This window comes from Nuphar pumila, chromosome 5, assembly GCF_984573655.1.
Source record: "Nuphar pumila chromosome 5, dmNupPumi1.hap1.1, whole genome shotgun sequence".
Lineage (NCBI taxonomy): Eukaryota > Viridiplantae > Streptophyta > Magnoliopsida > Nymphaeales > Nymphaeaceae > Nuphar > Nuphar pumila.
This window is the reverse complement of record NC_143253.1, coordinates 3,744,400-3,854,838: the sequence shown is the minus strand read 5'-3', so window position 1 is coordinate 3,854,838 and position 110,439 is coordinate 3,744,400. Positions and strand designations below refer to the sequence as shown.

The following is a 110,439-nucleotide window of genomic DNA, read 5'->3' as shown; positions in this document are numbered from 1 at the left end:
ATCATTTACACATTGGATCTAATTCAACTACACTACATTGGATCTAAGTTTGGATCAAGATTTAGATTTAGGATTATTGTCCACTTCATATTTGGATTTGAATCAAACACAATCTGGCTAAGATCCAATCTGTTTGTGTAACGACTCCAAATTGACCCTCGAAAATTTTGCAATTTTTTTTTAACGAATAAATAATTTTAAAAATATTGTAGAAAGATATCTCAAGTACCCGAGACACATTATAAATATAATATATACAATCCAACAATCATTTTATACATAGAATCAATCAAACTATAAATTTAATTTAATTAAATAGTCATCATTTAGTGTTCAAAGAGTTTCTCCAAAACAATAACTCCCAACTTTATTAGAATATGGGCCACCATATCATAACTCACACTCCCTCCAGCAAGTAGGTTCCTTCATTAATGAGTCTCAGTACTTGAAAATGATTTTTAAAAAATGGATAAGAACTCAAGTTTGTGTACGAGATTCTCTCAAAATCTAACAATAAGAAAATTAACATAAATCAAATCAAACATAAGTTTAAAAGAGTTCAACAAACACCACAGATTCAGAACAAGCTTTCAATATAAGTAGTTTAATTCAAATAACCAACAATTTCATGTTAAATTAAACATTTAGGGAATCATGAATCAACGCAACATGCACGAATGACTTTGTAACTTTAATTATCAGTATTATTTTTTTATGCATGTCCCTACTTAATGTACGCAATTAAATTCTCACTTATATAAAATTCGCGGATACTCAAAACGAGTCAAATTCCTAAAGTTCAAGGTAGTTCTTAGTGGTATCTTAACGCACAATCTATATTTTTATTAACTGAGTCATACACATGTTTCTCGATTGCTGTAAGGAATCAACATCATCAATCGAAACATTAGGAATCAACACTTAATGTCAGGACGATAATTAAATCAACATTCATTGACGTCACTTTCTCGGTATACCAATAACTGCAGTTGAATTTAGCAACACCACCCCCAGACAAAGTGACGAAAATTCCCTACCACCGTGACTGATAACACAAACTACTAATCAGGTTCTCAAAAAAAACAATGTTGACGGCATTTAGTATCCTCACAGTCCCACATGACTACCATATGAGATTCACACCTTTTCAGAGGGCCATCAAGGAAGAACAAAAGTTTTCTTTTATCATTCTTAATTAAGTAAGGGCTTTTTACACAATAACAGTTATGCAAATCAACGTGCATTAATTAATTTGGGCATTTACCCGGTTAATTTCAGTAATGTAATTAATTCAAAAACAATATAAAATAGTTTTGCAATTCATTTAAAACTTGTTATTTCATGAGCAACATATCCACCTAGCCTCCAACAGCCCATCAATGGTTCATACATAACCACCATCAATTTAATGAAATTTAAGTAACATTGAAAATATTGGTGAATAACAATCACACATAAATATCAAAATTTATGTTCATAGTTCCACATCAATGCACATTCATAACACATGAACAATTGCATATTTTAACAAACAATTCAAGTTTATCATATTATCAAAAAATCCATTTTTTTTGAACTGACCAAATTCAACATCTATAGAGTTTAGATTTAGCTAAATATTTAAAACAAATCAGCATTTAACACTTTTTAATGGAAATTAGATTTTGGACAACATAAGAAAATCTCATATTTCCAAATTAAAATTTTAATACATTTAATGTATCATATTTAACGATTTTAACAGTGTCTATTGAGCTTGAATGCTCAACGCCAATCTTTACTTAACCAATCAAATTAAAATCAAATGACACCAAAATCAAATTTATCTTTTCAGCCAAAACTGAGACAAAACTATCAATGTTCAACATCAAGTTATATATAAAAATAAACATATATATTTATATACATAAATCAAATTTGTTCGTTTGTTAGACAAGATCCGACGTCAGCCCCACTCACACCAGTTTTAATAAAAAGAACCAAATCTCAAATCAACACTAAAAACAACCCGAAAACAAAAAGGGTTTCTGATAGTTTTTTTTTTCAATCAACACATACATTAAAAAATACAAATTTTTAAATCAAAACACATACATGCGAGTTATAAAAATCTGACTCAACATACATACATGTGATTTATAAAATCTGATTCACTATGGTTAATTTAACAAAAATCAGATCCATGTTCAAGTAAAAAAAAACAAAACCAAAGCAACCAACTTATTATATATGCTCCACAACAACATCCCCTTTATATGAATATCATTTTTAAGGAATCAAGACCTCAACAAGATAATTGTGCCTTTCCTCGTATGACTCAGCAATAGAGGACATGGGTTAAATTAACGTATTCCAATTTTTGGCATGCAGCGTTGTGTTGGTAATGGCCTTTCAAAAGATCAAGATATTTTTTTCCCGGCCAGCGAGTAGGCACCATATTTAGGACCAATTCAACTTTAGGTATGTTTGATTGGGTATTGTTTAGCAACAGTTTTATATATCAGGCTTTTAGACCCAGTTTGGTATACCAAACCGTTAGACCCATAGGTCCCATGATGCTCCTTGTTTGTGGGTTTGAAAGCAACCTTTCTCTAATGATTCAACAACTACATGGATTTTGTTAATGTAAGGATGGATGTCGATCATAATAATCCCACATAACTTTAAAGTGTATCCTGTTCAGATCAACACACATCCTTAGACAAAAAAATTTTGTCATTATGGTCATGCCACCATCCCCTCCCTTCCTAACTAAAGAAGAACGTGAAAAGCATATACATAGAAAATCTATGTACATATATGACCATTAATAAGCTCTCATTTTAACGCAAATACAGAACATGGTGAATAATAAAAAAAAATTACAGTGAAACTAAAACCAACTAAAACATAGATTCCAAAACTGGTTTTTGCATTAAAAAACAAAAATGCAGATTCTTAATTCAACCCACAATCTACGTAAAAACACATATATATATATATATAAAAAATATATATTTTATTGTAAGTCTAAACCCATGCTTGAATCGATCTACACTAGATCCCTCACATATCAAACCAAGAGAGGAACCCATACCTTGCTTGCAGATTCACGAAAAGAGGGAAAAAGGAGGCGTTGAAGGAGAAGTGATGAGCACGAGCACGCTGCCTCCAGCATGCCTCCCACTCATTGCTCTCTCTCTTACACAGTTCAACCCTCTCTCTCTCTCTCTCTAAGTCAACATTAGGAGAGAAAGGGGAAGACCCCTCTTATAAACAAAATAGGACTCCTTAGGGACATTCCTTTTGTTTTAGAAATAGAAAGTCTTCTATTTGCTTATGAAAATAGAAGTCTCACTAAACTCAAACTCTTATATATATATCTATTATATATATTCATTATTTTGTTACTATTTTATCACTAATATAATTTAGTTTTTAAAAAAATTTAATTTAACTTATCATATATGGATCATGGATATTGGTAATGGGTCCAAGATCCATATCGAGATTCACTTTAACTTCAACCACCATATATCATAATATACACATATTATATATATTATATTAATTCCAAACATTAAAAATATAATTATTTAAATAAAATTTATATTTATTAAATTAAAAAATAGACAAAAAAATTATTAGATATTATAGTTTTCATGGTCTAGATCTAGGGGTGACAATTCCTTTAATGGATTATGCCGACTCTAGGTTGTGAGTTTTTATGATTAACTTTGCATCCTACAACTAAAGATGTGGATGGGTGAAAATGGCAACATTGTTATTATAAATGGTGTGATTTCGAAATGCCTTATAATTTACCGAAATCCTCTCCATGTCCAGAATATTTGATTCTTGGTTTTTTAGGATATTTTAACCCTTTGCACGAGCGAACCTATTGATGTTCACGCGATAGATACGTACAATGTTCGAAGGTCACAACACTCAATAAAAAAAAGGATATTCACATGAACATTTCATAAACTTGATGAAATTTGCATAAAGTATTTGTGAACATGGCTAACTTGAATCCCAACACAAGGCATTCACATCTTAAATGTGTAAATCTTCTAAGATTTGCAAGCCCGATGCGAATCGTCTATAATTTGCAGGTTTCATCTCAGCATGTTTATTTCGTACATTTGCGGCATTCTTGACATGCACAAGCATCATGCAAACTGCCTTTAACTAAAAACTCACTTAATTTCAAGACGTAAGTCTACAAATGTATCTCACCTTCGCAAATATGTGTTGTGAATGTCCTTAACTTTGCATATTTTTTTTATTTGAGCTTAACAGATTTGTGTCACACATTTGCGAAAATTAAGACCACGTACATACCATATGAAGTTCGGGACATCCACAAATGTATGACATGAACCTATCGAGCTCAAATTAGAAAACATATGAAGGTAAGGACGTTTGTAACACATAATTGTGAATATCAAACACATATTTATGAACATACGTCCAGACTTTATACGTGTTTTTAGTTAAAGGAGGTTCACATGATATTTGCATGAAGGTCATGACATTTGCAAATATGTGACGCTAACCAATCGAGCTCGAATAAAAAAATATGTGAAGTTAGTGACATTTACAACACACATTTGCGAAGGTGAGACATGCATTTGCAAATGTACGTCCTGACTTTAGCTGAGTTTTTAGTTAAAGAAGGTTTGCATGACATTATAATATTTATTTGTGTTGATTGTTTAATCATTAAATGCATATTTTACAATTTGATAAGCCATCTTTTTTTATTTATGTATTTCCATACTATTATTTTAGTTATTTCCTAAAAAATAAAAATGCCGATTCAATTCAATTCTGAAATTCATCGACATTTTTAGAAATGATTGGGTTCTCTGAAAACCAGTAAAAGTCAAAGCTTTTTTAACTGATTACACAATATTGTTTACACAGATATAGCCACCAAATGGTAAATCTAACAATAAAGATGTTTTTAACATGATTTATTTAGTACAGAAAAAGTTTTATTATGTTTACTAAACCATAAGATTCAATTCATGAAAATAAGGCTGGTTGAAAAAAGACATACAACATCATATGGGAGTCAACTTTAACACGTGAAAATAATAAATAAAATATGCTAAACATGATCCAAACATTAGATTTTGCGGTTGGAGATTAGATCTATGTAAATGAAGACCACCATAGAGGTACCCCTCTCTAAATAACTTAAAACCAAATTATGATATCGATTGAAGTATAAAAAAAGAAAAGTTAGTTGCTTGTTTTGAAAAGTAGATCTTTCTAAAGTTCCTAATGCTTCAAAATTCCTAAAAACAAGAAGTTTATATATATATATACAACAACAACAATAACTACGCCTTCATCCCAAAACAATTATGAATCAAAAAAGAAAATCATTTTGGGTCTTCCACATGAATCCTTCTCCTCCAATCATTTCTATCCAATGCCATGTCCTCAGTGAGGTTCAAAGCATTTATATTATATATATATATATATAGGAAGCCACCCGATCTCATCCATGCCCGACCCATACCAGATGGGTTTTTTTCAAAAGTTTTGGTATTTTTTTGAAATTCTAACCTTACATATGTGTTCTACGTGCTTGTTTTCATAGGAATTGGGTCTTGGATCATTTGATTATGCGTGAATAGGTTTTTATAAGGTTTCAAAATCAATGGTCTACAATTTTTTAAAACTTTCGAAGCTCCAAAAACTGTTTTATTCATTCAAAATGCATGATACAAGAATTGATTTCTAGTGAATCATGCAGAATACGTTCCGTAAGGTCAGCTTTTCGAGAAAAAAAAACCCATCGGGTACTGGGTTGGGTAGCTTCCCACTGCTCTCTCTCTCTCACATTGCTAATGTTTCAAAATTCCTAAAAAATATTAAATAAGAAATGAAAATAGAAAGAACAAAAATGACAACTTGCTATATCATAAAATTCCTATCGTTGGATGATATCATATTTGTGGTTGAATCCATGACATGATTATGGATGCCTTCATTTCATGCTACTAAGCGTAATATTGAAAGAGGACAATTCAAAAAATCAAAGACGTAGCGTGTAGGGAAAGTATTCTTCTATATCCACAAGAGCTCCCAAACACCTGGTTAGGTTGGTCGACTTAAGATCTTCAAGTTGAAGGATATCACGAGCATAGTGACAAAAGTTTAAAACGCCAAAATATTGGCAAGGGATTTTGAAAATTTTCATAAATCTTGCTCTCTTTTTTTTTGACAAATTCTCGGCAATAAAAATTAAATTTAAAATATTAAAACTATTTTTTATAAAAAATATAAATAAAACACATTTAAAATTAAAATTCTCAGGGTTTTCACGATAAATATCTGCTAAAAACATAAATATCGTGATATTTGTCACGGTTTAAAAATCTCACAAGAAATTGCCGTTTTAAATTTTCGGACAATTTCTCACGATATTTGTCACAGAGGTCAAGAGTTTGATATCTAAGGTGTACATCCTTTCTTGCAAGGCCGAAGCAGCCAGGGTTTGAACCTGCAACGTGTATATGACGATAACTTGGAAGGTCTTTCCAGTGTAGCAGGTCTCCTGACCCGACGCTGGTTTCCAAGTTACTCTATTGTTACAATCAATTTTCCTTCCTTCCAACGTGATTGGAATACGCTGGGGTTGCAAAGCAGGTTATATGTTCCCTTCCCCCGAACAGGGCAGTTAGCTACATCTCATGATCGGGGGTCCCAAAGAGCACCACGTATGTAAGCATGTGCGTCTCGTATCCCCATGTTTGTCACCATTAATTAGCGTTGGAGTTTGATGCGATTGCAAAGACTTAAGTACCCTCTCCTCCATTGGTGCAAACAAAGTGACGGTTCTTGAAAAGGAGTGGTTGTAAAGACTCAAGTGCCCCAAAGATGATTATTTAAGACCCAGTCTCTGCACTGCAGGATTATCCGAGAAAGAAATCTCCCCTGGAAGAGGCCATGAACATCAACCCTCTTACCCCCTCTCTCTCCCTTCTATTTCTGCTTCTGTGCACATCCATTAGAAGATCATACATTGCTCCATCAAGCACCGACTGACCTGCACATTGACTGTTGTGGAGTCTGATTCAAAGCTTTTACCCTTACAAAAGAGGGGTCTGAGGGCTCCTCCCAGCGTGTTCATGGCCTTTTGCCCTTACAGAAGGGGGGATTTACATTTCGTAGAACACCCGTCACCGGAACGAGATGAACACCCGTCACCGGAACGACGGCTCCGCTGAGACCTCCTAGCTAGGGAGAGGAAGACGACGTGGTGGAGCTTCTGCTGGCCATCCTCAGCGCGACTGCACCGACTGGGTTGCTGTCGAGGAGGAGGGCGAGAACGGTGACTCTTAGCTTGGACAATCTTTCTTTTGATGATTGTGGTTTTAATGTATCGTTGAAGTTAAAATGGGGAATGAAATGACAATAGAAATTGCTGAAAATTTACAAAAATAAACTAGACTCAATAACGAAGACACCACTTTTTACGGATTTGGAATATGACCTCCGGTTAGGGAGATATAACTCTGACAAGTTGGTTCTAATTTGCGGAAGACACTACAAATCGCTATAGCGATTTGCGGAAGACACTACAAATCGCTATAGCGATTTGCGAATCGCTATAGCGATTTGCGAAAGACACTACAAATCGCTATAGCGATTTACGGAAGACACTACAAATCGCTATAGCGTTTTGCGATTTACGGAAGACACTACAAATACTACAAATTGCTGTAGGAAAGCCCGATAATACTATAAATCATTGTTGGAAGGCCCAAAAAAATTTTGGTCCGGAGGGCGCTGCCCCCCGAGCCCCCCGCCAGGGGCGGCCCCCCCTGGACCCCCTCCTGTAAGGGCAAAAACTCTAAATCAGGCACATAAGTAGAGAAAAGGGAGAGAGAGAGAGGGTTGGTGTTCATGGCCTTCTCCAGGAGGAACCCTTTACCTCCCTTGATTTCTTCTCTACAAAGAGAGAGGGTTTTACAATGTTTTACGAAGAAGAAAGAAGAAGAAGATGACGATGGAGCAATGTAAGATCGTCTATTGGATGTGCACAGAAGTAGAGAGAGAAGGGAGAGAGAGTGAGAGGGTTGATGTTCATGGTCTTCTCCAGGAAGAACTCTTTGTTTCCCTTGATTTCTTCTCTAGAGAGAGAAAGGGTTTTACAGTGTTTTACGGAGAAAGAAGAAGAAGACATGTTTGTCCTTTTTTTGAACAAAAAAAGAAGAAGACTTTGAAGAGTCAACATCATCCTCGACTTTCTGGATGGAGGACATGTTTGTCCTTTTTTTGAACTATTTGTTTTTTCTTTTTTGAATGAAGGACATTTTTGTCATTTTTTCAAACCATCACTTTATGAGAAGAATAGCAATAAAGAGTACTCAAGTCTTTGCAACAACACCAGAGTCCGATGATAAGTTATGTCAACATACACGGGAATACGAGCCCCATGTGCATGAATACGTGGCGCTCATTCGATCCCCCGAACACGGACGTGGGATTCAGTGAATCATCGGGGGCGAACATACACAACCCTCCCCTGGGGTTGTGCAGTGTTTGTCTACTTTTTCTCAAAAAAGTTATGCAATGAATCTGAACTATAATTAAAATATGTAAAAATTAAAGAAAATACTCAAACGCATTCATTCATTTCTAAAAATAAACTCTCTACAATGAATATTCATATAAAACTAGAAAAACCTAATCTAATATGGATCCAAATCCTAACTATGGTCCAATTATTATTAGAAGGAAAATTCAAAAAAAGCAAAATGAATCCACAAATAGATCCTGGACTCGGGTGCATCCTGCTTCAGTCCTACGTCATCCTCCCTGGGTTAGAGAAGACTCGCCTCGAGTTTGGCTTGCTTCCTCTTCTTCCAGTTTCTTTTAACCTGTGCAAACCATTCATCTGATACAACTCTTTGTGTATGGGTATCTGACACTGATCAGATCCGATCCATAGAAGTTCCAAGCATGATGATCATAAAGACCTAATCCATTGGTTGTTGATTCAGGAGGGTGGAAAATGGATCTACAGAGAGGTTAGGGTCAAACTAGAAAGATCCGTTTTAAAATATTTTTGAATCCAATTAAACAAGATAGGCCTAGATATTCTTTAGTTGGGTTTGGGTATAGGGTTGGTTCTAGGACATGTTCGGATAGGAGCTCAACTGGTTTGGGTTTTAGAATGGAGGATTCACAAGGCGTAAGTGGGTTTTGGGTCAAAGAAGGATCCATTTTATGGTTCAATAGTGGGTTGAGATCCAGATCCGTTTCATCTGGATATGGGCACCTAATTAATAGGATTTGGTAAAGCTTCCAATAAGGTTTATTTGGGTTAGGTTTTTGTAAGGCCTTATCTAATTGGATCAAGATAAACTTCCAAATTGAAGCATACAATGCATCATCAACAAATCTGATATTCATTTATGATGTCTGTTTTTTTTTATGACGAGCAACCCTCGCTGAAGTGAGGGAAAACCCTGGGTGGGGCCCCACGAACATCCTGCCTTATGTGGCCCACCTCTGAAAATTAGGGACACACCCATGCACCTGTAGGGTTTGATCTCTTCAACTCAACACCTTCACAACCACCCCGCTGGCCTTGCGGGCGACCCCTGCAGTGGTAAGTTTTATGATGTTGATATAAATTAAACTTTATACACAAAAAAAATAGATAAAACAAATACAAGATTGCTATTTTCTCAAGTGGCGATAGTGGTGGTGATGGTGAAAAAAGAGTGGTCATCGCAATGAGTCAATGACTGCTAAGAAGAGGTAGTGGTGGTGGTGGTTAGGGATGGCAGTGGGGCGGGGGATAAGGTCTCCACCCCCGCCCCGCCTCAAGATTTTATCCTCCACCCCCGCCCCGCCTCCCTGGCCGGGATGGATTTTATCCTCCACCCCCGCCTTCATCCCCGTTTCATGTCCTCCATCCCCGGTTCAAACGGGGATGAGGCGGGGCGGGGTGGGGATATTGCGGGGAAAAGTGGTCTGGGTGGGGCGGGGAAAAGTGCACGTCCATCCCCGCCTCCACCCCCGGACGGGGAGGATTTTAACTTTCGTCCCTGCCTCCATCCCCATTTCATACCCTTCATCCCCGGTCCAAACGGGGCAAGGCGGGGCCTCGCTTTCCCCCGGTCCACTGCCATCCCTAGTGGTGGTAATACCAGTAAACAAAGTAATAGTAGTGGTGATTGTGATAAAAAAAGAAGCAATGTGGCTGTGATAGTAGTGAAGAAGAGAGTGACATTAACTATGGTTCTGCAGAATTGGCAGTAGTAGCAATGGTGACAATGAACCAGATGAAGTGGTAGTGATGGTGGAGAAGAAGCAGTGGTGGTGGTGGTGGCACTTATTGCTGGTTCTCCTCCCGATGTGGAATCAGTTAGTTAGACATGAGATCCAAAGTAATAAAATACAATTTAATAGTACAATCAGCTTGTTGTATGTAAGAGCATGCAACTTCATCCTATTTCGGGCAACTGAGAAAGGGATGAATTTCCTTGCAACAACTAAATACGGTCATGGATATTGCTATGCTCCAACTACGCAAATTCTAGGCCAGTGCTAAGTATTGCCATTTTCTGTGAGATTTTTTTTTCAATCTCAAGAAAACAATATGCACACATAAATTTTTGATGCACTAAATTTATGTTATTTTGAAAAATGAGGTATATATAAAAACAATTGTTTTTTTTTTATATTTTGAAAAATGAAGAAAACCCTCTGTGCTTAACCAACCGCTGAAGATCTGCCACCAGCGACATTACTATCCTATAACAGCTCTTGGCTGGTTAAGAACATCGCTGAATTTGTGGATTTCATACTTCCCTCCTCAGTTACCATCGATTGCTAGCTCCCAAACAGAGCTTTAGAGTTTTGACTTAATTCCAGGTAGTGTGTGTGCATCATATCTTTGCATTCAAGGCACACGCTCTCTCAAAACAATCAAACTAATATGAAGTGAAAAATATACCAGATGAAATAATCTAACTGGACTATGGATTGATTCTAGTCGAGATGTGCCTATTCACAAACCGATCCAAACCCGTGTTCTTGGATGGATGTGAATGTGGATCAACTCCAACCCACCAATATCCAATCCGTTTTCGGCGATGTTCAAATTCAAATCTGTTCTTCAGATCTCGGAACAAATAATTTTTTTTTTTTTAAAAAGTATGGGGCGATGGGTTGGCTGAGGGGGGTTAATAAAGGAGTTCTCTCTCTCTCTCTCTCTTCTGTGGGTTTTATCTTCTCTTCCTTACCTCTTCTTTTTCTGCCATTTATATTCAGTAACAAGGTACAAGAAGCCAAAGGTACTCTCTCTCTCTCCTATAGATTTTCTTTCTTACCTCTTCTCTCCCTGCCTTTCTATACCAAGGAACAAGAAGCAAAGTGAAGAAGAAGAAATACTCTCTCTCTCTCTTCTGTGGGTTTTATCTTCTCTTCCTTACCTCTTCTTTCTCTGCCATTTCTATTCAGTAACAAGGTACAAGAAGCCAAAGGTACTCTCTCCTGTGGATTTTCTTTCTTACCTCTTCTCTCCCTGTCTTTCTATACCAAGGAACAAGAAGCAAAGGGAAGAAGAAGAAGTACTCTCTCTCTCTCATATTTTTTCCCGTTAGCCTTTCTGTCTTCTTTATATGGGCATTTTCGCAGAAAACACGTTCTTTTTTCTAAGTAAATCTCCAGTTTTGTTGGTTTTGCCTTTGTGGGTAATTGCTAGAAGCCCTCCTTCCGGCCCCATTCTCGTTTGATTTCTTGTGTTTCTTTTTATTTTTCTGTCGGTCCTTTCTTTCTTCGGTTATGGGAGTTCGCAGAACGGTTTTAGTAAGTTTCGTTTGGGTTATTCCCGCAATGCCTCATTTTGATATCGAGGCATAATGCCGTTCGTTTCTTGGTAACCGGATGAGTTTATTTATCAGCATGCGTTCGATGTCCATTTTTTTTCCCTAAAGATTTCATTTTTGTTTATCATCTGTTCTTTTCTTCTTCTTTTTCAGTTTTTTAAAAAGAAATAACGTGGGTTTTCTTCGGGGTATCTCTCTGTGCGTTGTTTGATTAACGTAGTTTGGTTTATTTTCAAATTAGTATATTATTGTTGAACATGTTTTGAAGAACAGATGCCTTATCATTTTTGCTTTTATTAAATGGTATTTTGGCATTTCTTAAAAAATAGATGTAAATTACTGTCTTCGTGTATGCGTACATGGGAGATATTCAAAACATACACTTTGATAATCCTTATCGACATACGGTTTTAGCATCATTCAGTTGCATTCCTCGCAGATTCTTGTGATATTTTACTTGAAATATTGTATCATGGAGATTACACGCCAAATGTGGATGCTCTTGGGCGTGTGGTCTTTTCAATTATTAGTTTTTTGCTAATCATTTTATGAGGGTTATCATTGCTTTCCTTTTGAACATATAGCTGATAACTGAACATATTTATCTTCATGTGTGTCAGACGTGTTTGTTGGTCAAAAACATTGGTGGATGTTCTTAGAATCAATGAATCAATGAGCTCTGGAAAATATGATGGAAGAAATCCTGAATTCTGTTATATCCATTAGGGATGATTGGTACGTTGAGGATTGATTTCCTAAGAGGAGATGTGTTATTGTAGCACATAGACATGCGGGCGCTAATACTGATTGAAATCCTTGGTTAATGCATTGGCTGGAATATGGTGAATTAACTTTGAGATGAAAAGTGACATTATATTTATCCACTGTTTCTGTGAGGAGACTTATAGTGAAGCATGAATAGAAGTTCTCTCGGATTAGTTGTGCATTTTTGATAGTTCGATCGGGCTTAGCTTATTATGTGCTATCTGTTGATGCCTTTCAAATGTTTGGGTTGGGATGAATAGTTGTGATGCAGGCGGGAAGTTGGAAACCATTAAACCATTGCGGCAGTTGCAAGTAAAAAACTTGGGAATAAAAACATTTTGATTTCCAAGAAGAAAAAAAATTTCCATCATTAGGTTGTGGCCATGAGTCTCTCCTTCAACCCCAATCCCCCACCTGACAAATAAGAATGTTGCTAGAAGAATGTCCGAGAGGATTAACCAGTTCTGAAGATTAGGTCCATCAGGAAAGAGATACAAGTTTCGTGCAGAAAATGGTGCAGGTTGTGTTTGATGTGGTTTGTACCTTAGCTCTAGGAGTCAGCATGACCCGGAGGTTGTATTTCTTTAGGTGGGCTGTTGTAGTAGAACAATTCTTGTATTATCCATTTGACCATAAGTTGTGTGTTTAACCTCATATTTCCATAATCAGATCAGAAGAACTCTCTAGCTGGGCAAAAGGAAACTTGATGAGATATAGCATGCAGGTTTCTACTATAATTTGGAATTAAGATGACTGTAGAGGATTTTGGAAAGAGACAATTTAAGGTATGATGGAAGAGGTTCTATGATTTTTGATGAGCTGTTGTTTGTCTTAGGGTTACCGGAAACGCTGTAGGACTCGGGAAGGCATGCTTCCCCGAGCAACCCTTTTTAAATGGGAAGCGCACTTATCGCTTGCTTCCCACTCACTTCCCAATATCAAGAAGTAAGTTTTCTTTTTCTTTTTAAGAGGCTTGGACCCTTTAACAAATTTTTTTTTGCCTAATCATAAAAACTCGATTCCTATTCGCTTCCCACTTGAATCCTAAGCTGCTTTCCTCTTCGCCTCCGGTTTGGTTCCCAGTTCACTTCTGGTTCATTTTTGAGGTCTCTTCTATTCTTGCTTCTGAGGCGATTCCCGGTTTGCTTCTAAGTTGTCTCGCGTTTTTCACTTCTTAAAATTTTGGAAGTGCCTTGCTTTTCGCTCCTGCTTTTTGGACTAACAACTCTGGTTTGTCTTTTTTTTTTTCTCTTTTCATATGAAAATATTTTGAGACATCTTAAAAGGTGGTACGAGGGTTTTCCTTTTCTCTTCTCTAGATCCTTTGGTATTTATTCTTAGGGGAGCAGATTTTGCCAACATTTTGCTCTCTCTCTCTCATGGCATGCTTGGTTAACTTTAGCCGTTTTTCCCTTTGAGAGTGATCAGTTTCATTTTTTATTAGTAATGCTAAAGCTTTGTTCAAAATAAAAAGTAATGCTAAAGCTGATGTCTCTAAAACTTTGCTGCAATTTTTATTCAACTTCTCATCTATATATTCTTTTGGTTGACGGATAACTTCAGCAATGGATGCGGTGGCTGAGAGTCTTCCAAATCGTGCATTTACTATCAAGCTATGGCCCCCAACCCAGAAAACACGACTGATGCTCGTTGAGCGCATGACTAAAAATCTTTCATCAGTATCTATTTTTTCCAAGAAATACGACCTTCTGAGCCCTCAAGAAGCTGAAGAGAATGCCAAGCGAATTGAAGTTGTGGCTTTTGCTGCTGCCAATGAACACCATGAGAAAGAGCCTGATGGTGATGGTAGTTCTGCTGTGCAGCTGTATGCGAAGGAATCCAGTAGGCTTATGCTTGAAGTTTTGAAAAGAGGGCCACAGACTTCCAAGGAGGATGCTCAAGGACCAGCAGTTCCAAAACCTGATGAAGATACAGCACCTAAAAGATCTGTTTTTGACATATCTGGAGGTGCTCGTGCCTTTATTGATGAAGCAGAAGCCCTGGAATTACTAAGGCCATTAGCTGAAACAGGGAACTCATACACCAAGATATGCTTTAGCAATAGAAGCTTTGGTATCGATGCAGCACGTGTTGCAGAACCGATCCTATCGTCTCTTGGGGGTCAGCTAACCGAGGTTGATCTTTCTGATTTTATTGCTGGAAGACCGGAGGCTGAAGCACTTGAGGTTATGTCAATATTCTCGTCTGTGCTGGATGGTTGTGTGTTGAGATATCTTGATCTTTCAAACAATGATTTGGGAGAGAAGGGTGTGAGGGCATTCGGATCCCTTCTGCAATCACAGAAAAACTTGGAGGAGCTTTACTTCATGAACAATGATATCTCTGAGGAAGCTGCTAAAGCTATATGCGAACTTCTTCGGTCCACCGAGAAGCTTACAGTATTACACTTCCACAATAATATGACTGGAGATGAGGGTGCAGTAGCTCTTTCTCAGATTGTCCGAGGTTCTGCTGCCTTGGAGGATTTCAGGTGTTCCTCCACAAGGGTAGGTTCTGATGGTGGTGTTGCATTGGCTGAAGCATTGGCTGCCTGCACTAATTTAAAGAAGTTGGATCTGCGGGACAACATGTTTGGAGTAGAAGCTGGGATAGCTCTGAGTAAAGCTGTTTCTGGACATGGAAGTCTCAAGGAACTCTACTTGAGCTACTTGAATTTGGAAGATAAAGGCACTGCTGCTCTTTCCGATGCACTCAAAGGTTCTGCTTCAGCACTTCAGGTGTTAGAATTAGCAGGGAACGACATCACAATAGATGCTGCTGCTTCGTTGGCTGCATGTATTACCGAAAAACAGTCTTTGACGAAGTTGAATTTGTCTGAGAATGAACTGAAGGACGAAGGCTGCTTTGTGATCTGCAAAGCACTGAAAGAGGGTCATAACAACTTAAAGGAGCTTGATCTGAGTTTCAACTCCATCAGAAGAGTTGGAGCCAAGGTGTCAGCAGAGGCTGTTGCCAATAAACCCGGGTTCTCATTGCTGAATCTCAATGGTAATTTCATCTCAGATGAAGGAATATATGAAGTTAAGGATATATTGAAGGCTGGTTCAAACTCTGTTTCTGTACTGGGGCCATTAGATGAGAATGACCCGGAGGGTGGCGATGAGGATGAGGGAGTGGAGTCATCAAAAGCTATTGAAGATGGTGAAGCTTAGGGGGATGAACTTCAGTCCAAGCTTCAGGGTCTGAAAGTAGACCAGTAATCATTTTTCTTATCAGTGATCCTTGAGGCTTTCATCACTGAATGAATGTTAGTTTTGATAAATGATTTGAGTATTGATCACCATCCATTGATCATTGTTATTGTGATCATCAATTTGTTTTCGTTTTAGCTAGTTTTACTGAAATGTCAACTTGCAGTGGATGCTTCATTTAAAGAAGCCTTGTTTTACGCAATTTTCGTGTACTTTTTGAAAAAGGTGCAGGATCCGACCCGATCCATGTCACCGTCCATGTATGTTAAGATGTATTTTAGTTATCGGGTCTGGATATATATACCAGACCCGACCCATAGTGTAATATAAGCTTAAATACATGTTTAGGTCACGATTTCTTTAATTGAAATCGTGACAGCCGTAGCCTCTCTTTTCTTCTTCTCTTCTCTTTCTCACAAGACAGGTACAAGAGAAAAACTTACATGGTATCAGAGCCAAGATCCACGTAGGGTTTGAAGTGGCTTCCAAAAAGGTGCGACCTGACTATTTCAATCAAGAAAGGTTCTTATTCCTTTCACCTCTTCTCTTAGTTTTTTGGAAGGATTCACGTGAATCCCTAAAATCAACTCATCTGCTTCTTCGTCTGGAACATTCAGATCTGGTTGTGTTTTTGCACCAGATCTGAATCACTTCACCTTCTGTATTCACGTGAATCCCTAGTTTCACCCGAATCCCCAAAACCGACCCATCTTCTTCTTCGTCTGAAATACTCCACCTCTGCATATTCTTATTTTCTCACTTGAACCGAAATATTCAGATATGTGCGTGAGATTGCATCAAATCTGATATATTAAGTCTCTGATTGGTTTTCCTTTTATATACTGTCCAATTTTTTTTATATTAGATTTCTGATCTACATCTAATCCATCTAGTGGCTGCAGGACATTCCTCCTTGTTATCAATCTGATATTCGTATATCCCATCCTCTGTTGATATCATACTCATTTGTGTTCTGTCTTAAAACACAGTCAAGTTTAAATTCAGTTCAACGTGAGTTGTTCAGAACTTGTTATCGTGTTAATCATAAACCCCATAAATATAACAAAATTTTTTGGATCTGGTTCTCCTTTTGAATCCGAAAATTTCTAATCACTAGTTTCTCGAAAGTTGCACAGCTGCAAAAAAAAAAAGGGCGATCAACAAATCTCTCTGGCTGTAGACTGGGCACTTCGTGAATACTTTCCTGTTAAAATTCTTTTTTCATGGATCTTCATTCCTCTTCATCCAATCTTTCCTCAAGTTTTCTCACTCAAATCGTTTCTGAAAAGTTAACTACCTCAAACTTCTTGATTTGGAAGAGGCAAATTATTCTTTTTATAAGGAGTCAAGGTCCCTTAGGTCACCTTGATGGAACCACTCCCGTCCCACTCGAATTTGTTACGAGAGAAGAAAAAGACGACAAAGGAGTAAGTTCAATTATGTATGTCAAGAATGTTGACTACCTCAACTGGGAAAGGAAAGATCAATCAGTGGTTGCATACATCACTTCCACCTTGTCCCAAGATGTCCTTGTTGCCATCCCCGACAACTGTACTGCTCTACAACTTTGAGAAAAATTGGTTCAAACATATTCACAAGTTTCGCAGGCGAGAATGGTTTTTCTCAAGAGGAAATTCCAGATGTTGAGAAAAGATTCTATGACCATCATGGAATATCTGAACAAGATGAAGACTATCACAGATCAACTTGCGGTTATAGGATGCGCGGTGAATGACAGCGATATGGTACAACAGACTCTGAGTGGATTGGGATCCGACTACAACATGATCGTCACTTCCCTATTATGTCTCCCTGCTCTTCCTACCTTTGATGAGTTGCGAGCAAAATTAATTCAATATGAGATGACTCTGAAAGGGTTCTTTGAGGAATCTCATGTTCACACAAATTCTCAAGAAGTTTTTGCCACAGGGGTGTCTTATGGTAGAGGACGCGGACGAGGAGGACAAGGACTAAGTGGACACGGAGGGCGTGGTTTGCTTCCCACTCCAAATATGTTAGCTCATGCGCAGGGGTCAAGATCCATTCCTACCTGCTTCCTTTGTAATAAAAAGGGGCATATCAAGGCGAATTGTTGGCATAATCCAGAGAATAAAGGAAAGGGTCCACAGACAGAAAACAAAAGGAAGTTCTCAAGCAGTGGAGAGATTAAAGATTTGTTGATATCTGCCTTGTCAGAGTTGAAATTGAAGCAGAGCGATGAAGGCACCTGGTTTGTCGACTCAGGGGCAGCGACTCATGTAACAGGTGATGCAGGTAAGATTTCTAACCCCATTCCTTATTTTGGAAAAAGTAAGATTGTCACTGGAGATGGATCCCACCATCCTGTTTCTCATGTTGGAAAAACTGTCATTCCCATGTCACATTCCACTCTTACTCTTTCTGACGTTCTTCATGCTCTTGACATTAAGAAAAATATTGTCTTTGTCTCCAAACTTATTGATGATAATAATACTTCAGTTGAATTTACTCCCTTCTCTGTGCAGGTCAAGGACCTTCGCACGAGGGAAACATTCGCTGAAGGAAAGAGACGAGGCAATATGTATGTCTTTGAAGAAGCTCCTTGTCATGCTGTCCGCCCTGTCCATCTGAATTCAGAGCCTTCATTAGAGTCGTGTTCATCCTCTTCTGCTAATTTTTTTAGTATTTTTGAATGTAATAAGCCATTCTAATGGCATAGTCGATTAGGACATTGTGGGGGTCATTTCATTGAGAAACTTGTATCTAATAATCTCATTCTAAAAGAAAGTCTAAATAGGGATGAGAACAATCACAAATGTTCCAGTTGTCTTTCCTGCAAGAGTCATGTATTGCCTTTTCATTCCATTAATAAGAGCGCTTCAAAACCTTTTGAGATAATCTGTTCTGATGTATGGAGACCAGTCCCAGTTGCCTCTGGATCTGGGAGCAAATACTATCTAATCTTTGTTGATAGCTATACTCGATACACTTGGATATATTTCATAAAAAATAAGTCGGAAGTCTTTTCTTTGTTTCAATTTTTTTTTTCCCTTGTCAAAAATCAATTTTCTGAGTCCATTCAATTTTTCCAATGTGATGGAGGTGGGGAATTCTCATCCCGTGATTTTATCTCTTTTCTCCAAAGTAATGGAATAGGAAGAAGGGTATCCTGTCCTCACACCCCTCAACAAAATGAAATTGCTGAACGAAAACACAGGCATATCGTTGAAAGTGTCATGAGTATGCTTCATGACAGTAATCTTCCCATCAACTTATGGACAGAAGCCTTCCATTCTGCCGTGCATGTGATAAACAGATTGCCTATGGTTATTCTGCAAAATAAGTCTCCTTATCACTGTCTTTTTGGAACTCATCCTAGTTATTATGATCTGCGTGTTTTTGGATGTGTTTGCTATGTGCATATCGATCAGTCACTGAGAAACAAGTTTCAAGACAAAGCCCAAAAGTGCAGATTTGTGGGATATGCAGATGACTACAAAGGGTATAGGTGTTATGATCCCACCAACAAACGTATCAGAACCTCAAAGAAATGTTGTCTTTGATGAACAAAATTTTGATCACGGAGCTAACACAACGAGTATGCCAACTGAAATTTACCATCCTTGGCTAAGCTCAGAACTTTTTGCTGGCTCCAATGAAACATGTTCCTCAGATTGCGTGCAACAAGAAGAAGAGGTTTTTGAGAACACTGGGAAGTCGGGGTCACAGAATGCAGAGAAAGTACCGGGCAGATACAAAGGCATTGTCTATTCCAGACAGAGACCGACAACATCAAGTCATTTAGATCAGGTCTCAACCGCCAATCCTACTCTTTCTCATACCCTCGCAGTCAGAAAATCAAACCGCATACGGCATCCTATTGACAGGTGGGTTAGTTATAACAACTTCTCCTTGGATTTTCAATTGTTTTTAACTGCCATCAATAAGGATGAAGAGCCCATCATGTATTATCAGGCAGCAACTTCTATGAAATGGGTAGAAGCCATGAATGATGAAATGCAATCCTTGCATGAATGTGGAACATGGGAAGTTGTTCCCAGACCACCTGACAAAAATATTGTCGGATGCAAATGGGTCTACAAAATCAAGTACAAGCCAGATGGAACCATTGAACGATATAAAACAAGGCTTGTAGCAAAAGGATTCACTCAAGAAGCAGGGCAAGACTATGATGAGACTTTTAGTTCAGTTGTAAGAATGGGAATGATTCGAATTATCATTTCCCTGGCTGTTGAACATGGATGGAAGTTGAGTCAGCTTGATGTTAAAAATGCATTCTTACATGGGGATTTGAAGGAGGAGGTATACATGGAACAACCCCCTGGATATCAAGAACAAAATTGTAAAACCCATGTATGCAGGTTAAAAAGAGTCATCTACGGCCTGAAGCAAGCATCTCGCTCTTGGTTTGATAGCTTCTCATCTGAGATTCAGAAACATGGATTTTCACGTTCCATGCTGGACCACTCATTATTTATCTTTAAAAGCCAGTCTGTGACCACTCTATTATTAATTTATGTCGATGATATTATCATCACAGGAAACTCTGCGGACCACATTCAAGAAATAAAAGACTTATTAGGTTAAAGGTTCAAAATGAAAGACCTTGGAGTTCTACGCTATTTCCTTGGTGTAGAAGTTGACAACCAGGCTCATGGATTGACACTCACTCAACACAAGTACACCGTAGATGTTCTCAGCAAGACAGGCATGAAAGACTGCAAACCTCTAGGAACTCTGAGTGTACTTCATCAAAAACTTAGTGCTCATGATGAAGATTTGTGTGATGACTCCACCAGGTATCGCAGCATAATAGGAATGTTACAATACCTCACATTCACTAGACCTGATATTGTTTATTCAGTCAATCAAGTGTCTCAATTTATGCATGCGCCACGTACTGGACATATGGAAGCGGTCAAGAGGATCCTTAGATATCTGAAAGGGACTATTGGGGATGGATTGATATATTTACCACAGTCCCATGGCCAAAGCGAGCACGAAATTATTGTATATTGTGATGCAGACTGGGCAGGAGATCCCGACGAAAGAAGATCTACATCAGGATATTGTGCCTTCATTGGAAGAAATTTAGTCTCTTGGAGCAGTAGAAAACAAAAAGCTATCGCTAGATCAAGCACTGAGGCTGAATATAGATCCATGGCTGCTGCCACTGCCGAAGTCACATGGATCAAGCATCTTCTAACTGAAGTAGGAGAAAAGATCTGTCACACTACCTTGCTCTCTGACAATCAAAGTGCTATCAATATGTCATTCAATCCAGTACATCATAGTCGTGCCAAACACATTGAGATCGACCAACACTTTGTGAGACAAAAAGTTGAAGAAAAAGAGATTGAACCTGAGTTTGTCAGTACTGAAAGACAGGTTGCAGACATATTTACAAAAGGGTTAACCAAGGATCGCTTTTGGATGCTTAAAAGCAAGTTGTTCATGGTCCAAAACCATGATCAACTTGAGGGGGGGTGAAAAAGGTGTAGGATCCGACCCGATCCATGTCACCGTCCATGTATGTTAAGATGTATTTTAGTTATCGGGTCTAGATATATATACCAGACCCGACCCATAGTGTAATATAAGCTTAAATACATGTTTAGGTCACGATTTCTTTAATTGAAATCGTGACAGCCGCAGCCTCTCTTTTCTTCTTCTCTTCTCTTTCTCACAAGACAGGTACAAGAGAAAAACTTACACTTTTCCCACAAATTTTAATTAATAGTTAGTTAATGCCCTTCTTTAAAGTGAGATCTGGTCTTTTATTTAAGTAAAAGGTGTCATTTCTAATAAAGACTGCAAGAAAGAACATAATATGGGGTTTGCAGTTTTCATCAGAAATTGCTGAGTTGGCCTGCCTTCCATTGTTTTCCCATGGTGAAGCAAACATATGGTGGGAAAGTGCCATGCTGCCACAAGTGGGCCACAAATTTTCTCACTGATTTCATCTTTTCATGGTAAATCCCTTCATACCTCCTGTCATATCAAAGAACCTTCATCGGAAGATTGACCCTTTAGAAACTAAAAATGAGCATACTGTCTTTGCAAAATGGCACGCTTCCTAAAATGCCTAGCAATTTAACAAAATTTCTCACATATCAAAAATCGATGATTCCTGACTTTTTAGGATATTTTTGCCTTTCGCACATGTGAACCAGTTGAAGTTCACACAATTAATTGGTACATTTTAGGATGTTTGCAACCCTTCAATAAATAAAAGATTTTGCAAACATTCATAAATAAAGTATGACATTCACAAATACAATACGAACTTCAGGAATAGAACCTACAAACCTTCTTTTAGTAAATACTCATTGAAGAGATACCACAAATATTTGTTGACATTCGTAGATAGCAGTTGTTAATGCTCTCAACTTTTGCACTTTGATAAGACCTTTGCAAACATAGCACATCATAAATATAGTACAAACTTTGCAAATATAACTTGTGAAGCTCATTTAAGTAAATACTCTTCGAGGATATCTACAAGTTGCAAATACCTGTTGTGAATGACCTCGACTTTTGCACTCTAATGAAACCTCCAAAAATATAGTACGACATTCGTAAATACAGTACAAACTTCGGGAATATTACCTATCAATCTCCTTATTCCTTGAGGAAGTCCACAAATACAATACAACCTTTGTAATTACAGTATGAACTTTACAAATATAACCTGTGAACCTCTATTAAGTAAATACTTCTTGAGGAGATCTGCAAATGTATGCTTACATTTGCAAATATCTGGATTTACAAATCTTGTGCCTCATTTGTGAACTTTCGGACATTTTCACATTGGACATGACATTCATAAAATTTTTAAAGACTTAAAATATGAATTCCTCAAATTTTTGCAAATGTCTGTACTAGCATTAAATGCGACACTTCAATATTTAAAAAATGATGGTTGACATTTTATAGTTTTTTCTCATTTTAGGGTTGTGTTTGTGGTCACTAACCCATTTTGCCCCATCATATTTCCCTCGACAAATTTTTTGGCATTTTTTTTATGATTATTTTCAGTGGCACTTCATCAATAACGTTTTTAGAGTTCGGGACATCATCAATGGTGAGATATTATGGTAAGCACATATTTAATGACTGAAACAATTATTTTTTAAATTTTTTGGCATGAGTCAATTATTTTAAGTGTACATTGTCACAAATTAGTTATTTTGACATTCACTTTTCCTGATAAATGAATAGATAAATGTACAACTCTATTTTTTTTACTTGTTTATGTTATTTTAGTATTCTATTTTTCGGTAAGCACATATTTTTGGTATTTTCTTTTTTACATATTCCTTGACTTTTAGGCATGTTTGTTTATCCTATGCATTACATTTTATTTCTTGATGATACTTGATTCCACACTTGACCATAAATCTAAAACATTTTGTAGATCTTGATTTGGGTTTTATGATGAAAAAATTATGGTTTAATTTAATCTAACATTGCGTTATTTTAGTCTATGTTGAAAATGCATGGAAAAACAAAAGTTTTTATTAGAAATACTGATAATTGCATAGCTGTGGCTACTTTTGAAAACTAATCTAGGTATATCTAGTGGGAATCCAAAAAAAAAAAGAAAAAAGAAATGGTGATTTTATTGCAAAATAACAAGTTTCAAAAAAAAGAAAGGAATTAGACAAATTATTTTGAATCTTGACAATTCTAGAACATGGATTTTAGGGATGAGTAGAAATGCTATAAGAATGTTAATTTTTTTTGTTTGCTAAATTTTAGCTCTGGGATGCAATCCAACTCAATGAGACATTTTTTATATCAAAAGTTACTAAAAAAGAACATAAATATATCACCTTTCAACCATGGCCTAAGAAACCCGACGATGATCTTTTAAGCTTAGGATTTGAAGGTTAACTAGCTTTGCTTCTTTTTTTAATAATATTTGGTTATTATTTTTTTGTCATTAATGAAATACTAGGCCCATAAAAAATATGGATTATGGATAAATCTTTCAATGAAGAAAAAGTTCTCCCTCTTCTCATATGCCTCGTGATTTGTATTATAATTTGATTATATTATACAAAGTTCTTCTCATTTATATCTATTTGTATGATATGATATTGGACTGATACAAGTGTGGATCTTTATTTTTTTTAGTTATGTTCATGATCATCATGTCTTTTCCTATATACATGGAATGACTTCTCTTTGAAACTATGACCTTCAATGTAATCCCTGGACAATAAGTTCCAAAGGCAATAATTGTCAATCACTAGTGTCTCCATTTTGTTTTTGTAAGAAATTATTCAATTATTGATTATAAAATAACGATTGAAGAAATTGTTTTGAAGGCAACAATACCTATACCAATACATACTAATGGAACAAAGCAATTGATACCTTACCCACTTAATGATCCATCATATTATGAAGTACGGTTTATGTGGTTGTTCAAGCAATGGACCTTGCACGAAAGGACATTTGGTTGCACAACATGATGAAGTTGAATATCAAATAGTTAGCCAAGTTGTTCGACAATTTGGATATGTTCAGCAACAACTCTGTCACCCTCTCATCGTTAGCAGAAGTACATCATCTTGTTTGAAGGATAGATCAAATGATTACCCCAAGATGTTCTTCGAATTGACATGATGATGATGATGGCATCAACTTGTATTTCATGGCACTCCATCACCACGAGAACATATCTGCTGACACTCAGTAATAGACAAGTCATTCCATAATGACGAGGAGCATTAAGATGGTAATGCACATATACTTATACAGTTTTTCTGTTTACAAATTTACTTTCATTATAAATTTATTACCGTTATATATTTATAAATAGTGTAATGCACATATATTTACATATATATACTTTGATTACAAATGAAAGGAGAAAGAGCAAATAGGGGCGAAGAGATATAAGCAACAAAGGGATGCAAGTGAAGAGAGTGCAAATGTAGCTCTTGCAAGAGCTGAAATTCGTAAGCTACAAAATCTGCTGGAAGCAAAGAATAGGGAGCTCTAGAAAGTATCACATTATACATAGTCTACAAGAGCTTTCACAAACTCCTGCAACACTGCTCTCTTGCAAAGACCTCATTATCTCTAGCAAGGATAGGGAGCTTGAGGAGCTAAGAGCATGAGGGTTGTTGTTACAACCTTCATAATGTGGTACCCCTATTTGTTTCTATTGTATAGATATATTCCTTTGTTTCATTGTGAATATATGAATGAGTAGGTTCATTTGAATGAATGATTTTATGAGCATGTTCTTTTTTGAATGAATGAAGTGAATGATTGTATGGGCATGTTCATTTTTTAATGAATAAAATGAATGATTGTTCAAGCAAGTTCATTTTTGAATGAATGAAATGAATGATTATATGAGTAAGTTTATTTTTTAATAAATAAAATTAATTAATGTATGAGCAAATTCATTTTTGAATTAATAAAATAAATGATTATATGAGTAAGTTTATTTTTTGAATAAATAAAATTAATGAATATATGAGCAATTTCATTTTTGAATGAATGATTATATGGTAAGGTACATTTTTTAGTGAATATAAAGAATGATTCTACGAGCATATTCATTTTCTAATAAATAAAATGAATGATTGTATCAGCAAGTTCATTTTTTAATGAATGGAATGAATGGTTATATGTGTAGGTTCATTTTTTAATGAATTGAATGAATGATTGTATAAGGTGGTTTATTTTTTAATGAATATAATGAATATATGTATGAGCAGGTTCAATTAAATGGCATTCACACATTATAATGTGTGAACCTCAAGACATTTACAACTGAGGAGTTAACCTTATCAATTGAACAATATTCACATATAATCATGTGCGAACCTCAGGACTTTCACACATAAGAGTGTGCAAAAGCTATTTTAAAATAGACAGAAGGTTCATGAATATGTGACAACATTTACAAATATGGTCTCAGTTCCGCACATTCTGATGTGTGAATGCCATCTAATTGATCAAGTTAACTCCTCAATTATGAATGTCGTGAGGTTCACACATTACGATGTGTGAATGCCATCTCATATTTGCAATTAGTCACATATTTGTGGATGTGAAGACCTTTGCGCGTTATTTTCATACAGATCTTGCAACTCTCGAAGATGGATATCCACAAATATGACCACAATTGCAAATTTGGTCTCATATTCACACATTTTAATGTGTGAATGTCATCTAACTCATAATGTTAACTCCTCAATTATGAATGTCGTGAGGTTCACGCTTTATGATGTGTGAATATCATCCCATATTTGTGAATATAATCTAATATTTGCAAATATAGTCACGTATTTACATTCATATATTTATTTCACTCCTTCAAAATGAATATGCTCATAAATATATTCATTACATTTAATAAAAAATGAAAGTGATGATACATATATTCATTTTATTTATTAAAAAATGAACATGCTCATACATATATTCATAAAAAAGTCAACATGTTCATACAATCATTCATTTATTCATTAATTAAAAAATAAACTTGCTCATACATATATTTATTTCATTCATAAAAGATGAACATGCATAACTTTATAATCAAAGTAAATTTGATATAAAAGTAACAATAAACATAATTAGTGCATAACTTTGTAATAAAAGTAATTTACAAAGTGTGTATTGAAAACATTTGATTACAATGTTGTCAATAATGACTAAGAAAATCTCACATTTGCTTCATGGCAACTTCCTCATCAAGGTCCTATGGCGCCTTAATTGGATCCTTTTGTTTGGCTTCTGCACCTTTTGAGGTAGTAGGTTTCACTTCTGTTATGGGAGATGTTTTGTGTTGCTGCCTATTTTGCTATGTTGTCTCCTTCCCTGCATTCTTTTGGGATGCTTCTTTTTCATTATTCTTCCTCAATTTTTTGTAGTAATTAATCATTCCCTTCCTGTACTTTGTTGCATCAACTTGAAAATATGATTATTACTAAACAACTAATTAGCTCACATATCAAAAATAGTTCAAAACAAGACATATAAACATACACTTGCATGAAAATAGAGGTTTATGTTTCTATCCAAATATAACATATAGACTAGGACAAATATATCACAATCTTTATTGTGACAATTATATAAAAGGTCAATATGTACAAATACATATTGAATTTAGATATATCGCAAAGTAATTACTCATTCGCATATTGCAGAATATCATCTATGGGACATGCCATCCAATCCGAGTAAGTGTCGTATTCAAAGCACTCTGCAAAAATTTTTGCCTACAACTTAACATTAATCCTACTAAATATGATAGAAAAATAAAGATATTATTGAATAAGTAATGAGTTCATACTAGATTTTTAATGTTCTTATCTGTATTATATACAAATCCCATAAAATTGTAGAGCCTGAACTTCTTTTCTTTCATGGTCATTTCCCACAAAACTCAGTGTTCATTACCTCAGTTGAGAGGAATTAAAAACTGCAACATATATAGAGTTCAAGACATAAGTAATATATATATATATATATATATATATATATATATATATATATATATATATATATATATATATATATATATATATATATATATATATATATATATATATGCAATGTTGTTCAACGGATACCTTGTGACATTTCTCAAAATGATATAATGCACTTTGGTTCTTTAAGAAATTATGAGCCCCTTCTTTTATATGTCCGCATTCGACCATTTGTTGTAAATAATGTTAAGCAGTTAGTTTCTCATAGTCAGTAGAAAAATAATAAAACTATTGCTTTGAAGACTCACCTAGAAATACAAGATAAGGTAAATGGTACTTGTTTGTTCCTTGCCTGTTGTCATGTCTTTATTGTGATTCTGAAAAAAGTTTATATATATATATATATAACAATCATCACATGTGATACATTCATGTTAAACTTAAATGAGTCTACATACGAACATAACAAATATGAAAATCTAACACTCATATCACTGGATAATATAATCTCTATGTAGAAATCATGCTCGGGCAACTCTATAATAGGACCCTTTCCACATGACTGGTTGTCATCAACCTATTTTTCTTTCATGCTACCACATTTTCCTTAGATATCATATCGTGAAAGGCCTGAGATACACATAGAAAACATAAGATATTGGTGCAGTTCATTTAAAAAACTCTCGATAAATAAATAAAAATAAACAATTCTTAATAAATAGACATACATAGAAAAGCACACACAAACACACATTCAATTCATAACAAGAGGTACTTAAACATATTGTTATGCATGCTTTCGCCTGTTGTGACCAACCTCACTATATATAATGCACTTGTATGACATAATATACTTTAGTGTTATTATCTATCTCTTCAGCTTAGGTCGCTCAAGTGAACACATCACCTTCGGTGGGTAGACTAAAATAAGAGTCAATGAAGTGTTGTGTGAAACATTATCCACCATATGAAGGAATTAAAATGTATGATATACAATTCGAAATGATTCAACTTTGAAGTAGTAACAATAATCCTCCAGTAACTTGCTCCATAAAAAATGCATGCAATCACATGTTCAGATAGAATTCCACTCATTTGCACTATTTAGAAGAGCATGACATCTTATCAAGATTAACATTGTAACCGTGAGATCGGTCACAAGCCTTGTACAAACGTTAGTAGCATTGTATGATAATTACACATAATTGTTGTATCTTCTTCTTTTGTGCCTCTACCTTTTCTTTGACCTCAGAGACAATAATGCTTGATATTTTCTGTCTGGTATTTTTTCTTTTCTCAAATAATATCATCAGCATGCGACAATGTATTTTTATAAGCACTAGGGGCTTATCATGTATGGGGAGAATCCAATAATTGAGCCACTCTTCTATATTAAATGTCAAACATTCATATATTTTTCTGAAAAGTGTCATGTAACTTAATATTGTGGTTTCACATAAGTGAAAATATAATCATATGTGGTTGCACCATGCTCGTATTTTTTTTTAAAAAATATTTGCATTACGGTTTCGTGGTTGCTTGAATTGCGTTCCACTAAAGTGCATTAAGTGGTGAACCAAATTTCTTATAAAAGTTTAATGTCAAATGCTTTATGGAATATCCAACATGACATCTAAGAATGATGTAGGGGACGACATATTTTATCTCTTGGTGTCTATATAAGATAATAGTCAATTTTGTTCACTTTCTAAACTCGTAGAAGTATTTGAATTCATGCTTCAAAGGCTTCAAAAACCACACCCATGACTTCTTGGACTACTTATCTACAACTGCAAATACTACCAAAAAATCTCATCACAAGGATCAATATTATGAGCCAACAATAATATACTCAAGCAATTTTATTTTAAGAATGTGACATATACTATAAGAACTGAAGGACACCCTTTTAAAAAGTCATTAATGCATCGATGAAAGGATAAAAATATTTACTTAAATTGATCTATCCTATCAGTCTTAATGAACCCTAATGTTCCTGGATTGCCTTCACCAAATAATCTAAATAGAAAGAAAGCTTCTTGAAGGAATCTTCATATGAACCATATAACTCTTCTTTCATGCGTTCATGTCTACGCTATACTTCTTTGTAACTAATCTCCATACCTTCATCACAACTGATATCATTGATGATTTTTTTTGGAATCATCTTCAGGTTTTCTGCAAGCGTTTGCAAATAACATTTGCAATCTATACATGAAACATTATTTAACACTTTTGCCCTTTTATTGCTTGAAATTTGAGACTTTTGAGTTTTCAAGAAACAACTTTAGATGATTGGTGCCTGAATTTTGCAAACTTACATTACACCTAATTTTTTAGGGCAACGCTTTCATGGTTCTTAATCTTTTTTAAGCGACAACTTAAACAAATGGTTTGAGAAGGTGTTTAATTTTTTAAGTGACAAAAGGTTAAAAAAGTGGAAAAAAAACCAAATGGTTATGTTTGGTATATTTTAAGTAATGAATTAACCATGTTTGACAAATTTCTTTAGTGGCCGAAACAAAAAATGGTGCCAAAAGTGAGTGCCATCTATGTCTTTGTCAGTAAATATAATTTATGTATCTTCCAAGAATATTCGGCTTGTATGAAAAGGAGATAAGATCATGTGAGAGGCACCTCTCAAGGATTACAATTAGGGGTGGCAATCGGGTCGGGTTGGCGGGTTGGCGGGTTGGCGTGTCAGCATACCTCAACCCGAACCCGACCCGTTTATTAAACGGGTCGCCTGTGGCAAACACGAACCCGACCCGTTTAATAAACGGGTAACCCGACACGACCCGCCAACCCATTTAATAAATGGGTTGGGTCGGGTAAACGGGTTTTCAGGTTGGCGGGTTGACGGATCGGTTTGGCAGGTAGTTAGGTTGGGGGTCGGGTTGGCGGGTTGGCAGACGGGTTGGCGGGTTGACCCACCCGCGTAACCCGTTTATTAAACGAGTCAGCCGGGTTGGCGGGTTGGCATAGCCCCAACCCGAACCCGACCTGTTTGATAAACGGGTTACACAGGTCGACCCGTTTATTAAACGGGTTGGCTTAAGCCCAACCCGAACCCGCCTAAGAGGCGGGTTGGCGGGTCGGGTTGGCGGGTCGTGTCAGAAATTGCCACCCCTAATTACAATCAGAAGTGCATTGGATAAATGGATCCATACCATGAATGCATGGCAATCCAAACACCATGGTTGGATTAATTACCTCTCAGATGGGTCCCACAAAAATTTTCAGTCATTCATCTGGTAGATGAGAAATGTTTAAAGCACTAAAAATGAAAAAATGCTGAAAAAGAAAAAAAGAAAAACGGTATTGTTTAGGTTGCCGGCCATCTCACAAATGAACAACATCCAAGGCACCGTATCGTTAGATGTGCTTGTGACAATCACCTAATACGGCCTCAGGTTCATTGTAATAGTCAACTTCATGGAGATTTGTATCTTTTTATAGGGACAGCTGCCAAAATTAAAGGGAAGCATCGCATGCCTTTCTCCCTTAAGCCAAGAGCCCCATAAAACTCGCTCACTTACCATTTGGTCTTTGAAGTCATCGGTGCCCCTTTTTTTCTTCTTAAAAAAAAAGAAAAAAAGAAAAAAAGGAAAAAAAAGGGGTTTATGGTGCCCCACAAAGAGTATTTTGGTAGATGAGATACTAAGGAGGAAGTAGTAGAGAAGAAATTCATGATTTTTATATTAAAGTTTTTTCTTTTTTTAAAAATCTAAGTTCATCTTCGGACAGCCAAGCTCTTAAAGCGCCCACCAGCTAAAGGCACCTGCACACCCGGTGACAGTCAAACATGAGACAAAGAGGTCATGACCTTCCCCCAAACCTGCTACTGCACTCGGGCAAATCTTCATATTAAAACTATTTGACATATTTAAAAATATAAAGACATCAGTTGGATCCATTTCTAAAGGAAGGGCTTGTTTAATAAAAGTTTTAATTAAGAGTGTAGGCTTAAAGACTAAGAAGGCGCTTTAGGGATATGTATTTACCATAAAAGATTGTAGGTAAAAAAAACTTTTAATATGAAGATTGACATCTTTGGGGAGAAAATGGGTTGGATCGATCGGCATCGGATCGCCGTGGGAATGGCTAGGGCTCTTGCTTACCTACACCATTCAAGAGCCAAACCCATTGTGCATGGCCGGCTCCACCTTCCAACATCCTCCTAGTTAATGACTTTGAGCCATGGATCTTCTATTTTGGATTCAAAGAGATTGACTGTAGCGGATATTGGATAGGAGTAGCATAGAAAAGTCAAGATTTTCAGGATTTTGAAAAAATGTTAAGATTTTTATTTTTTAATCTTAAATATTTAAATATCTAAACTTTTGTAAAGGATTTTGTATATAATGCGAATTAAATTATACCCTGATTTATTTATAATCTGGTTCTTAAAATGTAATTCATTGGAGGTTTTAAACTGAAGTTATTATTATTATTTTTAAATAATAATTTTATGTATTTTTTCAAAAGTTAAAAATTTCGTAACGTTACCAACCTATCTGCTAGAGGCTGGCAACTGGATAAGTTGGGTCAGAGGAGATGGCGGCATGAGTCCGGGAGAAGCATGGGGTCAAGGCGATCTACCCGAGGCTGAAAGGGGGTGGGTCCATAAGCGGCATGGTCGAAAGCTTGTGGGTCGGGTACCTATGTTCGTCCGAGTCCGGTAAGAAACGAATACATATCGGCTGTTAAGACATTGTAATAAAATATTGGCAAAAACAAATGTAAATAATTGTAAAAAGATAGCAGGCATTCTAACAATACTATGTCAACATAAATGTTAATAGCATGCCATTTTCGTTCCAAACCATATTATATCATTATATTGAACATATTGATAATTTGAGCATTTAAACGGTAACTAAAACATAGTATTTGTGAGTCCTCTGAAAAAAAAAATATATATATATATATATATAGTAGTTGTGAGCGATATTTTCAAAATATCGCCCATATTTCACACTGGACTCGTCAACTTGATTTAATTAAGGTCTCGATTCCACCAACGACTTATTTAATGACTAAAATACCCTTAATTAATCTTGGATTCTACTATGTACCCTAGTCCATACCTTAGCTACTAAGTCTAAGAAAAATCAATCGTGGCAGGCATCCAGGATCTTTTGACACGTGTCGATTTTGCATGTGCCACGAAAATATGACTAAAAGAGACAAAAAACAGAGATAGAGAGAATAAAGAGGGGGTGGCAGATAGAGGAGAGATGAAGACGTCGTTGGTTTCCGTTCTGGTGTTGGTAGTATTGTTCGTTGTGGAATCGGTGGCGGCGATGGCAATGACGGGAGCGCCAAAGGACGTCGAGCTCGGCGGTGGGAATCAGAATAGCCTGGAGATCAACGATCTCGGGCGGTTTGCGGTGGAGGAGCACAACAAGAAGGCGGTATTTCCCCCAACCTTTGGCTGAATCCTGGATTTAGGGTTAGGGTTAGGGTTTTCATTGTTTTTTATGGGTTTTCCGATTGTTGATTGTAAATGGGTTTTCTTTACCCAACTTTTTTTTGGGGGGTTTTGGATTTTGGTGTTGGGTTCTGATTTCATGATTTTGCTTTGAATTAGATCCCTTCTTTCCGTGATTTTTTTATGGTTTTTTGTTTCTAGGGTCGGGGTTTCGTTCACTCTTCTGTTTCTCCTCCTCATTTTGGTCGGATGATTATCGTTTTGCGGTTCTCTGTGGGTTATTTTCTTTTGGTTAACCGGAGATTTCACCGTCTTTATTTTTTTTATTTGCTTCTGCTGGGGTTTCGGTTTTCAATTTGATGTTGGTGTTCCATTTCTTTCTTGTTAATTTGAGTTATTTATGATCTGGGTATTCCTTTAGCCTCGTTTGCGCTTCGATGTGATGATCTCGATTTAGGCTTTTCTTGTTGATTGAGGTTTCAATTTTTTTTTATTTTTCCTTCAGTTTCTCGTGCATATTTGCTAGATGGGTTTGCATTTATAAATTGGTTAGCAGTTTTCACGGGGTGTGAATTTGGTTTTGTTTGAGATCATCAGGGATTGTCCCTAAAACTGTAGTTTTTATTGTTGAAATCTTCTCATGGGGTGTGATGATTGTGCTATTTTGAATATCTTATGCTTCTATTTTATTGACAGCACTAATATTCCTTATCAGTTTGCATCATCTAGGGCCGTATCATTGGGTCCATTGAATTGATCGGAAGAATTCTGAATCAAGTAATGTCCTTTTTACATGATACTCCATAAGATCCATATGCTATCTGACTTCATTGGGTCAATCTACTAGACGTGACGCTAGTCGCTATGCTTGAGTCTTAGACGTAGTTGGGCGTATACCTCACAATGAAGTGACGTATGGAGTTATGGGTTACTGACTTGGTTTATGGTTGTCAATGGTTAGAGGTTAGCATCTTGTGAGTCTTTTCTTTCTTTCTTTTTTTTGGCCAAAATCGTTCGTCAATTCCTTTTTGAGTAAAATTTTGTTAATTATTTCACATTCTTTGTAATTAATTCGTTAAATTGTTTTTTTAATAATTATGCGCGACTATGCTGAGGCACCGACAATGATAGGATAATAAAAAGTTTTCTTCGTCATTACATTAATAATGTGTCATCCTGGTTTTAAGTTATCATGTTTCTTGTTTTTGTTTATTCATGCTTTTTTGTTGTTCTTCTTTTTTAAATCGATTTGTCTATCCATGTTCTCTTTTTTTTTGAGCTCCTCTTCACCTCTGTGTTGAATTTGTTAGCTGCTTTATTTCTACCAGCTATTCTCTTTTCCTGTCTTTATTTAATTATTGTTATACTTTATTCTAGGTGGTCAAGTGTTTGTTTTCTTATTTAAGTTTTTACTCTACGGTGTAGAATGCTCTTCTTCAATTCGATAAAGTCGTGAAGGCAAAGGAGCAGGTGGTTGCGGGTACTCTCTACCATCTGACGATTGAGGCAAATGAAGGTGGAAATAAGCATCTGTACGAAGCAAAGGTTTGGGTGAAGCCATGGATGAACTTCAAGGAGTTACAGGAGTTCAAGCCTGTCAGTGATGCCACTTTTACCACTTCTGATCTTGGTTGTAAACAAGGTTAGTTTAGAAGCTGATTTACTTTGGTGTTTGCGTGCACAAAGTAGGTGGTCTTTTTCTACTTTTCCAGCCAGTGATGGTTTGGTTTGCTCTTCCAGTTAGCAGCTAATATAAATCTATACTCTGCCAACATGGGTTACTCTATTACCCTTTTCTCCCATGGTTTCTAACGTAGTTAATGCTTATGGACTATAAATTACGATGGTGTCCCTATATGAATTGATCGACTCAGTCAAGAAGACTGCCTCAGCTGCAGTTTTCAGATTGAATATTGTTCCATACGCTTTGAGCTTGATTCTTCCAACAATGGAAGTTAGATCTGATGAAGCACGTGATTGTTTTGGGACTTTGGTCCACATCGGAAGCAGAAAATGTGTGCATAAAATACATGGAAAGCCATCCACCATTCCTTGTAATTGGTACCTACACCTCATGCTTCAAGGGCCAACATTAAGTTGGTACTAGTTTGTCATCATAAATGGTGAAGATCCTTCTTCTTCCTTTTTTTTTTGTGTGGTATGTGGAGGGGATATAGTCAAGCTAGAGGTTGCCTCCAACAAGCTTAAAAAACCAAGATCTAGGGCAACCTCTAACTTGATTGCTATTTCAAGTTGAATAAATGACAGATGATAGCAGACAACTGGATAAATTTTCCTTTCCTCGTTCACCCCCATTCTCTTTGTCAAGCATGTCTTATTGTTGGCTGGTTCATCTACTTGAGTGTTGTTGATGCTAGAAAAAGGTTTAACTATCCTTATTGTTTCCTCATAAACTGTGGCATCATTTTGTTGATGGTGTAGTTCATGCCTTTGTTTTCTGCATATATAGAATTCCTGTCCGTGTTTTGCTTCTGATGTTGGAACTATTTCATATGTCCCAAAAAAAAATTTATGGTTAATGTCTGTTGAAGTTATTGGGATAGGTTTTGTGCTACTTGTGCACATGCATATGGGAGCTTCTGTGTGCATGTGTCCTTGTTCAGGAAACATGATATCATGTTTTCTTATGTTTGATATGTTGCCGATGCAAAGGGATTATATGGTAATAGTCTGGTTTCTGTAAACCAGACAAACATGGGTCAGGATGGCGAGCCGTGCCGGCACATGACCCTGTTGTCAAAGAAGCAGCAGATCATGCTGTCAAGACCATTCAGCAGAGGTCTAATTCGTTGGCTCCATACGAGCTGCTGGAGATCCTTCATGCAAAGGCTGAGGTCGGCAATTCTTGTTTTGTTTTGTATCATGGTCCTGCTTTATCTCCACTTGTTCGATTTCACCTCTGTGCACAAGTGAATATCTTCATGTACTTCTCTGTTTGCGATTGCAGATCATTGAAGAATCAGCCAAGCTTGATTTGCTTCTCAAGTTGAAAAGGGGTAACAAGGAGGAAAAATTCAAGGTTGAAGTACATAAGAATCTTGAAGGCATTTATCTTTTAAATCGTATGCAACAAGAGCACTCCTAGACTCTTGTAATAATCTTTAATACTATCAGATGGGTGTATATGATACATGATATTGTTATGGTGACATATAAACTCCTTACTATTGCATAAAACAAAGAATAAACCTCTTAATACTAGCTTGAGTTTGTACATCTTTAATCTTGTGCCCTTTTGAATAGTGCTCCGCTTTCCTCTTGTTTTGATCTTGATTATTTTTTCCCCCGTTTGGTGTGTGTATGGTACTATATATGGAGTGTCCATTGGTATTTCGGTGTCTAATGAGATGGAGAAGGTGGGCTACTGGGTCGGCTGTTACAATCTATGTTCAGATATGATGAAATGGGATTCATGGGGCCTCTAGTGCTGCATGTGGGTACCATCTCGTTCTACCACTCGGATTAATTTCATCCAATGCTTCACAGGCAGGTTAGAACAAACGTCCTCGCTGTTGAGACAGAGTGAGGACTAATTAATGAGCCATCTGCTCATGTTGCACTGTGACACATACAAAGTCACAAACTTTGAAAACAGGATGCAGTTTGCCAACCTAAGCCCAACGGTGAGGGCTGAGGTGTTGGGCTCCGCAAGCCTGTCGTTGCACCCTCCCTGCAATTGGATCGGATTAGGTTGGATTCGGAGACTTTGAATACAGCACATTATTCTGGATTTTGGATCTTAAGTAAAATCTGAACGTAAGTCAAGGACTCGGAGAATTTGAATGGATTTTTAGACTTGGATCAACTTCAATCCATTTGCACTTTTTACATCTAAAACCTTTGTTGGATCCAGAACGAGCATATGAATTTCAAATCCTGATTCAAAGATGTCACAAGGGATTTAGTTCAAATTCAGATGTAGACTCGGGTTTGATGCATTATTGCATAGCGCTTGAATTCAGATTCGGATCTATTATGATCATGCTTGTAGTTGCAGGAGTGGTTCAGAGTACGTGTGGAATTCAGATTCGGATCTATTATGATCATGCTTGTAGTTGCACGAGTGGTTCAGAGTACGTGTGGATCAGAACAGGGTCGTTCATTATCGTCATAACCGTGAACGGCATCCATAAAACAAGTACGAATAGCTTCTTTGTGAACCGTCCATCTAGAGCATGACGACAAATGAAAGGCGAGACCCATCCAAGCGATGGTATTTTACCCATGGTGGTTCGCATGACACTCGTATCGAGATAAATGGCATCCAGGGCACCCCTGACCTGACCCAGTCTTGTTGTCCATTTTGGGTCCGTTTGATTTGCGGACGCACTGTGGAGAGGATAAGATATCCTTTCGGGGTCCACCACCAGTGAGTTGTCGATTCAAGGAAACATGAAAAGTACTTCACGTAAAGAATGTGTTAAGCTAATTAAATTATTTACAATACATAAGTGTAAATTAAGCAAACACCTAGGCGTTTGTGTTTTAAACTGTTTAGGAAACAACACTAGCTCTCTCTCTCTCTATCTATCTATATCTATATCTATATATATATATATATATATATATATATATATATATATATATATATATATGTGTGTGTGTGTGTGAATATTTGGTGCTAACCTGGAAATCATGGGCTCAATCTTTATTGACTCGATCTGACTACATAAATATGTTCAGCAAGATTACTTTGCTACAAATCAAACCTGGGATCATGTGATTTCAACAACAACAACAACTACGCTTTCATCCCAAAACAATTGGGGTCAGCGATATGAACCAAAAAAGAAATTCATTTTGGGTCTTCCACATGAATCCTTTTCCTCCAATCATTTCTATCCAACGCCATGTCCTCGGTGAGGTTCAAAGCATTCATATCCTTTCCTATCATCTCCATCCAAGTCTTCCTAGGCCTACCCCGACCTCTTTTAACTAATATATTTTCCCATTTCTCCAACCTTCTAACTGGAGCATCATTAGGCCTTCGCCGAATATGTCCAAACCACCGTAAACGATTCTCTCGCATCTTATTTTCAATGGGTGCAACACCTACCTTCTTACGTATCTCTTCGTTCCGAATCTTATCTTTTATTGTATTTCCACACATCCATCTAAGCATCCGCATCTCAGCTACACTCATTTTTTGAATATGATGTCTCTTGGCAGCCCAACATTCCGTACCATATAGTAAAGCGGGTCTAATAGTCGTCCTATAAAACTTTCCCTTCAACCGCAATGGCATTCTACGATCGCACAACACTCCAGTAGCACTTTTCCATTTCATCCACCCAACCTTTATCCTATGATTTACATCTCCATCAATTTCTCCATACTTTTGAATGATGGATCCCAAATATTTGAAATAATCATTCACCGGTATATCTTGCTCACCAAGCTTCACTACACTCCCATCACTACTTCGTTGCTTACTAAACCGACATTCCATATATTCAGTCTTACTCTTACTCAACTTAAAACCTCTAACTTCCAATGTCTGTCTCCATAATTCTAACTTAGCATTAACCCCAGCTCTAGACTCATCAATCAAAACAATATCATCAGCAAACAACATACATCACGGTACATTTTCTTGAATTGATCTCGTAAGCTCATCCATCACTATTGCAAATAGGAAAGGGCTTAAAGCAGATCCTTGATGTAACCCAACCGTTATCGGGAAATTGGTTGTCACCCCTCCACAAGTGCGGACATTGGTTACTACTCCTTCATACATATCTTTAATTATACTAATGTACTTGAGAGAAACACCTTTCTTCATCATTGTCCACCAGAGAACGTCCCTAGGTACTCTATCAGACCTTATGGATGTGATCATGTGATTTCAATAATAAAAATATGAGTTTTCGAGTCATGAAATTTTAACATACTGTGCAGTTGATTTTTGAAGCCCTCGAAAAACCTGCTTACTTCCCAATCACATGATTTAAAACTCATTTTCTGCTAAAAATCCTTGTAGATCACATCCATAAGGTCTGATTTATAAAAAAATCTAAAAAGTGGTGATTTAAAGTCAGTATTTCTATGCCTTCAATGACGTCAAATTCTTGTTAAATTGATTCAATCCAAAGCAAAGATTTTAGTGAATAAGTAATGATGAAGACATCTATAGGTTCAGATTAAGCAAAAAACACATGCAAGTGAGTAATTTAAAAGGGTCTGAGACAGTATGGAACAATGGGTAGGTTACCGCCAGTAAGATCTGTATTATTGCACACTCAGGTCAACAACCTCTTTCTCACTCAATCTGACAACATACGTGTTTAACATGGTTTCTTGGGTAGCTATCACATGTCGGACAAAATTTTGTGTGTGGTGAAATTTTTGGTATACTGTAAGCTATTGATTTATGTATTCCCTTAAAAAGAATTATTCTAATTACACATTGTAATCAAATTATTCAAATTTTGTTTTTTACTACAAAAATCCTGTGGATCATATCCATCGGGTTATTTTGACCATCCAATCACTTGATTGGAGGGCCCAAGATGTGTACAGACAGGGGCACAGTAAAACCTGGTGCAGTTCTACCATCTTATAATTACATTTCTTATAAATGGTGGGACTCCTAGCTTTGACAAATATAGGCATGGTCATGGCTGCAAAACTGAACTAGTTAGATGTTCACCAAATTCTCTCTAGACTACAAATTCGGCTAGGCATATTACACAAAAAAAAAAGGAATCACGGATCTATAAACCTTGTGAAATTAAATATTCAATAACCAGAAGAAGCAAGCCTAACCGTTGTGCATAACTGATCATATTGAGCCATTCCATGGAGAGTTATCATGTTATAAAACATTATATTACAATTTTCAATTCAGTCATTCTTTTCTATGAGGTGAGGAAAATGCATGTGTTGCCTATTTGATTACTAACTACCCAGTTTAAAGAAGAGAAAAATAGGTCAGAATAAAGTTACAAACCTGAGATTCGCAAGCTTGTCGTATCATCCTTCTTCATTGTCATAATCCTCCTCATCTTCGACTATGTGCCTGTTAAGCTGCGCAAGCAGCAGAGGATCGATTCCAACTTTGTTAATCTCGGATAATGACCACCCTGGGTATTCCTCATGCTTCATTTCTGGTTCTGTTGCACAAACAGAAGCAGAAGCAGGAGCAGAAACGGAGGACAATGCAGCAGGATTGTTGCCATGTTCATCCAAGTCAATATTGAGGTCAAAGTTCCGCACAACTGGATTACTCTTACTACAAGATGCATTTTCCTTCAAGTCTTTGGCTTCAAATCCGTCGTCTAACCTTCTAGAAAAAGGGTTGTGTTTGTCGCCATTTTCAGGAGGGAGATCTACGTCATCTTCACATTTTCCAAAGTGAGCACTGTCTCTTTCACTTATTCGACTGCCACGACCTCGGCCTCTTCCTCTGCCCCTTCCACGTCCTCTTCCACCACTGTGGGGCGTCTCCTGCTGTAACAACAACGTGCATATAGATTAAGGTTCATAAAATGGGTAAAGAATCTGAGATGACAGGAACCCTTAATAGGTTTGTTTTCAGGTCATAATCGGACAAATGCCAGCAGGAGAAATACTGAATCAGGGGTTCTACTCATTGCTAAAAGGTTTTCAATAATCAGTCAACACAATGACGAACAATATCACCCACTGAAAACAAAGCATGGAATAGGTAGAACAAGAATATCTTCGTATGAATAAAGAAACTATGATTTTCAGATTTTCTTGGAGCCTATCAAATAATGGACCTCACACATCTAAAACATTTGTATATTTTGCATATTCAAGTCAATCAATGAATACTTAAATTTCTTGGTAAAGTCCGTTGCACTCTATGGTTACGTAGAGATTTCATGACACAGCATATATTTGAGATGGAGTAAAAACAAGTCATGCAGGCTAGGGGTTAACAAACGATGTGACATACAAAGCCCCTGTATTGAGCACCATCTTCAAGAAAATGGTGCTGAATACAGTGTTGAAGATTTAAGCATTTTTAAAGATTTAAATAAATTTCCATTATCCTTGTGTTCTTTACTTCTCAGTTCCTTTTTTCTGTCCTTTTTCAAGTCAAGCTGGGGCAGCCCCTGATGGGATTCAAACTCAAGATCCCTTAGATGACATAGTGGAACTGGTCCAGCCATCTTATTCAACCCTTTGTTTTTATTTACTATTAGAAAAATGACTGCAAATGTCTGCCATTTTCAGCTCTGTATCCTAATTTTACTTTTAAGATATATCATGATATAGCTAGGTAAGGTTCCAGCACTTGGTTCAAATGAACAGGGCAGCTGAAGGCACTCAGAATCTTGAATCATGGTACTTACAGTCTTGGTCCTCTTTGACTCCTCGTCACTGTCGTCTTCATCTTCCACAACTTTCCTATTAAAGAAAATGAGAATGGTAATTAATCATGTCTTCCAATATCTATTAGTTCAGACATAACAGCATCATACCTTCTCCTCGGAAGACTTCTTTCATCACATCCAGCATCAGTACTACCTAGGTCTGGAACTTTGCTTACGATCTCTCTCAAAAAGTCAAAGACACTAAAGCTTTGAACACATTGTTTCCTGAAATAAAAGAGAGCTATTGACCCAACTGATTCTGTATACTTGAAATTACAAAATCACATTTTTGTGTGCATGTGTGCGCATGCATGCATCCATCCATTTGAAACCAATCAGTCATGCACGTGTATATATATGTGTAGTGCGGAAAAAATGCAGACACATGTTAGAGAGAGAGAGAGAGAGAGAAGTTATTGTGTTTTAAAAGACCATACACATGCCAAAACTTAAAAAGTAAAAAAAAAAAGAAAAAGAGTACTAAAAATCGGCAAGAAGACTTACAGATGTAAAGCACTCATTGTCTTTGCTCCTCTTTGCAGAGTTATTTCATAGGTCCGGTCACAAAGATCTTGAAGAAACAATTCCAGCGCTTTTGCTACAAAAAATCAGTCAAACTGAAATAATGTCACACTTTATATTTCAAACTAATTATACCAGTATTGCCAGTAAATAAAAATTAAAACATCACCATTATACTTGTACACCAAAAAAAGGAAATAACAGAAAAAACAGGACACTGATGATGCTGTGAGCAGCATCAACCAACGTTTGAATACTGGGTCTCGGTTGGCCTTCAGATGGGGGAACCAAGCCTCATAGAGTTCACAATATAAGGGTCAGAATCAGGTCAGTTCCAACTATTTTCAGCCGACTATAAAGTTAAGTTAAAAATAGTTGCAGCAATTTTCTGTTGCCACCTATAAAGTTGCAGCATACTTTTTTTAAAAGTCACTTTAATTCCGTCCACCCCTCCAACTGTAGGAAAATGGATGAACACTTTCTAGAGTTAACATACCACCACTCTAAGGGGGAAAAAAAGAAAGGCCTTATATATACCTGACCAGGACCTTGGTCAGATTTTTCATAGGTCAAGCCTGGTCAGAGTACATGAGACCTCTAATCTATTGACACCAGTAAATGGCTGACAAACAAAAAGTAAACACTGTTACTCACACACTAGAAGCGGCACCGCCATAGCAATCTTTCCAACATCTTCATCAGCTTGCATAATCTTTTTGATTCGGGACTGCAAAACCGATATCATGTCAGATGTGTTGAACAATTCAAGCACCCATGTGTTAACGTTATTAAAAAACAAAAAAATCAGGACAGAATTGGACAATTTTTTTTTCTGAAATAGAAAATTGGTCACCATCTAAATTTTGTACAAGATCAGTGAGGCGCTTGTGGATCATGACTGAACCTAATTCACATGCACCACGCTGCCCCAGCCATGGCCAGCACTTGTACCCATGCTACACCATGTTAACATGGACAGTATTGCCCTGTCCTTTCATAACCACCGTCGCACAGCAACATTTCATTTTCCAAAAGCTACTTTACAACTGTATGTTTATTGAAGCTTTATTCTTTTAACTAAAATATTGCAACAGTTAACCTACTACTTTAAGTACGGACTAAATATAGAAATTAGTTATCATGTTCTCCACCAAAAACCATTAACATCCCTTTGAAACCAATAAAAAAGATATTAAAGAAAAAATAGGAAAAAAAGGTAGGCAGGCAGATGACAATAAATCACCCCAGCCAAGATATTCACAACTCAAGGACATAAAAGTATACACATAATCAGACGCAAGTTATGATCTTCTTGTGGCCAAGGTAGTTCCAGGGAATCCTTAATTTAGCGTGGAATATCCCTCGCTTAAACAATTTTGTCCATTTTCTTATATGTAAATAGAAATAGCCTATGTCACATGGGTGCGGGTGCGGATGCGGCACTTTCAAAAACCTTGGGTGCGGGGGTGCGGCAAAATATATATATATATATATATATATATATATATATATATATATATATATATATATATATATATATATATATATATATATATATATATATATATATATATATATCCACGATGTTTTCTTTTAAATTCCACAGCCCATTTCATAGGGCAAATTTAAAAAAAATCCAAAAAATGGACCAAAATGACCCTAGGTGCGTTGACCGCACCGGGTGCCGCACCCGCACCCACACCCGCGTCACATCGACGTGGGTGCGGCACCTGTCTGGCCGAATCCCTGTGAGATAGGAAATAGCTCTTCACAAGGGCATTGTCATCTCTGGCTGTACACCCAGAAATACCAATAAATATTATAGCTATTAGAACAGCATGGCTGCCAATCCACAGAAGCCCCAGTTCAATATCTAAAGCAGTGGTCTCTTCATGCCAAGATTCCACAGCAACATAAGGACAAAGCACCAAGAACGACATCTTGGTTTGAACCATGAACTATTTGCTATGTCACCTGGGAGCAGGTAGAGGTGCCGGTACAAGTACCGGTATAGAGGAGGGTACGACACGGCAATTCCAGAAAATATGCGTATGGGGACACTGATATATATACATATTCTTTGGACTTTGTCACAGGTCTAGTTCCGATCTGAGTCAGCTTTGACACAGGTCTGATTCATACCTAGGATGAAACAGGTCTGGATCTGGCTTGGCCCAGGTCTGAATAAGACTTGGGTTTGGATTTTGACACAGGTCTAGTTTCAATCTGGATTAGCTTTGACACAGGTTTGATTCAGACCTAAGTTGAAACAGATCCGGATCTAGTCTGGCTCAGGTTTGAATAAGACTTAGGTCATTCAGACCTGAGTCTGACCCAGGTTTTTTATGAAAGACGTTAGAAAAAAAAGGTAGAAAAAAAACATGAGAGAGACAGAGATTTGTCTTGGCCTGCCTGAGCACACAAGGTTGCTGCTGCCGGTGAAGGACGAGAAGCAAGAGAGGCAGGGTGGTGGTGGGTGTGGTGGAGGGGAGGGATTCCTTTCTCTCCCTCCAGCATCGACAGAAGAAGAAGAGGAAGAGTTCTTTCTCTCCCTCCAACACCAACAAAAGAAGAAGAGGAATAGAGAAAGCCAGTGTAACGAAACAAGGAGTCTTCACACACCTCACTCAAGAGGCACAAATCACACCCACAAATCGTCCAAAGCACAAAAACCATTAATGGCTTACGAAGAACGCAATCACAAAGGGGACATGCACAAGTCCACTATGGGACAATCCAAAAAGCACTAAAGCTAACACAAGCACAAGAGTGCATACAATATCAAAAGAGAGACAACACTTAAAAATAATGAATATATTCATCAAGGAGCTTCAAAGAAGCTTGCAAATACAGGAAGCCTTAAGTCCTTATTTATAGACAAGAAGAGGCCAAGAGGGAGCCTCCAAATAGACGTTGGGAGGCTCCCAACGACTATAAGAAGGCATTTTATAAGAATGCCCTCACATAATGAGATAAAATACAAAAAATTAAAAGAAGAATAAAAAAAACTTATTTTCTAACATGTACAAAATGACCAAAATGCCCCTGCTGGGCAACCTAAATTACATTATTAATTATATATATAACTTCTTTCCACCACTTTCTTCCTCCATCGTTTCTTCTTCTCTCTCTCGCCATCCTCCTTCGTTTCTTCTTCTCTCATTTCTTCTTCCCTCTCTTTGATCTCGTTTTCCCCCCTCTCTCCTCTCTCTCGATTCCCCCTCTCCTCTCTCCCCCCCCCTCTCTCTCTCTCTCTCTTTCTCATTTCCCTTATCTATATTTTCCTCTCTCTGGTTTCCTCTCCTCAAACCAGAGAAAGGGGAAAGAGGGGAATTGATAGAGGAGGAAGACGACAGAGAGGGGGAAGACAAGAGAGCAAGGGAGAGAGAAGGGGGAAGACAAGGTTTTCAAGAGCGAGCGAGAGAAAAGGGGGAAGGCGAGGGTTTCAGAAGAGAGAGGCATTTTGGTTTTGTTTTGTTTTTTTTTTCTGTTTCGGGTCTGAATTAGACCCGACCCAAACCGGCATAGTGCGGGACCCAACCTGCAGCGTACCCGCACTGCGTTCAGTACCTGTACCAGTGTCTACAAGCCTACAAGGGTACGGCCGCCCAGATGGCGTGTCATGGTTACATAAATTGTCTGTATTATGTCAAGTCAATCCAGTTTGAATTTCTTTCACAATATAGTCACATATATTTTGAAAATATCACGATATTATTGGTATTTCAAGGTTAGTCAATATTGTCTTGAGATTTTTCAAAATATCGCAAGAATATTGTGATATTTTCTCAAGATATTCCTGATAATTTCAAAAACATCTTTTTTATATATTTTAACTTTTTAAGTATTTTTTAATTTTTTTAATATTTAAAAAGTTTTAAAAATGTTTCTTTATATTTTTTGCAAGAAAAATAATAGAAAACCTATCATTTTCCTACCTTTCTTATTACTATTTATACTTTTCAAATTTTAAAGCTTCCAAGATTTTCCTGAGAAAAATTAGTTTTTGAAAATATCTATGAGAAAAACCCTCACCGAAAATGATCTTGAACGATATAGGTGACTCTAGTTTTACTGCATAATCTAGCCAAAATAAACCTGCTTTGCAAAGAACTGAAGCACAACAAACTTAATGGTTCAATAGGCAAGAACAAAACATAAAAGGTTGGTTCAAATGGTAATTTCATGAAGGAACCTATTCTCCTGCATTTCAGGGTAATGGTTAAATAAACCACAATTGCATACATGAGAATTAAACTAATTTCTAAAGCAGCCAACACTAAATCATTTGTGGTTGTATACCATAAAACACGTGAGAATTAAACTGATTTGTTAAGCACCAAACAACAAAACATTCATCATTTTACACCATAACATTTGCATGGTACGATACGTATCGTTACTTTGGGGAAGATCAATACGATACACACCCATATCTCATACCTGTATCGCATGTATCATATGATACACCCCGATACAATGTGTATCTTACGATACACAATTAGTGCATGTTATGTTGCACTTTTGTTTTTAAACTTATAGGACTCCTTAAGGTGAGTTTGTGTTCACTCCTAAAGAACTTGAGATTGATTTTGGGGTTGATTTCTTGCAAAAAGAAGTCTTCATTTTGTCTGAACTTAAAAAAATTTGGTTATGTAAATTTTTTAGGTATTGAGAAACACTTTGGGATTTTGTTTTTGTTTATGTAAACATACATTGTTATGAATCTTATGACTTGTTAGCTTAGTTTTGTTATTTATTATTTCACAATTTACATTTTTCTTATGAGATATGCATGCCATTAATAGCATATTACCTTGATTATTGAATGTTCGATGTCTTATGCAGCTAACAATTGTTTGATATGTGATATTATGGTTTTATTTATCATTGTTTATAGTGTAATGATTTTTTGTAGATTTTCCTGATTTTTGGACTTTTTGAGGTTTTTTTATTAAAAATACAATTTTTAATGATACGATATGTATTTTATTTTGGGCCCAGCCTACACAGGTTACGATATGCTTTTTAGAACCTTGTTTGCATCATATAGGTACAGGTGCGGGTGCGTGTATATAGGATATGATGCAGGAATTTTTAAAAAAGCATGGATATGGGAATACAGCTAGGACTGGTAAAAGAGCTAAATAAGCCAAGCTCAGGCTGTTCGGGTTTGGCTTGTTAAGGGTGAATCCCTGTTTGTGCTTGGCTAGTGAGCTCGTCATGAGCTGAGCTGAGCGAGCCCGAGCTTGTTACGAGCCAATTTGTCTTGTTTTCTATTTTTTTTTGTTTTTTAGTGGTTTTCAAATTATTTTATATTTATAGGGTTTATATTTGGTACAATCGATTGTACCTACAATCTAGTTTGAATCTAACGACGTGAGTTGTTATGACACAATCTAACCTCATGGATGCGTTCAGCATGCTCATTTTAGTAGGAATCGACTCTTCGATCATGCTTTTCATCTGTTTTTATGAGTCGGGAAAACTTGATGCCTTCATAGCCGTTGATCTTTTTATCGCTGGAAAAACCTGTATACAGGATGGATTCCGGTGATCTAAAAGCTAGTTCCCACTAAATAAAACCTATAGATCACATCTATGGTGTTAGATGTGAGAATAAAAAAATAAACAAGGGGGTTCCATCCCATTTGCTAGGTCGTTTGCACATACAAATGACTATAACAAATAGAGAGAGAGAGGGCTAGGCTCTCCCCCTTCTGTTTCCTGCCGTTGGCCGCCGGCGTGTGGGAACTCTCGGCGGATGGCCGGCCTGGTGGTAGATTATACCAGAAAAGTTCAGTGTTTGAGAGGTTGGGAGATGGGTGGGGAGGTGGGGCAGGCATCGCCAGGGTGGGGAGCAGGTGGACGGGGAGTCAAGGGTCGAGATCATGAGGCTGATTGTTGACTGTCCAAGTGAGCACAATCGGATGGTCCAAAATCAGCTGTAAATTTTGGACCGACCTTGAGCTGCACGGTCTCCCTTCACATATATATATATATATATATATATATATATATATATATATATAGAGAGAGAGAGAGAGAGAGAGAGAGTAGGGTGTATATTTTTGGACAGTTGTACGCTGCTGATCACACGCACGATCAGCGGTGCAAAAAAATTTGCGCACAAAAATGTCTTTAGCGGCAGTCAAAACCGTCGTTAAAGACCTGGGCGGAAAAATGAGTTTTAGAGGATGCACATCCAACTTTTGCCTGACGAAAAGGGGATCCGATGATACACCCTTTCATGTGTGTATATATATAATCGAGCTGAACACCCATTATTCATGCTCGGCTTATATATGCTTTACAATCATGGCTCGGTTCGTTGTTGGTGTTTGAGTTGCCAAGCCTATTTCACAATTTGGGACGAGCTCTTTATGAGCCACACATGAGCAGCTCATCTTGTTTCCAGCCCTAAGGCAATTAATCAACGTCAATATGCTAATGCTCATGAAAATACCATGAAATGGTAGGCACATTTGGAATGAGGGCAAGAAATTTACATTTGCACAACATAAATTATGAGGAAAGATGAACAAGGGACCTCTTGCATGATTCCTCTAACAGCACTTAAGAACTCACTTAGCTTGCAATTAACCACAACCCACAAGGGAGGAAACAAAGTGAAGAGATCAGGACCACAACTAACATCCCCAAAATTGACTCAAACTTAGCTTCTATGGTAGGAATGAACAGAATCAACCACATAGGAGAACAACTGTTTTTTCCATATCAGCCCTAACCATGAAGATCATATTTTCAGCACATTGCCTATGGCTTCATGACCTATCACCTATGACTTCAGATCTACCACACTCTATTAGTTGCTATCCTCAATGAAACCACCTTTAGACAAAGAAATAAGCCTCCAGGTGATGATAATCCTACCAACAAGAACTCTAGAGCTGACCCTAAGACCCACACCCCACATCAGATCAAGAGCTCTTAATGATCCCATATGATTCAGAAATAAGAACCAACAAATATTTGTTTAATTCAACAGAGTGCACTAGACAGGGTTAATGGAAAACCCAGCCAAACTTTCTATGGCTTTGGCTGTCTCAACTCTCCTCCCAATTCACGGAGATGCTCAGCATACAAAAGAGCTCTTTTATGTTTTCCCTCTTCCTTAAACTCCCACTTGTCAGCAGCAGCATCTTTTCATAGAACTTTGTTCTATTCAATTGATATAATTGTACTGAGACCCTCCATATATGGTCATGCTATGCCCTTGCACTATACTTAATCTTCTCCTTAAGAGTTTATTCCACAATACCCATAAAGAGCTCATTAGATCCATCCAATGTCAATCTGACTAGAATATCTATGCTTTCAGACATATAGAAGTATCAAGATACGTGGAACCACGTGAAAGTGTGATGATGAGACATCAACTCTTTTAGGTGAGATCAAAATGGGAAAGGCTGATATTAACCTTTTCCCATAATCTTCAAAGTACACCAAATGGTCAAAATCTACATTAAAGAAAGTAAAGCAACCATAAAAATGGAGAAAAGGGTCCTTTGAATTTTGACACAAAATAATTAACCCCAGCAGACAGTATCAAAAGACCTAGACTAAAAATCCAGGGTTCCACTATTTAAACAAAAAAGCATGGATGTGAAAATTGTGATGAAAACAAGAATGTAGAATGTGGTTGAACCAGTATGATATGTTAGTTACACAGAATTTCAAGCTGCCACAACACAAAACAGACATCTTGACCAGACATAACCATCAAAGATCATGAAATATCTCTAAGGCTCTGTTTGGGAGATGGAGATGGAGATGGGAGGGGAGATGGGGAGTTAATAAATGTTACCTACCCCATTTACCCTCACTGATGTTTGGTGATGGGAGTGGAGAAGAGAGTGGAGATGAGCCTTTTTTCAACGACATCCTCACAAGAATGTAGTTGACAACTCCACTCTCATCACCCATTTTCTTCTCCACTCCCATCACCCCACTCATCTCCTCTACAAAACTGGATCTCAAACAGAGCCTAAGAGAAGAATTCCATGCACCCAAGCGTAAATTATCCTGGGGAAGAAGTATAGTGATCAAGAATGGGACTAGCTAAACCCACTTTCCTAATCATCTTATGACCATGGTCCTAACAAACACCATGTACTTTTTGGCAACGCCAAACAGAAAAGATACAAGTACGTTCCAATGATAGAGTTGCCGTCAGCAAAAAAATGTATGAGCAAGCAAGAGTAGACACAAGTTTCTCCATTACATCATTCTCTATATGCAATTATGTAGGCAACAAGGCTCTTGATAGGATAATAACCCCCAGTAGAGACTGGTACAATTCAAAACAATATTTTGTTCATTTGGAATTTGATCGTTCCATGGAACAATAATTTGGATTATATTTATTTATTTGCAGACTGCAATCCAAACTGACGACAGGTTTTTGGAGTTAGCTCGTCCCTGCAGGATCACAACTCTTTGTCTCAGCCATTATATCATGTTTGTTGTCTGGGGCATAAGCAGGCATGGACTGACACAGGAGCTCCTCTAAGTGCTACAGTCGGTGAAGTCACTCTAGGACGTATTTTCAATGCGATCATCAGACGTCTTTTCTTCATATATTTCAACATGAAAAAAAAAAACACTAACATGACGACCACCAAATGACTACACAATTAAGCATTCGAATCCCGAAAAGCATTTGTTGCTGATTCCAGAAGATAAAGAGCTACCCACTATTTTTCCTATTGATCAATCCAAGCTGGGCATCAACAAAATAAAGTTTGTGTGGATGCAAAATTCCTCAAAGGCACCACTTACGCTGATTTCAAGAACTTACAAACTACCCAATTAGCGGGTTACGTACCCAGGAACCTAAATCACGAACTTTTCAATGCCAATCATTCAACTCAGTGTCTAAATCATAATGAGCATCCCAAATTACCTAATTTTGACCAAACTCGACCACCAGCGAATCAATTCCTTGTGAAATAGACACCAAATCCATCATGCAAAACGCAATTCTTTAAAAAAAAATAGAGTTAGAAGAAAAGACACCAACATCACCATCACCATCATCAGCAACGTTCCAATCAACCAAAACCCTAATCCAACGAGCTCCCAACAAAACCCTACGGGAAAAAAACTAGAAAAATGAAAAAAAAAACAGAGGCAATTAAAAACCAAGAAAAATCCGCACCGTTGAACAAAACAACACAAAGAAAAAGTCTCACAAAAATCACAAACTAGGACGAAACAAACACCAAAAAAACCCAAAAAATGAAGGGAAAAAGTAAACGTACCGCCGGGAAACGTGTGTCGAGCTTCTTCCTCATCTCGTCAGATTCCGACCATCGATTCAGACTCCCGAACGCTAAGGATAATTTATGGAAAATTACGTAAAAAGCCTAGAAAATATTTCTCATCTCGTCGAGAAATCGACGGGAAAAAAAGAAACCCTAATTCTTTTTCCCCTTCTTTTTTCTGGGGATTTTTTCTTCATTTTTTCTTCGACCGTGGAGATTGGGTGAGAGGAAGAAAGGGACCGAACCCGAACAGAGATCGCAACCCGAAAACCTTACGCCTTGGACCTCTCGCTCACCCCCTCCCATCGTTTTCTATTTAACAAGGGTTAGCCAGCCATTTCGGTTAAATTTGTTTTCCTGGATCCATAATCCTGACCGGATCCGATTGGTTGTACGTTCGTTAGCGGCTCGAGTGGGACTAGGATCGGATTTAGGAAATACCAAGTCCGAACTAATCGGAAAAGTTTAGCTCGATTCTGGTTCAGACTTGGAGTCGATTTGGATCAGTTGATCCTACCTACTTAAAATAGGACATGTACATGTATTCAGATTCGGATTCTAGTTGGATTTGAATCGTTGTAGGACTTGGACTCTAATTCGGATTCAGATGCAAAACCCAATTCTGAGTTTGGATCCGATTATTAATTAGTTTCTACGTCCAACCAGTCGGATGTGGATTCGGGTCAGATATCGGATAATATCCGGCTGTTGACATCCCTGGGCACTAGAGCTAGTAAACTAGCCAAACAAAGGTGTTGAAGTTCAATTCGTTCTTGTGGCGACCAGCGCCAAGCTCGAGCCACTTGTTTATAATAAAAAAATTACACATTTTTTAATAGAATTTGAACTTTAAACCTACTAAGCCAAGATCAAATTTAAGGGTGTCAACGGGTCAGGTATGACCCGTCCCTGACCCATAGCAGATCTTATAGGGTTTGGTTACAAATAAAGGAGTCTGATTAACTATTCAGGTCGGATCCATGAGGTTTAGTTATTAAATTGGTCGGTATGAAAATTTATACCAAACCAGGGTCCGACCCAAGTTCTGATTAAGATCCGTAAATTTTTAATGTAAATAACTTTAAAATATTATTTTATCGGGTCTGGTTTATGTAATTCTTATTGGATCCATAAATGTCTTAGCTCCATTGTATTGTCAGAAGTATTGCCTCAAATGGATTATGGTTAAGATCAGCAAACACATCTATAGAAGACGTGTTGTCATCAGAATCATAATATGCCAAAGGATCATGAAAATGTTCAACTTCAGTTTGTCTTCCACCATGAATAACCACATTTACTGCATTCCGGATCAGCTCGACCAAGTGGATTGATGGATTCATACCATGCTTTTGGAGTCAATATTTTCACCAGACGTGTCTAGCATATGATTAGAGACTGATAAATTGTCCAAGTCCCTTTGACAAAGCTCAAGCGGGATTTCTGTTTTCCATTAAGGTGATAGCAACATTATTTATGTATTTAATAGCTTGCATTAGTTTAAAGCCGAAACTAAATCAGAACATTAAGACAAAAAAGACTGCTTACCTGCAGAGGTATCAGATATGATAAAGGACTTATTTAATAATATTAAGCAAGAAATGTACCAATGGGGGTTCCACTGATCTATCTGGCAGGAGCAGTTCATCTTATGTTGGGACGTTGCAAGGTAGAACCCCAAATGGTATGGTAGAACTGGTAGGGGTCTGCCTAAACCCCAGCTTTCTCTGTCGAAAAAAAAAATTAAGCGAGAAATGTGGATTTTAGATAATATTTTTTAAGCTATTTTATGTTTTTTTGTGTAGTATGATGAATATATATATATCCAATTAGTAAAATATAGAAGATATTAAGAATTTAAGAAAAAAATGCAACCCCTTTAATAAATAATAAAAAAATTTAGAGCCTCGTTTGGAGGCTTCACCTACGGCCTCAACTTCTCTTGAGCCGCCTGGTTCTATCTATCATGTCTAATACACCATCACATTCATTTTTGAGATGGTGAAGAATCAACAGCCCTCAATTCATGAAAATATGGGTGATTTAGAAATGGTATATAACATCCCATTTGAATCAATTTTAACACATGAAAATAGTAAATAACACATGCTAAACATCATCCAATTTAACATTTGAAGTTTAGATCTATGTAAAGTGTGTTAGGGTGGTACAGACTACAGTACTACCATAGGTGATATATCATCTATTACCAGTTAACGAGTCAAGCTGAACTACACATTTGTTGTTAGGGTTTGGCAATCTCTTTACAAGCCAAGCATGAGGTCTCTTCTCATTTCTCAGCTCTGTGTTTGCCTCCACCTTGGGACATGCGTGCACCTAAGGGTGGCCAGGAATGAAGTTGGGCCAGGCCCATGTGCAAAATGCACGGGCCCAACAAGCTGCCTGTTAACTGGGTCGGTCTTAAAGGGTCAAGCCCACCCCAAGCCCGATTGTAACTGAGTCGGGCCGGCCTCAGACCTAACTATCAATCAGGCCCTTATCGAGCCTAATTGAGTCAGTCGGGCCTGGCTCGATGGCCACCCCTACATGCACCTAACTGGGTTCCACGTGCTCAAGTTGACTTGGGTCGTGATGGGTTGTGTGTGCAGTTTGTAGTCTGCAAGGCTGTCCAGTCCATCAGGGTGCACCAAACCTGGCCAAATAACAAGCATCCGGTTTCGGGTTATCTTTGGACGAGAAAATGGAATCTCAATCCAGATTCACATAATTTTTATTTTAAAATATGTATGGAAGAAAACAGTATGGTGGCTGCAAACAGATCGGATATGGATCTGACATGATTCTTAATAGATACATGTCAGATATCCAACCATATCCGATCTGGGTCTGACATGTTTTTTACGGATATGAATCCTCTAAGATCTGAATGTATATTCAGATGGGATTAAGATATGTTCAATCGGATTACTTTCAGATTCGAATCAGTATTTTAAGTCAGATCTAGAATTGATTTGATCTAACATCCGACTCGATTACATATTTTTACATGTAAATAGCTTGTTTTGTTCTTTTTTTGGATCCAGTATTATGACATGTATTTCTGATTCAGCTTTAATCTTACCTCTTTTGATCTGATTTAGATTCGGATTTGGATCTACTATTTACATTTTGGATTCAGATTCGGATATGACAAGATCTGGCCCAAGTCTGACCCATTTGCACCCCTAGTTTATCTGGCAAAAATCATAACCCAAATCAGTCTGCCATATTGTCTTGGATTCTACTTGGCTTAAATGATATTCGGGTCGAGATTTCTTTATGCCATACTCGGATACTTGGGTTTGGGTCGTTGTTGTCAAAAAAATAAAACCCACCCTCAGTCTAACGCGGCAGCTTGTCAGACATGTATCTATTGAGAGGATTTTGAATAGTAAATTAAATAATAGAAATTTACAACAAAGTCATGTAGCGGTCAGCATTTATATAAAAAAAAGGCCTCCCCAATACCTTATACCCTGACTAGGGATGGCACTGGACGGGGGGAAACACAGCCCCGCCCCGTTTGGATCGGGGGATGGAGGTGGGGATGGAGGTTAAAATCAAAACCCGTGTGGGAATGGAGACAGGGATGGACTTACGGTTTCCCCCACCCCGATCCCTGCCTTGCCCCACCCCGACCCGTCCCGTCCCCAATCCTTCTTTAGGGATGACAATGGACCGAAGGAAAACAGGGCCCCGTCCCACCTTGCCCCATTTGGACCGGGGATGGAGGACATGAAATAGGGATGGAGGTCAAAATCAAAACCCGTGCAGGAATGAAGGCGGGGATGGAGGGCAGGATTTTGAGATGGGGCGGGGGTGGAGACCTTGTCCCCCTGCGACTGCCATCCCTAACCCTAACCCTGACAAGTCTCACAAGTATAAAAAGGATGAAATTTTACAAAAGATAAATATTCATGTTGAAGTTTAAGAATAAGATTTATGCAGATTTTTTTCTTGAGAATTTGCCAAAAAAAATTAATACCCACAAATATTTTTAAGATATTACGATTTAATCGCCATCATTTGCGATTTAAGGTGCCCAAGTCAAGAGAAACACTAGGTTCCTAATTTCGAATTAGCAGCTAAGGGTATAAAATGAGGCCAAGTTCAAGAACTCCCATCTTCTGCTAGTCACAAGAAATAAGACCAAGTTCGTGAACTTCATGGCTCTTTTACTAACAGTAGAGTTTAAGGGCCTGATCAAATGTTTTGCTGCAGCACACAAAACGCCTATTTTACTAGGCAACCTGTGTTTCAATGACACGTAGTTCCAGTCACGGTGAGACTAGTTTAACACGTTGTGACCAGTGGCTGATTTAGGATTTTGCTTAAAGGGGGCCAAAAAAATTTATAATAAAATAAAATATAAAACTCAAAATATAAAGAGGCGGATTTTGCTTTGAAAGGGGACAAAAAATTTATAATAAACTAAAATATAAAGAGGCGGATTTTGCTTAAAAGGGGGACAAAAAAATTTATAATAAAATAAAATATAAAACTAAAATATAAAGAAGGCAATCCTAAATTTTTATATTTTGCTTAAGGGGGGGGGGGGCAATTTTTTTTTTTATAATAAAATAAAATATAAAACTAAAATATAAAGAAGGGCAATATAAATTTTTAATGAAATTTTTCAAAACTTGAGGAGGGGCTCAAGCCCTTCCTCACCCCCCTGGATCCGCCCCTGGTTGTGAAATGCTGGCACGATCTTTACACATATGGACATTATTCTAATATTTTAACAAAAATACATTTTATATAAATTAAAATATTAAGAATAGTTTTTATTATTTAAAAATTTAAGAAATCAATGTCCTTATGCCATTTTTTTCCAAAAATAAAATAAATAAAAACTCTCAAGCTTGTGTGTGGAACGTCAGCCATGTGTTCGGTCGTATCAGTATCTTTGTGAAGTTTGGAACTTAAAAAATCGTGATTTATCTTGATACATGGTCTTTCTGTGGGTTATGCTTTCTTCACGATAAGTAAACTCTTTTTTTTGTGTGACTAGGAAAACCACCTCACTTACAGTTAACTCTTTGGTGTTTACCCTAAGTCCTTCTTGCTTAACAGGAAATAAGGTAAACGACCTTAAAGAGACAAGCTTGAAGTGTTCAAGCTTGGCTCATTCTTGTGTCGAATCAAGCTGAGTTTGAGCTCATAATCAGCCGAGTTCAACTAGCCAAGTTCGAGCTGACTTGTTTATAAAAAAAATACATTGTTTCAGAGCTGGAAGAAATATGAATACAAAAAAGTTACATGTAAAATATATCTAGAATATATTTTTTACTGCATTAACGAGCTTATATGAGTCGAACCAAGTCAAATACCTATTGTTAATATTGAGCTTGCCGAGCCTATTTGACGAGTTTGAACCAGCTCTTTACGAGAATATGTTAACTGGAAATACCTATTGTTCATATTGAGCTTGCCGAGCCAATTTGACGAGTTTGAACCAGCTCTTTACAAGTTTGAACCAGCTTAAGCCCAAATGAATACACTAAAAAAGACATACCTGGATCCTATAAGGATTATATGAACAGGACTGCATGCCCCCTAAAATTATATATATACACACATACTAGAATATATTAACTGAAAATATGTGAACTCGAGTTTGAATGAAGATTTTCATGGGTTCTCTTTTTTTTTTTCTTAAATTTCATCGTAAAGATGTGATTTAGATGCTTGGTTACAATACATAAGAAAGATATTTTAAGGCCTGAAAATCAATGGCTCAAAATTTTTGTAGATATTCAACCATTCAAAAATCACATTTTTCATTTAAAATACATGATCCAACTGTCGATTCCTAGATCTGCGGGGTTGGATTTGCAAAAACAGTCTTGGAAATGCCTAATTCTAACTCCGATTCGTGTATTTACAGCTAACATATTTTAGTGACCCCATATATATTATTTATTATTTATAATTCTACCTTGAAAATCACGAAATTTATTATTTATAATCTGATTCGTGTATTTCCAGCTAACATACTGGATCCTATACCAGACCCGAGTTCATTCCATTTTATGTATTAGTGTAAAATTTAAATGTTTTTCTTTTTCTGGGTTGGTTTTGGATATTATATAAGACCCGACCCGACCCATGTACACTTAAGTGCCTTTATACAATGCATTAGGTCACGATTTCTGAGATAAAAATCGTGACAGCCACAGAGGCCCCTTTTGGTTTTCTCTTCTCGTCTCTCTCCCTCTCTTTCTCTGTTTTCTCTCTTAATGCAGGTGCAGATGAAATTCTAATATGGTATCAGAGCGTAGATTCTTCTAGAGGCAAAAAGGAACTCTGACTCGTGACAACGATAAAAAAAATTGAGGTTTTTCGCTTTTCATTTTCTTTCTATTCTTCTTTCTCCTTCGCCTCTTTTCTTTCCCCCTTTCTGAATCTTCCTGTGTACTCACACCTCACGTGAGTTACATTTTTGTGAATCTGTGATTCACGGGCACTCTATTCACGTGAATCTAGATCGTGGATTGACTGCGTTTCACGTGAACTGGTTCACGTGAAGCATCGGTCTTCTCCCAGATCATGGGTTAACGTCTCTTCACGTGAATTCGTGAACTGATTCACGTGAGATATTAAATTTGTTCCTATTAATCGTTTGATTCCCTTTTCATTCTGTCTTTTCCAAAATCTCTCTGTTATAGTGCTTCCCTTTGATTTCCTGTGCTCTGCTGCACATTATCATTCTTGATTTCTCTTTGCTGAAACGGTCAAAGGAGGGGTTTCTTAACGTGTGATTTTCTTTTCGCGCAAGCCCCTTTTTGGTGCACAGAAAGGCCCAAGTTTCTTCATTTTCTGATTTTAACAGTCTACGATTCTCTGACAGCAAAAAAAAAAGAGTGTTGGGAGAAGGTTGAACTTTTTGTCTGTTGATTCTTATTCTCTATCTGTTGATTCTTATTCTCTATGGATCTCTACCACCCTCAATCAAATCTTTCTTCAAGTTTTCTTAACCAACTTGTTTCTGAGAAGTTGAATACCTCAAATTTCTTGATTTGGAAGAGGCAGATTATTCCTTTCATAAGGAGTCAAGGCCTCTTAGGTCACCTAGATGGAACCACTTCAGTTCCACCAGAATTTAGCCCGAGAGAAGAAAAAGATGACAAAGGGGCGAGTTCAATCGTGTATGTTAATAATGCTGAATTCCTCAATTGGGAAAGAAAAGACTAGTCAGTTGTTGCATACATCACATCCACCTTGTCTCAAGAGATCCTTCTTGCATTCTTGACAATTGTACAACTCTACGAACGATTGGTTCAGACGTATTCGCAGGTTTCTCAAGCAAGAGTAGTTTTTTTAAAAAGAGAATTTCAGTTGTTAAGGAAAGATTCCATGACCATCATGGAATATTTGAACAAGATGAAGACCATCACAGATCAACTTGCAGTTATAGGGTGTGCAGTTAGTGACAGTGACATGGTGCAACAAACCCTGAGTGGATTGGGATCTGACTACAACATGATAGTCACTTCACTATTGTGTCTCCCTGTTCTTCCTACCTTTGATAAGCTACGAGCCAAATTGATCCAATATGAAATGACTCTAAAGGGATTCTCTGAAGAAACTCATAATCATTCAAATTCTCAAGAAGTTTTTGTTACAGGAGTGACCTACGGTAGAGGACGAGGAGGACAAGGGCAAAGTGGACACGGAGGGCGTGGTTTGCTTCCCACTCCAAACACGTTTACTCATGCGCAGGGAACAAGATCCATCTCTACTTGCTTCCTTTGTAACAAAAAGGGACATATCAAGGCGAATTGTTGGCATAATTCAGAGAATAAAGGAAATAGTCCATAGATAGAAATCAAGAGAAAGTTCACAAATACCAGAGACAGTGGAGAGATTAAAGATTTGTTGATATTTGCCTTGTCAGAGTTAAAATTGAAGCAAAATAATGAAGGCACTTGGTTTGTCGATTTCGGGGCAGCGACTCATGTGACAGACGATGCAGGTAAAATTTCTAATCCTATTCCTTATTTTGGAAAAAGTAAGATTGTCACTGGAGATGGATCCCACCATCCTGTTTCCCATGTTGGAAAGACTGTTATCCCCATGTCACATTCCACTCTTACTCTTTCTGACGTTCTTCATGCCCCTGACATTAAGAAAAATATTGTCTCAGTCTCTAAACTTATTGATGATAATAATGCTGTAGTTGAATTCACTCCCTTCTCTGTGCAGGTCAAGAACCTACGCACGAGGGAAACATTCGCTGAAGGAAAGAGACAAGGCAACATGCATGTCTTTGAAGAAGCTCTATGTCGTGATGTTCGCCCTTCTCACCTGATTTCGAAGCCTTCATCAGAGTCATGTTCCTCCTCTTCTGCTAGTGTTTTTAGTATCTCTGAATGCAATAAGCCATCCTTATGGCATAGTAGGTTAGGACATTGTGGGAGTCATTTTATTGAGAAACTTGTTTCTAATAATCTCATTCCAAAAGAAAGTCTTAAAGGGGATGAGAGTAGTCATAAATGTTCCAATTGCCTTTTGTGCAAGAGTCATGTATTGCCTTTCCATTCAATTAATAAGAGAACTTCAAAACCTTTTGAGATCATTTGTTCTGATGTGTGGGGACCCGCCCCAATTTTCTCTGGGTTTGAAAGCAGATATTATCTAATCTTTGTTGATAGCTATTCTCGATACACTTGGATATATTTCATAAAAAATAAGTCAAAAGTCTTCTCTTTGTTTCAAAATTTATTTTCCTTTGTCAAAAAACAATTTTTTGAGTCCATTCAGTTTTTCCAATGCGATGGAGGTGGGGAATTTTCATCCCATGATTTTATTTCTTTTCTTCGAGATAACGGAATAGGAAGAAGGGTGTCATGCCCTCACACTCCTCAACAAAATGGGATTGCTGAACGAAAACATAGACATATCGTTGAAAGTGCCATGAGTATGCTTCATGACAACAATCTTCTCACCAACCTATGGACAGAAGTCTTTCATTCTGTCGTGCATGTGATAAATAGATTGCTAATGGTCATTCTAGAAAACAAGTCTCCTTATCACTGTCTATTTGGAGCTCATCCTAGTTATCATGATCTGCGTGCTTTTGGATGTGTTTGCTATGTGTATGTTGATCAGTCTCTGAGAAACAAGTTTCAAGACAAGGCCCAGAAGTGTAAGTTTGTGAGATACGCAGATGACTACAAAGGATATAGGTGCTATGATCCTACCAACAAACGTATCAGAATCTCAAGAAATATCGTCTTTGATGAGCAAAATTTCGATGACAAAACTAATGCAACCAATATACCAACTGAAGTTTACTATCCTTAGTTGAGTTCAGAACTTTTTGCTAGCTCTAACGAAACATGTTCACCAGATTGCGTGCAGCAAGAAGAAGAGATGTCTGAAAACACTGAGACGTTGGGGTCACAGAATTCAGAAAAAATACCTAGCAGATACAAAGGCATTGTCTATTCTAGACAAAGACCGATGACATCAAGCCTTTCAGATCATGCTTCAGTCAGCAATCTGACCCTTTCTCACACTCCTGAGATCAGAAAATCAAGCCGCATACGACATCCCATTGACAGGTGGGTCAGCTATAACAACTTCTCCTTGGATCTTCAGTTGTTTTTAACTGCTCTCAATAAAGAAGATGAGCCCACTATGTACTACCAGGCAGCCATTTCTACCAAGTGGGTAGAAGCTATGAATGATGAAGTGCAAGCTTTGCATGAATGTGGAACTTGGGAAGTCGTTTCCAGACCGCCTGACAAAAATGTTGTTGGATGTAAATGGGTCTACAAGATAAAGTACAAGTCAGATGGAACTATTGAGCGATACAAGGCAAGGATCGTAGCAAAAGGATTCACTCAAGAAGCAGGGCAAGACTATGATGAGACTTTTAGTCCGATTGTAAGAATGAAAATAATTCGGATTATTATCTCTCTGGCTGTTGAACATGGGTGGAAGTTGAGTCAGCTTGATGTAAAGAATGCCTTCTTGCATGGGGACTTGAAGGAGGAAGTGTATATGGAGCAACCCCCTGGATATCAAGAACAAAATTGTAAAACCCATGTGTGCAGGTTAAAGAGAGCTATCTATGGTCTGAAACAAGCATCTCGCTCTTGGTTTGATAGCTTCTCACTAGAGATTCAGAAACATGGATTTTCGCATTCCATGCTGGACCACTCATTGTTCTTTTTTAGAAGCCAGATTGTGACCACTCTTTTATTAATTTATGTTGATGATATTGTTATCACAGGAAACTCTCTGGTTCACATCCAAGAAGTGAAAGACTTACTGGGTCAGAGGTTCAAAATGAAAGATCTTGGAACTCTATGCTATTTTCTTGTTGTAGAAGTTGATAATCAAACTCATGGCTTGACACTCACACAACACAAGTACATCGTAGATGTTCTCCGCAAGGCAGGTATGAAAGACTGCAAACCTCTGGGAACTCCGAGTGTGCTGCATCAAAAACTTAGTGCCCATGATGGAGATTTGTGTGATGATCCCACCAGGTATCGAAGCATAATAGTAATGTTACAGTATCTGACCTTCACTAGACCAGATATTGTTTATTCAGTCAATCAAGTATCTCAATTTATGCATGTGCCATGTACTGGACATATGGAAGTTGTTAAGAGGATCCTTAGATATCTGAAAGGGACTATTGGGGATGGATTGACATACTCACCACAGTCATATGGCAAAGATGAGCATGGACTCATTGTATATTATGATGCAGACTGGGCTGAGGATCCTGATGAACGAAGATCTACATCAGGATATTGTGTCTTCATTGAAAGAAATTTAGTCTCTTGGAGTAGTAGAAAACAAAAAGCTATCGCTAGATCAAGTACTGAGGCTGAATATAAATCTATGGCTACTGCCACTGCCGAAGTCACATGGATCAAACATCTACTGACTGAAGTAGGAGAAAAGATCTCCCACACTACATTGCTATGTGACAACCAAAGTGCTATTAACATGTCATTCAATCCAGTACATCACAGTCGTGCTAAACACATTGAGATTGACCAACACTTTGTGAGACAGAAAGTTGAAGAAAAAGAGATTGAGCCTGAGTTCGTCAATACTGAACAACAAGTTGCGGACCTATTTACGAAAGGATTAACAAAGAATCATTTTTTGACGCTCAAAGGCAAGTTGTGCATGGTTCATAACCATGATCAACTTGAGGGGGGGTGAAAAAGGTGTATAGTGTTTCGGGTCTGGATCTTATACCAGACCCGAGTTCATTCCATTTTATGTATTAGTGTAAAATTTAAATGTATTTCTTTTTCTGGGTTGGTTTTGGATATTATATAAGATCCGACCTGACCCATGTACACTTAAGTGCCTTTATACAATGCATTAGGTCACGATTTCTGAGATAGAAATTGTGACAGCCACAGAGGCCCCTTTTGGTTTTCTCTTCTCGTCTCTCTCCCTCTCTTTCTTTGTTTTCTCTCTTAATGCAGGTGCAGATGAAATTCTAACAGGATAAACCAATACCTTTTAGTTCTCAGAATAAAAAAGGCAAAAGTTTATTCAAATACAGTAGCCTGAGTGACAGGATTTCACCCAAGCACCAGAAAAAATAAAGATGGATCATGGGAGTGTTACTGATCCATAAATAGTAAGAATTTTATTTCTAAAGAGAATGTATACAGATTATCCAAAAAGGAAACATAGTATATACCTTTTCCTGAATCTCTGGATGTATAACAAGCCTTGTCAGCACACTACCGATCAAACCAGCAGTTGTCAGACATCCATGAAACATTATCCCCATGATATTTGCATAGGATTCATCTATCAAACCAAGTTCCATAAACTCTCCTGATAATAAACCTGCAAATGCATCTTCTGGAGGGCTTGTTTGATCAAGACCATCTGACCTCACAATGTTTGAAATTTTATTATCACAGCCTCTGCTAATGGGATTGAATCATTGAACATTCTAGCTTAATGCTTGCACTCTAGAAGTATCTCCTGAGTTAAATATTTCAGTGTTTTGCATAGCTGTTGATATCTCCAAAAGTTTCTCATCCAAAAAAGAGGAATTTTATATGATGCCCAGAAGCAAGTATCCTTGGTGATCATCACAAGAAGTTCTTCATAGGCTTGGGCCTTAGACCAAGTCAAAAATCCATCACCAAAAAGTGTTGCCCCAAGAATAAAAAAAGACAATTGTTGTGAAACTGATCTGCAATCAAGAACTCCTTCAGCCATTAAAGAATCAATCCTTTCCATTATAGAGTCAACCACCTTGGACGAAATTTCATAAGCCCTGTCAACCACCAATTTCTCATCCAACTGTGTTGCCAACGATTTCCCTCCATTTCTTATATGCAGAAAAGAACAGAACATAACACAATAAGCAAGGAAGGAAGAAAAACACAACACTTTAACATGTTGGGGGCACGTAAGGATGGGTGGTTGTGTCCTCAACCAGGAGTTTTACCTCACAGGGAGGCATTGCCCATTAAGTGACCTGGTTCTCGGTGAGGGTTCCTTCGTCATCAAAAAAATAAAAAAAAGCATGCCTTACAAAACCCTGTAACCAAGAAGGAAAGTGAAACGAAAGAGGAATAAAGTCTCATATATGCATGAAATAATATATAGGCCACGTTCTTTCGTTTTCATTTAAGGAAATGATAAAGGTAGAATATTCAATGTCCGAATAAAAGGAATCCATCTGAACGACAAAAGAACATTTTAGTCTATGGTACAAAGAGCTCAGGTTTCAACAGTAAACATCTACAGTCTCATTTCTAGATTCCTGCTTTCTTCACCAAAGTGCTTAAAAAAAAGAAAGAAACTTAACATCTACAATAAAGCAGTGGGAAAACTAACAATGAATCAACAAATTTGCCCTTGTTTTATCTTTTTCACCGTTCTATCTTGCTGAAACAAAAGCAACTGTTCCCTTCTCAAAATTCATACCTCATGTGCACACAGTGCAGCGAATTTAAGACCAGAATGAAGAGAAAACTAATTAATTGCCTTCATTGCATAAACTGATTTCCACTATGTTTTCCTCTATCCTTTCCCTAATTTCTCTCCCAAAAACAAAAGATCAAAATAGAAAGCCAATAGATAGAGCCCCCAGGAGATGACCAAAAGCACTTGGTGACTGCGGTTTGTTCTTCCAAAAATAATTTAGAAAAAAACCCGCAAAAAAAGGTAATTAGCCTAGAAATAAATTTAAGGCTCCCATGTCACGAGTGCCACACCCTCGTCCACGCAATGCGACATGGGTGCAGGTACGGCACCGGGTGCGGTCAACCCGACCCTGGGTGCGGTCAATGCACCAAGGGTCATTTTGGTCCAATTTTTGAACTTTAAAAAAAAAATTGCCAAGAAAATTTTTTTTTGCACTATATGTCACAAGGATTCTCCAACTAGGTGCTGCACCCATGTCGCACCCGCACCCCATGCGGTCAAGATCCTGGTGCAGTCAACGCACCCAGGGTCAATTATGTCCAACTTTTGGACTATATATATTTTTATATTCATGTGACATATTTTAAGCCCTTCACAAATTACAACAATACCTTACCTTCAAGATATACAAAATCAAATACCAAATACCAAGAGTCACTAGAATATGAGAACTGGAAATATCTGAACTACTGTGAACCAAGAATTTTATGGATTTTTTGTTCTTTTCTCTTAAATCTATCAGTACGGATGTGAGCAGCTCTTGAATCATCCGACTATGATGCATAAACAAGATTTTTTAAGGCTTTAAAATCAACGGCTCAAAATCTTTATAAATATTAAAGCATCCAAAAATTATATTTTTTCCGCAAAAATACACTATCCAACAATTGATTTCTAGCAAATTCACCATGCAGAACGCATTTACATGGTTGGATTTGCAAAAAAAAAAAAGCAAACGTTTGAAATGCCCAGTTCACACGGTAATTCTCATAATCTAGTGACTCCAAATACCAAAATGATAAATAATGAATGAATTAGACTTGATTATGATTCAGGAAACACGAACAGGACCAGATTACCTTCTCAAAAGCCGAGACGAACAAACTCGATCGCCCAAACGCCATCCTAAACATCTTCCCTATTAACGGCAACTTATCCTCCGCCTTATGCAGCATCTCCTTGATCAACTCCAGATCCGTCACCGACACCAGCAGCTGCGCCGGCACAGCCATAACCTAACCACCGACCCATACTCTTCATGCGATCTCGACAAAACCCTAAACCCCTTAATTCCGCGACAATCCCAGAAAGGAAAGGAAGCAAAATTATGCAGTCCATGCCCGAGATAACTAAAAAACTCCTATCCAAGGCTCACCTGTGAGATCATCAAACTGGTTACGACCCTTCCCCTTGAAAATCACCTTCATGTGGCCAAAGAAGCTCGAGCAGGGCGGCCCGGGCTTCCCTGCGACCAGAACCTGAGCAACCGGGCAATCTTCTGCACGAGGATGCCGGTGACCATGATGAGCGCGATCCACAGGAAGGCGTTGATCTGCCTGACAGCGTAGCTCCTCAGCTGGTGCGATCCGGAGACGCAAGTACCGGTCCGACCGATGCGTACATTGCTGAGGAGTAACCCCAGGAGAGTGTAGGGCGCCTCACAGGAGCTCATCTCACGCCAGAAAACAAGGAGACGGCACAATGTTTCTTCATCCGACGTTCAGGGCACAAAAATCGCAGGAATTCTTTGATGGAGAGTGTGGCGTAGCAACGATTAACGCGCCGAATTCGACCACATCTTGACGAAGAGCGTTCTAGCGCACGAAATTGAGGAAAATTTTTCTGGAGGGAGCGTCAGTAGCGCTAGAATTCGAATTCGGGGGATCCTTCTTAAGATTTTGCACTTTTGCTCGGGCTAGGGTTAGCGTTAGGATTAGGGCAAGAGAATTTAGAGAAACAATCTAATTAAGAGAGAAGGTGGAGCGTGTGGTGGCTTATATAGTCGCCAAACTCTCCACTGTACCGGTGGCTCGTTGCGGGCCGATGGGTTGTGCGAAATTAACAAGAACTCTCTCATGCTCTTGGTGTGCGGGAAGAAGGTCGCATTTTCTGACACGTGGAACTTGCATGGCATCACTCGGGACTTGCTTAATGCCACGTAGATGTAGTACTTGTAGGGTCAACATACTTTCACATTAAATAAACATGTTAAGGTCAAGCCTTTTGCTTTTTGTTGCCATGTGCATATAAAGAAAAGTTAGTTTAATCGTTTTTCAGGACAGTTTCGGTGGAATCCACTGCCGTGGAAAGGGAATCCAACTCTCCTACGGAACCGTTTTCGCAGAAAAGGAGGGTCCAACGTGCATTTTGACACGCCCGTCAAGAGATTTCACGATACCATGTTTGTTTCAAAATTTTGAGCATCACAAAAATGCACGCCCGTAAATGGGTTTTCGCCAAAAATACCCGTTTTCCGTGACATGCAAACACTGTCTTAAACTGCTCTCCAGGTAGACTCATAAAAACAGCTCAATATGCTCAACAAGTTCATATAACATTGTTTATTAATAATAAATATATTTTAGGATACACTAATAGCAGGCATAGAGCATTCCCATGAAGATTTTTTGGAATTTTAGGATACATCTCAGAGATTGTGTTGTTTTGAAATCCAACCCTTCTTCGATTGTGTGTTTGTTGCTCAACCACCGTGTCATTTTAGAGATTGAAAGCATATTTTTTTGAAAGTTAAGCTGGGGTTAGGCAGACCCTTACCACTTATACAATTATACCATTGGGTTTGAACCTGCAACGTCCCAACACAAGATGACGTGCACTAGCTGAAGCCCAGGATTGAAAGGTTTGGTATGGCAAACCTCCATACTGAGATATAACTCATGACAATGATTTTTTTTATGTAAGACTGTAATTATCCATTTCATAATGAAGGGGGTCTAACCCCAACTGTTCCTTGTGAAAAAAAAAATCAAATTGCCTATTGCTTATAAGTTTGAAACAATTATTTGTTTTAGAAATGAGTTAGTTTGAACTTGACTTAATATTTTTTTAGTTGACGAAGAACCCTCGTTGAAATGAGAGAAAACCCCAGGTGATGCCCTACGGCCACTCTGACTTTGTGTATTTTTTTAATTTAAAAATATATATATTTTTATAAATGAGCTAACTGGTGTTCAGCTTGTTTAGCTCGGGAATTGAAAAGTCAACACATTTTTTTCAAAAAAGTAACTTTAAAAATCCATCAAATTTATAAATTTTCCCTTAAAAGGTAACTATACATTTTCAACAATGTCAAATTTTAAAATATTTTAGTTATTTTAATATGATTAAATTCATCTAATATTAAACAAAGTTTTTTAGTCATTTTAACACGATTGAATTCATATAATGTTAAACATAACTAGTTTGATGTTAGAATGACCATATATATATATATATATATATATATATATATATATATATATATATATAGAGAGAGAGAGAGAGAGAGAGAGAGAGATTTCTAACAACCAAGATAACATCGATTCCACACACACATATATATATGTGTGTGTGTGGAATCGATGTTATCTTGGTTGTTAGAAATCTCTCTCTCTCTCTCTCTCTCTATATATATATATATATATATATATATATATGTGGAATCGATGTTATCTTGGTTGTTAGAAATCTCTCTCTCAAAAGCATAGAATATGAATTGAATTGGGTGACATTGACATGGACCCATAGTTCGATCCATAATTGACCCATCAAATTTAAAAATTAGTTGGTCATTTGTGTTATTAAAAAATTATGTACCATGATATTTAATTATGTGAACTAAATGTAACTTGAAAATGTTAATATCCTGATTCACATTGGATATTACCATTTACAACCAATGTTCACATGAACCATATACATGAGCATGTTCAATTAGGGTGTGTTTGATTGTGCAGGATGCCACGATGATCAAACATTTATGCACTATCCTGTAACTTTTCAATAATTATTAAATTAATAGAGATGGATTTTATGTCTCAATGATGGATTTAGGTTTACTTGAATTTTTTTCTCTGAATTATAATTAAGTGTAGTTTTCTAATTCAATTAGGAAAATTACCTTATCGTTAGAATCCAAGATAGTTTAGGAGATTTATTATTAAAGATAGAGTTTAGGTTAACTAGAGAGTCTACATGTGGGATTGAGAGATCCCATGTGGGGTTTGAGGTGACTCCTCAGACGGCCCACTCATTAAAGATCTTTCTCACTCTCACTTCTAAATTCTCTCTCTCCATTCTTCTCTCTTTTCTCTATTCTAACTTCCTATCCCATGCCCTCTAAGAGATTTTGTCCAGTGCTGGTTAAGCTTCCATTGAAGGTGTACACATTGGGAGAAGGTATGCAATAAAGCGAAGAGGTCCTCTATGGTAGCATTTTTCGGTTTCAATGTCCAGTATCGTTCATTTTTTGCTTTTGAGGTAGGTATACTCTAACCACGAGTGTGTATACGATGCTAAGGAACACGAACATGCTGGGATTCGATTCTCAAATACATAAGAGTGTGTATACCTATATCCATCTTGGATCTGGACTGATTCTATGGCTTGAGTTTGAGTTTTACATAAACCCTTTTCATGGAAACTGTTTTTGCGGGAATACATATTGCAAAAAGGGTTTGATGTATGTGTTTTCGGATGTAGATTCATGCTTGATGTTATATTTATGTATTTGAGCATGTTGAATATGATATGCATGGTTGGAATATGAAATGATAGTCTAAAATTCTCTTTTGAGTTTTTCCAAAAAACTCGAAATCACTTTTTGGGGATTAGTTTTGTTAAAATTTGAGTTTTTTGTGCATAAACAATGAATTCATGATGTGATTCATACTATGATTATGATCTTTATGTTTACATCATGTTTAATTATGTTTATGCATGTCAATAATGAATCATATTAAATCAAATCATGAAAAAAAACATGTTTGTATTATTTATTTTATGAAAAGCTTGAAATAAATGATATATTGTGATTTGAATGCATGTTGTCATGTAATTTTTGTTTCCAACCAGTTTTTAAAATTTTGATCGTTCTCTCAAATGGTGAATCCAAAAATTTTGAATTTTTAGAGGAATGTTTCAAATACATAGAGAAAGTCTTAAAAAAAATGGATCTATTTGAGTATGGATTGAGAGATACGACCTCTACAAGTCAAAACATAACTTCTAGCATAAATTTTATAATGACATACCTGAATTAATAGATTTTATTTCTTTAAATCATTTCCATATTTATGGCTGAAAATTTTATATGTAGTAGTTGTTATAATAGAGAATACATGATAAAAAACTTGTGCTCATATTCATTATAGTTTGTAATTTAAAAATTACAAAATATAGTTTTAGAATCCAAAAGTTTTGAAATATAGTTTGTTCTGAAACTGAAACAAACTGTGGTGCGTGAATTTTAATTCACATATGAGATAGAGTTTAGATTTGATTTCTAAAGATTGTGCGAGTCACATTCATCAAACTGCATAAAAATTTATAGAATTTATCTCATTATATAAATTCATGGGTTGATGCCTCTTTGGTAAGACCGAACAAGATAGGTTTGTTTAGTGAATATAAAACCAGTTTCAAAAAAACATGTATTTATTTCAGATACAAAATCCAATTGGGACAAGGTTTGTGGATATAGTTATCTAACACACATGAGCTTCTATTGTAAAAGTTTTAAATTTTATTTCATTGTACTCAGACCATGATAGAATTTACACTAAATAATAAATTATGTTTGTTATTCTAAGTTGAAACTCATGTTTAAATGTATGTCATGGTTCAGAAAGTGAACCAGCTAGACATGAATGGTGTTTCGAACTGAACCAATTAAACACATAACTTGTTTAAATACATTGTATTGTCCTAATGATGTTAATTGTGATGGTATTTAAATACGAATATGTGATTATACATGTGCTGTAATTTTCAATTACAAGGTTAAACAAATGCATGTTATGTTTACATGCTTGAATGAGAATGATATGCAACATATATTTATGGTACTATATTAGGGCATGCATCATGATATTAATTTTTTTTTATTAGATGCTATGATACATCAGTTGCATGTTGCATGTTGCATATGTGAATGATTTCGAATGAGATTTCCGGTTTTATAAATCAAAATAATGTCAAAAGAACATGAATAACTATGTAGCATACGTAAATGAATTTTGTGTTGTGAGATATAAAAGTACATGCATGCACATGAATGAATTGAGGTTCGAAGAACTTATTTGGTGCCATGTGTACACATATGAACCGTGTTTCGCATGTAATTTCTAATACTGATTTGAGTATGTCATGAATTTGTGCATATAATTATGAAAATCTTAGGTATGCACATGTGAACTCATTAATACATGTTGAGCAAGGATCCAAATGAAAACCAAAACATACTAAAATACAATATGTTATCCTTGTGAATATGCCCTATTGACTTATGGCCTTAATAAAGGTAGTCCTATGTTGAAAAAATCTCTAGGTATACCTCAGAAGGGTATGTTACAAAAATTCTTAGTCTACCTTAGAGAGGGCAGACGGTACTCCCCTGTGTGACCAATATTATTGTTTGATGAGAGTATTACTACACCACAACTCATTTGGTCTCCAGTCCACAAGTGGGAGGAGGCCCGAACTATCGAATATTATCCTAAGTGGTAAGTTCATGTCTTCTGCAAAAGTGTTAGGATCAATCGTATTTGTTGTCATTGGTGGATTTTCTCTCGACATTGGATCATTCTCAATGGATTTGCTTCAGTAAGTCACTCATAGAAATTAAAAATAATAGCATAATAAACACCTGAGTGGTCTTATCTGTTATGATGAGTTGACTTATATACTTGTAAAAGTGATAAAAAAAAACAAAGATCGTATACATGAAAATATTTATTTTTAAAATATGCTCTAATAATTCATATGCATATTAATGTATTTATTCATGTTTTCTAACATGTTACATAAAGCATAAACATTGCATGCTCAGTTTAATTTTTTGTTATGATTATGTGAAAGATATGAATTCTAATTGCTCTTGATGCCATGCATTTTTTAGTTCGTATATGCATGCATGATTACAATGTTTTCTATTGAGATTTATTGAAGTCTGACTCCCTACTTTTATATAAATACAAGTAATGATTGAGCAATTACAGAGTGGTTGTGGGTTGTTGAGGTGGTGCCATGTGAACCACTCATTTAGATCCCGGGGACATCCTTTTGATTATTTGAATTATTAAGTTTAAAATTTGGATGTATACACTTTTATTTATGTGATGAACATTTAAATTTGATGTACAAATGGATGTGATGTGCTTAATTACCTGTAACCCGCTCAGAATGTTTAACTGATTTCAAATTAATGATCTCTGTTGTGATTTCAAAATTTATTCGAATAAAGGGCTTTATCAATTGGATGTACATTCTCAAACTCGGTTTTAAGAAGCTATTAAAGTTTGGTGCTTGCATAGGCTGACTCCTTAGAACTTAATTCAGTTAAGTTAATGCCATTGACGAGACATTGCATTTAATTGCGAAAAAAAACTCTATTCTTTTTCAAGTTAAAATTTTTAGGTGTTACATGTTATGTCAAGAATGGGATGAAGAAAACCCATACTAAAAAAAAACATCGTGGGGAGAAAGATCTACCGCTCACCCTCTATCACTCACCTCTGTACAACGGCGATGCCACTAACAATGACACCTCTCTCTCTCTCTCTCTTCTTCTTCTTCTTCTTCTTTTTCTTCTTTGCCTCTTTATTGGGGCTTTGAATAAGAAATTAATTTGATTAAGTCTTTAAATCAAATTTTTTCAATTAAGGTTTTTATATTTTGTTTGATTTGGGCTTTGAATCAAATATCTTTAATTGGGGTATTTATTATTTAATTTAGTTATTATTATTTTATTTGATTAGGGCTTTGAATCAAATTTCTTGAATTATGATTTTTTTTAGTTAATTTGATTAAGGGTTTTCTTTGATTTCATTAGAGTTTTATTTTGATTTTCTTTGATTATGACTTTGAATTAAATTTCTTTGATTAGTTTTTTTATAGTTAATTTGATTATGACTATTTTTATTTTATTAGGGTTTCAATTGGAGCTTTTTATATTTATTTTTATGGTTTATTAATAGTTTTTTTTTATGGTTTTTTTCTTGTAGTTTAAGGTTTTTTTAGTTTATTTATGATTTATTTTATTATATTTCAAGTTTTTTATGATTTATTTGTGGTTTTTGCATTTGTATATAAAAAATATAAATTATTATTTTTTTCTTAAATTACTCAGTTTTTAAACATTTTTAATACTTTGATCTATTTTGAGATCCATATTTAGGGATAAATTTCATGATTTTTTGATAAACTTTCTTAATTTGATCGAATATGACATCAATTAAAGGATATATATAATATCAATTCATATTTTTTCTCAAATTACCCAATTTTTAAACATCTTTTTTGTATTTAGATGTAATCCAAGATCCATATATGGGACTAAAATCTATAATAAACACGTTAAAACACTCATATAGTGGGGCAAATAATTCATGTTTCCATTCTTACCCTTATTTTTCTTTTATGATAAGAACCTTCACTGAAACGTATCACTTAATGGGTCTGCCTCCTGCGAGATAAATCTCTAGTGGGATCACTAACACCAAATTTGTTATGGAGCCCACCAATTAAAGACACTGGCACTGGGAGTTGAACCGTTGGCAACTTACACGGTTTGTTCCCAACAACAACAACTACGTCTTCATCCCAAAACAATTGGGGTCAGCGATATGAACCAACAAAGAAAATCATTCTGGTTCTTTCACATGAATCCTTCTCCTCCAATCATTTCTATCCAATGCCATGTCCTCGGTGTTGTTCAAAGCATTCATATCCTTTCCTATCATCTCTAACCAAGTCTTCCTAGGCCTACCTCAACCTCTTTTAACTAATATATTTTCTCATTTCTCCATCCTTTTAACTGGAGCATCATTAGGCCTTCGCCGAATATGTCCAAACCACCGTAAACGATTCTCTCTCATCTTATTTTCAATGGGTGCAACGCCTACCTTCTTACGTATCTCCTCGTTCTGAATCTTATCTTTTATTGTATTTCCACACATCCATCTAAGCATACACATCTCAGTTACACTCATTTTTCGAATATGATGTCTCTTGGCAACCCAACATTCCGTACCATATAGTAAAGTGGGCCTAATAGTCATCCTATAAAATTTTCCCTTCAACCGCAATGGCATTCTACGATCGTACAACACTCCAGTTGCACTTTTTCATTTCATCCACCAACCTTTATCCTATGATTTACATCTCCATCAATTTCTCCATACTTTTGAATGATAGATCACAAATATTTGAAACAATCATCCACAGGTATTTCTTGCTCACCAAGCTTCACTACACTCCCATCACTACTTCGTTGCTTACTAAATCGACATTCCATATATTCTGTCTTACTATTACTCAACTTAAAACCTCTTGCTTCAAATGTCTGTCTCCATAATTCTAACTTAGCATTAACCCTACCTCTAAATTCATCAATCAAAACAATATCATCAGCAAACAACATACATCATGACACATTTTCTTGAATTGATCTCGTAAGCTAATCCGTCACTATAGCAATTAGGAAAGGGCTTAAAGCAGATCCTTGATGTAACCCAACCGTTATAGGAAAATTGGTTGTCACCCCTCCACAAGTGCAAACATTGGTTATTACTCCTTTATACATATCCTTAATTATACTAATGTACTTGAGAGAAACACCTTTCTTCATCATTGTCCACCAGAGAACGTCCCTAGGTACTCTATCGTATGCCTTCTCCAAATCAATAAAAACCATATGCAAATCTTTGTTCCTCTCTCTATTTCTCTCAATAAGTTGTCTAAGAAGATGTATAACTTTCATAGTTGATCTTCCAGGCAAACAACACATAGTTTGTTCCCAAACTAAACTAAATCTAAACCGTTTATGAACTCAAACCTATTCATACATTACTCATTCTCAAACCATTATAGTCCTAACCCAATCCACACTCAACATGAATCCAACTTAATTCACATCCAAAGTGAACCCGAACTGTCTTCTAAAATGTTTGACCTACTTAGGTCTAAAATAAACTATATACCCATAGCCAAACCCTAACCGTATCTTTGGGAACCTGTGTTGAAGGGAGTTGCAAGGAGTCAGAAAGAGTAAAGCTACTAGAAATCAAGGAAAGTCAATTTTGGAGGAGTTGTGGACTTCCACTTTTGTTTGAAAGCATAAACAACTCCTTCAAGCATTTAGGCTTGTAAGTACTCTTGATTCCTCACTATGTTTGGAAACCCATAACATGGTATTTGGGCTAGGGTTGGGCCTGTATGTATATATATATTCTATAAGATACACACACATATATATATTATGTATGCATATATATTATGTATACATCTGTATTATGTGTATATATAGATTATGTATAGATTTTTATGTTATATATACATATAACATAAATTTTTAGAATTTAGTGAGATTGAATTCTATTGTTTATTGAGGTAAAATAGGTGAATATAAGATTTACTGAGGTAAATGAGATAAAAATTTTGAACCATAGGAAATTTAGGAACCCACCGGAATCCTTTTGATTCAAGGAGTTGCAAATACATAATCTTTTTAAGAAGAGTTTAAATGAGTATCTTGAAGGAATTGGAATTGGATGATTCCCAACCTAAAATGTCGACTCCCTCCAACTCTTTCTCCCAAACAACAGCTAAATCCATGAGATAAATGCCACATCAGATAACACTACAAATACTTGGATACCAGAAGGTGGACGTCGATACGGGTCTGGGTCTATTTTTATGCCGAGTTCAAACGGGTCTTTTGAAACCGACAGAACCTATGTTGGGTATGGCCCTACACGAGAATTGTAAAACTTTTTGAAAAATTGGAAATGATGACACCTTTTTTTATCAATTAAAACCTTTTTTTGATATTTCATTTATACAAAATGCATTTTTACTAAATTATTATTAAAATTTAATAAAAACTAAACTGTCTTTTTGTGTCAAGATTGCACCAGCATTCCTGACTTGTGCAAGCAAATGAACATAGTTACACCAATCCACCCGAATCACCAATTCATCACCCAACCCCAAGCCTGACAAATATCGCCAGAAATTACTCAAAAGTTTTCAAAATGTAATGATTTTTTTCGTCAAAAACATAAATATCATTTTTTAAACACGATATTTATGTTTTTAATGACTATTTATCTCAAAAAGATCATGTGTCTTTTCCTTTTAAATATTTTGTGTTTGTATTTCTTCATAATTTTTTTAATTTTAACTTTTTTTTTTATTGCCAATATTTTTTTCCGAGAAAACCACAGGATTTTTCGAAAAACTTTCTCTCTCGAAAGAGAGCATTTGGCTGCCGATATTTCTGCCGTTTTAAACTTTAGCCCTATAATCTATAGGACTCATGAGCGGGTTCGGGTGCTCTCCAATGGTCCGGATACCCGAACCGTTACTCCCTCCCCTCTGTTTTTGGCGCCAATTTAAACCTCGTTGCTCGTCCCCAATACTCCCATCGATCCTCCGCAATTCCCTCTGCAACTCTTCATTTACTGCAATAAAAAAAAGCGCTAGTAAATTCTCGCTAGGGTTTCACTCGCCACTGCGATCGCTCGAGGATGCAGAGCACTGATCTTCGGGAACACGACGTTTGCGTCCATCCTCGAGGACTTGCAGGTTTTCCTCTTTCGGTTCCTAGGGATTCTTTTTTTTTCGGTATCGTCGATTCTACCCTCTAGGGTTTCGGTTTCTTCTTTCATTTTGTTCTTACCTTTCACACCTTTTTGTTTCCTTTTCAATGATGATGTTAACGATCGTTCATCTTTTTTCTTTCTTCGATTCGTTTTGCAAAATTCCCGTGCGAACTCGGTTAAAACGGTCTGGATTTCTATGGAAATTCGTCAGTGTTTGATTTTCTGGAGAGGCGTTTGGTTGAGTTACACGATGCCGGTCTTAATTGCATGTTTTGGCTGTTGGAATCGTAAGTTCGGGTTGACACGATGCTATATATTCGAATGTCGTTTTTTTTATCTGTCTGTTTCGATCAATGTTGTCAAAATTGGTTCGGTTTTCAAAAACATTCATAAAATCGTCTCGACTTGGATCGGACCATTTAAAAAGTTTGATTCTTATTAAAAATAAAAATTCAGAAGATTTTAATTTTTTTATAAAAATCACTCGACTGATTCTGGCTGATGCAGTTGATTCAATTAAAAATAGGCTGATTTTCTTAAACCCTCAAATCAACCCTACTGTTGAATCGTTTTTGAGGCCCATTCAATTTGATTCTTACAACATTGGTTCCGATACTTTTAATTAATTATACTTTTGAACTATGGAACTTGCTTATTGAATTGTCTGTTCATGATAACAGTAAAATGTTTGTATCTTTTAGCGTTTCTTTCTCTTTGCAGCATCTCCTACTTAACTGGTTCAATGGCATTGAAGACTATGGATCTGGTCATCTTCTTTACTACTGAGTATGCACACATTCTTGATATTGTTATATTTGGTGACCTTTCTTGGCATTGAGTGTTCCAGTGATTTTTTTTGTTCAATGCCTAATATACTAATTGTAGTTTGTAGTCTACACTTTGCTGCTGATTTTTCATTTTGAGAAAGAGGTGTCTTTCATCTTTTTGGTTTCTTTTAATGGCAGTGACTGATGTCGTTCAAGTTAATATTTTTGTTTTGCCATTCTTTTCTTGATCTCTTCCTTAATTGTAATTTCTATATTTGAAGTTTTACGCTAAAATAATTACCATCTTCATCTACCTTCCATAAACGCTGTCTTATATTACATGCTAAATTTATTCTTCTTTCATTTGAAGTTTTACTGTTCTTTTTCTTTGTTTTAACTGTAATTGCTGTTTTCAAAGTTATTCTCTAACAGACTAACACGATCTCTAAAGGCCTGTTAATGGGTGGGTGACCCAATCCCAACCCAAAGATAGGTCCCATTAGTTGCTCATATCATCAGATCCATAGGGTCTGAGAATATATGGACCCGGGTCTGGTAACAAAATATAAAGCCTAACCCAACCACAATCATTTCCGATTAAGATCCGTTAATTTTCAATATAAAAATATACAACAACAACTACGCCTTCATCCCAAAACAATTGGGGTCGGCGATATGAACCAATAAAGAAAATCATTCTGGGTCTTCCACATGAATCCTTCTCCTCCAATCATTTATATCCAATGCCATGTCCTCGGTGAGGTTCAAAGCATTCATATCCTTTCCTATCATCTCCATCCAAGTCTTCCTAGGCCTACCCCGACCTCTTTTAACTAATATATTTTCCCATTTCTCCATCCTTCTAACTGGAGCATCATTAGACCTTCGTCGAATATGTCCAAACCACTATAAACGATTTTCTCTCATCTTATTTTCAATAGGTGCAACGCCTACCTTCTTACGTATCTCCTCGTTCCGAATCTTATCTTTTATTGTATTTCCACACATCCATCTAAGCATACGCATCTCAGCTACACTCATTTTTTGAATATGATGTCTCTTGGCAGCCCAACATTCCGTACCATATAGTAAAGCGGGCCTAATAGTCGTCCTATAAAACTTTTCCTTCAACCGCAATGGCATTCTACGATCGCACAACACTCCAGTTGTACTTTTCCATTTCATCCACCCAACCTTTATCCTATGATTTATATGTCCATCAATTTCTCCATACTTCTGAATGATAGATCCCAAATATTTGAAACAATCATCCACCGATATTTCTTGCTCACTAAGCTTCACTACACTCCCATCACTACTTTGTTGCTTACTAAACCGACATTCCATATATTTTGTCTTTCTCTTACTCAACTTAAAACCTCTTGCTTCCAATGTCTGTCTCCATAATTCTAACTTAGCATTAATCCCAGCTCTAGACTCATCAATCAAAACAATATCATCAGCAAACAACATACACCATGGCACATTTTCTTGAATTGATCTCGTAAGCTCATCCATCACTATAGTAAATAGGAAAGGGCTTAAAGCAGATCCTTGATGTAACCCAACCGTTATAGGAAAATTGGTTGTCACCCCTCCACAAGTGCAGACATTGGTTACTGCTCCTTCATACATATCCTTAATTATACTAATGTACTTGAGAGAAACACCTTTCTTCATCATTGTCCACCAGAGAACGTCTCTAGGTACTCTATCGTATGCCTTCTCCAAATCAATAAAATCCATATGCAAATCTTTGTTCCTCTCTCTATTTCTCTCAATAAGTTGTCTAAGAAGATGTATAGCTTCCATAGTTGATCTTCCGGGCATAAAACCAAATTGATTGTCCGATATCATGACAACCTTCCTCAACCTAGACTCAATCACCCTCTCCCAAAGTTTCATAGTATGACTTATGAGTTTTATACCACGATAGTTTGTGCAATCTTGTATATCACCCTTATTCTTATATACAGGCACCAACGTACTCTTCCTCCACTCATTAGGCATCTTATTTGTCCGCCAAATCTTGTTAAAAAGATTTGTCAACCATTTTAAACCTTTCTCTCCCAAGCATTTCCAAGCCTCGATAGGTATACCATCTGGGCCAACTGCCCTTCTTGATTTCATTTTCTTCAAAGCCTCTGCAATTTCTTTCTTTTGAATCTTGCGCATGAAATCACGATTCATCTCATGAAAAGGAATGGACAAGTCTCCAAGATCTTGAGCATGACTTCTATTAAATAGCTTATCAAAATAATCTTTCCATCTCTCCTTAATCTCCTCATCTTTGACTAAAACCCTTTGTGTTTCATCTTCAATATAAAAATATAAATATTAAAATTTTACCAGCTTTGGTATATGCTATTTATATCTGGACCTGGATCTAGTTTTGCTTATAGTAGATCTGATTGGACTTAAGTCCGGACCTGGTACCGGCACTCAAAGTTGGATCCAGGTCTAGATCCCCTTAGGTCTGATGGGTTTGACCTGTTAACAAGCATAACTTGCACTATAGGAATCAATCACCAGTAGTTATTGGATGCTATCTCACATGAACAAAAACTGTGACAAGATACAAGTTCACGTTTGTTGAAGGGTTTTAAAGGCTTGAGGTGTAATGAGGTGTTTTTGAAAAGTATAAATAACAACTCTGCAATTCTTTATGTTTTATAAAAAACAACCGTGCAAAAATGCTCTTACTAGTACAAGAGCATGGATATAACTATTTTTATTGTTTATCTTTTTTTTGAAGAAGCACGTTTTTATTGTTTATCAATTTTACACTTTTTGCATAATGATTCTCATCATTTTTAATTTTGTTTTATATTTTAATTTTTTTAAGTTCTTAACTATTTAATGTTCATGACACTTTTGTATAGTCTTGATGGAAATTGCTCAGAAATAATGTTCCTTGCCACTAAATAGTACCTAATATGAATTAAGATTATCCTTTGCTTAATTACTTTTTTTTACTCTTAGTTAATTCATTGTAGTTGTGCAACTAATTTCTTATATAAAGGAGGATGTCAATCATTATAAGAGGTATCTACTCAAATAGAGCACAAATCTAGATTATTGACATTTAATTTAATGTATAAAGTTATTTTTTATCAACACAAATTTGCAGTTATCTCAAGATTTGTTATTATCTAAACTTTATTTCAATTAAAAAAGACATAAGTAACTAAATCGTGCAATGAATTTTTAATGAACAACTCATTTTGTAGAGACTTAAGCCTCTTTACATAAGAGGCATAGGCCTCTTTATATGCCAATGAGGTTTAAGCTTCTGAGGCTGGAAAACCCATGAGGTGTAAGCCTCTAAAGCCTCAAATATAGCCTCTAAAAACCATGCGTTTGTTCACAAATTTTTTTTAACGAAATAGGACACATTGGCATGTCCCTTTAACATAGGGTGGGAGGGCCTGAGACTCTTTTTGATTCTCAAAAATTCATATATAAAATACAATATCAAGAAAAGGAAATGCCTTACCTGTGCATAGAGGTGTATTTTGGCTGGCCTCACTTTCACTTTGTCATTCTTGGCAAATGCAGAAAGAGGAAAAGGGTTTCCATCCATCTTCATGTTGGTCCTTATTTTGGCATGTAAAACATAAAATGTCCTTTGAAAGAAGTACAACAATTAACTTCATTAACTTTTGCTGAAGGGACTTGTTCTTCTGTTTGATATTTGATAGATGACAAGAAAAGTTTGTCGCTGACCCAATTGCAGATATTTGGTTTCCTTGGTTAATAGAAATTGTTTAATCTTTTAGTAACTAGTAAGAATATTATTTTCTTCTTATGTATGCTGATATGATTATCATTAGTAGTGATAGAGCAATGGTTATCATGTTGAAAACCCATAACCTTGTGGTTTGTTTCATATGGCACAATTGAGGCCATTCCTTGTATATAGTGGTTGACGTTGCTTCTTGTCATGAATGTCTTTTGTCTCAATTGACATAGACCTAATTTCTAGATCACATGTTTTGATGCTAAAGTGCTTGACAACCCCAAGTTGTTGAAAATTGCATATGAATTAGCAATGGTGGGCTCTCTCAGATCTTAAACCATATCATAAGCTTATTTATGGCCTTATCTAATGGCTAGATATTGCATAGGATGTTCATTAAATTAGTCAGCTCTAGCCACTTCCCACTATGTGGTCAACCCAAGCAAGACCACATGATACAGTCGAATAGCTTGTCATTAAATGAAGCAAGTCTAGGCTCCAAGGTTGCCAGATTGAAATGTGGAAGCAACAATCAGGGCATTTTAAAATTTATAGGAAGTGAGAAACAGGTGTTGATTTGGAAGTGAAATAAAAATTGAACAGAAAATGAAATGGAAATTGAATGGGAAGTGAAATGAGAATCAAACGGGAAGTGAAAAGGCAATCTTAAAAAATTCACCAGGTTGACTTGGCACCTTCGGCAATGATGAACCATGCCACCGGCGACACCCCACACCTCCGGCAACACCCCACACCTCCGGCAACACCCCATCTGGCTGCTCCCTCTCTCTCTCTCTCTCCCCTCTCGTCTCTACACTCCAGCGACTGGCGACGAAGGTAAGGAACTAATGGGTGGAAATCACTCTTTTCTTAAATTTTTTTTAATTTTTTGTAGATCAAATGTTGCGGATGTGATTTACATGGTTTGTTTAGTAGGAAACTTGTTTTGAATCATGTGATTATGACAAGTAATTAGGTTTTTAAAGGGGACCAAAAATCAATGGCCCATAATGTGTCAAAATTTCATAACTCAAAAGATCACATTTTTACATTAAAAAATCATGTTCTAAGGCTTGATCCTTAGCAAGCAAACCATGCTGAACACATTTATGTGGTTACATTGAGTCGATATAACTTGCACCTATGATTTCTAGCTCATTATTTCCTCACCTTCATTAGTAGCAAATATTTTTCCATATGTACATATAATAAATATATATTTTCTCATATATAATAAATAAATAAATATGTATATAATATAATGATATATATACACATATTATGTATTGCATTATATGTATATATGTAGTCCCTTGGTCTCTCTCTCTCTCTCTATATATATATATATAGTTATCGATATTTTGAAAATATCATGATATTATTGGGTTTTCAAGGTCGACCAATATTTTTCTGATTTTTTCAAAATACTGTCAGAACCTCAAATATCACAATATTTTCTCATGATTTTTCCAAGATATTCCCAAGATTTTCAAAAAACATATTTTTTTAATATAGTTTAAGTATCTTTTTTTGTTTCTTTTATATTTTAAAAACATTTCTAATTTTTTCTTTATTTTTTGCAAGAAAAATACTATAAAATCTATTATTTCTTATCTTTTTTTTATCATTCATAGCTTCTGAGATTTTTTTCGAGAAAAATCCTCATCGAGAAATTACCTTGAATGATATAGGTGACTATGTATATGCTATATATGTATATTATTAATTATATTAATAATATAATGAAAATATTATAAAAAATACCACTTTGCATGCATATCTATCATAATATAAATTATATACAATATATGAGTAATATAATATGTAACAAATATATTACATGCATATATTTACATATATTAAACAAGATACAAAGTTGTGATCTGGCCATCCCATCAAGTTGACTTGAAAAGGGGATTGAGTGTGAAACAAAATATGAATTGAACCAAAATTGAAACAAAAAATGATCTATAATCAAAAGTTATTAAATGGGAAACAAGTATATATTATGTTTCTTTAACTAACCAAAACATATCATCCATGCTATTCTCGTGATACAAAGTTAACAAAATTATAATATTAAAACTTAAAACTAAACAATATATGCAATTATAGTACGATAGCTTTTGACTTTCAAATGACAAAAAAGCCATTTGATGTTATGTTTCATTTTGCTCTTGGTGGGTGCATTGTCAATCCTATAGTACTTTGTTGTCATACTGATTAGACCACTAGCATTCATGAAGTTAATAGAGTTTTATATTAAAAAATAGACCCTGAAATTATTGGATGCCCAAACGAGAGAGAAAAGAAAGAATGTAAACTAAAATGATTTTATTTTCTAATAGTTTTAGCTCTTTTTAATTAAAATTATTATTTATTTTTTAGACATATTATACATTTTATTGTAATATTAAGAATAAAGCAATTTATTCTTGAATATCATATTTTTTTTATATATGAATTAAGATTTCAAAATCTAGAGTATGTAGGAAGAATATTGTAAGTTTACACAAACTTGTTTACCAGCATTGTAACAAGTACCGATGATTAATAAATTAATTTCTTCCATAGAATAAGTGAGTATATTGATTATAAGTTTATAACTGTAAAACAATCACACTAGTTATTTATACTTCATGTAAACGGGTGTACAGTTGGGCTACTTTTGATCAAATGTTAAATATCACAAGTGTTTAAATGCGACATATAGCTTTAGAGTTTGGATGAAATGGATTCAATAAATAAGGTGAAAATGGTGGTTGCACTAGATTATGAGATTTTCTCACTATAAAGAGAGGCCTTTGTGTCTGGCAATGCATTTCATCAGCATCTTAAACATACTGAATTAGAGTCAATAGGTCAAAGATCATGCCTTTGATAGTCTTACCGTATTTCCTTACTTTCCATCTACAGCTTTGGACTTATTCAAGAAATCTGTTTTCCCCAGTTTCATTTTCATCCCAGCTGGTTTATTTGACCCATAGGCTTTATAGCCTTAAGTTAATCAAAGATTTACTCACTGTGCTTTCATTTAATCTGTGTCTGTGTGTGCGCGCACGTGCGTGCCAGTTTTGTCTTACATAACCAGTTCCCATTCTTGCTTTTTAAATGGGAAAAGGGAAACCCTTATCCTGTTCTCTTCATGGCATACAGTAAGAATTTATGAAATGTTCCCTGCTCCCAATACAACGGTTCCATATGTGCAGTGACATCAACTACTCTCAGTTTTCTTTGCAGAACCAAGATCTTTGAGAAATTATTTTGTACAATCGAATATGATGGTTCAAAAATTGATAGAAGTATCCAATCTGAAACCCCTAGCCATTCTACCCATCACTCAAATTTCGTTCAAGTCCGGCTCCAATTAGGTAGATCTGCATTCAAGCTTGGCTCTTTTCGTCTTGTGTGCTGATCCAAGCAAGTCAAATCCATTGTGGGGCAGGCTAGGGTAGCATGATATTACTTGGCGAACCTCCAGGCAAGCTTGAACTGAGCTTGAGGAACCAGAAAGCCATTTCAACTCAGCTTGTTTTCACACCTCCTTTCTTTTTCTTCATGCTTGTATCTTGGTTTGGTGGGTCTCTGACTGCCTAGTCCAGTGCTCATGCATCCTCTTTTTTCTTTTCCTTCAGCCTCCTTGTATCTCAATATGTGCATGTTGTGTTTGTGTGTGTGTGTGTGTGTGTGTGTGTGTGTGTGCACTCAGACCATTTGACTTTTAGCTGTTTATTTTATTGGAAAACCTACTTGTTTCTGAGGGACAACTTTGAACGATGTTTGGCTGTTAGATTTTTGTGTTCATCTGAAGCCTGTTTGTGGCTTCACTTTCCCTTTTATGTTGATACATAATATGAAGACCTTGATCCAAGCTGGGATTGGGAGAGTGCCTGAATGAGGTTTGGCCCGTTTGGGGTACTTTAACCATATACATTGATATCATTGGTAGGTTGTCTAATATATGTTATTTTCTATAGCAACACACTTCTTGGGACCTGTTTTTTCTTTCGCATCTCTCCTTATGGAGAGTGATCCTTGTCATTGTGTTGCTGTATTTATCGAGTTTGCCTTCTTTCTGGCATCCTATCTATGTTTTCCTCCTACATTTATTCTACATATACATGCCATGCATGCTATTATCTTCTTGTTTCCCATTGTGAGATTGTGCATTTGTTCAGTTAACAGCAGCCAGTTCCAAGTGAGTTGACCCAAGCAACATGTGCCAATTTTATAAGTTAGTAGGATCCAAGTTTCATAATGTTGGACATGTGCATAGGCCAATAGTTTTAAAAATGTAACATTTAAAATTATAAAATTGCTTTGATTTTGACTTCACAAAGTTCACAGACTTGGGTCCTTAGCTAAACTGAGATTATACATAGGTACATAAACATACAATTTAAAATTCCCAAGGCTCGTCAAACTGTTATGATGAAGTGCAATTTGGCATTTTAAAGTATTAAATAAAATTATTCATATTTATGTTTTCAATTTAAGTCAATTAAGTCCCTACCTGTTACCGTGGATAGCTTATCATTGTTGCATTAGAGGCACCAATTGTTGGAAACCCCCTCCTGCAAACCCCCTCCCCCCACCCCCTCCCACCCCCCCCCCCCCCCCCCCCCCCCCCCCCACCCCCCCGCTTTTGTGTGTGTGTGTGACATGCATGCACAAAGTCCAAAGGCTGATCCTTTTTTGTGAATTCGTACTGTCTTGTACATGATGTCTCTTTTCTTTTGCCACTTGAGCAAGTGGCCCATTATGAAGCGACATGGTTGTTCTCACTTTGTTCACTGTTCAAGTATTGATATTTTTTGTTTCCTGATATATAGTTAATACAATTGGAAGTATGCCAGTTTGAGTTCCAGCTCTTAGTTGAATATGATCATGCTTCCAAGTTGCATTAGTCCTATATTGTTGTATGTCGGTATAAAATCTGGCATCTGGTTCTGGCATGGTTAAATCACTCTGCTATGGAACTTGATTTGTAGTAGGAGATTTACATGGATATTTGGTTGACAAAACATGAGCTGTTTGCAGGCTTAGCTACTTGGGTTGCATCCCATCCTACTCTGTATTAAACAAGCATACTGATTCAAATGAGGCCAGCTAGCTTGTCCAAGCTGTCTGACCTGGCAGTTCGAGAGATGTTGATGTTTGTATTTGGAGATCATTTTGTTACAAAATTAAACGTGGTAACGATGCCAGAACCATCTACATTGATTCCATCTTCCAACTCTGTTATCTGTGGGTGCACCTCGTGCACCAGAGATTATTTTCACTTTGTTGGAAAGGGGGTTCGGTAAGTGTGGCTCAACTTACCATTACTTTCTGAGTGTAAAGATTGCGCCTTTTTTTCTTTTAATCCATCAAGTTTGAATACATGCTCACAGTGTCACTCTTTAACTTTTAATTTGACTTCATAGCCTTTTGAGAATTACATACCAAGTGTTCCTCTGCATCAGTATTTTTTGTATTTTACCCTCATTCGTCTAGGGATACCCGCTGATTGCAATGCACGTAAACATCACCAGAAGAGTATAATTAGTAAAGTTTTGCATAATCTTTCTTCTTCTGATCATGTTGATTGTCTTGTCTTGTGTTACTAACAGGGTGGAAAACAGAAATCTATCCTTTGTATGGCATGTATGTGCTTCTTTCTAAATTCTCGAGGTGAGTGTTTTCAGACTCACTGAGGTTGCTGTTTGATATTAAGTTTCTTTTTTTTAGATGAAACGTACTGTGCTGTTGATTGTATCGGCTGATGTTACTGAGCAAGAGATGCTCTTTAGATCAAGATCATGTCCAATGAGAACTACATGTCTCACCGAGGAAGAGACTGGGCCAGAATGTGAATGGAGATGCACCGTCTGCAATGCCGGTGAATCGAAAGACTTTCGACAGTTCCAGCTTGAGTGGGGATGTCAGCTGGTAAGGATGGCGAGGATTTAGCCAAGGTTGACGGCCGGGAGTGCCATGTGAACAACGTTTATCTTCTAAAAGACAACTTTCTTTAGCTCGAAACACCATCATCTGCTATGTCTCCTTGTTTTGTCTACTTTTCAAAATTTTCCTACTTTTCTCCCTGTAAAAGCAAGATTTAAAGACAGCCACCTTCTTTTGACTGATCCTTGTAAGTATTCAAAATCCATGAATCACCGGCACTAGATGTTGATATGACAGTCTTTCTGTCTATCATTCATGCATTTAGATGCACGAACTCATATGCATGCTGACAAAACATACCTAAGAAGGTGTTTTATTGCGTGGACAGTAGCGTTCACGGGTCCAGCGGGACACCTTTTAGGTGTCCTGTGGTGTTCCACCCTTCATTTTGGAGCAGTGGTGTTTGAGACACTTGAGACAAATACCAAACAAAAAGGAGTAGAACACCTAAGACAAGAACTTGACTTGTCCAGGACACCTCTGCACCCAGCTAGCAGTGTCCAGATAAACCTGTTCTACACAGTTTTGTTTGCGCAATCAAACGCCTCCTAAAGAATACGTATAACATGTATGAATATGCATGCATGCACTGACGTGCACCCACCAACCACAAGCACTCACCAGCACTCACCAGCACTCACCAGCACCAAAGCCCTTATTTTGGCCGATCAATTGATGACTATGGACTTCATGATGTCATGCAGGATGCCGTTTATGGCAGGGTTCTCTAAAGTCTTTTTCCGTGCAAATTTAACTGCACCTGTATTTCATAACCCATAGAAAAACATGGTTACGTTTCTTCCACGGCCATATTGTGTCACAATAATGCGTGTGACTGTCGACCACAATGTGGCACGATCAAGAAAAAATGTGTGAGTGGAGATCGAGGGTGCTGTCCACTATGCTTGCTTTTGCTCCCCGCTTGCAGAATGACTGAAAAGCCACCCTGCTCGCCACTTGGTGCAGGTAAAAGAGACTCTTGCTCCATACATTGCCTCTGCACCGCATCTAAGACCATCCATTGCCTACATCGATGTTGCAGATATTGGCTATATTTTGAAAATGGTATTTTTGCTGAAAAATGCAATATGTTGAAACTATCCAGTTTTTTTTAATCATTATGTGAATATGATGATAGAAAAAGCTTTTTAAATATTTCATCACATTATATGTTTCGGTATTTGTTCATATTTTTATGAATGCTGGTATTTTCCCAAGTTTTTAAGAAAAAACATATATTTTGACATATTCCGAGGTTTTCCCTTGCCGAAATTTATGAAATTAGCTTATATATTAATTGGGTTTTGCACAAAAATTAACGTGAGTGAAGGCACTGGAACTATTTTTGGCAAGATCATTTATCGTGCTGCCTGATGTTTTTTTATGACGAGGAAGGACTATGCTGCCTTACATTGCCTATTTCTAAAAGCTAAAAGCTATGGATACACCCGTGCAGCAGTGGGGTTTGATGGGGTGCCTTCATCTCAGCACCCTCACAACCACCCCGCTGGCCACGCGGAGTGGTGGTATGCTGCCTGCCTGATGCTTCATGATGATTGGCACTTTCATGTATGATAGATTGTGCCCTGTACTCTACACATTTTTATATGCCTCTTCCTAAATTGGATCCTTCCGCATTCTCTCATATATATGGGCATGAGAGAGAGAGAGAGAGAGAGAGAGAGAGAGAGAGAGAGAGAGAGAGAGTATACAAGTTGCTTATGAAAAGGCAAGGGAGGGTCCTGTTTATCACTAGCAAATGAAGCAACGTCTAGCAGGTACTCATGAGAAAGCGACATAGGGCCCTCAAACATTAGTGATCATGGGAGGGAAAAGTACAAAGATTGAAACCACAAGTTGGGATTATATTGCTGAGGCAGTTATTTAGACACGGTATCGATGCGCCACGTCTGCCGTCACCCATTTTTGCAATTCTTACTAGATATGGGTGAGAGGAGAGATTGAAAAATCTGGACCTACAAGTGCAATTAATGGGTCTTAAAAGGTGTTGATGTTGTGTGGTCCTACTGTTACTTAACAAACTTGCATAATTTAGCCTATTTTTTTGAATAGTTGGGATTGTCACCGGCCTATTTCCTTCAATAGGCCAGCGCGATGCAACGGCTCTTCCTTACCACCGCAAGCCTACTTGTCAGCTCGCTTGCCAGTCATGAAAACTTGTAATCAGAGTGTAAGGGAGAATAGAGGGAGAAGAATTACAATCACAAGAAGCAATCACAACGAGGGTGAACAAAAGAAAGCTCAACACATTTAATTCATTCACAATTTTGCCCGCAGGCTATTATAGTTCAAGTATACGGGCTGCTCCTTCGGGTTATTGATTCACCTGAACCGGGCAGCTTATATCAGACTCAATAAAAGCAAAACAGTCTCTAAGCGCAACTTTACAATGTAAGTCACAAGGGAACATGCTTTCCCTTTCAAATCATGCGCCATCCTCGGCGCCATATGTTTCATGATAAGCCCTGACTTCAGTCGGGTAGCGGTTGTTCATTTAGAATGCAGGCTCCCATGTTGGTTCTGTTGTTTCCTTCCACTGCACTAGGTACTTATTCGCTTCGCTCAAGTAGTTATCCTTGTGACGAAGGATCTTACTGAGGTGCCTCTCGGCCCGTTGTGTTGCCGGGGCCCTCTACATGATGGGAGCACATTGTGACACGCTGCGTTCTGGATCTCTATTGTCTGGATGAAACTGCTTGAGGTTGTACATGTGGAACACCGGGTGCACCTTGAAGTCTGGGGGCAACTACAACTTGTATGCCAGCTTGCCCACCTTCTTTGTAATGGTGAATGTCCTTTATACTTTCTGAGCAGTCCGCGGTGCTGCCCGTGCGCCTTGGATATAATTTCACCAACACTTGGTTCCCAACTTGGAACCCAGCGGGCAAACGATGCTTGTCCGCCCACTTCTTCATTCTCTTTGCCGCCTTGTGTAAGAATGCATTCACCAACTCATTCTGCTTGTGCCAGTCGCGAACAAACTGATAGTCAAAGGATGACCTTCATTTTTCTTATACGACAAGAGTGCGCAGGGTCAATGGTTGCTGCCTCGTGGCTATCTCAAATGAGTTGTGACATAAAGACTCGCTCTTTTGCACATTGTAACAAAATTATGCCACGTTAAGGAGCTTTACCTAATTTTTCTAATTGATACTAACAAAGTGCCTAAGGTACTGCTCAAGTATCCCGTTGATGTGCTCTGTCTGCGAATGAAAGCTTGTTGAAAACAACAAATCAGAGCCAAGTAGTCGAAATACTTCACGTCAGAATTTGCCTGTGAAGCGAGCATCGCGATCGCTCACAATACTCTTTGGTATGCCCCAATGCTTCACCACATGCTTTACAAACAACTCTGCAGGGCACTCATCTGAAGCTAGGATGAAGGTGACATGCTTTGAGAAATGATCCACCACAACCAGGATGAAACTGAGGCCTTCTACCTTTGGCAAACTAACAATGAAGTCCATGGAGATGCTATCCCAAGAACGTTCTGGAATTAGTACAAGCTCAAGGAGACCGCCAGCCTTCTGGTTTGTCCCCTTATCTTGCTGGCAGATGAGGCATGTTTGCACATACCCTTCCACGTCGTCCCTCATCTGCGGCCAGTAGTAGCCATGCTCAAGGAATGCTAAGGTCTGCTCCTGACCAGGATGGCTGACCCATAGTGTATCATGGCACTCCTTAAGCAGTTCTCGGTGAAGGCTTTCCTACCGCGGCACGAAGACACATCTCCCTTTTATCACGAGGAGGCCGTCCTGTAGCCAAAATCGCTGAGTCTTTTCTGCCTGCGCCAGAGAAACAAGGTGTTGTGCTATCGAATCCTGCTGCATCCCTTTGTAGATGCGATTAAACAATGCACCCTCCAAATACACTTTAGAAGACTCCAAGCGCGCAACTGCCAGTTCAGCCCTACGGCTCAGGGCATTCGCCACAACATTGGTCTTTCCAACCTTGTATTCCAAGGCAAAGTCAAACTCAGCCAAAAATATTTGCCACCGAGCTTGCTTGTGCACCAACTTCTTCTGTGTCTGAAAATAGCTCGTAGCAACATTGCCCGTCTTAATGACGAACTCAACACCCAAAAGATAATGCTGTCAGGTCATGAGGCAATACACGGTGGCAGTCATCTCACGTTCATGCACCGTGTAACACCTCTCCGCATCCTTTAGCTTACGACTCTCATATGCGATCAGATGACCGTCTTGCATAATAACTCCGCCAATGACAAAGTCTGAGGCATTCATGTGGACTTCAAAGGGTCTCGAATGATCAGGCAGTCGTAGCACTGGCTTCCTCACTAAGGCTTTCTTCAAGCTGTCAAAGGCATCTTGACATGCTCTTGTCTAGAGTCATAACCGATTCTTCTTTAACAAATCAATGAGGGGCGCAATAATGAGGAAATAGCTTTTAATGAAACGCCGATAGTAGTTTGCCAAACCAAGGAATGACCGCAACTCTGACACTTTGCTTGGCGAAACCCATTCCTGGATGGCCCTTATCTTTTGCCCATCCATACGCAGCACACCACGCCCCACAACGTGGCCAAAAAAACTTATCTCCTCCTGCCCGAAGAGACAATTCTCTCGTTTGACATAGAGGTCATTCTCCTTCAACACCTGAAACACTGTTCGCAAGTGCCCGACATATTTCTTCATGTTGCTGTTGTAGATCACGATATCATCCAGGTAGACTACCATGAACTTGTCTGAGTAAGGATAGAAGATCTAGTTCATTAAAGTCGTAAACGTGGTTGAAACATTTGTCAACCTGAATGGCATTACTAAGAATTCGTAAGCACCATAGTAGGTGACACAAGTTGTCTTCGACTCGTCACCTTCAGCAATCCTCACCTACCAGTAACCCGATCGCAGATCTAGCTTAGAAAAGATACAGACATTGCCTAGCTGATCGAACAAGTCTGCTATTAGTGGCAATGGGTATTTGTTCTTCACCGTGACCTTGTTCAAAGCACCATAATCTACACATAACCATTTAGAGTCGTCATGTTTCATATGAAAAAGGACTAGGGTGCCAAATGAGGCTTTCAATGAACGAATAATGCCTGCGTTCAACATCTCGTCTAGCTGCCTGCACAACTCCTTCAGCTCAGCTGACCCCATGCGATATGAAACCATTGTGGGAGGCTTCACTCTCGGGGTCAACTCAATCTTGTGGTCGACCTCACGCCTTGGTGAAAGATGCTTTAGCAATTCTGGAGGCATCACCCCCTGAAACTCCTTCAATAGTGGGGCTAGGGTCGGCAACACTGCTGCTTCTACCTTTCGTTCTTTTGTGCACACAACAACTAAGAATGTCTGCTCCCCATGCTTGACACCCTTCTTCAACTGCATCGCTGATAGCACTGAAGACTTATCTTTCTGCATAAGGCACTGCACTGTGTGGGACATGTTTGGCCCCATAATCTTCAATGTGTTAAACTTTGACAACATCATAACATTCTGGCTTCGCAGAAACTCCATACCCAAAATCATATTGAAATCGTCTAGGGGCACCACAGAGAGGTTGACTTTACCGACCCAATTCCCCACTTGGATAGCCACATCTCTTGTTTCACCAAGGATGAGCTTGGCCTCAGACTTTACCATTTTGACGATCCTCTGCTTTGGTCCGGGCTTCAAGCTCAACTGCTCTGCCTCTTCCCGCGAGACAAAGTTGTGTGTGACCCTAGAGTCTACTATAGCTGAAGTAGACTTTTCATTCGTAATGACTTCGAGATACATCAGTTCTTTGCAAACCTGCATGTTCTCAACTGCGCAACTTCTAACTGCGTTGATCGACCGCATGACTCCCATCCATGGTTGTATAGTCTCAGTGTCACTGCATTCTACCTGTGCAGCGTTGGCTTGCTCGTCATCCTTCATGAGGTGCTTTGGGCACTACTTGGCAATATGTCTATCTCCACAGAACTAACATATCATAACCACACCATTGTTGTTGTTGTTATACTTTGGGTAGTTTTGTTTCTTGTCAGATTGATGACGTGTCGATGCCTCACCTTTGTCATCGCACCACTTATCCTTCTTGCCTCCGTGGTCAGGCTTCTTTCAGACTTTGGTTGATGGGGTGAAAGGCTTGCGCTGAGTGTCAACTAAGTGCTCGACCGCCACATATTTATCTTTCAAAATACGAGGGTTGCTCCTTTCCACTTTAGACTGTGCCCATGACTGAAGTTTCACAATGAACCAGTTGAGCTTGTCGTCTTCTGGCATGTTAGGCACCTCCAGCATAAGCTTCTAAAATGTTCTAACATAGTCTTGCAATGAACCAGTGTGTTTAAGCTCACGAACCATTCGGTACGCTTGCCTCTACGCATTCCTCGGCATGAAGTAGTTTCATAGCTTCATTTTGAAGTCGTCAAAGGTGTCTATCACACATTGACCCCTCTCCATGTCACTGCGCTTCCGCCTCCACCAAGCGATAGCATCTCTATCGAGTAGAGTTGTTGCAGCCTTAATCCTCAGATCTTCAACGATCACATTCTGGATATCCAAGTAGTCTTCTACTTGGAACAAGAAGTTCTCAATGGCCTTGCTGTCACGAGAACCATTGAATTTTGTGGGTCTTGGCACATCAATCCTTGATGGCCTCTCACCATTTTCGTCATTCAGGGTCACCATCCACTGCAATGTACGATTCTTCAACTGAAGCTCCCCTACTTGAGTCTGCAAGTCGGTCACTATTGTCGTCAACAAAGTGATCTGTTTCACTAACAAGATCACCTACTCTTGCAGGCTCACCACCACATCATTTAGTCTATCGAATGATTCAACTGCGCTTGAAATCACTTCTTCGTGTGAAGTCACATCCTCTACTAACCTATTGACAGTTGCAATCAACTTCTCTTGGCCCCGAGGTGAATCCATCTTCTTAGCTTCAACAACTGCCTTGTCTTTGATGTTGTGTAAGTTTTGATAAGGCGCCACGATGTCCTTCTCACAAATCGCAGCCTATCGGCGTGTCTATTGACACAGACTTCGGAGTCCCTTTCTCAGTACGAGAACGGGCTCTGATACCACTTGTTACGAGCCTATTTACGAGAGAGAGAGAGAGAGAGAGAGAGAGATAGAGAGAGAGAGAGAGAGAGAGAGGAAGTCGTACCTCGAAGACGAGTCTTCTCTCTCCCAAAATGAATCTCCTTGCGCAGAGACGGACGAAGAAGTGGGGAAGAAATACTTGACTCGTATTTATAGGCGGCCCATGCTCGTTATGGGTCTTCCCCCGATCTGGATACTGTGAGATTCAAACCAACGGTTGAGATTGAATATTGGGTGTGCTTCTGCACTCCCACACTGACAGTCAGGATTCACTCGGATTGTGCTTTCTCTTCCCCATAATCCACCGTCGGATCTCGCTTCCGATGGACAGGTCAGCAATAGCTACGACTTATTCCACCGCCCTTTTTCAATAAGCCAGCGCGGTGCGACAGTCCTTCTTTACCGCCGCAAACCTACTTGCAAGCTCGCTTGCCAATCGTGAAAGCTTATAATCAGAGTGCAAGAAAGCAAGAGAGAATAGATGGAGAAGAATTGCAATCACAAGAAGCAATCACAATGAGGGTGAACAAAAGAAAGCTCAACACATTTAATTCATTCACAATTTTCCCCACAGGCTATTACAGTTCAAGTATATGGGTTGCCCCTTTGGGGTATTGATTCACCTGAACTGGGCAGCTTACATCAGACTCAATAAAAACAAAACAGACTCTTACAATGTAAGTTGCAAGGGAACGGGGACAATGTAACCTACTAATGCATTGAGTGATCTTTAGCAACTAAAGGACTTTTTATGTGGGGTTAGTGAAGATTGCATCCTTTGAGCCACTTAGTTCCCTAAAATGCATCATAAGAATTGATTAAGCAATTGATGGGTTGTTATTACACTTTTTTTTTTATTTATAACTCAAAGAAACTGCTCTGGGTATGAAGACCTGATCACGCTGGCTCAGCCTGCCATACCTACAGTTGTCGGGCCGACAACGTAAAACTCCAAGGCTAGGACCCCTGTCCCTGGGGCCTATGCTATGCATTGGCTTGCGCAAAGGAGCGACGCCCATGAAAATAGAACCCTGACTGCCGATGGGTTATTATTACACTTAGATAGAGATATTGATGATCTTACGAGATTACTTGCATTTCTTTGGTAAATGTGAAGCCTTTTGAAGTTCTTTTTACACATGTGAATCAAAGCACCTTTACAGGCATGATTGCACTTTGGTTTAGGAGGTGGTCGATTAAAATGACACATGCACACGCTCATATACAGAACAAAAAATGGCAGCATTCTAGAAACAGACCAATAGCACCACCATTAAAATTGGCACTGCTATTAAGAGTTCCTCAAAAGATTATGATGCCAATAAAGGGGATGTAGATGGGGAATACTCTTTTCTAGGGATGCACATTGAACCGAGCTGGCTCGAGCTTGGCTTGGTTAAGCTCAGCTTGAAGCTTGTTCGTGTTTTATGAGCTTGATAAGGCTCGGATACAAGTATATAAATAATATATTTGCAATTTTATTTATCTTTAATATGTGTACATTATTTTCTCTGTCAATGACTAAAATGTATACTTTGGCTTGGGTTCAATACTCACTTTAACAATATTTAAAAAAAAATGTTTTTTTTGGGACTGCCTTGAAGCTTGGTTCTAGGCTCCAAGCTTGGACAGATATATTTTGCACCGATCCGAGTTAGAACAGCCCAGCCCAGCCCAGCCCTGGCTCGGCTGGTGTGCATCCGTACTTTGTACACAAGTGGCTGCAATATCCACTAATGAAGCACATATTATTGGCTGAAGCATAAACAACAGAAGATAGCTACGGTGGGGGTGATGAATTTATGAGATGCTATAATAGTTTAATCAAATGTTATAAAGATGATTTATCAGAATGAAATCTATAAGGAGAGCATAGAATTTATCATGATTAAGCAACCTCGATTCCCCACGTCTTTAAGTCGATGTACTAGTGCTAGGGGGCACCTAAATCAACTTTTCATGCCTTGTATTCTAATAAGGAATACATCTTTAACCAACTTTTTCATATCCTAAGTACTCCCCTCCCTTAACCACAAGGTCCACAACTCTCTCTCTCTCTCATGTTTGTGCGTATGTGATTAAACTTAAAAAATGTGGAATTGCCGACTCCAAAAGCAATGAGCGTTGCCCTTTATCATGCTTCCAGAAAGAAATATCATTTCCTTTTTAGCACTTTCTGTGCTTCAACATATTATAATTTTGTGTAAGGAACATGCAAATCAATTAGCTCTCCACCTTTAAGCTTTTGGATTCAATATTCCGTGTTTGGGTGACACACTTTGATGGTGAGGGGTTATTCTATGGGTTTCACTACACGACCTGATACGAGTGCATGAATCTTTATGGGTTAATGTTGAGAGCGTATCGTGTCAAAGGCTGGGTGAGATTAGCAGAGTTTACAACCACAAACCCCATCCCTCTGTGGGTCCCACTTGTACCATTAAGCAACTTAATAGTGTTAGGGAGTAATGGGTACATGCTAAACCCATTTGGTGCTAAACCGCGTGCTAAATGGGTGTTTTCGGGTTTTTTTTCATTTTATTTTTAAATTCTAACTGTACAGATGTGATCTATGAAGTTGATTTCATAAGGATCATCTCTTGAAGTATTTGATTCCAACACATGGGTGGGTTTTTATAAAGTTCAAAAAATCAACCGTCCAAAATCTTTGCAAATTTTGGAGGCTCCAATCATCATTTTTTTGATCCGAGTGTGGATTCTTAGTAAATTGACCATGCCCAACATATTTATGGGGCCAAAACCGCATAAAAAGCATAGGAGAACCCCGAACAACCCATTTAGCATGTGGTTTAGCACCAAATGGGTTTAGCACTGACCCATTTTTCTAGTGTTGGTACTTTAATGCATTTCTTCGTAAGTACTAGTAAGATGAAGACTTCTCAACATCCCTTTGGTGGCGTGGTGTGTTGGATTAGCAACACATTAAACAAAACATTGAGAAAATGGACAGCCCAATTCCTTGGTGGAATCATGCGTATGACCAGTTAGCACGCCAAACCAACAAGATACCCCATTTCTCTCTCTCTCTCTCTCTCTCTCTCTCTCTCATAATATATGATGAATGGAAATAAGCCAAAGCATTACGGAAAAGTGATGCTCCATTAAATAAATAAGAAAATGCAAAAGCGTTCCCGTGCTGCATGTCATGCACTATTCAAACATGGACAATGGATTTGCACAAACGCCTTTTTGAATACTGTCTGATTCGGACCAATGTTTGCTTCTTCTCCAACTATGGTCCACCAAGATTATGTCATGTATCGGCATCATTTGGATGTCTAGAAGTACCCATGCCCCATGTATTTGGGCATGTCCAGTACAGAGAGATCGAGAGATCGAGAGAGAGAGAGAGAGAGAGACTATCTCAATCATTTAGTACCAAAAACAGCATAAAAAGGCTGCCAATTTGTAATCTTAGAATCATAATCACACTCTTTTTCGGGAAAATATTGGCGATGAAATATCATGCATTTTGAAAAATAATATCTTGAGAAAATCTGGAAAACTATCATTATGTAGTATATAAATAAAATATAAAAACATGAAGACAGTAAAATGTTATTTATCACGTAATGATCAGGTTTAGAAAATATTGTAGCCTTGTAGGTGACATTTTCAAAACATTTAGGCTTTTCAGTATAATATCATGCTATGAAAATATCGCAATAGTTTCAAAATAGCCGTGATATTTATTACTATTCTTAGAAGTTTTTTTTTTTGAGAAATTATTCTTAGAAGTTAAAACGCTGAATAATTATTCGTGAAATAGTTTTTTTTTTTAATTCTTTAACTTTTAGTGAAAAGAAAGAACAACAATGTGCTAGAAATAGCATTGTTCCTCCTACTCTTTTGTACTATTAACTTTTTCTTTTCTTTTTCTGGATAGATAAGAAGGGGTTTTGGCAGACGCCACCCGTCATACAATAGTACAATTGGGAACACTTGTAACGTCAGAACACAAAGTGACGTGCACTAACTCAAGTTTCTCTTGGATTGAAGCTAGTGCATGTCACCTTGTGTTAGGACGTTGCAGGTTCAAAACCCAATGGTATAGTTGTATAACGGGGAGCTATAACTGGTAGGAGTCTTTTTAACTTCAGCTTGCCTTTCAAAAAAAGAAAGAAAGTCAGAAGTTTTTTTTTTAATATTTACAAGAAAAACTCACTCCAAGATCAAAGACCTAGCCGCGTTGGCTCTGACTGCCATACTTACAATCACTGTCCTGACAGTGTAAAACTAACTCCGTGGGCTTACCCCTTGCCCAGATAGTCGCCAAGCTTAAAGCCAGAAGTTAAAGTTGAAACATAGAAAAAGCATGTGCATCTCTTCAAAGGGTTATCCTATGGAGGTAGATATCGATTGTTTTAGGCTGGAATTGTGACGGGAAACATAACGGAATGAAAGCCACATGTGAAGTGAACTTGGTACAAATTTTTTTGTGCTAAAACCAAAGTACATTTATCGAATATTAACACATTTCAACACAAACTACAAGATTACATACCATATGGTGTTTGTAACTTTCTTAATACATATGCCAAAATTTAGATATTGCCATGAGGCCCACTTGGTTTCAAAAATAGGTTTGTAAACGGTCCGGATTTGGATTGGATGTGATCGATACCATATTCGACTAATGGGATGTTTACCAAACAGATTCAAATTCGGATGGTGAAAAACTCATACCAAATCTGTTTTTTTATAATTTAATGGATATCCATCAGATTCAGATATTTGTTGGATTCAATTGCAAAAAAAAACAAAACCATATCCACATCTGATTACAATCACATACAACTAAATGGAATTGAATTCAGGTGGATATCTGATAAAATCCGATTCATTGGCATCCCTACTTTGCTATAAAGAAAGAGCCGAACTGGCTTTCAGAAAAAGAGAGGATATCAGATCTGGTCATATTTTATATAATTGATTCTGCACTTATATTCAATCTCCACCGCACATCTCAGTTGATGGAGATGTGGGTAGGTCTCATTATAATGTTTTCCAAGTGAGATGTGCGCTGGAGATTGAATATAACCAACCATTAGTGATATACAATATGATCTCACCTGACCCTCCACAACTTTTAGTTGACCTTATTAGGCTCCTTTACTCTTTTTTTTTTTGAGAAATGCAAGCTGGAGTTAGGCAGACCCCACCAGTTACATAACATACCATTGGGTTTTGAACTTGCAACGTCCCAACACATGGTGACGTGAACTAACAGCTCCTACCAAACAAGCGATTCCTTTACTCTTGTTATCAAGCTAAAAGGTTTGACGTGCACTAAAAGATTCTAAAAAAAAAAAAAGAGCTTGCAAAGAAAAAGTCTAACCAGCTGAATGGTGCCACGTGCAAAGCTGTGGCAGTTTTTTTTCTTTGTCTTTTGTTTAGTTCCAAATGGCCCCTACTTTTTTACAAGAGGCAGCATAATACTCTACTCTCATGTTCTCAATTATTCTAACTAAGACCCTAAATTTAAATCGAAAAAATGAAAAAACTCTAACAAGATATTCTGTATGATAATCATGTGAATGTTCTATAATTCCGAAAGGGCAAAATCAAATGTCAACTTTATAAGTAGCTAAGATACAATGTAACAAATATTATTCTCACGAAAAACATGTCGAGGGATTTTTTTTAAGGAAAAAATCTTAGAAAAATATCAGCATATATGTGTGTATGTATCTATGTATATATAAATCATAATATATATATATATATAAAGATATTGCAAAAATTGTTTGTATTGTGTAAATATTGAGAAAACAAAATATTTTAAAAACAGGTGGTATTTAATTTGTAAATATCATTTTTGGGATATTGTATTGGAAAATTGCGATATTTTCGAATTATCATCCATACTAGATCAATGGCCCGTCTTTATGGACTGGGCAATAAAAAAATTAACCTTCAGTCCAAGTCAAGATAATGATCATAAGATCAGTTACCTAGAATAAGAGCACACTCTCCTTTAATGGCTGTCTCAGAAAACCACCCCATACAAATATGAACTTTTAACAAATAAGATTTGGAAAGCGCCTAATGAATCCCATACTTAATGGGTTTTAGAATTTGGTAACTTTTAAAAATATCTACAATTTCTCTAATTTGGCTATTTTTTAATAATTGGTATTTTCTCTCTCTTATGGTAACGCTAAATTATCTATATTTAACTTTAGTAACTCTTAATATAATCCACAATTTTAATTTTGCTAATTTTGACAGGATTTACTCTCTATCGTGCGTGAGGGGGGCATTATTACAAAATGGTTTTAGAACTTAAAAATGACATTAGAACCTAATAAAATCTCTATGTAATTTTTAAAAAGACTCTAAAGCAAATTATTTTGGCCCACCAATTCCCTCTTCCGTCTTTAAGAAGTAAGATTTGTGACATAAGCAAGGAAGAATATTTTCACCATTTGATGTGCGGAAGGATATGTTGGTCACTTCATGAGAATCTTGTGTCTTTTCTTTAGTGATTGCCTACTGTCATGTTTGTCTTCCATGGTTCTCACTACTCACTAGATTCTTCTTTAATTTCTCCCTCATTTGTAAGCATGATGATGTTAGTTACGGTTAAAGCAAACTCTTGGAATCGGATGCAAGAAGGGGTTGGGGGATTCGAACCCAGAAACGTGGTCTCAACTGGCACCAACAGCCAACAACTAGACTCAGTGCCACTGGAATAATTAAAGAACAAGAGAGGAGGAAAAAAAACCAAAATTCCAAGTGGGGAGCAAAAGTATTCAAGAGTTGTTTTCATATTTTTCTCAACCAGAATATGAGTACACAAATCTAAAAACCCTTTCAGACAGTCCAAAAAAAAAAGAGCCCCTTCTAGTGGGAGGTACCTAGAGGAATACACCATCCTCTCTCTCTCTCTCTCTCTCTCTCTCTAAGTTAAAGTGCTAAGCAGTTGGTGCTTGCTTAGGCTTTGTGTGTTCTTGTGGCATTGAGAGGACAAAGGAGTTCTCATAAGACAGCTTTGCTGCATTTGCCTTCTCCAGATCCACAACATTCATGGCTGTGCCCTCAATCTGACCAACTTCCTCATCATCTTTTGCTGGGATTGGCAGTGCTGCTGCTGATATCTCTGCAGCTTTGGCTGACTTGCTGTCTTTGTATTTACCCCACAAGACAGAGTATAGGCCCGCAACAATCAATATGGCTCCAAGAACACTGAAACCATAAAAATATTTTTCATTAGAAAGACTGGAATCTGAAAGCATAAGTTTGATTTTAACGTTAGAAAATATATGTAAATGAGATTATTTAGTTGAGAATGGTAAATAATGATCATTGCAAGATACTATAGGGTATGTTTGGAAAGGTTTGAGGAAAAAAAAAGCTTTTAAGAAAAACTATACAAGAAGGCTTTTGTTTTCAAATGTTAAAAATGATTTAGGCGTGCAACAATTAAATAAAATATAATTGGAATATGGAATTGGAATTTGAAAAAGGCATACCCCTAACAAATATTACATCAGAAAACACACACACACACACACACACACAAAGAGGTCATGTGGGAATATGGAATTACCCTCCAAGATAAATGACTTCTTTTAAGATAAAAGAGCCCATGATTGCAACAATGATCATCATGAGAGGGCTAAAGGCAGTTGCAAAAACTGGGCCCTTTTTCACCATAACCAGCCCTTGCACGTAGTAAGCAACCCCAGAAGCAATGATCCCAGCATAGGCTGCAGCCAAGAGGTTGAGATCCCAGCCTATTTGCCACACTGATGGTTTCTTCTCCATCACAAGGGTGACTGCAATGGACTGCAGGGTCCCCATAAAGCATATCAAGGCTGTAAGAGAAAGCTGAGCAGGGTACCTCTTCATTGTTATTGCCTGCCACCCACAGCCAAACAAAAGGCTTAGAAAGAAATATTTCCCTCAAATTTGTGTTTTTTATCTTTGGATAATGTGGGGAATGAGATAAAAAAAGGGTTTAATATATCAATTGCTCTTCTTACCTGTAGTATGAAGAAAGCAGCCCAAGCAACGCAGGCAATGATGAGAAAGATAGAACCCTTGAACCAATCTTTGTCTTGTGCCCCTGCTGTGGTGTTGACGTCTGTGTGTGTGGCCATTGGATGGACATGCTTAGACCATGGCAGCTCAACAATGGGCCCTTTGTACAAGGTCATCAGCATAGCCCCTGCTACTGTCACCAGTGTTCCTATCACTTTTGCTTGGCTCCTGAGCTTTTTCAGGTGTACTTTTTCCATTCTGACATGAAACATAACAATTACGTGAAGCAATCAGTTTCTCACTCCACACACACACACACGTGCGTGTGCACATGCACGCATGTGCTAAATATTTTACCTGCATAACAAGGCCATGACAAAAGTAAGTGCAGGCAAAATATTGCTCATGGCACATGAGAAGGTAGGGGATGTAAACTTCAATCCAGCATAGTAAAAGTTTTGGTCAATAACAGGCCTGCCAAAGACAAGGTAAATATACTATTAGATACCACTTCAATCTTTCATGATATGGTGCACATATATGAAAAGTAATGGAAGAATCTTACGTGCCATGATGCTCAAATATAACAAATAATAGAAAGAGAGTCCTTTTATCTCACCCAAGAGCGCCTAACACGAATATCATTAGGAAAGTTGAGAATGTCATCTTTGGTCTAACTTTCCTGCATGAACATGCAAAACAAGCCGATCGATGAGCAAATGATGAATTCTCGACCGTTGGATCGAAATATTCTCACTAGTTGTTTATTCAAATCATAATACCTTTCCAGGAAGATAGCGAACGGAGCCATGACGGCAGTAGCGAAAGCGTGGCGATACACCACTAGCACATAGTGGCTCATTCCCCTGTTTAGGGATACCTTAGTGATGATATTCATGCCAGCATAGCCGAATTGAAGCGATGTCATGGCGATGTAGGGCTTGCTTGCCTGCAGCAGGTTCGAGCAACAACCTCGGCCTGCCATTTTTTCCGGCGAAGAGTTGCTCGAAGCACTGGCACACACACGCACAGAGGGGGGAAGAGAGACAGGGGCCAAGGAGCACTAGGAAGTATTCCACAAGTGACTCCTTTGATTAGTAAGGCAAGCCAACGCACCTATTTATATGTATATGGTGACGCTCTCCAAACCATGAGTGAAATTTTATCCATACTGTGTGGGGGGCCCACCTCGAGGAGAAGGAGAGAGCACCATCTGATGTGGCACCAATACAAGCTGTTCTTACTTCTTAGTGGGCATGTGGATCCAGGTTGTAGGGCCCCCTTCAATTTGGAGGTGATAGTGGGGTGTGATTTGATAGCCATTACGTATGCTTTGGTGATATAGGCGTGGGCTCCACGCCTGTAATGTGACCACACTCATAGTGTGGTGGAACACGCACGAGCACGCTGGAGTGTTATGTTTGGTTGCTCTATCCCGCACCGGGGCAGTGCATGCATGGATTGTTAATGACCAAGCACAGCAGCAGGGCCAATCATGAATCATGCATATGGAAGAAGGGAATTGTTGTCATTTTAACCATCTTATTAGAAAGTTCAATTTCTTTTTGGCCATTATATATATATATATATATATATATATATATATATATATATATATAAACTCAGCAAAATATGTAAACTAGTATGAATCGAAATTTTCAAAGGTCTTTTCACAAATCTAACCATGCAAGATGGTGTAATGCAAATCTAACCGATATATATTGGTAATGATAGGGTTCCCCCGGAGTACCTACTCCTACCTAATAGAACTTTAAATTGTCAATTTTCTTTAACTTCTTTAGTTGATAAGACCCTATGGATATAATTTATAAGCATTATTTAGTATAAAACAAGTTTTTGGATCATGTGATTATAGCATATATGCATATTTTTTTAAGATCTTTAAAAATCAACGGCTCACAATGTATCAAAATTTAATAACTTAAAAAATATCACTTTTATGTAAAAAAAACATGATCCTAAGCATGATTCTTATCAAATAAACTATGTTGACTACATCCATAAGATTTAATTGAGAAGATATAACCTATGATTTCTAGTATTTGGGAGTAGCATTTCTCTCTCTCTCTCTCTCTCTCTCTATATATATATATATATATATATATATATATATATATATATATATATATATATATAGAGAGAGAGAGAGAGAGAGAGAGAGAGAGAGAGAGTAATGAGTACATGCTAAAATCAAACGTGATAAATTATTTTATAGGGATGAGCTCTTAAAGTGTTCAGTTCTGACACATTGGTGGGTTTTTATAATGTTTGGTCCAAATCTTTGTAAATTTTTTAGGCAACAAATATCATTTTTTTTATCGAAAACACATGATCCAGGTGTGGATTCCTCATAAATAGACCATGCCCAACACATTTATGGGGTTGAAATGGTGAAAAAACATCAAAAAGAGTAGAAAAATCGATTTAGTACGTTTCATTTAGCATATTTTGTTTAGCACGTATCCATTACTCTATATATATAGAGTAACAGGTAGGTGCAAAATGATATGTGCTAAATGAGTTTTTCAAGGTTTTTTGTTTTATTTTTAAATTCAGACCGCATATATGTGATCTATGTACTTAATTTTACAGGGATCAGCTCTTGAAGTGTTCTATTCCGACACATGGGTGAGTTTTTGTAAGGTTAAAAAATCAACGATCCAAAATCTTTATAAATTTTTGAGGCTCCAAATATCATTTTTTTCATGTAAAACACATGATCCAGGTATGGATTCCTCGTAAATCGACCATGCCTAATACATTTATGAGGTTAGAACTGCAAAAAAAGTACCGAAAGGTCAAAAAAACTCATTTAACACGTATCATTTAGCACATATCAATTTTGCACCTACTCATTTTTATATCTATATAGCTCTTCAAGTGTTCTAATCTGACACATGGTCGCATAACACCATCCTACAGATTAACATGTTTAGTGTCCTCTCTCTCTCTCTCTCTCTCTCTCTCTCTCTCTATATATATATATATATATATATATATATATATATATATATATATATATATATATATATAGTTAGTGAGAAATGGATAAGTGTGAAATTGATACGTGCTAAATGGTTTTTCTACCTTTCAGTTGTTCTTTTTGCAGTTCCGACCCCATAAATGTGTTGGGCATGGTTGATTTAGAAGGAATCCACACCTGGATCATGTGTTTTGGATGAAAAAGTGATATTTGGAGCCTAAAAAATTTATAAAGATTTTGGATCGTTGATTTTTAGAACATGGCCAAAGCACCCTCGTTCTGGAAGAATCAGCAGTCTACACTTGGTCTGAGATGCTGCTTTTGAACATACACTGGCAATATGCCTTTTGAGTTTGAGCTTTGACATGAGACAACTGTATCTTATGAGGTTTGGTTGTTCGTCGGCTCATGGGCACGAGTGGTTAAAATGACAAAAATAACCTCAGAGTGATGAGGAGAAAGCTTTGGTTGGTGGTGATACGATTCCCTTTGTGATTGTGGATGTCTCCATCTCCCCACAGTTTGAGGAATGTGGGGGGGGGGGGGGGGGGGGGGGATGTTTGACGAACATGGGTTGAATTCTCAGGGGTAGGGATTCCCAGGCTGCTGCACAGCCAACGTCGTATATATGCAGCTAGCTCACTTGGTGTTGGTAGGATTCCTGGTTCCTGATTCTCTCAATCAGGGGTATCTTGGTAAATTTGCATTAGCAGTGTCGACCCGGCTTTAGATTTTGTTAACAAAATTACCTCAGTTTTTTTGGCTAAAGACAAGGGAAAACACGATGGTTTAAGATGCGTTTGTTTTGCTCTATTTTCATATGAAACAACTCTGTTTCTTACCAAAATGAGCATTTTCTGAGGAGGATGAAGCAAACACATTGAAGCTTGGGATTTGGTGGGGCCCACGGTCAATGAGAAGGGTTTCATATGAAATACATTCCACATGCCCCCCTGGGGATTTGACTTTGTCACTCTCATCCAAAACGAAACCACCTCTCTTGAGGCAGGTCGTAATAAAGGCAAAAAAGTTTATTTTTTGCATGAACGTGCCTACCTTACCATGTAAGTTTCCCACTTAACATGAAACAAACACACAAAAAAATTTGTTTTCTTACGAAAATCATTTGATAGGATTCTACCATCGTGTGAAACATAAATTTCATGAGATTTGTGTTTCTTGGTCATGCCTGAAACAAACGCCGCCTTAGGGTGCCTTTGAATGCCTGACATCTAGATCAACGTGTGGCCCCATGCTTAGATCCCGTCAAGGATTGATTAGGCACAATCACATTCCAAACTTTTAGTGTGCTGCTTCACCTGACCACCCAGGGATCGCAGTGGACTGGGCGAAAATGAAGCCCCGCCCTGCCTCACTCTGTTTGGACCAGGGATGGAGGACATGAAACGGAGATGGAGGCAGGGATGAAGGTTAAAATCAAAACATGTGCGGGAATGAACTTACGTTTTTCCCACCCCATCCTTCTTTAGGGATGACAATGGACTGAGCAAAGGCGTAGCTAGGGGCCTGCCTCCCGAAACAGTTAAATTTTTTTTAAAAGCCCAGTCCTAGCCCAGCCCTGATTCCATATGAAATAGATTTTTATCCATTTTTTTAGCCCAGCCCAGTTCTAGCCCAGCCCTGACTGCAGCAAATAGTTTGATTCGTCCATATGAAATAGATTTTTATTAATAATTATAGTCATTTTTTTATCTCAAAAAAAAAAATCGGGGGCGCTGCCCCCGAACCCCCCGACTATCACACATATTTTTTTTTGCTGCACCCTTGTTTGCCCCCCCCCCCCTCACATGAATCCTAGCTACGCCACTGGGACTGAGGGAAAATGGAACCCCACCCCGCCTTGCCTCGTTTGGACCGGGGATATAGGACATGAAAAGGGGATGAAGGTTAAAATCAAGACCCGTGCGAGGATGAAGGCAGGAATGGACGGCTGAATTTTGAGACCGGGCCCGGTGGAGCCCCAGTCCACTAACATCCCTATGACCACCCCTCATCTTTGGGATACAACCTGTCAGCTGTGGGGCCCAACAAAAAATGGACAGTAGATCAGGTGCAGAGGAACACTAAAGCGTGCAATATGATTGACACCTGATCTTCCGTCTCTCAGTTGTGAAGGGTCTCATATATGAGGATGTGAGGTCCTGGTAAGCAGAGATCTATGATCCAACGGTGGGGAGTCGGTCAAGAGATCTTCAGATTTCAAAGCTAAAGGAATTCAAACGCACCCCAGGGATTCGTCCAAGTAAACTCCATTAATTATTTGATAAGAGTTTTTTATTGACTTGGTGCGAGTTAGAGTTTCGAAACAGGCGTTGCTTAAAAAATATTGCATTTTTTTTTGTGATTATATGATCGTCGTTTGAAACGATCACGATAAAGTGAATTATTTTCAAAGTATCGCCGATATTTGTTATATAAGCAGGAAGTCCTTTAGCTAGCACAAAAATTAACTTAGCTGAGACCAGAATGAGTTTCTATGGCTTGCATGATTTCAGCCCAGTTTTGTTTAAGGCTTAAGCACCATCTTCTTTCATGCATCGACTAGACTGCCAGGCAGGGGTGTCAATGTGTCGAACTTGATTCGGACCCAAGTGTGCTAATCGATTGGATCCGGTATGAATTTTAATTGGATTTTCTTATTTACCACTAAACTCTGATCTTATAGGGTTTGATACTAGTTGGGTCTGGCTCAAACCATACTGATTGAGAAGTGAGTGAAAGGGGCTTAGAGGGCATCTTGGTCATTAATTTTTTTCATGGAGATCTTGTTCGAGACTCTGACCAGGGGTTTCCTACCCTTAATGGGTGCCATTGGGGTTGATACTAATAACCACCCAAGCCAACATCTTTTTGATACCCAAAACACCCCTGTAGTCTTAAAAGATTAGTAACAGGGAATGGCGAATATTGAGAAAACGAAATATTTTAAAAACAGGTGGTACAGCGTCTTGCACAATTCAGCACTGCCCTGCTAGCAAAATTGGCTGGGAAATATTGGGTCCTGTCATTATGTCCGAGAGAAATATTTTGCATAAAAAAGATTAGTAACAGGGAATGGCGAATATTCCCAGGCAAGATCTTCTTTCTGATCTCTTTTCACGCAAAATATTTCTCTCGGACTTCAATTTGGACTGATTTCTTCCAGCCTAAAGTTTGTGCAGAATATAAGAGGGAAATGTCTAATTTGTCCAATTTTGGTTGGATCCATGGCTTGGTCATATATATCTCATGGCTTCTACCTGTGATCCCATTGACAGGAGCACTTACAATCAATTTGGATTTCATTCGGTCTATGAGTCAGTCTCTAAACTTGCCTAACAATGTTATTTGTTTGATCGTTTTTTGGATCATGCAGTTTCACAAACAACATCATGAAATACAACAGGATTTGATCGAAACAAGAACAAGGATTGAAATCATGATCGAAACAAGAACCCGTTAAAGAATTCAAATATCCACAGAAACTTTGAGCAAAAAGATACTTTGATCTTGATTGGATATGACCCTAAAGAGCCAATTACCCGAAACGGTTTGGCCCAGCACGGCAGGTGAGCGCGTGTGTGTGGTAGTCATCCCAACCTCTTGTTCTCGGGAACAAGTGTAAGAGTTTACATGTGGGTTATAAAGCCCACAACAAACTCAAACACCATCAATATGGGATTATTCCTCGTCATCAAAACCAAGCTTTACCAAAACAGCCCACTTTTCTTCTTTTGAATTCTCTCTCCCCACCTTTCTTACACCTAACATTATTAACGTCTCTAACCTGTCATTCACATATCGCCAACACTCGATTGATGTTGGGCCTTTGTCCAATCGAAGAAAATCTGGATTGGGATCCCACTCTGAGGGGCTGGTACCAGGTCCAATCAAAACCATACTCAATCCTACAAGGATTACATAAACCAGACCCAGTTCGTACAATAATTTTGATTATTATTTTTATATTAAAATTGTGAATCTTGATGGGAACTTAAGTCAGACTCCGGCCGGGTATGAAATCTCATAAATTGCATCTTGGCATCTTATTATAATTAGTCTCTGTGTGTTGCATAGTAAGCTTTGGAGAGCCTTGTAGTGTGTCATGCTATGGGACGTGGTGCATGGTGCAGAAGTGTGTTTTGTGTTTAGGTTCGGCACTAGGCTACGTAAAATGTGTAGCACGGGCACGGGCACGCTGCAGCATAAAGGTAACAACAAAAGCTTAGGTGTGTGCGGAGCTTAGTGGAAATGCTACTATGAGATATGGATAGGCTGACCATGGTTTGCGTGAGGCAGTTGGGCCAGCTCCATAAGAAGCAAGTCTAAATTGGGTTTGCCTGCATGTGCGCAAACCATAAGCGGCCCACTGCGTGCAACAACAGGCATGCATGGGCTAGATGTGCATAGCAGTGGCACACATGTTGTGTGTGTTGTGCACGCATGCGTAACACCGTTGAGCATGTGCGCACTTGTTACGTGCTGCCTTATGTTGTGGCACGCAGCAGTACGCTGCAGCACGTGGTGCTGCGGTGAGCAACACATGCAATGGCATGGGAATCAGTATGCGCGATATGCACGCGTCTGCAAGCATGAATCTAAGGAGATATTTTAGTGTGCATTTTGAGTTGTTCAGGCTAAGATTGAAAATGCATCATGTAAATAAACCATGAGAATTACATTAGTGAACTAAATTTTGAAAATTTTGAAAGTTAAAAAATTTATGGTTCCTCAAGAGTTATTAGGGTTCCTCCTACTAGCAGGGTCAACACCCAAAACAGTTATATAGGAGACCTACTGCTTAGTCGTTCTTATCTGTCTTAGCACCGGTAGCCCCTATGTTGCACCGAGCAACCACCACTCTGTGTGTAGTGCAAATCCCCATGAGATGTGTGCATCGGCCATGTGCGCACAGGTGGCAGCCCCAACTATGCATGGTGGTATGGGTAGAAAGGCATTATCCCTTTGGTGACGAGGTTGCGGTGTGAGCATGCCCATGGGGTCTCGATATGCTCCATGGCATGCGAAGCTAAGTCCTCCATGCACGGTTTGCTTCAAATGGCTGCAGCAAAAGCATGGTGACTTGAAATGAAACTCGGGAGCTTGGGATGCATCGACAATGCCTAAGTGATGTGTTATGCATCTCATGACCCGCGTTAGATGTTGGTTAAGTCGGTAGTATCGTGAAGACATGTTTCAGACTCTGTAACAGTGTGCGCTTACCTGTGAAAGCGGCAAGACACATTTGGCCCTTCGATTGAAAGTGTTAGCCGGTATGGGATGACTATGTGCGTAAGTGGCTATTGGATGTGCAATGACAAAGTTTGAAATAATTTCTTGAAAGGAATGTCAGATAAGTTGAAGTTCTCTGTGTAAAGAAGATAACGTGTGAAAAATACATGTGTGTGAGGCTGACTAGGCCTCGCCCGCACGGGTGTTCCTTGGCTTGCAAGCTCGAAAAATTGCGCCTTGAAATTTAGCTTGTGACACTATGGTCTGAATGAGTTCTTAAGAGTGTGTTTGATTCGATGGGTCCAAGCCCACCTGCTCTCCCATGCAAATGTGGGATGCGTGCATAGGCATGACAGCGCATCCTGCAGCCAGCATTTTGCTGGCCCACACTGTTACGTTCTCCCTCCCCTAGAACAGGGAGGACAGGACAGTGTTGACAACAACAATAAAAAACACAGAAGTGTCTGCACATCCTGTCCTTTTCCTCCTTGTTCGCAAAGCAAACACCCCCTAGTGAGACCTCTTTATTCACTACCAAACTGACTCGTACCCAGCAAAATGATAGTTTTCTATGCTTTTTACAATGTAAAATCGCAAATCTTAATTGGAACTCAGGTCGGACCCATGTCTGATATGAAATTTCACCAGCCATAACTGCCTCTTTAAACTAACCAGACCCTATGGATCTGACTCAATTTCTTAATTGGATCTCCTTATGTATTACCAAATTAGTCCAGATCTGGTCATGCCCGACCCATTGACACCCCTAGTTTCGATTCATTGGCAAGTAGTTGCATTGGTGAGCGAGGCCTGCTGGAGTCGGAGTTCCTAAATGAACAACTAGGCGGTTTTATATTGAGTGGAATTAAATGACTTAAACGCTTTAAATATTCATTTATTTGCCAAACAAATTGAGACGAACTATGTTTAACCCCGAAAGGCAAAAAGAGAAAAATCATGCGTGAGAATGTTTTCAAACATTTGTGAATGTCCTCAAACATGATTTTTTGTATAGTAAAATACAT

The 110,439-nt window shown here is 37.6% G+C and overlaps 4 protein-coding genes and 1 pseudogene across 9 annotated transcripts; 2 read left to right on the top strand and 3 right to left on the bottom strand.

Moving 5' to 3' along the window:
• The first annotated feature begins 14,173 nt into the window (after positions 1–14,173).
• Positions 14,174–15,829, top strand: LOC149836516 (RAN GTPase-activating protein 2 pseudogene; annotated as a pseudogene).
• Positions 15,830–32,493: 16,664 nt separating this feature from the next.
• Positions 32,494–35,960, top strand: LOC149836515 (cysteine proteinase inhibitor 12-like). The gene is made up of 4 exons (XM_090005405.1): positions 32,494–32,699; positions 34,142–34,358; positions 35,426–35,571; positions 35,685–35,960. Exons 1-4 carry the CDS (start codon positions 32,523–32,525, stop codon positions 35,820–35,822), a joined length of 678 nt encoding a protein of 225 aa, XP_089861531.1. The 5' UTR covers positions 32,494–32,522; the 3' UTR covers positions 35,823–35,960.
• Positions 35,961–39,508: 3,548 nt separating this feature from the next.
• On the bottom strand, positions 39,509–51,658 carry LOC149836514 (uncharacterized). 6 transcript variants are annotated; one of them, XM_090005399.1, is made up of 7 exons: positions 50,886–51,658; positions 50,645–50,728; positions 42,256–42,328; positions 41,584–41,677; positions 41,188–41,304; positions 41,059–41,113; positions 39,509–40,186 (listed from the first exon to the last, which is right to left on the bottom strand). In XM_090005399.1, the coding sequence occupies exons 1-7, from the start codon at positions 50,916–50,918 to the stop codon at positions 39,710–39,712; spliced, it is 933 nt and encodes a 310-aa protein (XP_089861525.1). In that variant the 5' UTR covers positions 50,919–51,658; the 3' UTR covers positions 39,509–39,709. The 6 variants fall into 6 exon arrangements, with proteins under 6 accessions (XP_089861525.1, XP_089861526.1, XP_089861530.1 ...); XM_090005400.1 differs by having other exon boundaries at positions 39,509–40,183; XM_090005404.1 differs by having other exon boundaries at positions 50,528–50,714; positions 50,886–51,194.
• Positions 51,659–62,840: 11,182 nt separating this feature from the next.
• LOC149836513 (uncharacterized) lies at positions 62,841–65,053 on the bottom strand. Its single transcript, XM_090006937.1, has 3 exons — positions 64,901–65,053; positions 64,433–64,437; positions 62,841–63,219 (listed from the first exon to the last, which is right to left on the bottom strand). The coding sequence occupies exons 1-3, from the start codon at positions 65,051–65,053 to the stop codon at positions 62,841–62,843; spliced, it is 537 nt and encodes a 178-aa protein (XP_089863063.1).
• A 34,925-nt stretch (positions 65,054–99,978) lies between these two features.
• LOC149836512 (WAT1-related protein At5g07050-like) lies at positions 99,979–102,251 on the bottom strand. Its single transcript, XM_090007028.1, has 6 exons — positions 101,961–102,251; positions 101,798–101,860; positions 101,536–101,652; positions 101,181–101,436; positions 100,745–101,055; positions 99,979–100,380 (listed from the first exon to the last, which is right to left on the bottom strand). Exons 1-6 carry the CDS (start codon positions 102,161–102,163, stop codon positions 100,110–100,112), a joined length of 1,221 nt encoding a protein of 406 aa, XP_089863154.1. The 5' UTR covers positions 102,164–102,251; the 3' UTR covers positions 99,979–100,109.
• Between the last annotated feature and the right edge of the window lie 8,188 nt (positions 102,252–110,439).

What these genes read in the sequence shown, in the direction of transcription:
- LOC149836515 (XM_090005405.1), top strand. Translation starts at nt 32,523, where the DNA reads ATGAAGACGTCGTTGGTTTCCGTTCTGGTGTTGGTAGTATTGTTCGTT. An exon ending in AGGAGCACAACAAGAAGGCG is followed by an intron (nt 32,700 to 34,141) that starts GTATTTCCCCCA and finishes TCTACGGTGTAG; the next exon opens with AATGCTCTTCTTCAATTCGA. An exon ending in TGATCTTGGTTGTAAACAAG is followed by an intron (nt 34,359 to 35,425) that starts GTTAGTTTAGAA and finishes TCTGTAAACCAG; the next exon opens with ACAAACATGGGTCAGGATGG.
- LOC149836514 (XM_090005399.1), bottom strand. Translation starts at nt 50,918, where the DNA reads ATGAGGAAGAAGCTCGACACACGTTTCCCGGCG. An exon ending in GGCGGTGCCGCTTCTAGTGT is followed by an intron (nt 41,678 to 42,255) that starts GTGAGTAACAGT and finishes GATTTTTTGTAG; the next exon opens with CAAAAGCGCTGGAATTGTTT. An exon ending in AGAAGTCTTCCGAGGAGAAG is followed by an intron (nt 41,114 to 41,187) that starts GTATGATGCTGT and finishes TTTCTTTAATAG; the next exon opens with GAAAGTTGTGGAAGATGAAG.
- LOC149836513 (XM_090006937.1), bottom strand. Translation starts at nt 65,053, where the DNA reads ATGGCTGTGCCGGCGCAGCTGCTGGTGTCGGTGACGGATCTGGAGTTG.
- LOC149836512 (XM_090007028.1), bottom strand. Translation starts at nt 102,163, where the DNA reads ATGGCAGGCCGAGGTTGTTGCTCGAACCTGCTGCAGGCAAGCAAGCCC. An exon ending in TTCGTGTTAGGCGCTCTTGG is followed by an intron (nt 101,653 to 101,797) that starts GTGAGATAAAAG and finishes TGTCTTTGGCAG; the next exon opens with GCCTGTTATTGACCAAAACT. An exon ending in GTCATGGCCTTGTTATGCAG is followed by an intron (nt 101,437 to 101,535) that starts GTAAAATATTTA and finishes GTTTCATGTCAG; the next exon opens with AATGGAAAAAGTACACCTGA.